General features: G+C 42.2%; 4 protein-coding genes and 1 long non-coding RNA gene across 10 annotated transcripts in view; 4 read left to right on the forward strand and 1 right to left on the reverse strand.

The window, feature by feature from the left end:
* ppm1f (protein phosphatase, Mg2+/Mn2+ dependent, 1F) overlaps nucleotides 1-16,934 on the forward strand; it is a 21,652-nt gene extending 4,718 nt beyond the window's left edge. Inside the window, exons 2-8 of the mRNA XM_029718177.1 lie at nucleotides 2,059-2,239; nucleotides 5,029-5,159; nucleotides 5,582-5,787; nucleotides 12,531-12,719; nucleotides 15,468-15,611; nucleotides 15,788-15,881; nucleotides 16,501-16,934. Of these exons, the coding sequence (XP_029574037.1) occupies nucleotides 2,061-2,239; nucleotides 5,029-5,159; nucleotides 5,582-5,787; nucleotides 12,531-12,719; nucleotides 15,468-15,611; nucleotides 15,788-15,881; nucleotides 16,501-16,880 (1,323 nt within the window). The 5' untranslated portion in view covers nucleotides 2,059-2,060 and the 3' untranslated portion in view covers nucleotides 16,881-16,934. The remainder of the gene's footprint in view (nucleotides 1-2,058; nucleotides 2,240-5,028; nucleotides 5,160-5,581; nucleotides 5,788-12,530; nucleotides 12,720-15,467; nucleotides 15,612-15,787; nucleotides 15,882-16,500) is intronic.
* Nucleotides 16,935-32,318: 15,384 nt separating this feature from the next.
* LOC115165145 (C-X-C motif chemokine 11) lies at nucleotides 32,319-33,938 on the forward strand. The gene is made up of 3 exons (XM_029718191.1): nucleotides 32,319-32,476; nucleotides 32,786-32,909; nucleotides 33,494-33,938. The coding sequence occupies exons 1-3, from the start codon at nucleotides 32,422-32,424 to the stop codon at nucleotides 33,585-33,587; spliced, it is 273 nt and encodes a 90-aa protein (XP_029574051.1). The 5' UTR covers nucleotides 32,319-32,421; the 3' UTR covers nucleotides 33,588-33,938.
* Nucleotides 33,939-48,809: 14,871 nt separating this feature from the next.
* LOC115165128 (trichohyalin) lies at nucleotides 48,810-103,973 on the forward strand. 6 transcript variants are annotated; one of them, XM_029718165.1, is made up of 9 exons: nucleotides 48,810-48,984; nucleotides 50,963-50,989; nucleotides 53,752-54,084; nucleotides 66,346-66,420; nucleotides 66,695-67,267; nucleotides 67,453-67,521; nucleotides 67,648-67,722; nucleotides 68,630-68,707; nucleotides 102,098-103,973. In XM_029718165.1, the coding sequence occupies exons 2-9, from the start codon at nucleotides 50,968-50,970 to the stop codon at nucleotides 103,429-103,431; spliced, it is 2,559 nt and encodes an 852-aa protein (XP_029574025.1). In that variant the 5' UTR covers nucleotides 48,810-48,984; nucleotides 50,963-50,967; the 3' UTR covers nucleotides 103,432-103,973. The 6 variants fall into 6 exon arrangements, with proteins under 6 accessions (XP_029574025.1, XP_029574027.1, XP_029574028.1 ...); XM_029718167.1 differs by lacking the exons at nucleotides 53,752-54,084; nucleotides 66,346-66,420; nucleotides 66,695-67,267; ... (1 more) ...; nucleotides 67,648-67,722; nucleotides 68,630-68,707 and adding exons at nucleotides 98,602-98,934; nucleotides 99,359-99,364; nucleotides 99,970-99,975; ... (1 more) ...; nucleotides 100,821-101,489; nucleotides 101,927-102,004 and having other exon boundaries at nucleotides 48,813-48,984; XM_029718166.1 differs by lacking the exons at nucleotides 48,810-48,984; nucleotides 50,963-50,989; nucleotides 53,752-54,084; ... (3 more) ...; nucleotides 67,648-67,722; nucleotides 68,630-68,707 and adding exons at nucleotides 96,309-96,487; nucleotides 96,662-96,688; nucleotides 98,602-98,934; ... (3 more) ...; nucleotides 100,821-101,489; nucleotides 101,927-102,004.
* LOC115165149 (uncharacterized) lies at nucleotides 54,095-63,729 on the forward strand. The gene is made up of 2 exons (XR_003870074.1): nucleotides 54,095-54,912; nucleotides 63,307-63,729. It is a non-coding gene; the product is annotated as an uncharacterized LOC115165149 (long non-coding RNA).
* An 18,912-nt stretch (nucleotides 103,974-122,885) lies between the features above and the next one.
* LOC115165147 (C-X-C motif chemokine 13-like) lies at nucleotides 122,886-128,184 on the reverse strand. The gene is made up of 4 exons (XM_029718192.1): nucleotides 127,481-128,184; nucleotides 126,670-126,805; nucleotides 123,260-123,340; nucleotides 122,886-123,173 (listed from the first exon to the last, which is right to left on the reverse strand). The coding sequence occupies exons 1-4, from the start codon at nucleotides 127,542-127,544 to the stop codon at nucleotides 123,122-123,124; spliced, it is 333 nt and encodes a 110-aa protein (XP_029574052.1). The 5' UTR covers nucleotides 127,545-128,184; the 3' UTR covers nucleotides 122,886-123,121.
* Between the last annotated feature and the right edge of the window lie 15,995 nt (nucleotides 128,185-144,179).

Raw genomic sequence — 144,179 nt, forward strand, 5'->3', positions numbered from 1 at the left:
TTTTTACCATGTAGCGGTGTAGCTAACTACTGGAACTACACACTACTGTTTTACCATGTAGCGGTGTAGCTAACTACTGGACCTACACACTACTTATTTTGCTAAAAGAAAAGGAAAATATGGGTGAAGTAGGCAATCATTTTATTTTTCACTATCAGACCTGCCTAATTCTTAATTTAAAATGTGTTTATTTGTTTAACCTGTTGGGGCTAGGGGGCAGTATTTACACGGCCGGATAAAAAACGTACCCGATTTAATCTGGTTACTAATCCTACCCAGTAACTAGAATATGCATATACTTATTATATATGGATAGAAAACACCCTAAAGTTTCTAAAACTGTTTGAATGGTGTCTGTGAGTATAACAGAACTCATTTGGCAGGCAAAAACCTGAGAGATTCCTTTACAGGAAGTGGCCTGTTTGACCATTTATTTGCTTTCTTTGACATCTCTTCCAAAAACTCAGGATCTCTGCTGTTACGTGACACTTCCCACGTCTCCAATGGGCTCTCAGAGCCCGGGAAAAACCTGAATGACGTAATTCAAAGCCCTGGCTGAAACACACGAGCGCTTTTGCTAAGTGGTCTATCAGCAGACAAAAGGCTTAGGCGCGTGCACTGGCCGCCCCCGCCTTTCTGTTTTTCCCTCTATTTACAGACAGGCAGATTCCCGGTCGGAATATTATCGCTTTTCTACGAGATAAATTGCATAAAAATTGATTTTAAACAGCGGTTGACATGCTTCGAAGTACGGTAATGGAATATTTAGAAATTTTTTGTCACGTTATGCGCCATGCGCACGACCGTGATTTACCATTCTGATAGTGTCTAGAACGCACGAACAAAACGTCGCTGATGGAACAAAACGATGGATTATTTGGGACCAAACCTACATTTGTTATTGAAGTAGAAGTCCTGGGAGTGCATTCTGACGAAGAACAGGAAAGGTAAGATCATTTTTCTTATAGGAAATATGATTTTGGTGAAGGCTAAACTTGCCGGGTGTCTAAATAGCTAGCCCGTGATGGCTGGGCTATGTACTTAGAATATTGCAAAATGTGCTTCATCCGAAAAGCTATTTTAAAATCGGACATATCGAGTGCATAGAGGAGTTCTGTATCTATAATTCTTAAAATAATTGTTATGCTTTTTGTGAACGTTTATCGTGAGTAATTTAGTAAATTGTTAGTAAATTCCCCGGAAGTTTGCGGGGGGTATGCTTTTTCTGAACGTCACATGCTAATGTAAAAAGCTGTTTTTTGATATAAATATGAACTTGATTGAACAGACATGCATGTATTGTATAACATAATGTCCTAGGTGTGTCATCTGATGAAGATCATCAAAGGTTAGTGCTGCATTTAGCTGTGATTTGGGTTTTTGTGACATTATATGCTAGCTTGAAAAATGGGTGTCTGATTATTTCTGGCTGGGTAGTCTGCTGACATAATCTAATGTTTTGCTTTCGTTGTAAAGCCTTTTTGAAATCGGACAGTGTGGTTAGATTAACGAGAGTCTTGTCTTTAAATAGCTGTAAAATAGTCATATGTTTGAGAAATTGAAGTAATAGCATTTCAAAGGTTTTGAAAATCGCGCCACAGGATTCAACTGGCTGTTACGTAGGTGGGACGATTTGGTGCCACCTAGCCCAGAGAGGTTAAAAGGCAAAATTTCACACTCTATTAACATCTGACTCCAGGGGTATCTGTTCTTGCAATTTGTAGTCTGACATTTCAGATTTAGATATGGTAATGTCTCACAAAGTAGTTTGGATGTAGTGAGCTACTTTATCAAAGTACCTTGAGTTAAAAGAAAGATTCACCAATTTTGAATGTTATATTGTTTTTGTGCATCTCTGAGCAATGTTCTATCGATTCCCGGGGTCATTTCATGCTTTCATGTGTACCTGAGCTATTCGCCGGTTCAAGAACAGTAGAGATCACTTTCGTTCCCGCTTCTGTTTCAATTCCTCCAAAAAAAGTCATAATTTTTTTCAGTTCCCTGAACCGGTTCCAACCCCTGAATGGTATGCTGTGTGTGTGTGTGTTCCAAATTCAGGTATGGGTGGTGTCATGGAGGAGGAGGTGGTGCGTCGGTTCCTGAGGAGATTCCTAGAGAAGTTCCCTGCTCCGCTGGGTTCTGAAGACCCCCTGCCTCTCAACCCCCTCAGCAGGAAGGTCAGCCTGGACGAACTAAGAGGAGAGAGCCTGGATCTGGGCTTACGCCTACTCAACACCAGGTGTGTGTGTGGACAAGCTGACGGGAGACGGCATGGACCTGGGCCTATGCTTGCTCAGCACTGTGTGGTGTGTGTGTGTGTGTATCTGTCTAGGTAAAGGACTACCTGGTCCAATAAGAATCACTTGTTTTAATTTTCCGTTGAAAAATGTTTTGTTCCGGTTTGCTTTAATGAACATGACCCCAGTGGTGTTGATGCTGCAGCTTGCAGACCGCATTGTTTACATTCCTGTTGTGCAGCAGCAAGCTGATCCTCATATATCTGTGTCCTGTCCTGTTCATTATACCCCTGCGTGAGTAGAGGGCTGAGTTACAGGGCTGTTCCACTGCTTATCACAGAGAGAGAGGGAAGGGGAGAAAGAGAGAGAGAGAGAGAGAGAGAGAGGGACGGGGAGAAAGAGGGAAGGGGAGAGAGAGAGAGAGAGGGACGGGGAGAAAGAGGGAAGGGGAGAGAGAGAGAGAGAGGGACGGACGGACGGGGAGAAAGAGAGAGAGAGAGAGGGTCGGGGAGAAAGAGAGAGAGAGAGGGTCGGGGAGAAAGAGAGAGAGAGAGGGTCGGGGAGAAAGAGAGAGAGAGAGAGGGTCGGGGAGAAAGAGAGAGAGAGAGGGTCGGGGAGAAAGAGAGAGAGAGAGAGGGTCGGGGAGAAAGAGAGAGAGAGAGAGAGGGTCGGGGAGAAAGAGAGAGAGAGAGAGGGTCGGGGAGAAAGAGAGAGAGGGTCGGGGAGAAAGAGAGAGAGAGAGGGTCGGGGAGAAAGAGAGAGAGAGAGAGAGAGGGTCGGGGAGAAAGAGAGAGAGAGAGAGAGGGAAGGGGAGAAAGAGAGAGAGAGAGGGACGGGGAGAAAGAGAGAGAGGGACGGGGAGAAAGAGAGAGAGGGAAGGGGAGAAAGAGAAAGAGAGAGGGAAGGGGAGAAAGAGAAAGAGAGAGAGAGAGAGGGACGGGGAGAAAGAGAGAGAGAGAGGGAAGGGGAGAAAGAGAGAGAGAGAGGGAAGGGGAGAAAGAGAGAGAGGGACGGGGAGAAAGAGAGAGAGGGACGGGGAGAAAGAGAGAGAGGGACGGGGAGAAAGAGAGAGAGGGACGGGGAGAAAGAGAGAGAGGGACGGGGAGAAAGAGAGAGAGAGGGACAGAGAACAAGGAGAGGGAGAAAGGAAATGAGAATATGCAGTCAGATAGTTATGAAGAGTAGTCAGATAGTTATGAAGAGTAGTCAGATAGTTAGTTACAAAGAGAAAGCAACACAGCCACAGGGAGAGCTGTAAACTGCCTCTGAAGACACTTCAGGGATAATTACCCAGCTGGGTAACACTTTACTTGACACCCAGTGTCATAACACGTTGTTACACCGTTATAACCATGTCATATGTCATAACAGCTGACATAACTTGTCATAATATGGTCATAACACTGTCATGACACATATTTACAGCTGTTGTGACATCTATTGTGTTATTTTATGGCTGGTTATGACGCCTACAGAAGAGCGTCAAACCCCAGAAATCTACCACACAAGGTAAAACATTCCATTATACCATAGCCTACCTGTCAACAGTATGTTTATGTTACATAACATTTTATGAAATCATTGTAATTGCGCAAACATTGATGTCAGACATGCACCTACATACCCCAATGCTCTGTTTGCTGATGACTGGGATGAATGCAGGAGCAGATTTCAGGAGCAGGACAAGACACCCTCTTTGTGACTGAGGACTGACGTAAGGGCATGTACATGATAGGTCTATCTGGCTTAAATAATTAGGATGGTCATAATGCTTGTTGACAGTGTCATAAAGTGTATTTTCTGCAAGTTATTTAAAATATGATGGGGAAAAAAACATGACTAAAGAATGAATTACAGCAACAACAGAGGACTTAAGAAACAAACTTTCAAACTAAAGGAAACTTCTTGGCAGGGAAAAACACATCTGAATAAATGTGGGTTTTAACACTCTTATGTAGGGGTCATAACCAGCCATAACATAACGCAATATATGTCACAACAGGTCTAAATATGTGTGTGATGAGTTATGACCATGTTATGACACGTTGTCAGCTGTTATGACATATTTTGACATGGTTATGACCGTGTCATAATGTCTTATAATGCTGGATGTCAAGTAAATTGTTACCAAAAGCGGTAGTATTGAAAACAAATGTCAGAGATTTAAACTACAACGTGCCAGGCCAGAGGAGCTCTTGACGACAACGTGCCAGGCCAGGCCATAGGAGTTAGGTCTCTGATAGTGTGTCCTCTTTTCCTTCTGTCTTCTGACTCTGAGGTACTTCCTGTTTGTATGACCTAATTTCCTGTCTGTAGAATCACTATTGTTCTACCCACTTCCTGTTTTCCCCCAGAGCATGTCTCAGTCCCCTGTTCCGCCCTGGCAGGACTCTAATCTCGTACAGAGAAATTACAGATGTGTGTGTGCTGTTTAGCTTTGTTTAATTTTGGCGTGTTTGTTTGTGTGTGTGTGTGTGTGTTTACCATAGAGAGAGATACAGGACTCCTCTTTGTATCTGTGGTATTATAGCGTCCGTGACAGCATAGGCAGCGCCATTGAGGCAATCTCCATTTTGAAGTAGTCCGTGTCCTTCTTCATTCTTCCTGATGACCTGGTTGGACATAGACTCCCAACAGGGTCACCAGGGAGGATCAACCAATGAAGTTGGAAGTCCCACACAATTAAAATGGTAGAAGCCCTCAATGGCGCTGCCCATGCCTTTTTTGGCCACTAGAGACCTCTAACATTCTCTATGGTGTTCACTCATAAGGACTCTCTCCTCTCATGCAGAGACGCTCCTTCAACACTGAATGCAGCCATGTGCCATGCAGCCTTGGCTGAGCTGCTGAAGGCTGACCTTTCACCTTTCCACCTCCCCCAGGAAGCCGAACAGCAGCAAGGAGAGGAACAGGAAGTCGTTTGTGAGTTCAGGCTAATGATGTCATCTATGATTCAGACCACCTGTGTCCAGCAGAGCGTCCACTTCTCTGTGTGTGTGCAGTGGTGGGAAAATGTAGCCAATTGTCATACTTGAGTAAAAGTAAAGATACCTTTTAATAGAAAATGACTCAAGGTAAAAGTGAAAGTCAGACTGCAATTTAGTATTTTAGGGTATTAGCCCAGCTGGCTGGTTCCATCACAGTGTGTCTGTGTTTGTGTGTATCCATTGACCACCTCTTTAACCCCTGGGGTTTCATCTCCCAATACCAATTAACCCCTAGACACTTGTGTAAGTCTGAAAGGCTTGGATATGTGTCCTACAATATGGAGAACGTTCTCATCTGGATTATCAGAGACCTAACTGAAATTACATTTCCTTTGGCCCCTCCCCTCTCGTCCTAAGTGCTCCAATCAGAGCCCGTCCAGCGGCTTTTTCTCAATAAGCTTCGGGAGGTGGGTGTGGCTTGGCATCAGAATCTCCCCTCCCCCCTCCCAGTAGGACCCTCCCGTTTCCTCATGTGCTCCGCCCACGCCATCAGGAACACTCGAAGGAAGATGGAGGATCGCCATGTGACCCTCCCTGACTTCAACACACTCACTGGCCTCAAGGTAATAACTCTGTTATAAACAGTTTCTCAGCTGGACCCAATTCGCTTCATACCCCTTCCCCTTTGCCCTAACCAGTGCTTAACAGGAACAGTCACCTTGCCGTTTTGGACTGTTTCGTTCTGGAACCTATTTGTCCGGATCTGGTACCTCTCCTGGCATGAAAAATTGTCACATTTTTGCAATGTAGAAATTAAAATAAGAGTGATCAAAGTTAATTTGAGTTTCCTCTTCGTTAATTCTCCTGACCCCCACAAATAAACATAATGTGAAAAAGTAGATCTTCAGCCTGGGCCTAATATTCTGAGAGTTGATTTAGGGTTTGTGCATCAACAACATTGCAACCAATGTAACGTCGGGCTGTTTGAGGACCGACGGTGTGATCATATAGCGTACCTATAATGTTTAAATATATATATTTTTAAATTGCCTGAATTATGCAGTATGCAGTGATAATGTATTGGGCCTATAGCGTTCTGCACAAACCTCATTGCTACAGTACTGTTTTCAATTGGTTAATGTTGCGTAGGGTTACATTTAACCACGTCTCAATGCACTTATTGATAAAGCCAGTGACTGATGTGGTGGACTCCTCAAAGCCATCAGAAGAATCCCAGAACATGTTCCAGTCTGTGATAGCAAAACAGTCCTGTAGTTTAGCATCTGCTTCATCTGACCACTTTTTTTTTATAGACTGAGTCACTGGTGCTTCCTGCTTTAATTTTTGCTTATAAGCAGGAATCAGGAGGACAGAGTTATGGTCAGATTTGCAAAATGGAGGGCGAGGGAGAGCTTTGTTAGTTATAGATCATTTGTAGTCAGCAGTAGGGGAATGATTGCTTCCATCAAGAGCACAAAAACGTGGATATTTATAGATATCTTTGAAAAGCGAATCAGGTAAAGAGCTTGTTTTTTTTTTCTTCTTAAAGGGGCAGTGTTGTATTTTGAGACAGGCTTGAATAAGCTAAGTAGCCAATAGGTAAAGGGTAGCATAATTTGTCTGATTCTCTGAAATAATGATACGATAATAACAATGCATTTTATTTTGTAAAGTGGGTTTCTTGCAGCAAACAACACAACATTTTCCAGTCACCACCTTGTCTGAAGAACAAGTGGATAAACAGGTTAATGTCAAGCCCTGCATTATTTTTTCTAAAGTCTCATGGAATGTAGGCCTACATTGAACACCACACATTGGCTGCTACTATAGGCTGAATGACAGAACAGCTATTTCCATGTTAAAATGTTATGGGAGGCATTTTCTCCATACTTTTTGATGGTAGGCCACTTTTGGTAGGTCTACATTATGATAAAATAGCCACAGTAGCCTACTTGGCCACTGTTATAACTGTAACTTAAAGCGGGTACAGCCTCAGTGTTCACAGTAAACGTGCGCTGGAAGTTGCACAGAATTCAAGTTTTTAAAGGAGTTCAAACGATCAAGTTTGCACTCAGCAGACCTGAAATTTGCTGTGACAGAAACATTTTAGTGAACATGGGTGGTATCAAAAGTAAATGTAATTATTAAAAATATACTTAAGTGTAAAAAGTATAAATCATTTCAAATTCCTTACGTTAAACAAACCAGATGGCACCATTGTCTTGTTTTCTTTATTTACAGATAACCAGGGGAACACTCCAACACTCAGACAATTAACAAGCCAAGCATTTGTGTTTAGTGAGTCCGCCAGATCAGAGGCAGTAGGGATGACCAGGGATGTTCTCTTGATAAGTGTGTGAATTGGACCATTTTCCTGTCAAAATGTAACAAGTACTTCTGGGTTCTGCTTCTTCTTCGAGTCCTGCTAATGTAACCTGTGTGAAATGGCTAGCTAGTTAGCGGTGGTGCGCACTAATAGCGTTTCAATCAGTGACGTCACTCGCTCTGAGACCTTGAAGTAGTTCTTCCCCTTGCTCTGCAAGGACTGCGGCTTTTGTGGAGCGATGGGTAACGGGGCTTCGTGGGAGGCAGTTATTGATGTGTGCAGAGGGTCCCTGGTTCGGGGTGAGGAGAGGGACGGAAGCTAAACTGTTACGCTAAGTAGTACTTGAAAGTATTTTTACTTAAGTAATTTATACCCCTGGCTGTGCTTGTGTGATAAATATTACACACACGCCAATTTAATTCCACTAAATTATGCAAATTAACCTGTGAATGACGTATGCTCTCAATGGGATTTGATAGGAGTGAAGTCAAATTCAAACTGGCTTCCTTAGACACTTTTTGGTGTGCCAGGACCAGTCACAGTGGAGCTCAGTTTAGCTCAATGCTGATTGGCAAAAAAAATTGTCAAGGGAGGCCAGATGCTCGCTGGCTTCCGTTGCCTTCAATGCTACAGGTGGCAACAATGTCATACTCGTTTGGCCTACCCATAGAGAGACAGAGGGGCGCTGTTTTGCTCGCAGGGATGCTTTCTCCTGTGAGATACAGTACATTCGGAAAGTATTCAGACCCCTTGACTTTTTCCACATTTTGTTACGTTACATCCTTATTCTAAAATAGATTAAATTAGTTTTTTCCCCTCATCAATCTACACACAATAACCCATAATGACGAAGCAAAAACAGGTTTTTTGAAATTTTCGCAAATTTATGAAAAATAAAAAAACTATCACATTTACATAAGTATTCAGACCCTTTACTCAGTACTATGTTGAAGTACCTTTGGCAGCGATTACAGCCTCGAGTCTTCTTGGTTATGACACTACAAGCTTGGCACACCTGTATTTGGGGAGTTTCTCCCATTCTTCTCTGCAGATCCTCTCAAGCTCTGTCAGGTTAGATGGGGAGCGTTGCTGCACAGCTATTTTCAGGTCTCTCCAGAGATGATAGATTGGGTTCAAGTCTGGGCTCTGGCTGGGCCACTCAAGTACATTCAGAGACTTGTCCCGAAACCACTCCCGCGTTGTCCTGGCTGTGTGCTTAGGGTCGTTGTCCTGTTCGAAGGTGAACTTTCACCCCAGTCTGAGGTCCTGAGCACTCTGGAGCAGGTTTTCATCAAGAATCTCTCTGTACTTTGCTCCGTTCATCATCTTTTCCTCGATCCTGACTAGTCTTCCAGTCCCTGCCGCTGAAAAACATCCCCACAGCATGATGCTGCCACCACCATGCTTCACTATAGGGATGGTGCCAGGTTTCCTCCAGATGTGATACTTGGCATTCAGGCCAAAGAGTTCAATCTTGGTTTCATCAGTCCAGAGAATCTTGTTTCTCATGGTCTGAGAGTCTTTAGGTGCCTTTTGGCAAACTCCAAGCGGGCTGTCATGTGCCTTTTACTGAGGAGTGGCTTCCGTCTGGCCCCTCTACCATAAAGGCCTGATTGGTGGAGTGCTGCAGAGATGGTTATCTTTCTGGAAGGTTCTCCCATCTCCACAGAGGAATTCTGGATCTCTGTCAGAGTGACCATCGGGTTCTTGGTCACCTCCCTGACCAAGGCCCTTCTCCCCCGATTGCTCAGTTTGGCCGGGCAGCCAGCTCTAGGAAGAGTGTTGGTGGTTCCAAACTTTTACATTTAAGAATGGAGTCCGGGGCCTCCCGAGTGGCGCAGCAGTCTAAGGCACTGCATCGTAGTGCTAGAAGCGTCACTACAGACTCGCGTTTGATCCCAGGCTGTGCAGCACATTTGTGTGGCTGGCTTCCGGGTTAAGCGAGCAGTGTGTCAAGAAGCAGTGCGGCTTGGCAGGATCGTGTTTTGGAAGACACATGGCTCTCGACCTTCGCCTATCCCGAGTCCGTGCGGGAGTTGCAGCGAAGGGACAAGACTGTAACTACCAATTGGATACCACGAAGTTGGGGAGAAAACGGGGTAAAAAATGATAACAAAAATGAATGCTCAAGACATTTTTTGGAACCCTTCCCCAGATCTGTGCCTCGACACAATCCTGTCTCGGAGCTCTACAAACAATTCCTTTAACCTCATGGCTTGGTTTTTGCTCTGAAATGCACTGTCAACTGTGGGACCTTATATAGACAGGTATGTGCCTTTCCAAATCATGTCCAATCAATTGAATTCACCACAGGTGGACTCTAATCAAGTTGTAGAAACATTTTAAGGATGATCAATGGAAACAGGATGCACCTGAGCTCAATTTCGAGTCTCATAGCAAAGGGTCTGAATACTTATGTAAATAAGGTATTTCTGTTTTTTATTTTTAATAGATGTAAATACATGTCTAAAAACCTGTTTTCACTTTGTCATTATGTTGTATTGTGTGTAGATTGATGAGGAAAACAAATATTTAATCCATTTTAGAATAAGTATCTAATTTAACTAAAGGTGTGAAAAGTCCAGGGGTCTGAATACTTTCCAAATACACTGTACATTCAGCCTCTTGCAAATTGAAGGAAAATTATGAAACACAGACAAATTATAATTATATATTTTTTCCTAAAAATAATTGTGAAGCCTGGCATCCCTCGGCATCCATGAATACACACCACTGTCATGTACTCACCTTTTTATTTGTGAAATAACCTTTACCCTCTTATTGCGTTGCCAACATTGATCAAAGCTCAGAGTGCTTATATTCTTGATCAGAGTTCTAATCGCGCCTGCCTCTTTGCGAGCGAGGAGAATCATGTACAGTTGGTAGACCCTAACTTCCCTGTAGACCGACATTTAAAATGCAATCAAATACCAACAATCCAGTTCTATAAATATCCTAGGTTTTGGTTTACCCACTGGAGATGATAGTTTACCCCCTCTACATCCCTGGAGATGATAGTTTACCCCTCTACATCCCTGGAGATGATAGTTTACCCCCTCTACATCCCTGGAGATGATAGTTTACCCCCTCTACATCCCTGGAGATGATAGTTTACCCCCTCTACATCCCTGGAGATGATAGTTTACCCCCTCTACATCCCTGGAGATGATAGTTTACCCCTCTACATCCCTGGAGATGATAGTTTACCCCCTCTACATCCCTGGAGATGATAGTTTTCCCCCCTCTACATTCCCTGGAGATGATAGTTTACCCCCTCTACATCCCTGGAGATGATAGTTTACCCCCTCTACATCCCTGGAGATGATAGTTTACCCCCTCTACATCCCTGGAGATGATAGTTTACCCCCTCTACATCCCTGGAGATGATAGTTTACCCCTCTAACATCCCTGGAGATGATAGTTTACCCCTCTACATCCCTGGAGATGATAGTTTACCCCTTCTACATCCCTGGAGATGATAGTTTACCCCCTCTACATCCCTGGAGATGATAGTTTACCCCCTCTACATCCCTGGAGATGATAGTTTACCCCCTCTACATCCCTGGAGATGATAGTTTACCCCCTCTACACCCCTGGAGATGATAGTTTAACCCCCTCTACATCCCCTGGAGATCCCCAGATGATAGTTTACCCCTCTACATCCCTGGAGATGATAGTTTACCCCCTCTACATCCTGGAGATGATAGTTTACCCCCTCTACATCCCTGGAGATGATAGTTTACCCCCTCTACATCCCTGGAGATGATAGTTTACCCCCTCTACATCCCTGGAGATGATAGTTTACCCCCTCTACATCCCTGGAGATGATAGTTTACCCCCTCTACATCCCTGGAGATGATAGTTTACCCCCTCTACATCCCTGGAGATGATAGTTTACCCCCTCTACATCCCTGGAGATGATAGTTTACCCCCTCTACATCCTGGAGATGATAGTTTACCCCCTCTACATCCCTGGAGATGATAGTTTACCCCCCTCTACATCCCTGGAGATGATAGTTTACCCCCTCTACATCCTGGAGATGATAGTTTACCCCCTCTACATCCCTGGAGATGATAGTTTACCCCCTCTACATCCCTGGAGATGATAGTTTACCCCCTCTACATCCCTGGAGATGATAGTTTACCCCCTCTACATCCCTGGAGATGATAGTTTACCCCCTCTACATCCCTGGAGATGATAGTTTACCCCCTCTACATCCCTGGAGATGATAGTTTACCCCCTCTACATCCCTGGAGATGATAGTTTACCCCCTCTACATCCCTGGAGATGATAGTTTACCCCTCTACATCCCTGGAGATGATAGTTTACCCCCTCTACATCCCTGGAGATGATAGTTTACCCCCTCTACATCCCTGGAGATGATAGTTTACCCCCTCTACATCCCTGGAGATGATAGTTTACCCCCTCTACATCCCTGGAGATGATAGTTTACCCCCTCTACATCCCTGGAGATGATAGTTTACCCCCTCTACATCCCTGGAGATGATAGTTTACCCCCTCTACATCCCTGGAGATGATAGTTTACCCCCTCTACATCCCTGGAGATGATAGTTTACCCCCTCTACATCCCTGGAGATGATAGTTTACCCCCTCTACATCCCTGGAGATGATAGTTTACCCCCTCTACATCCCTGGAGATGATAGTTTACCCCCTCTACATCCCTGGAGATGATAGTTTACCCCCTCTACGTCCCTGGAGATGATAGTTTACCCCCTCTACGTCCCTGGAGATGATAGTTTACCCCCTCTACGTCCCTGGAGATGATAGTTTACCCCCTCTACGTCCCTGGAGATGATAGTTTACCCCCTCTACATCCCTGGGTATAAGCAGTTCAGGGGAGAATCTTCCAGCTTACTGATCTACTTACATTGAAGGAGAAGAGGTAGGGTTCCATTTGGGACCGACTAATGGTTATTCGTTTCACAGTTTCATTTATTGGGGCAATTTGGTTGCACTTCTTTCTTACTGCAAGCTGATTGGCTGAACCTCTGACTGCTTCCTGTACCTCTTCCTGTAGGACGGTGTGGAGCGTGGTTACTATGCTGTGTTTGACGGGCATGGGGGTGTGGACGCTGCTATCTATGCTGCCACCCACCTGCACGTCAATCTCAGCCAGCAGGAGGGGCTGCAGAGCGACCCGGCCACTGCCTTCAAGACAGCCTTCACCCGCACTGATGACATGTTGAGAGGGAAAGCCAAGAGAGAGGTAGGCAATAGAAATGGTAGAGATTGGGACTTTTATATGCGCAGACATTGATCCTAATAAACCCGACTCTAACCGAACAACCGTTAGAAATGATTCTCATAGATCTGAGAGGATAAGATCGCTGTAGCAATATACCTCTATACCAGTGGTTCTTAACCTTGTTGGAGGTACTGACCCCCACCAGTTTCATATGCGCATTCACCGAACCCTTCTTAATTGGAAAAATAAAATTCAAAACATAGGTATATATTTTACTGGTGCACAAAATGAACCGTGCATCAACATCAGTGTTCAAAGAACAAAACCATTAAAACATGATTTTCACACAAAAACAAAAACATAATAATGAATATTTACTGCAAATCAGTGTGACTTCTGCTGTTGCCTTTCAGAGACCAGTTCAGAAATGCGCGGCTTCACCTTGGCAAGATGCTGTGAGGATCGGTTTGTTGATGGGTACAAAGCCGAGAACAGGCAGAGTAGCCTTTTCATCGAATCTGGCTCTCTTCACCTTGAATTCAGCGAGCGTTGTGTTCTTGTATTGTCCATCTCCATGCAGCTTAAGGAAGTGTTCTCTTAGTTTTGCCGGTGCTAGACTAGAATTGCTCAACTTGGCATTGCAAATCATGCAGTTAGGACGCTGACTCTCATCACGTTCCGTTATACATGTGAATCCATATTGTACATATTCGTCCGACCACTTTCTTTTTTTGCTCGACATAGTTAGTATGAAGGGATTAAAATATTAAGAAAGAAATCACACGACGTACCATCACGACAGTCACAATTCGACTACTGAGCGCGCCAAATTCCCTGCAGCACAGATAGGCCAAGCGATGTTGCGTGTTCACCTGCAGCCAATGATGGCCAAGCGGGGCGTGTCATCACGAATCATATGAGTCGGGTGTGTGTCTTGACCTCCGCCGAACCCCTGAGACTGACTCACCGAACCCCTGGGGTTCGATCGAACCCAGGTTAAGAACCACTGCTCTATACTATTCCAGTATTACTTCCACACATCATTTTAGATCTGGAGGAAATGTGAAGGTTAGGTTGGGGTGGGACTGGACAGTCCTTTCATCCTCTATGATGTGAAGGTTAGGTTGGGGTGGGACTGGACAGTCCTTTCATCCTCTATGATGTGAAGGTTAGGCTGGGGTGGGACTGGACAGTCCTTTCATCCTCTATGATGTGAAGGTTAGGCTGGGGTGGGACTGGACAGTCCTTTCATCCTCTATGATGTGAAGGTTAGGTTGGGGTAGGAGTGGACAGTCCTTTCATCCTCTATGATGTGAAGATTAGGCTGGGTGGGAGTGGACAGTCCTTTCATCCTCTATGATGTGAAGGTTAGGCTGGGGTAGGACTGGACAGTCCTTTCATCCTCTATGATGTGAAGGTTAGGCTGGGTAGGACTGGACAGTCCTTTCATCCTCTATGATGTGAAGGTTAGGTTGGGGTGGGACTAGACAGTCCTTTCATCCTCTATGATGTGAAGGTTAGGCTGGGGTAGGACTGGACAGTCCTTTCATCCTCTATGATGTGAAGGTTAGGCTGGGTAGGACTGGACAGTCCTTTCATCCTCTATGATGTGAAGGTTGGGGTGGGAGTGGACAGTCCTTTCATCCTCTATGATGTGAAGGTTAGGCTGGGGTAGGACTGGACAGTCCTTTCATCCTCTATGATGTGAAGGTTAGGTTGGGGTAGGACTGGACAGTCCTTTCATCCTCTATGATGTGAAGGTTAGGCTGGGGTAGGACTGGACAGTCCTTTCATCCTCTATGATGTGAAGGTTAGGCTGGGGTAGGACTGGACAGTCCTTTCATCCTCTATGATGTGAAGGTTAGGCTGGGGTGGGACTAGACAGTCCTTTCATCCTCTATGATGTGAAGGTTAGGCTGGGGTGGGACTAGACAGTCCTTTCATCCTCTATGATGTGAAGGTTAGGCTGGGGTAGGACTGGACAGTCCTTTCATCCTCTATGATGTGAAGGTTAGGTTGGGGTAGGACTGGACAGTCCTTTCATCCTCTATGATGTGAAGGTTAGGCTGGGGTAGGACTGGACAGTCCTTTCATCCTCTATGATGTGAAGGTTAGGCTGGGGTAGGACTGGACAGTCCTTTCATCCTCTATGATGTGAAGGTTAGGCTGGGGTGGGACTAGACAGTCCTTTCATCCTCTATGATGTGAAGGTTAGGCTGGGGTGGGACTAGACAGTCCTTTCATCCTCTATGATGTGAAGGTTAGGCTGGGGTGGGACTAGACAGTCCTTTCATCCTCTATGATGTGAAGGTTAGGCTGGGGTAGGACTGGACAGTCCTTTCATCCTCTATGATGTGAAGGTTAGGCTGGGGTAGGAGTGGACAGTCCTTTCATCCTCTATGATGTGAAGGTTAGGCTGGGGTAGGAGTGGACAGTCCTTTCATCCTCTATGATGTGAAGGTTAGGTTGGGGTAGGACTGGACAGTCCTTTCATCCTCTATGATGTGAAGGTTAGGCTGGGTAGGAGTGGACAGTCCTTTCATCCTCTATGATGTGAAGTTTAGGCTGGGGTGGGAGTGGACAGTCCTTTCATCCTCTATGATGTGAATGTGTTGGATGCTGGGAAGGTTGTCTATCTTTTATGGCGGGGGTGAATCTATGTGTGTGACGGGGGTGTGTCTGTGTGTGTGACGGGGGTGTGTCTGTGTGTGTGACGGGGGTGTGTCTGTGTGTGTGACGGGGGTGTGTCTGTCTGTGTTGTGTCTGCAGCGTCTTCGCAGCGGCAGTACAGGCGTGGCGGTGCTGCTGCAAGGGGAGTGGCTTCATGTGGCGTGGCTGGGAGACTCCCAGAGCATGCTGGTCAGACGGGGACAAGACATCACTCTGATGGACCCACACAAGCCTGAGAGAGAGGTCACACACGCTTTATTTATTATTTAACCTTTATTTAACTAGGCAAGTCAGTTAAGAACAAATTCATATTTACCCCCCCCCACAGACAACTGCCAACACTGGGTCAGTTGTGCACCGCCCTATGGGACATACACACACACAGTGCTAAACATCTCTCCACTGCTGTCTTCCTATAGGATGAGAAGCAGCGTGTAGAAGACCTCGGTGGATGCATCATCTTCATGGGCTGTTGGCGTGTCAATGGAACCTACGCTGTCTCTAGGGCCATAGGTGAGTGGAACCCAACCTGTCTCTAGGGCCATAGGTGAGTGGAACCCAACCTGTCTCTAGGGCCATAGGTGAGTGGAACCCAACCTGTCTCTAGGGCCATAGGTGAGTGGAACCCAACCTGTCTCTAGGGCCATAGGTGAGTGGAACCCAACCTGTCTCTAGGGCCATAGGTGAGTGGAACCCAACCTGTCTCTAGGGCCATAGGTGAGTGGAACCCAACCTGTCTCTAGGGCCATAGGTGAGTGGAACCCAACCTGTCTCTAGGGCCATAGGTGAGTGGAACCCAACCTTGTGGTGGTTGAATCAACTTCCCAGAAAAACAACTCTGCTCTTCTACTTCAGCAAAACAACTCTGCTCTTCTTCTTCAGCATGCCTCCACTGTTGCCTTGGCACATCTGTCTTGAAATGGCTTCCTTTCACCTCTGTCTTGAAATCCTCTGTCTTTATTTTGATGCCTGTAACTGTATGTTCATATTTATACTGAACTGATGAGCACAGACTGATATGCAAGCCAGAACGGTGCACATACAGTAATACTCAACACATCTAATAACCAGCCTCCTTTACTTTACCTGTGACCCGCTGCCTCTACATACTGACACAACACCTCCTTCCCAGGGGACTTTGACCAGAAGCCCTATGTCTCTGGCGACGCTGACTGTTCCTCCACACGGCTACATGGAGACGAGGACTACATTCTCCTGGCCTGCGACGGTTTCTTTGACGTCGTCCGGCCCGCAGAGGTCCCGGCTCTGGTCCTCGGGGTGCTACGGGAGCAGGGGGAATGCCCGGGGGCCTTGGAGGGGGCTGGGTGTGAAGAGGTCTCAGAGGGTGTTCTGGGGGAGCGCGTGGCCCAGGAGCTAGTAGCTCACGCCAAGGCAGCGGGCTCTAGTGATAACATCACTGTCATGGTGGTGTTTCTACGTCCCCCTGCACAGCTACTGCTCCAGGACCAGAGCAACACCGCTGTTGCTACTGAGGGGTCAGCCCAGGAGTAGGGTGAAGTTGTCCCTAGGCACTGATCTGGAGTAAGTTTTGTGTTAAGGTTAGAATTGGGGGAGGGGGATCATCACTGATCCTAGATCTGTACCTAGGGGAAACTTCACCCCGGAGCTCCAGCCCAGGCCTCCAACTCCCAGAACACACCGGGGCAGTGAGACAGGAAGTCTGCTGCTGCTACCCACAGTGCACGTGGGCAGGGAGGCAGGAATTGGACTGGATTAAAAAAGGCAGTATTTATTATGTAATGACGTGACGGTGCCAAATTACTCGGTCACTGCATGTTGTGGTCAGCCTTTTGAATCACCGCTGGTGCTGAAACAGATATTCAACTGGACTGGAGAAGCTCTGTTCATAACAAAACAAGTCTTAGCACAGACTAATAGTTTCTACAATAGTTCTGCCAATGGTCAGAATCCAGTGTGGTTCAATAAGGTCCCTCTGGATTCGTCAGTAGATGTAAGGCAGAGCTGCCCAACCCTCTTCCTGGAGATCTACTGTCCTGTAGGTTTTCAGTCCAACCCTCTTCCTGGAGATCTACTGTCCTGTAGGTTTTCAGTCCAACCCTCTTCCTGGAGATCTACTGTCCTGTAGGTTTTTAGTCCAACCCTCTTCCTGGAGATCTACCGTCCTGTAGGTTTTCAGTCCAACCCTCTTCCTGGAGATCTACTGTCCTGTAGGTTTTCAGTCCAACCCTCTTCCTGGAGATCTACTGTCCTGTAGGTTTTCAGTCCAACCCTCTTCCTGGGCAGAGCTGCCCAACCCTCTTCCTGGAGATCTACTGTCCTGTAGGTTTTCAGTCCAACCCTCTTCCTGGAGATCTACTGTCCTGTAGGTTTTCAGTCCAACCCTAATTTAGCAGTTGTGATTCAGCTAGTTAAGGTCTTGCTGAGCAGCTAATTAGTAGAATCAGGTGTGTTAAATTAGGGTTGGACTGAAAACCCACAGATCTACAGGAAGAGGGTTGGACTGAAAACCCACAGGGACGGTAGATCTCCAGGAAGAGGGTTGGACTGAAAACCCACAGGGACGGTAGATCTCCAGGAAGAGGGTTGGACAGAAAACCCACAGGGACGGTAGATCTCCAGGAAGAGGGTTGGACAGAAAACCCACAGGGACGGTAGATCTCCAGGAAGAGGGTTGGACAGCCCTGATATAAGGGATGTAGAACTCTGTTGGTGTCTCTAACGTACTCCCTCCATTACTCTTAGCATCACCAATTCTTTGGTATCTCTGTTACAAGCTAAGGGATAGGATGCTGTCATCCATACCTCGGATTTTATTTCAGAAGGGGGATAGAATCATTACGTTTCCTAACATCTTGGATTAAAAGGGCTGAGAGGATTCATCCTCTTGTACTGGTCAAAAACAAGAGGTAAACCAGATGGGTCATTTATGTCAATACCTCAAACCACTTTCACCCCTGTTGATATGATGTGTGATATGTGCCATTTTGTGTGTGTGAACTGTACGCAAAGGTGTGTGTGCGTGCGTGCGTGTGCACTCTACTGTTCACACGTGTAATGTGTGTTTCTGTCATTTTATTTTCTGCCTTAAACATGATGTCAAAACACTGTGTCCAGCGAGAACACAAGCAGTGTTAACAAAAAAACAACTTTCCCACTATATCAGTATTACGGACCAATCAGCCTCTGTCCATGGATATTAAATATATCCTGTCCTCACTTCTTCAAGGCATTATCAGTGTTAAACATGTCTGGATTGTGATTTGGTGTGAGGGTGAAATCCAAGATGGCAGCACGTCAGTGTTTGATTCAGTGAGAGCCTACCATGAGGGTTCGAGAAAGAGAGAGTTGGTTAAACCTCTTAAGAACTTATGTGCCAAATGCAAATAGTCTTTGCAGCTCTTTTTGTTTGTCGTTCTGTGGAACAGCACGAGATGTGTGAATTTACCAGTGTAGTCATTCATTACCAGTGTTCCTGTGTGGTTTGTTTGGAGGAGTGTGTCTCTGTAGATGTGGTGGGTGTCCGATCGTAACGGTTCTCTACTTGTAGTGCCTTCACTAAGCACCTCTATTCACTTACAGGGCTAACACTAGCTGATGGTTGGCTGATGCTTTTAATCAGGACAAAGAGAGTAGATGGGGGGAAATCATGTCGCTTTCTACCTTTTGATGCCCAACTAACTCCTCACTCACAAACAGATTTAGAAATGAATTTAAAAGCAAAAAAAAACAAGTTGTTTATTTTATTGGAGTAGGGCTATGTGTATCTAACCAACCTTAGGCTGTTTAACTTGTACACACACACACAGTTCTGTAATTCTCTGGACTTAGTTAGACAGTGTTTCCACTTCCTGTTTAAAACCACAGCTTTATAATCTTTAACGTCCTCATACTCATAACTATAACCACTTGATGTCATTTAAACCTTTTATTAAAAACTATTTTGAGTGTTTTTACCACTTTAGGCCTCCTGCCGTCCTCCTTGTTGAACCCTGTATTAAAACAACGTTTCCTAAATCAACTTCCATGTCTGCTTGGTTCTTTGCTTCGGGTAAATGGACCCAGTTGATCTGTAGCAGATACTTGTGTGTTACTAATAAACGTGAGCAAGTCCACTACTCTCCTATACTTAATCATTTGTTGTTTGACAGGGATCATGTGAAATATTTTTGGTGTAGTTGATTCATTGCACCAGATTGGAGACATCGGTGAGAAGGTAGAAGTCGGAGGTAGACCTTTTGAGAAGTGAAACTACTGTCCTTTTGAGTCTTTGCTGTTTTCCCTCTGCCACACAGCTCTTGGTGTTTAAGAGACACACACATGTACCACTGCTTTCCTGGAAATCAGAACTGCCAAATGAAAGACAATCCCGTTTAAGCCAACCAGGTGTAAGGGGTGAAAGGGAAAGTCCTTTATTCCCTTTGACTTTCAGTTGAATTCAAAAAGACACACAATCGCTTTCCTGGAAACAGTGGCGGTTCTAGACCATTTCAACTGGGGGGGCCAGTTGTACTGTTAGAGGGGCCAGTTACATTAGACGTTATTGTTGTCATATGGTTTTCTTCACTGCATTGCAGGCATTAGCAGACAAAAGACCATGTTCATAATCATTAGTGTTCCGCGTTGCCACTGTCTAACAACGGATGTAAAAAAAGAACGATAGCAGAAATTAGTTATGTAAAAAATTATTTCATACTCCACATTTAGGGGGGCCACAAGGGGGTCCAAAATTGTTGTCACAGGGGCACTGCCCCCCCCCCCCCAAGAACCGCCCTGCCAGGAAATGGGACCCTTTTCACCTCATCAGCTTTAACTCACTCAGCTATTCTCCAGTAGACTACTAACAACACATTTCTCTAATTGGTTAGGTTAATCAATTAAGTTGATACATATACAATATTGATCTAAAGGTCCTTGTACTTTTATCCAGGACGCAGGCTCATCTGACAAAAACACAATACATTAGACTTGCTTATGGTTAGTATTTGTGATTAGCATGTGATGCCGCTTCCGTGGAGCTGTAACCTGAATACTGTAGATTTGACAAGTATCCTTGGCAACAAAAAAATTACAATACAAAACATACACATACAAACGACAGCATACAGACGCACAGAAACATTCACGTCACGTCACCCCAGCCCATAACCCCCATCTGCAGCGCCCGCATCACTCCCAGCCACATGGCCTCTAACTGCACGGTTTGGTTTCTCTCGCCCACGCACTTTCAACATTTAGATAAAGCATTTGCCCTTTTCATTGTGCTAAAAATTGAGGATTGGTTGATTTGACGGTTTTTTTTTTTTAGGTAGACGTTTTTTCAAGATGATTGACCGCTAAAGTATTGTCCAACCCACATGTATCGGCCCGTGACACATTTCTATCCGGCCCGCGCTATGATTTGGGTAGTCAATTGATTTTGTCATGCTTCCATACAGCCGGTGGTTGGCGGGGCTGAGGATGTTCCGCTGCGCTATAAGTCACAGAGAGCACCGCCAACGTCCTGCACACACACACACACACACACACACACACACGAGCCAGCCACTGCGCTGTACCATATCATCACTAATGGCACTGACCGAATCTTCTACCGGACCGAAAGTTTAAACTTGTTGTAGGCTAAATGTCCATTCCAAGTTACGATTCCAACGGGTCATTGCTGTAGCCTACAGAAAAATGTCGTCTTTGATGTCAAAAAGTTCTAAGATAAAGGGTTCACAGGCAGGTAGGCATACTTTACTACTAAAGGAAAATGGGACACGGAAGCGAGTATAAATTAGTCAACAGTTGAGTCATTTACTTTATGAAATTACAGCCTGATGCGCTCGCGTCGGTGAATTCAACATCAAATGAGCTGCTTTCGTGTGTTTAGTTTACCTGGCGCAGTAGAGGGGAAAGTGTACAGACACATACCACAGTCCTAGCTTAGCTATTAACATGTTGCAGTCTGGCTTCGGTTTTTAAAGCTTGACAATGAATAACCAAAATACAAAACCTGCATCAAAACACAATGCAAAGGAGAAACGGGCTACAGCAACATTTTGAGCAGTAGCCTAGACTGGCAACTCAACTACATTACATTTTGAGGGCACAATACAGCAATGCTGCGTTCAACCGCACCAGTGATCCATACAGTACAAAAAATATACACTGCTCAAAAAAATAAAGGGAACACTAAAATAACACATCCTAGATCTGAATGAAAGAAATAATCTTATTAAATAAATCAAATCAAATGTATTTATATAGCCCTTCTTACATCAGCTGATATCTCAAAGTGCTGTACAGAAACCCAGCCTAAAACCCCAAACAGCAAGCAATGCAGGTGTTGAAGCACGGTGGCTAGGAAAAACTCCCTAGAAAGGCCAAAACCTAGGAAGAAACCTAGAGAGGAACCAGGCTATGAGGGGTGGCCAGTCCTCTTCTGGCTGTGCCGGGTGGAGATTATAACAGCACATGGCCTAGATGTTCAAATGTTCATAAATGACCAGCATTGTCAAATAATAATAATCATAGTAGTTGTCGAGGGTGCAACAAGTCAGTAACACAAGAGTAAGTGTTGGCTTTTTCATAGCCGATCTTTGAGAGTATCTCTACCGCTCCTGCTGTCTCTAGAGAGTTGAAAACAGCAGGTCTGGGACAGGTAGCACGTCCGGTGAACAGGTCAGGGTTCCATAGCTGCAGACAGAACAGTTGGAACTGGAGCAGCAGCACGGCCAGGTGAACTGGGGACAGCAAGGAGTCATCAAGCCAGGTAGTCCTGAGGCATGGTCCTAGGGCTCAGGTCCTCCGAGAGAGAGAAAGAAAGAAAGAAAGAGAAAGAGAGAATTAGAGAGAGCATATTTAAATTCACACAGGACACCGGAAAAGACAAGAGAAATACTCCAGATGTGACAGACTGAAATACTTTTTTCTTTACATAGTTGAATGTGCTGACAACAAAATCACACAAAAATAATCAATGGAAATCCAATTTATCAACCCATGGAGGTCTGGATTTGGAGTCACACTCAAAATTAAAGTGGAAAACCACACTACAGGCTGATCCAACTTTGATGTAATGTCCTTAAAACAAGTCAAAATGAGGCTCAGTAGTGTGTGTGGCCTCCACGTGCCTGTATGATCTCCCTACAATGCCTTGGCATGCTCCTGATGAGGTGGCGGATGGTCTCCTGAGGGATCTCCTCCCAGTCCTGGACTAAAGCATCCGCCAACTCCTGGACAGTCTGTGGTGCAACGTGGCGTTGGTGGATGGAGCGAGACATGATGTCCCAGATGTGCTCAATTGGATTCAGGTCTGGGAACGGGCGGGCCAGTCCATAGCATCAATGCCTTCCTCTTGCAGGAACTGCTGACACACTCCAGCCACATGAGGTCTAGCATTGTCTTGCATTAGGAGGAACCCAGGGCCAACCGCACCAGCATATGGTCTCACAAGGGGTCTGAGGATCTCATCTCGGTACCTAATGGCAGTCAGGCTACCTCTGGCGAGCACATGGAGGGCTGTGCGGCCCCCCAAAGAAATGCCACCCCACACCATGACTGACCCACCGCCAAACCGGTCATGCTGGAGGATGTTGCAGGCAGCAGAACGTTCTCCACGGCGTCTCCAGACTCTGTCACGTCTGTCACGTGCTCAGTGTGAACCTGCTTTCATCTGTGAAGAGCACAGGGTGCCAGTGGCGAATTTGCCAATCTTGGTGTTCTCTGGCAAATGCCAAACGTCCTGCACGGTGTTGGGCTGTAAGCACAACCCCCACCTGTGGACGTCGGGCCCTCATACCACCCTCATGGAGTCTGTTTCTGACCGTTTGAGCAGACACATGCACATTTGTGGCCTGCTGGAGGTCATTTTGCAGGGCTCTGGCAGTGCTCCTCCTGCTCCTCCTTGCACAAAGGCAGAGGTAGCGGTCCAGCTGCTGGGTTGTAGCCCTCCTACGGCCTCCTCCACGTCTCCTGATGTACTGGCCTGTCTCCTGGTAGCGCCTCCATGCTCTGGACACTACGCTGACAGACACAGCAAACCTTCTTGCCACAGCTCGCATTGATGTGCCATCCTGGATGAGCTGCACTACCTGAGCCACTTGTGTGGGTTGTAGACTCCGTCTCATGCTACCACTAGAGTGAAAGCACCGCCAGCATTCAAAAGTGACCAAAACATCAGCCAGGAAGCATAGGAACTGAGAAGTGGTCTGTGGTCACCGCCTGCAGAACCACTCCTTTATTGGGGGTGTCTTGCTAATTGCCTATAATTTCCACCTGTTGTCTATTCCATTTGCACAACAGCATGTGACATTTATTGTCAATCAGTGTTGCTTCCTAAGTGGACAGTTTGATTTCACAGAAGTGTGATTGACTTGGAGTTACATTGTGTTGTTTAGTGTTCCCTTTATTTTTTTGAGCAGTGTATAATCATATTTTAAGTTAAAATGTTACAATAACCTAGCAACGTTTTTGTTATTTGGAGTCATTAAATACTTTTTGATTAGGGTCGCAGCATATTATGGACATCTGAACGCATAGCGGCAAAAGCTGGACAAATATTATTGATATCTTATTTTAAAATGTAAAAAAATGCTATATACAGCCGTAAGTGTATATTATAAAGGGACACATTTTCTTTTAATAGAACAATGGCCAGTTTGGATCGCAGTTGTATCCACGTAAAACATAACATAATGTCTGGCCTGCGAATTCGTTGTTTTTTCCGGTATGGCCCATGCGCTAATTGAGTTTTACACCCCTGATCCACACTGCACTGTCACGTCCTGACCAGCAGAGGGAGTAGGTGTATTAGTTTTGGTCAGGACGTGGCAGAGAGTTTGTGTTTTTTTAAATGTATTTCTACGTTCTGTCTAGTTTGTTGTTCTATGTATAGTTAATTTGGGTTGGACTCCCAATTGAAGGCAGGTGTGTTGAGTTGCCTTTGATTGGGAGTCCTATATAATAGGGTGTGTTTGTTTTTGTGTTTGTGGGTAATTGTTCTTGTCATTGTGTTTGCACCTGACAGGACTGTGTTGTTTGTCAGTTATTCTTGTTTGTTAAATTGTATAGTGTTCCGTTTGATTAAATATGACGAACACTAACTCCGCTGCGTTTTGGTCCACTTCTTCCGAAGACAGCCGTTACATGCACCCTCATATGTCATGTCTTAAAATATGCATTGCAGACGGATAAAAATGACATTTACATTGTAGTACTTGTGACTGCCAACTTTCTTACTCTGCCGATAACTTTTGGACTTTATAGCATTCCAAGAAGGCATAGCTTATTGAGTTATTGTTAGTTTTACACGTTTATTTTTTTATTTTTTAACCTTTTATTTAACTAGGCAAGTCAGTTAAGAACAAATTATTATTTACAATGACGGCCTACACCGGACGATGATGTCGTAGATATTCCACTAGACACTCTAATGTACTTGTTCTCTTGCTCAGTTATGCACCGGGGCCTCCAACTCCTCTTTCTATTCTGGTTAGAGCCAGTTTGCGCTGTTCTTGAAGGGAGTAGTACGAGATCTTCAGTTTCTTGGCAATTTCTCACATGGAATAACCTTAATTTTTCAAAACAAGAATAGACTGATGAGTTTCAGAAGAAAGTTATTTGTTTCTGGCCATTTTGACCCTGTAATCGAACCCACAAATGCTGATGCTCCACATACTCAACTAGTCTAAATAAGGCCAGTTTTACTGGTTCTTTAATGAGAACAACAGTTTTCATCTGTGCTAACATAATTGCAAAAGGGTTTTCTAATGATCAATTAGCCTTTTAAAATGATAAACTTGGATTAGCTAACACAATGTGCCGATGGAACACAGGAGTGATGGTTGCTGATAATGGGCCTCTGTACGCCGATGTAGATATTCCATATAAAAAATCAGTCATTTCCAGCTACAATAGTCATTTACAACATTAACAATGTCTACACTGTATTTCTGATCAATTTGATGTTATTTTAATGGACATTTTTTTTTACCTTTCTTTCACAAACAAGGATATTTCTAAGTGACCCCAAACTTTTGAACGGTAGTAAGTATTCAGACTTTACTCAGTACTTTGTTGAAGCAACTTTGGCAGCGATTACAGCCTTAAGTCTTCTTGGGTATGACCCTACAAGCATGGCAAACCTGTATTTGTGGAGTTTCTCTCATTCTTCTCTGCAGATCCTCTCAAGCTCTGTCAGGTTGGATGGAGGGCGTCGATGCACAGCTATTTTCAGGTCTCTCCAGAGATGTTCGATTGGGTCTGAATACTGATGTAAATGTGATATTATGAATACATTTGCAAAAAAAAAATCTTAAAACCTGTCTTCGCTTTGTCATTATGGGGTATTGTGTGTAGATTGATGAGGAAAAAAATGAATTTAATCAATTTTATGTGGAAAAATGTGGAAAATGTCAAGGTGTCTGAATACTTTCCGAACGAACTGTACAGAGGGTACAAAACATTAAGGACACTTGCTCTTTCCATGACATAGACTGACCCGGTGAATCCATGTGAAAGTTATGATCCCTTATTGATGTCACTTTTTAAATCCACTTCAATCAGCATAGATAAAGGGAAGGAGACAGGTTAAAGAAGGATTTTTAAGCCTCTAGACAATTGAGACATGGATTGTGAACAGGGTGTCAAAGGGTGAATGAAAAGACAAAAGATTTAAGGGCCTTTGAATGGGGTATGGTAGTAGGTGCCAGGCGCACCGGTTTGTGTCAAGAACTGCAATGATGCTGTCTTTTTCACGCTCAACAGTTTCCCGTATCAAGTATGGTCCATCACCCAAAGGACATTCAGCCCACTCGACACAACTGTGGGAAGCATTGGAGTCAACATAGGCCAGCATCCCTGTTGAACGCTTTCGACACTTCTCATTTTGACATATATTCTTTTGGTTGTCAGAATTGGCCATGGGAAATGGAAACGGACATTTGTGTAAATACTGGGGGTTTTTTCTGTATTGTTTACGTTTTCTATCAAATTAATAAAGAAATTGTGTTATAAACTGTGAATGTGTTCTATTTTTCCTCTGTTCAACTAGCAACCAAATGTCACCACAGTATAATGAGTCAATATTGATGCAAAATGTAGAGTGGGATGTCTTCTTGAGAATAGGAGGAATACATTAAACACATTTGGAAATCATGATCAGTCTTAGTAGCAAATATAACTTTATGTAACATGCATCAAATCTTTATAAACAGATGATTCACAAAAAATTACAACAATATCATATTACATAAAGCATGACAGCCACCTGAGATCCAGCATTTTTTAATTGTTTATAATTCTTCTTTTTTTTTTTTTACACCACATGTGTTTGGGGTGAAAAAAAACATACTACAAATATACATTACCATTCAAAAGTTTGGACACATCTACTCATTCAAGGGTTTTTCTTTATTTGTATTATTTTCTACATTTGACTATTTTCTAGATTCTTCAAAGTAGCCACCCTTTGCCTTGATGACAGCTTTCCAAACTCCTGACATTCTCTCAACCAGCTTCATGAGGTAGTCACCTGGAATGCATTTCAATTAACATGTGTGCTTTGTTAAAAGTTAATTTATGGAATTTATTAACTTCTTAATGCATTTGAGCCAATCAGTTGTGTTGTGACAAGGTAGAGGTGGTATACAGAAGATAGGCCTGTTTGGTAAAAGACCAAGTCCATATTATGGCAAGAACAGCTCAAATAAGCAAAGAGAAATGACAGTCCATTATTACTTTAAGACATGAAGGTCAGTCAATCCAGAAAATTTCAAGAACTTTTAAAGTTTCTTCAAGTGCAGTCACAAAAACCATCAAGCGCTATGATGAAACTGGCTCTCATGAGGACCGCCACAGGAAAGGAAGACCCAGATCAGATGACCTGTCCTCCACAATCACCTGACCTCAACCCAATTTAGATGGTTTGGGATGAGTTGGACCGCAGAGTGGAGGAAAAGCAGCCAACAAGTGCTCAGCATATGTGGGAACTCCTTTGAGACTGTTGGAAAAGTATTCCAGGTGAAGCTGGTTGAGAGAATGCCAAGAGTGTGCAAAGGGTGGCTACTTTAAAGAATCTCAAATATAAAATATATTTTGATTTGTTGAACACTTTTTTGCTTACCACATGATACCATATGTGTTATTTCATAGTTCTGATGTCTTCACTATTATTCTACTATGTAGAAAGTAGTAAAAATAAAGAAAAACCCTTGAATGAGTATGTGTGTCCAAACTTTTGACTGGTACTGTATATATTTAACGAAATATGTGCATTTTCTTTGTATTGTTTGTGCAATGTCCGTTAGGACTCGGTTGATAATAAATAATAAATATGAAACATGTAACATAGCAGTAGATGGGGACAGTAGGTAAAAACATATCGCATTCTGATGTCCATCAGTGACATATGCAGAAATTGCCGTATTGCTGGGCCCGTGTAAAAGTGACTGGGCCAACATTTTCCAACAAAAAATATCCCGACATAATTCAGTGAAAATTTTAACACACAACATAAATGTGACCAAGAATAACCACACATTTCCTCTGAACCGTTAGTGGCCTATTGTCAAGTAAGTAACGCAACTACACAAGTTACAACAATTTATAACACTCAGAAAAACAGGCTGACTGAGTCTAAACCAACAGAATGAAATACATTATAGGCAGCGCATGAGGTTCATGTTTGGGAAACTCAGTCCCAGAGGAACAGTCTTTAGGAGGATACGGAATTTTTTATAAACACTTTTCATGCAACTATTCGACATATTACATGTACATGATCAGAATCTTTAATAGCCTACTACAAACAGGGACGCCTACACTGCTGACACTGAGAAACTGAGATCAAAAGAAATGACTTTGTCTTGAATACAACCATTTCATTATTACATTTGGAAATGGAAGACGCACACTGTAGGCCTATTGTACAATATGACCTACACTGATGGGGGAAATTATTGTTCTAAACATTCCAGGGGAACTGACTCATCCGATGAACTCCGCTGTGCCAAGAAATTCATCCTGGTGTTTCCTATTCATGGGAATAAATTACAGTGCCTTTGGAAAGTATTCAGACCCCTTGACTTTTTGCATATTTTGTTACGTTACAGCCTTATTCTAAAATGTATTACTTAAAAAATCTACACACACAATACCACATAATGACATCACAATACCCCATAATGACATCACAATACCACATAATGACAAAGCGAAAAAACAGGTTTTTAGATATGTTTGCATATTTATAAAAACATAAAAAAGTGAAATACCTTATTTACAGAAGTATTCAGACCCTTTGCTATTAGACTTGAAATTCAGCTCAGGTGCATCCTGTTTCCATTGATCATCCTTGAGATGTTTCTATAACTTGATTCGTGTCCACCTGTGGTAAATTCAATTGATTAGACATGATTTGGAAAGGCTCACACCTATCTACAGTTGAAGTCGGAAGTTTACATACACTTATGTTGGAGTCATTAAAACTCGTTTTTCAACCACTCCACAAATTTCTTGTTAACAAACTATAGTTTTGGCAAGTCAGGTAGGACATATACTTTGAGCATGACACAAGTAAATTGTCCAACAATTGTTTACAGACAGATTATTTCACTTATAATTAACTGTATCACAATTCCAGTGGGTCAGAAGTTTACATACACTAAGTTGAATGTGCCTTTAAACAGCTTGGAAAATTCCAGAAAATAATGTCTTGGCTTTAGAAGCTTCTGATAGGCTACAAACCTAACTCAGTTACACCTGCTCTGTCAGGAGGAATGGGCCAAAATTCACCCAACTTATTGTGGGAAGCTTGTGGAAGGCTACCCGAAACGTTTGACCCAAGTTAAACAATTTGATGGCAATGCTACCAAATACTAATTGAGTGTATGTAAACTTCTGACCCACTGGGAATGTGATGAAATAAATAAAAGCTGAAATAAATCATTCTCAACTATTATTCTGACATTTCACATTCTTAAAATAAAGTAGTGATCCTAACTGACCTTACACAGGGAATTTTTACTAGGATTAAATGTCAGGAATTGTGAAAAACTGAGTTGAAATGTATTTGGCTAAGGTGTATGTAAACTTCCGACTTCAACTGTATATAAGGTCCCACAGATGACAGTGCACGTCAGAGCAAAAACCAAGCCATGAGGGTGAAGGAATTGTCCGTAGAGCTCCAAGACAGGATTGTGTCGAGGCACAGATCTGGGGAAGGGTACAAAAAATGTCTGCAGCATTGAAGAACACAGTGGCCTTCATCATTCTTAAATTGAAAAAGTTTGGAACCACCAAGACTCTTCCTAGAGCTGGCCGCCCGGCCAAACTGAGTAATCGAGGGAGAAGGTACTTGGTCAGGGAGGTGACCAAGAAACTGATGGTCACTCTGACTGAGCTGCAGAGTTCCTCTGTGGAGATGGGAGAATATTCCAGAAGGACAACCATCTCTGCAGCATTCTACCAATCAGGTCATTATGATAGAGTTGCCAGACGGAAGCCACTTCTCAGTAAAAGGCACATGACAGCCTGATTGGAGTTTTCCAAACAGCACCTAAAGACTCTCAGACAATAAGAAATAAGATTCTCTGGTCTGATAAAACCAAGATTGAGCTCTTTGGCCTGAATGCCAAGTGTCACGTCTGGAGGAAACCTGGCACCATCCCTACGGTGAAGCATGGTTGTGGCAGCATCATGCTGTGTGGATCTTTTTCAGCGGCAGGGACTGGGAGACTTGTCAGGATCGAGGCAAAGATGAACGGAGTGAAGTACAGAGAGATCCTTGATGAAAACCTGCTCCAGAGTGCTCCGGACCTCAGACTGGGGGCGAAGGTTCACCTTGCAACAGGAAAACGACACTAAGCACACAGCCAAGACAACACAGGAGTGGCTTCGGGACAAGTATCTGAATGTCCTTTAGTGGCCCAGCAAGAGCCCGGACTTGAACACAATCGAATATCTCTGGAGAAACCTGAAAATAGCTGTGCAGCGGCTCTCCTCATCCAACCTGACAGAGCTTGAGAGGATCAGCAGAGAAGAATGGGAGAAACTCCCCAAATGCTGGCGTGCCAAGCTTGTAGCGTCATACCCAAGAAGACTAAAGGCTGTAATCGATGCCAAAGGTGATTCAACAAAGTACTGAGTACTTTGTGTGTGGCTCAGTTGGTAGAGCATGGTGTATGCAACGCCAGGGTTGTGGGTTCGATTCCCACGTGGGACCAGTACGGAAAGAAAAATAAAAGTATGAAATGTATGCATTCACTACTGTAAGTTGCTCTGGATAAGAGCGTCTGCTAAAATGTAAAATGTAATGTATGAGTAAAGGGTCTGAATACTAATGTAAATGTGATATTTCCGGTAAAAAAAAACTGTTTTTGTTTAGTTGGGGTATTGTGTGTAGATTGATGAGGGAAAAAAACGAATTAATTAATTTTAGAATAAGGCTGTAACCTAACAAAATGTGGAAAAGTCAAGGGGTCTGAATACTTTCTGAAGGCACTGTACACTACGCTTATAATAATTTCAATGGATCATTCGGAATATTTACCTATTAGAAACAATTTGAATATCACACTCACAAAATTATAATTACACAATTACACACCCTTTGTTATGTGACATAAACCCTGAAGAGAAAGAAAATTAAGAGTTTTGTAAAGATTTTTATAAATCCTCAGTTAATTTAATAAAGGTTGTGTTAGATAAAATGTAATTGTGATGGTAATTACGATGGAAGAACCAGAAAGAGAAAAGGGATCATGGTGACAGCCCCACACATGTTATATCATTAAACAGTTTAGAATGTCCTCTCAAAGGTACAACAGGACCTAGCACAGTGGGATGTATCCTAGCACAGTGGGATGTATCCTAGCACAGTGGGATGTATCCTAGCACAGTGGGATGTATACTAGCACAGTGGGATGTATACTAGCACAGTGGGATGTATTCTAGCACAGTGGGATGTATACTAGCACAGTGGGATGTATCCTAGCACAGTGGGATGTATACTAGCACAGTGGGATGTATACTAGCACAGTGGGATGTATTCTAGCACAGTGGGATGTATACTAGCACAGTGGGATGTATACTAGCACAGTGGGATGTATACTAGCACAGTGGGATGTATTCTAGCACAGTGGGATGTATACTAGCACAGTGGGATGTATACTAGCACAGTGGGATGTATACTAGCACAGTGGGATGTATTCTAGCACAGTGGGATGTATCCTAGCACAGTGGGATGTATACTAGCACAGTGGGATGTATACTAGCACAGTGGGATGTATCCTAGCACAGTGGGATGTATACTAGCACAGTGGGATGTATTCTAGCACAGTGGGATGTATTCTAACACAGTGGGATGTATTCTAGCACAGTGGGATGTATTCTAGCACAGTGGGATGTATTCTAACACAGTGGGATGTATGGCCTTAGAGATACGGACTAACAACGAATTGCTGGGTCTCTGGAGGATATAAGGTCCTTACATATGGTGCTTTGCCACAAGGGATAATCCTTTTACCTCCATGCATGCTATTTGGTTATGAATGATTTCTGAAGCATCTATGTAGGCCTTATAAATGGTTTATGAAGGCTTCGTTAAGCCTTAAAAAGTTGTGATTAGTTTCAAGTGGGACCCCAAAAGTATATCCCATTCCCAACAACACATTTCAAAATTAAATAAATTGCTCAAGGCCAATAGATACGTGGATAATGGCTGACGCTGGTCGTGACCCCACTCTCCGAGGCTGTCTCAGGGGATGTTGGGAAATTCACGCATGCCACATACTTTTACATGTACGAAACAGGAAACATATAAACACCCACTATTTGATATTTGATAATCATGAAAGGGTTTGTTCTACTTACATTATCTCATCACTCTCTCTATGCCCAGATACAACATAACAATGTACTGTAATGATGAGGGTTACCCAGGGTTCCCCAGTGGTGGGGGGTTTCCTTTCCTAGCTGCTATAAAATGCCTACACACACTGTGTGCATTCATTTGTCCTTGGTAAGAAAGCAGCGCTCCAGTGACCAGTAGTAGTCCAGACCTCAGGATTCTATTTTTCAGCTTGTCAAAATGAAAGGATTGATTTTAGTCGTGGTTTTGGTCACACTGATGATTTCAACTGATGGTAAGACCAGTGCGGTATGTTATATGGTTTAATATGAAGTGCTGTTATAATATGTTGTGATGTGTTTTAATAGCCGACAATATTTCACATCATAATGTAATTGTTTTAATAACACAATATAGCAGTTGTATACAGTATGTATTCATAAAATAAATGAAACATACATACTTTTAGCTTCCTTGATGTGAATAGTGACCATTTTCAGTGTTTCTGTTTTCTGTTTGCAACAATAACATTCACAAAATGCTAAAGTACTGTTTATGAAATGTGTCATAAAGTGCTATTCGTTTTGTCTCCTGTTCCTCACAGCGTTCCTGATGCACAGAAGACAACGTTGCCTCTGTCTGAAAACACGGGACCGTGTGAATTCCAGTAACATAGTCCAATCCACCGTTCATCAGAGGAGTGCAATGTGTGACCACGTGGAGATAGTGTGAGTGTTTTCATTTACACTCTACATATCTTATGCACATACACTACCCTTCAAAAGTTTGTGGTCACTTAGAAATGTCCTTTCTAACACAACGTGCCATTGGAACACAGGAGTGATGGTTGCTGATAATGGGTCTCTGTACGCCTATGTAGATTTTCCATACAAAATCTGCCGTTTCCAGCTACAATAGTCATTTACAACATTAACAATGTCTACACTGTATTTCTGATAAATGTTATGTTATTTTAATGGACAATAATTAGCTTTTATTTCAAAGACAAGGACATTTCTAAGTGACCCCAAACTTTTGAACGGTAGTGTACATCCCACTTAAGTTGCCTGTGATATGACATTATAATATGTATGCCAATATATGTAATTATGTAATTATACAACATACAGCATATGCCACTACACTAAGTACATTGTTTCTAGATTTCATTGCCATATTAACTTATGATGTATTACTTTTGAATAGTTCATATGTTATTATTGTGTAAGTACCATTTTTACCATGATGTAGGCCTAAGTAAACACCTGGCCATTTCTGTCATTAAAGTAGTGCTTCCACTTTTCCTTAACAGGGTGAAGTTGAAAATACCATCAAAACATATCTGCCTGAATCCAGACTCTAAAATGGGCAGGAGAATACAGACTAAGTGGAACCTGAAGAACTGAGCCAATCATGATAACACAAACTATGTCATGATGATATAACTGACTGTACTGACCAAAAAGTACATGTAACTATGTTGTCTTTCTCTGCAGTTTCAGGTAACTTTACTTCTTCTACTGACAATGCAATTAGAAAGTGTATTTCAGAGCTACAGGGTAATGCCCAAAGCGTGTAACAACATTCTAGAACATCTCTGCTATGACAAGCCTGTAACAGCATTCTAGAACATCTCTGCTATGACAAGCCTATGACAAGCCTGTAACAACATTCTAGAACATCTCTGCTATGACAAGCCTGTAACAACATTCTAGAACATCTCAGCACAGGAAAAAAATCAAAAAAAAAAAAAAAAATTGTATGAAATGAAATGTATGCATTCACTACTGTAAGTCGCTCTGGATAAGAGCGTCTGCTAAATGATGTAAAAAAAAATAAAAAATAACAAAAAAAAAAGGAAAAAAATAATTAAAAAAAAATTTAAATAAAAAAATGACTAGCCTGTAACAGCATTCTAGAACATCTCTGCTATGACAAGCCTGTAACAACATTCTAGAACATCTCTGCTATGACAAGCGTGTAACAACATTCTAGAACATCTCTGCTATGACAAGCGTGTAACAACATTCTAGAACATCTCTGCTATGACAAGCGTGTAACAACATTCTAGAACATCTCTGCTATGACAAGCGTGTAACAACATTCTAGAACATCTCTGCTATGACAAGCGTGTAACAACATTCTAGAACATCTCTGCTATGACAAGCGTGTAACAACATTCTAGAACATCTCTGCTATGACAAGCCTGTAACAACATTCTAGAACATCTCTGCTATGACAAGCCTGTAACAGCATTCTAGAGCATCTCTGCTATGACAAGCCTGTAACAACATTCTAGAACATCTCTGCTATGACAAGCCTGTAACAACATTCTAGAACATCTCTGCTATGACAAGCCTGTAACAACATTCTAGAACATCTCTGCTATGACAAGCCTGTAACAGCATTCTAGAGCATCTCTGCTATGACAAGCCTGTAACAACATTCTAGAACATCTCTGCTATGACAAGCCTGTAACAACATTCTAGAACATCTCTGCTATGACAAGCCTGTAACAACATTCTAGAACATCTCTGCTATGACAAGCCTGTAACAACATTCTAGAACATCCCTGCTATGACAAGCCTGTAACAACTTTCTAGAACATCTCTGCTATGACAAGCGTGTAACAACATTCTAGAACATCTCTGCTATGACAAGCCTGTAACAACATTCTAGAACATCCCTGCTATGACAAGCCTGTAACATCATTCTAGAACATGTAATGGGAATTGTAATGCTTGTGCTTTTCTTCTAACTCATTTCTGTGTTCATGCAAGTGACTGACTGAACCAATCCTCACTATCAGTATCTGCAATTTGGCAGTACGCCCAGACCTTGTTTTGAGAACGAAAGATATCTCAGTTTCAAGGTCTCAGCTTAGAGAGAAGAAGCCTCGTGAGGTATTGGTCTGTCACATGTTAAGAACCAGTATTTGTCATTCACATGAATGAAACAAAACGGTAATGATTCATTAATTATGCTAAATCATGCACATATAATGTGTCTGTGTATAGCTGTATATAAGACAACTGCTGGGACTGCCTCAGGAGAGCTCCTGATTGACATGTGCATTGATTTGGTTGGAACGTCTCCAGATCGCTGACAATAAACAATGATTAATATTAAGATTGACTTTGAGTGTCCCTGTGTAAGAATTTCCACAACAAACATCTCTGGTAAGACCTGATAAATTAATATCTTTCAACAGATACTATAAGACTTCCACCCTGTACAGGTTTCAACAAAGGAATGGATCTCTGATTCAGATGCTCTGATGTGGAACAAACTGAATATAAAAGGCAGACAAACAATATAAAACTGGATTTGTTTGCAGCAGCCTTGCCTTAAAGGTCATAGGTTAGCTTTTGGGATCTGTTATTAGTTTAGACTAAGTAAATTAAAGGTATAATTAAACTGTTATTCACAAGATTTGTTGGTTGTTGAATTGTACATAAATGTATTTCTTGTTGGCTTGTTTTCCATGTGTAGCATAATGGAAGAACGTTATCATATGTAAAACCGTTGACCCTAGATCTGGTCTTGGACCAGGGGACAATTGTAGAAAACACTGGTATCTCAACATCATATCCACAATAAGTCCTTATGAGCTTTAATGATCTGAAGGCAAGGTATCTGGTCATGACTACATGGTTTGACAGGTACTTTCTAATTTCCCTCTCCCTCCCTCCCTCCCTACCTGCCTCCGTGTCCCTCCCTGCCTCCGTCTCCCTCCCTCCCTACCTGCCTCCGTCTCCATTCCTCCCTGCCTCCCTCCCCGCCTGCCTCCGTCTCCCTCCCTCCCTACCTGCCTCCGTCTCCATTCCTCCCTGCCTCCCTCCCTGCCTGCCTCCATCTCCCTCCCTCCCTCCCTCCCTGCCTGCCTCCATCTCCCTCCCTCCCTCCCTACCTGCCTCCGTCTCCCTCCCGGCCTCCGTCTCCATGCCTCCCTGCCTCCCTCCCCGCCTGCCTCCATCTCCCTCCCTCCCTACCGGCCTCCGTCTCCCTCCCTGCCTCCGTCTCCCTCCCTGCCTCCATCTCCCTCCCTCCGTAATTTTGACAGGTCTATTATTCTGTATGAGGAGAAATGCTTACTAACAAGGATGTGAACACATTAGTGCACAACATTTGAGAGAAATAAGCTATTTGTGTGTATGAAACATTTCTGGGATCTTTTATTTCAGCTCATGAAACATGGGACAAACACTTTTATATTGCAGTTCAGCATAGTTCTTACATCCATTTTTTGTATTTTTTTTATTGTATTTGTATTTATTTTTTTACTTCAGTTTATTTGAGTAAATAGCTTGTACGTAAGCATTTCACTGCAAGGTCTACCTACACATGTTGTATTTGGCGCATGTGACAAATAACGTTTGATTTAGTGGCGGTATGTAAGATCTCTTTGCTGGCTGTCACGGGTAATGGTAATCTGTATTGTGCAATGCTTTAATCAAGCACCAGAGGGCACTGTTGTCAAGTGTAAATCTCTTAACATTGATCAGCCCGGATCAGTAATGGTGTCAAATCTGATTCAAAAGTCGAACGAGCACTAGAAAGATGAAACGTCATTGCTCGAGCAAACGCTGAGTTGAGAGAAGAAGAAAAGGGTCGAGCGAGCAGAGGCTGGGTCCCGCGAAGTGCACAGGCCAGTCAAGGGCACAAATTGGACTTGAACGCTTGCAAGTGTGACTTTGAGCGAGCAGAACATCGTTGTAACAGATCAAAAAGAAAAATGTCTTAAACAGTACATTTTGTATTTTTTTATTTAACCTTTATTTAAACAGTACATATAGGAACTGTAATAAAAAAAACATGATTCAAACGTATAAAAAAAATATAAAAAAATTGATTCAAACATATAAAAAAAATATATAAAAAAAGTATTAAATTGTCTACCAGCAATAGTCACTTGTTATTGTCAAGTTTTCGCTCTCAATTTGTCAAATTGCTTTCTCTCAAGTCTTGGTATATTTGGGTTTAGATATCTGGTTGATGGGGGGGCGGGCTTAAAGGCGGGTGCGTGTCTAGAACCCTTAGATTGGTCTCTTCACTGGAGTGAAGGACGAACTGACAAATTACTGCCATCGGCCAGTCCAGGGTTGTGATTGGCTTTGCGACTCACTGTGCAGAGCCGTCTAGCTCGCTAGGCAATTAAGCCTAGCAGCTTAATTACGAAATGTATTGGAAAATACATTATAATAAGTATACTACACCGTGAGTTGACTGGACTCTACTAGTTAAAGTTAGCTAGCGTATTACTGTAATGACCTGGCTAGATCATAAATGAACAAATGTCCAGACAGAGGATTGCGTTTACGAATTCCCGGTTTATTAACAAAACTCAACACAGGCTACTGTTTGGCCGTATCCCACGCCAAATTAACAAAAGAAAACAGTTTCAACGTTGACCTATCTCTTGTTAAGACCAGCGGTAAAGAGAGAGAACAATGGCTAAGCATGGTCTTAAACTTGAGGTGCTCTACCCCCCTTCCAACCCACCCACCCCGTAAAACGAATAGCAGACAGTCAGCTCTAACAAACACCATAAAATTGCAGGTGGGAGCCAATATTTAGGAAGACATGAAGGTGAGAACTTGCTACAGTTCACCCAGTACATTTATTTTTTTAACCTTCATTTAACTAGGCAAGTCAGTTAAGAACAAATTTTTATTTACAATGACCGTCTGGAACAGTCGTTCTGCCTTGTTCAGGGACAGAACGACAGATTTTCACCTTGTCAGCTTGGGGATTCAACCTGTCAACCTTTACAATTACTGGCCCAACACTCTAACCACTAGGCTACCTGCCGCCCTAAACCAGTCCCAAATAATAGAATGTAAACTGACATATAATAAACCAGCTAAAGGTTAATGTGTCAGAATCAGCTTTATTCACCACATTCATTTGAATGTACAGGAATTTGACTCTGAAATAGTGCTGCCACAATAAATAGAATATACAGACGATAAACAGAATATACAAAAAAATATCTAGAATTTCTCAAAAGGTCCACATACAGTATGAACACAATAAGCTACATTATAAATGATGCATACAAAGAGATGTGCAGAGAGTGTAAAGCGCAATGTGCAGTTCTGTGATGATAGTGCAGGGTGCGTAGTCTGTGGATGAATAGCACAAAGTCCATGGATGAGAGGATCATCTTGGGCCGGTTGGTGAGGGCCACGGCGCAGGGGGAAGAAACTGTTCAGGAGGCTGGGGGGTTTTGGTCGTGATTGACCTGAACCGTTTGCCAGAGGAGGGTCTTTGGAAGAGGGGGGAGGAGTCGGTGATTATCTTTCCTGTTACACTTCCTTGCTCTGGATTCGTGCAGGACTTCGATGGAGGGCAGGTGGCAGCCAATGACCCTCTCAGCAGACCGTACAATCCGTTGCAGTGATGGAAGAGGTCGAGATGGACTTGATGAAGGTCGTTTAAAACTGAATCAGTACACACAGCATTCAAAGGAAGACTGAGGACAATACAACACCATGCATCCACCAAAACAGATTTGTTTTATAGTACCAGATCTGCCCGCCAGTCATCACCAGATCTGCCCGCCAGTCAACAGTCGTCAGAGCTGCCCGCCAGTCAACAGTCGTCAGAGCTGCCCGCCAGTCAACAGTCGTCAGAGCTGCCCGCCAGACTGCCCTGAACTGCCGGAGTGGCCAGACTGCCCTGAACTGCCGGAGTGGCCAGACTGCCCTGAGCTGCCGGAGTGGCCAGACTGCCCCGAACTGCCGGAGTGGCCAGACTGCCCCGAACTGCCGGAGTGGCCAGACTGCCCCAAACTGCCGGAGTGGCCAGACTGCCCCAAACTGCCGGAGTGGCCAGACTGCCCCAAACTGCCGGAGTGGCCAGACTGTCCCGAGCTGCCGGACTGCCCAGACTGTCCCGAGCTGCCGGACTGCCCAGACTGTCCCGAGCTGCCGGACTGCCCAGACTGTCCCGAGCTGCCAGACTGCCCAGACTGTCCCGAGCTTCCAGACTGCCCAGACTGTCCCGAGCTGCCAGACTGCCCAGACTGTCCCGAGCTGCCAGACTGCCCAGACTGTCCCGAGCTGCCAGACTGCCCAGACTGTCCCGAGCTGCCAGACTGCCCAGACTGTCCCGAGCTGCCAGACTGCCCAGACTGTCCCGAGAGGCCAGACCGCCCCGACAGCCTGGAACGGCCAGCACCTGAGCCACCTCCAGGATAGGTGGGTTGGGGAGGGAGGGTGTAGCACAGTGCCGTCGGTGACGGCAGCCACCCTCCCTTCCCTCCCTTATTGTTTAAGGGTTAGTGTTGATGGGTTTTGTTGGGGATTTTGTTTGTTGGTGTTTTGTTTTGTGGTTAGGTGCATTCCGGGGTCTGCACCTTGAGGGGGGGGGTACTGTCACGTCCTGACCAGCAGATGGAGCTGTTGTAGTAGTTTGGGGGTCAGGACGTGGCAGTCTTGTGTGTGTATGTTTGAATGTTCTCTGTGTCTTGTGACTCCTGATCAGAAACAGCTGGGGATCGTTGTTCCTGATTGGGAGTCATATATGTGGGAGTATGTTTGTCACTGGGGGTTGTGGGAAATTGTGGTGAGCACTGCTTTTTTTGGTTTAGCCTGCTACCCTGTCGTATCGTGAGTACTGTTCATTGTTTTGTTTATTGTTTTTTCCAGTGGATACTTTACTTGTTTTGTTAATTAAAGAAACATGAGTGTCCACACTTCCGCTGCGCCTTGGTCCTCCTTTCAAATCCACGATGGATACTGTGACATAGAGCTGGCTGCCAAAAGCCACCTAAACAAGATTCTTTGGTCTGAAGAAACCTAGATTGAACTCTTTGGCCTGAATGCCAAGCGTCACGTCTGGAGGAAACCTGGCACCATCCCTACGGTGAAGCATGGTGGTGGCAGCATCATGCTGTGGGGATGTTTTTCAGCGGCAGGGACTGGAAGACTAGTCAGGATCGAGGGAAAGATGAACCAAGCAAGGTACAGAGATTCTTGATGAAAACCTGCTCCAGAGTGCTCAGGACCTCAGACTGGGGTGAAAGTTCACCTTCGAACAGGGCAATGACCCTAAGCACACAGCCAAGACAACGCAGGAGTGGCTTCGGGACAAGTCTCTGAATGTACTTGAGTGGCCCAGCCAGAGCCTGGACTTGAACCCGATCGAACATCTCTGGAGAGACCTGAAAATAGCTGTGCAGCAACGCTCCCCATCCAACCTGACAGAGCTTGAGACGATCTGCAGAGATGAATGGGAGAAACTCCCCAAATACAGGTGTGCCAAGCTTGTAGCGTCATACCCAAGAAGACTCAAGGCTGTAATCGCTGCCAAAAGGTGCTTCAACAAACACTTTACTGAGTAAAGTGTCTGAATATGTATGTAAATGTGATATTTTTTTATATATTTTTTAAAATAAATTAGCTAACATTTCTAAAAAACTGTTGTGTGTAGATTGATGAGGGGAAAAAACAATTTCATCCATTTTAGAATAAGGCTGTAACATAACAAAATGTGAAAAAAGTCAAGGGGTCTGAATACTTTCCGAAGGCACTGTATGTGATCGTATACAAAGGTAAGCAAGGTTTGAAGTGATTGTTTTAATCAAATATTATATCGTTTTGGGCTTCTTGCGGTCAATTTGCAGTCTACAAATTATTTTTAATTATGTTCTGGCCCCCTGACCATCCACTCAAGAAAAGATCTGCCCCGAGGTTCAATCTAGTTGATGATCCTTAGTATAGGGAGTCTCAACAGGTGCAGCATACCTTTGGGAGTGTGGTGCTGTAACCTTTAGTTCCCAGGTGCAGCATACTGTTGGGAGTGTGGTGCTGTAACCTTTAGTTCCCAGGTGCAGCATACTGTTGGGAGTGTGGTGCTGTAACCTTTAGTTCCCAGGTGCAGCATACTGTTGGGAGTGTGGTACTGTAACCTTTAGTTCCCAGGTGCAGCATACTGTTGGGAGTGTGGTGCTGTAACCTTTAGCTCCCAGGTGCAGCAAAGCTGACACACTAAAGATGCGGCAGATGTCTTGACCACCCTCTGGCTGTTGTCCAGACAGAGGTAGCGCTGGAAGGTATCCCAGACACTGTTGGTGTCCACGTCACCTCCCTCAGAACCAGTGAACATCTCCAGGTTTTTACACTGGGTCATCAGCATCATCTATAGAGAGGTCAGAACAATACAGGAGATGGAATAAGATTTCGAGTCCAAGTCCCAATTTAAAATCCTTGAACAGTCCATAGACATTGGTCAAAAAATGGTTAACAAAAGTATGGCACTGGAGATTGAGGAAGGTGAAGCAATACATACTTTATGTGCTGAGTTGTGTTAGGTATAAGATGGGTTGGTGACTCACTGGTCCAAACTTGAGGTCCTCTTCCACGTTGGTGTAGTGGTCCAGGGCGATGAAGTAGAAGCCTGACTCCACCTGGTCAAATGTGTTCTCTCTACACACACTGACCTGTCTCCTGAGAACAACTGGAGCGAGAGAGAGTGTAAAACAATATGTCAGGAAATGATGTCACAGACAAATCAAATTATATTTTATTGGTCACATACACATGCAGATGTTAATGCGAGTGTAGCGAAATGCTTGTGCTTCTAGTTCCGACCGTGCAGTAATCTAACAATTTCACAACAACTACCTTATACACACACACAATTGGAGTTGAAATGTTTTAACATCTTAATGTTGCCTTCAAGGTAACAGTCCATTTATCGACTGCTGTGGCTGTATCAATAGAGGCAACTATAGTTCATTATTTAGCCAAATCAGTGAGAAGATGTGGGACTGAGCCGAGCTGTAGGGCATTTTAAAATGTATGTCAAACAAAAACAAATGATTTCAAAGTGAAACAAACCATAGAACTCTATGCACAAGGACGATTGAAAAATCTTTGCCTCAGCATCCGTTAGCGTGTAATTGCCCTGTACCAATCAATCCACGCCACTTGTCAGTCAGCATGGCTCAGTACTGAACAGCATGCTGTCAGTTCATGCCCAACCCACCTTGTGGAGAGCCAGCCTCCTATAGGTTCACCCTTACCTACACTACTCTTACTGTATGGTTTAGCAATGACTATCACATACATTCAGCATATAAACATCTTAGTTTCGAACCAATAGACAGAAGCTTTGGCTTTGGTTAAACCACATGGCTAAACATTAGTTAGCTAGCTAACGTTAGCTTCCTAGCTAGCTGACATTCACCTAGCTTGCCTCATCAATAGCCTGCTTTAATAACAGAAGACCAAATAACTACTTACTTCAAAATTTAAATGATAGTTGATTAGCTAGTTAGTTGGTTAGCCAATTTCTCAATCTTCTTCTTCTATGATATAATGGTGGTTCTTCTTCTATGGTCCGCAAACCAACGTTAAAAGTGCATGCTGCCACCTAATTATTGCAAACTATGACATGAAGTAATAAACACATTTCAATATGTTGCAAGAGAAAAGATAATTCACCCTTATTAAACTCGCCAGATCATTTTCCATCAATGGATGTAGATTTAACTCGTTCGACTGCTATGATTAAGCCATAAGGCACGAGGGGGTGTGGTATATGGACAATATACCACGGCTAAGGGCTGTTCTTAAGCTTGATGCAACGCAGTCTGGATACAGCTGTGAGCCGGTGTTTATTGGCAATATACCACACAACCCCTGGGTGCCTTATTGGTTGCCATATTGCTATTATGAACTGGTTACCAATGTAATTAGAACAATATATTTAAAAAAATGTATCATACCCCTGGTATACAGTCTAATATACAGTCTAATATACTACTGGCCTGCTGGCCCCCCTACCTCTGAGGAAGCACAGTTCCCGCTCAGCCCAGTCAAAACTGTTCGCTGCTCTGGCACCCCTATGGTGGAACAAGCTCCCTCACGACGCCAGGACAGCGGAGTCAATCACCACCTTCCGGAGACACCTGAAACCCCACCTCTTTAAGGAATACCTAGGATAGGATAAAGTAATCATTCTAACCCCCCCCCCCCTAAAAGATTTAGATGCACTATTGTAAAGTGGTTGTTCCACTGGATATCATAAGGTGAATGCACCAACTTGTAAGTCGCTCTGGATAAGAGCGTCTGCTAAATGACTTAAATGTAAATGGTTTTCAGCCAATCAGCATTCAGGGCTCGAACCCGGTTTATAATTGTAAATAAATCCCTTTAACGTATGTGTCTAACTATTGATAAATCCGTCAGGAGAGTTTGAGTGATGAAAGTTGGACAGAGGATCTCGAAATCTCTGAGCAAGAATCACTTGGAGGAACTTAAAAAAAATGAACGTTACACTATTTTCTGGCAATTCTGCCCTTATTATGTGTGTAACGGGGTGCGTACTGGCGGCAGAGAAGTCAGGCGCAGGAGAGCGAAAACTGATTTACAACGGTGTCGCTTAATAAACTTAAAAACCACCGTAAACATATCAATCAATGAATAGGTCAAACAAAACCCGGTATCCACCAGCAAAACGTACACAAGCACTACAAGAAAACAATTCCGGACAAGGACATGGGGGGAACAGAGGGTTAAATACACAACATGTAATTGATGGAATTGAAACCAGGTGTGAGGGAAGACAAGACAAAACCAATGGAAAATGAAAGGTGGATCGGCGATGGCTAGAAGGCCGGTGACGTCGACCGCCGAACGCCGCCCGAACTAGGAGAGGGACCGACTTCGGCGGAAGTCGTGACAATGTGCCAGAGGTTAAGACTACAAACATTAGAAATGGTCTATTTGCGAGATTGACTTGTCGTTTCAATAGGCAAAGGCTACTGACTAAAATCTGGGTTGAAGATTGGAATTCAACTGTGCCATGGTTTGATTGGATAGATGATGGTAGCCTATATCCCCTGGTAACTTTTTGAAGAATCTAGAAGAAAAAGAAACGCACACCTATTAAGGCGAGGTGCTGGCTAGCGGAGTAGAAAACTTGAAGGAGAGCCGCACACTCTAGGAGCTCAGATGCAAAAATTTAATATCCAACGTTTCGACAGCCAAGCTGTCTTCATCAGGGTATCATGACAAACACTGTGAGATGACTCGTTTATATAGTGTCAGAAGACACACAGGTGTCTGTAATCATATAACGCAGAGACGAAATCGAGTGGTTTGCTTCCATAAAGTGGGCCGCAACTGGATAAGTCAAGTTTTTGCACCTAATGGTGCTACGATGCTCTGAGATACGTACTTTTAATTCACACTTTGCTTTACCTACATCATTTACCACAAGGACAAGTTATAAGATAAATAACTGCCTTAGTGGAGCAGGGGATCACACCTTTGATTGGGATCGATTTCCCTGTTTGTGGGTGTTTGAAGGATCTACATTTATAAGTGCCATTGCATTGAGCACAGCCATTACACTTGTAATTTCCATCCAGTAGGGGCGCAAATAGACGTTGTTCAGGAACATCTTGGGGTAGTAAATCAGAGTGTACCAATAGGTCTCTGAGATTTCTGCCCCGCGAGAATACGACCAAGGGAAGGTCCGAAAACACATTACCGAGACTATCATCGGATTTTAGAATGTGCCAATGTTTGAGAACAATTCCCTTAATTTGTTCAGAGCGCTTTGAATAGCGGGTAGTTAGAACGCAAGAATGCGTCTTTTTGCGAGACTGACCTTGAAAAAGGTCATGTCTCGTTTTGTTTTGAATTTTCTCAATGGCAATATTAATCTGATCATTTTTGTACCCCCTCTCCTTGAACTTCCGGTGCGTCTCAGCCATATTTCTGTCGAAATCTGATTGTTTTTTGCAAATTCTTTTGATTTGGCAGAATTGGCTGTAGGGCAAACTATTTTTCAAGGGGAGTGTGTGACAACTCTCAGCCCTCAAACTGTTACGATCAGTAGGTTTCCTGTAAAGATCAGTATATAGAACAATATTTTCACACAAGATCAGAAGATCAAGAAAACTGATTTGACGTGTATCAGATTGCATAGTGAATCTCAAATGTTCAGAACAGGAGTTAAGAAAAGCATAAAATGCCTGGAGCTGTTCTGCATCACCCCTCCATAGAACAAAAATATCATCAATATAACGTTTCCAAATAATGTTAGGCAAGAAAACATTTTTGAGAGGATTGAAAGATAGACTGTTTCTCCAAGTAACCCACATATAAATTAGCATAGTTAGGAGCCATGGGGGATCCCATAGCAGTACCCTTCGTCTGAATAAAGAAATCATTTAGAAACATGAAATAGTTATGTGTGAGTACTATTTCAGCCAATGTTATAATGCAGGCACTGGAAGGTAGTTCATTAGGGTCACGTTGCAGAAGAAAATGTTCCATAGCTTCAATACCGCCCTCGTGTGGAATATTTGTGTATAACGACTAAACATCAAAAGTAACTAACAAGGTATTGTCAGGGAGAGGATCATGAGATTCAATGATAGAGATCATACTGCTGGTGTCCTTTACAAAGGAGGGGAGCTGTTCTGCGAGTGGTCTAATAAAAAAGTCAACAACAGTAGATAGAGGGGCCGTTACGGCATCAATGCCCGCTACAATAGGGCGCCCTGGAGGTTTTGTAACATTCTTGTGTAATTTCGGCAAAGTATAGAAAGTGGCAATTTTAGGGTGTTGAATAGCCAGAAAGTCATGTTCTTTTTTGGTTATCTGACCAGAATTTAAATACCCATCTAGGACAGTAAAGATAGTATTCTGAAATTGGGAAGTAGGGTCACTTCTGAGTTACTTGTAAAAGATGTTGTCAAGCAGTTGTCTGTGACACTCATTTACATAAGCTGTCCTATCCATGAGTACAATCGACCCACCCTTATCAGCAGGACGAATAAGGACTGACGTATCGGATTGTAAATCAAGCAAAGCTTGTTTTTCATCCTTAGGTAAATTATGGAAAGATTTGGACTCCTGTTTGTTCTTAAGGTCGATGAGCAACATCTTTTTCAACAAGTCTGCAATATGTCTCGATAGAGTGATTGCGATTGGCTGGAGGTATAAAATAACTCTTGCTTCTAAAAGGAGTCGGAGTATGTAGAGGTGAGTAACCTGATGGTTCAATAGAAATGTCAGGATTAGGGGAGCTAAAGTATTCCCTTAAACGGATGTTTCTAAAAAAACTTGAACATGTCTACCTTAACGTCAAAATCGTTACACTGTGTTGTAGGCACAAAGATAACCCTTTATTAAGCAAAGAGACATGGGCAGGGCTCAGTATCTTGCTTGATAAATTAAAGACACTCAGTCCAGTGGGTTCTGGGACCGTGTGAACGGTCTCCTCTGTCTCGTCGTTTCTTCTTACCCCGTCGGGTGCGGCATCTCGTCGATGCGCGTGCCTGCGGCCACCTGCGCCCTTCCGTTGGCCCGGTCTCTCGTTGAATAAAAAACTGCCACTGGAAGCCGATGAGGCGCTGGTTATAGAGTGTTGGTCAGACGGGGGTGGATGGAAGTAAGCGTCATCCCTCCTGCGTCTGCCATGGAGAGGAGGAGCAGGACCTCCTCTGTCAGGGTTTCTCCAGAAGTAGACTTTATCCTCGGCCTTGTCTTTTTTTGTCTTGGTTGAATTTCTTGATTTTAAGTTGCTTTATTTCTGTAGACAACTTGTCCTGGAGCGCTTGGTTAGTTTTCATCAGTTCATTGAATATGCCATCATCATTAACAGCTATTTGTAGAGCTGTGCGTTTGTCTTTAATCGTATTATCCATTTCACTAAAATCCTTTTTCAACTGGTCAACAATTAATGTCATTAAATCAATAGAGCACTTGTTCAGGATGGCACACCAGCGCTCCCAGAAATCATCTGTGTGCTGTCCCAATGATGGTTCTTTTTGCCACCTGAGTCCCCGTGGAATAATGCCTTGACGTACGTAATCACTAAGACTGACTATATGTAGATGCGTTCTCGTCTGGCGCTTAGATAAATGTAACAGTTCTTTCGAGAGGTCAGAATTACCTCCCGGCATGTCAAAAAGGGACTCCGAAACAATGATCTTGTCACGCTCCCTTTGGCTATATTCAAAGTAGTCTTGTATGGGTCTGTGACCAGTGTCAGGAAAATAATTATCATTTGGCATCGTTTTAGAGCTTTTTTGTCGGTAGGGTGCTGTTTACTGGGTAACAGAACAATCTAGAAGAAAAAGAAACGCACACCTATTAAGGCGAGGTGCTGGCTAGCGGAGTAGAAAACTTGAAAATAAGGGAGAGCCGCACACTCTAGGAGCTCAGATGCACAAATGTAATATCCAACGTTTCGACAGCCAAGCTGTCTTCATCAGGGTATGATCACAAACACTGCAGGGTGACTCGTTTATATAGTGTCAGAAGACACACAGGTGTCTGTAATCATGGCCAAGTGTGGCCTAATATCATTGGTTAACTCTGAAATATAAAAATGGCATACAAAGAACATACAAAAGAACAAATGGATAGCATACGATCATAGATACATTTTAGACTACACAAGCTTACAAACAATTACAATGGCAAAGTCACAATAATCACAAGAATGGCTTCAGATCAAAGTCTACGTTGAGACCAAAGGGAGCAAGGGTCTTTAAATTAAAGATCCAGGCAACCTCTCGTTTCAGATGTAACAATTATTCAGGCAGCCATTCTTGTGACTTTGCCATTGTAATTGTTTGTAATCTTGTGTAGTCTAAAATGTATCTATGATCGTGTTATAGTCTTTTGACCAGACAAACAAACAGGTCATTTTATTTTTCACGTCAAGTAATCTCTGCTTTAAGTTGATTGGAGAATCAATTTTTTTGTTAGATATAAGAATAAACCTTTTTGTTGCACCATATCCCTGGATCTCATTGAATGTTTTGGCCATTTGGGAACTTCGAATGTGGACTGTATACGTCCGAAACAACCCCGCTTCAGGCTTGGGCAGTGGTTATGATCAAGAGGAAAGGAAGACACTACAATCGTCATAAATATGGAAGAATTCTTCAGATTGTTTTGGCTGGGAAGCACGCAGACGCCTTAACTCAGCCTCCCATACTTACAGCCCTTACCCCCAGCACACCCTAACCCAAACTCAGCCCTGTCCCCTGCACACCCTAACCCAAACTCAGCCCTGTCCCCCAGCTCTGTCCCCTGCACACCCTAACCCAAACTCAGCCCTGTCCCCAAGCCCTGTCCCCTGCACACCCTGACCCAAACTCAGCCTTTACTCCCAGCCCCCTATATGGTATGTCTGACTTTCGGATATGTTAATTCACCGCAGTTCAACATTGACCAGCAGGTGGTAATGATACTCTCTTCTCAGACAGTAAATGACCACCAGTCAGCTACATTTATTTTGTTAGGAGGGGATAGAAAAGCATTGAGACTATTTGTCATGGAAGCAATTTCACTCATTTACTCATGTGAATGGGTCCAAAGAGATAAGAGAAGCTAATATTGATAGGCACTGTTAAATCTTTACAGCTCAGGATAATATGACTATAATTAAAGAACATCACTACCATCTGCTGGCTGGATCGGTCTTCTGATTTGAACCCTATTCTACACACTGCTAACCTTATTCCTAACCTTAAACCTAAATTAAGATCAGAAATGTACATTTCTGTTTTCATGACATTTTACGATAGTCCTATAGACAGTTTAGACTTTGTGTCTGGGTTTTCTAATAACCAGAGAGGCTGGGGGGAGGAGTTTACTCCAAGTGTCTGTGTAAATGTGAAAGTGAAAGTTGTGTCGCAGTTTAGACCAGAGGTGTAGATTGTTCTGTAAAAACGTGTAGATATGCACATATAGTGACTATTAGAGTGGTTATAGATTTAAATCAACTATTTTGAATGTGAAGTGGAGGACGTGAAGACCAGTAAAGGTAAGAGGAGATCTCAGTATATTTCACTTTCCAAACTAGACACAACAGCCTTGTCATTGTTTAGAAGCCTGTTCAGAAATCTGGTCTCATTAATGTGCAGCGTCAAAGGACACTTTGATAATGAATAAAGTTGACTTCATAGCTTTTATTGGTAAGGTTATCAATACGACCACCATGAGATCACAGAAGAATAAGAAGTGAATTGTGCCACAAATAGAACAATGAATGAGACAGACATTTCACTGGATGTATAATGTGAAGCCTCCGCTTGGCGTTTCCACTCACTACCAGATATGTTAGTCAGAGGAACAAGATGGAACGACACGGATTCTGGCCGACATTCTGCACATTTTCTCATCGATTAAACTATTTATCGGAATACCGTTATTTTGTTCCCAAAACTAGAATCTGTTATGAACAGAGCAGACTAAGTTTTGTAGACTTTACCCTTTTTGCAAAGGTTTTTCATAATAACCTGTTTAGAAGGAGTGCGAGTTAATACACATGCGCACTTCACTAACGGACATATGCAGATGACGCAAGAACGCACCAATAGGATCTCGCCAGCTCGTTCCTGGCCCTGCCCACCTCCTTGCTGGTTCCGCCCACTATGACTCATTTGTTCACGTTGGAAACGACACGCCCTGTTCTACGGAACGCCGTTTGGGTCTTTTCTTGTCAAAAATAAATAAGCTTCTTGACCAATCAAGACCTGAATATGACTCCACGTCACATAATAATTTAACACGTTCAAATAATGTTATTTGACGTGTATCTTTTTGACACGCAAAGACCCAAACGGCGTTCCATAGTGCACCTCAATACATGTTAGACATGCTTTTAAGTTATGTACCCAGTATGTCCCTCAGGTCCTCTGGCACTGGCCTTTTAACTATCCTGAAGCCTAGGACCAAGAGGCATGGAGAGGAAGCCTTTAGTTATTATGCCCCCAGCCTCTGGAATAGCCTGCCAGAGAACCTGAGGAGGTCTGAAACTGGCCTTTTAACTATCCTGAAGTCTAGGACCAAGAGACATGGAGAGGAAGCCTTTAGTTATTATGCCCCCAGCCTCTGGAATAGCCTGCCAGAGAACCTGAGGAGGTCTGAAACTGGCCTTTTAACTATCCTGAAGTCTAGGACCAAGAGACATGGAGAGGAAGCCTTTAGTTATTATGCCCCCAGCCTCTGGAATAGCCTGCCAGAGAACCTGAGGAGGTCTGAAACTGGCCTTTTAACTATCCTGAAGCCTAGGACCAAGAGGCATGGAGAGGCAGCCTTTAGTTATTATGCCCCCAGCCTCTGGAATAGCCTGCCAGAGAACCTGAGGAGGTCTGAAACTGGCCTTTTAACTATCCTGAAGCCTAGGACCAAGAGGCATGGAGAGGCAGCCTTTAGTTATTATGCCCCCAGCCTCTGGAATAGCCTGCCAGAGAACCTGAGGAGGTCTGAAACTGGCCTTTTAACTATCCTGAAGCCTAGGACCAAGAGGCATGGAGAGGCAGCCTTTAGTTATTATGCCCCCAGCCTCTGGAATAGCCTGCCAGAGAACCTGAGGAGGTCTGAAACTGGCCTTTTAACTATCCTGAAGCCTAGGACCAAGAGGCATGGAGAGGCAGACTTTAGTTATTATGCCCCCAGCCTCTGGAATAGCCTGCCAGAGAACCTGAGGAGGTCTGAAACTGGCCTTTTAATTATCCTGAAGCCTAGGACCAAGAGGCGTGGAGAGGCAGCCTTTAGTTATTATGCCCCCAGCCTCTGGAATAGCCTGCCAGAGAACCTGAGGAGGTCTGAAACTGTGGACATATTTAAAAGGAGATCTCAGTATATTTCACTTGCCAAACTAGACACAACAGTCCTGTTTTAAAACAATGAGGACTGGAGAAAGAGGAAGTGATGTTTGTATCTGTGTGATTGAGCAAAAGAGAGAATTTAATGAATGGTAATGATGTAAATATGAATGTTTTCTCTTTTTATTGCAGTTAAAATGGCAGAGTCCAGAGTTCATAGTAAGTCACCATGCTATAATTAATGATGAACTTTTCTTTCATGTATCTGGGAGAACAGAACTAAACCAACTATTGAAAATGAAATGTGTTTGTGGTTTTATTTCTCTTTATGTGTAAATGTGTGTCTGGATGAAATGTGTTTGTAACATGAGGGGTGGCAGGTAGCCTAGTGGTTAGAGTGTAGAGGAGGCAGGTAGCCTAGTGGTTAGAGTGTAGAGGTGGCAGGTAGCCTAGTGGTTAGAGTGTAGAGGTGGCAGGTAGCCTAGTGGTTAGAGTGTAGAGGTGACAGGTAGCCTAGTGGTTAGAGTGTAGAGGTGACAGGTAGCCTAGTGGTTAGAGTGTAGAGGTGGCAGGTAGCCTAGTGGTTAGAGTGTAGAGGTGGCAGGTAACCTAGTGGTTAGAGTGTAGAGGTGGCAGGTAGCCTAGTGGTTAGAGTGTATAGGTGGCAGGAAGCCTAGTGGTTAGAGTGTAGAGGTGGCAGGTAGCCTAGTGGTTAGAGTGTAGAGGTGGCAGGTAGCCTAGTGGTTAGAGTGTATTGGTGGCAGGTAGCCTAGTGGTTAGAGTGTATTGGTGGCAGGTAGCCTAGTGGTTAGAGTGTATTGGTGGCAGGTAGCCTAGTGGTTAGAGTGTAGAGGTGGCAGGTAGCCTAGTGGTTAGAGTGTAGAGGCGGCAGGTAGCCTAGTGGTTAGAGTGTAGAGGCGGCAGGTAGCCTAGTGGTTAGAGTGTAGAGGTGGCTGGTAGCCTAGTGGCTAGAGTGTAGAGGCGGCAGGTAGCCTAGTGGTTAGAGTGTAGAGGTGGCAGGTAGCCTAGTGGTTAGAGTGTAGAGGTGGCTGGTAGCCTAGTGGCTAGAGTGTAGAGGCGGCAGGTAGCCTAGTGGTTAGAGTGTAGAGGTGGCAGGTAGCCTAGTGGTTAAGAGTGTAGAGGTGGCAGGTAGCCTAGTGGTTAGAGTGTAGAGGCGGCAGGTAGCCTAGTGGTTAGAGTGTAGAGGTGGCAGGTAGCCTAGTGGTTAGAGTGTAGAGGTGGCAGGTAGCCTAGTGGTTAGAGTGTAGAGGTGGCAGGTAGCCTAGTGGTTAGAGTGTGGAGGTGGCAGGTAGCCTAGTGGTTAGAGTGTGGAGGTGGCAGGTAGCCTAGTGGTTAGAGTGTGGAGGTGGCAGGTAGCCTAGTGGTTAGAGTGTAGAGGTGGGAGGTAGCCTAGTGGTTAGAGTGTAGAGGTGGCAGGTAGCCTAGTGGTTAGAGTGTAGAGGAGGCAGGTAGCCTAGTGGTTAGAGTGTAGAGGTGGCAGGTAGCCTAGTGGTTAGAGTGTAGAGGTGGCAGGTAGCCTAGTGGTTAGAGTGTTTGGCCAGTAACCGAAGGGTTGCTAGATTGAATCTCCGAAAAAATCTGTTTTTCTGCCCCTGAACAAGGCAGTAAGTCCACTGTTCCTAGGCCCTCATTGTAAATAAGAATTTGTTCTTAACTGACTTGCCTCGTTAAAAAAATAATATGCTTTCTTCAGTAGATTTAAGTTGAGTTTGGTTCAGGATATACTGGCTCAAAATGATGTTACAGATGATTTTACCATTATCCATTATCCTTTACTGATGTTAAATCAGAGATTTTTACTGTAAAACATCATATTTTGTTATTTCAGGGGGAATTGGCCATGTATAGACCCATAAACTGAATGAGTATAATAATTGAAGTGATATTTAATGTTATTAGGTTTGTTTAGTGTCTCTTGCACAATGGTAGACCTGGTTAGTATGAATGTTGAGGCTTGGACACTGGGGTAGACCTGTTTTATATGAGTATGCCCATGGATTTCCCTGGTTTATAATGGGGTGTAGGGATACACAAGGTTCATACAGGTAATGGGGCTGGATGGACGTCTATTGCCCATTCAAATCCTTTCTGGCAACAACGTTTGTGGTATAAAGAAGAGATTGGGGCTGGGGCACATGTGTTATACCATTGTAATATTAGTTTATCTATGAAATGATTAGTGTGTACAGGTCAGATGTCACAGGACTAAAACATGTTGATAACAGGGTTGGGGTGTGCAGTGAATAGCTGGATATAGGTTACTGTTGGTGACTTGGGGAATACAGGCCTAAGGAAAGTGGGTAACAGGGCTGAGATAGGAAAGTAACAGGGATGAGGTGTATTGGCAAAGGAACTGGGGTCTTGAGTAACACACAGGTCATTTAGGGCCAGGATATGCCTGTATCTGTACTTGATTGTATAGATTTGAGGGTATTGGCATGTGGGTGTTAGGGTTAGGGCATGGGGGTAACAGGGCTGGGGTGTGGGGGTCATTGAGTTTAGGTGTGTGGGTAAGTGGGCTGAGGTATATAGATATTGAGGTTGAGGAATAGGGGTAAATATCTGTTCATGTTATTATAGGCAGAGCACTCTGTCACAATTGTGACCAAGAATAAAACATACTTTTAAATAAATAAATAAATAATCAAAATGGATGACATGTTAGTCTTACTAGTGGCATAAGATTTGCATAGTGGCATGTCTGGGAAAGATGTGGGAACAAATGGGATAATATCATTCTAGATTGTAGCATCACATTCTTCTATGACATATATACTTTCCTTCAAATGAATATGTCTGTCTGGGATTGTGTGTGTTGTATTTTAGAATTGACATGGTCCTGGTTGTTGTATGTCTATTGTAGTTTTTCATTCAGCTGTGTTTATAAATGTACTGAGAGTATTTGTGTTCCTGACACAGATGATGTCATTAAACATGAAATGTTCTCTCTTTCTGAACAGCTCAGTTTAAACTCACCTCAGAAGACTATGTGTGGGCTGATGTTGGTAAAGAGGTCACCCTCCCCTGTCACCTCTCACCTGACACCAGTGCTGTTGCCACGACGATCAGGTGGTTTAAAGAGACAGAGTGTATTTACCTGTATCAGAATGGTCAGGTGACAGAGAGGAGTGGCTATGAGGGCAGAGTGAGTCTGATCACCCAGGAGCTGGAGAGAGGCAACGTGTCTCTGAGGCTGAGAGACTGCAGGGAGTCAGATACAGCAGACTACAAATGTCAGGTCATCCATGGAGAACAGAAGGAGGAGGCTGCAGTGGGTTTATGGGATAGAGAAGGTAAGTGATCTATAACTCCAGTAATGTTTCTAAACACCTAAACAACAACAATAACAACCAGTCTCTTTCCCTGTACAGAACACTTCTACTTTCTCATGTAGGTAGGAGTTCATAGTAGGAGTTACAGATGAATAGACTAGATTCATTCTGAATATCAACTAGTTACAATGCATTTTACCATCACTCTGAGCTTTGAGCTTGTCCTAAAGCATTAGAACCATTCCAACATTACTGTCACGTCCCTTGATTGTCATTAGTAATGAATGTGATGAACACTCATACCCCTCTGATGTATATCACATCACTATGGTATTTGAGAGGATCATGTGACAGATGGTGATTTGAAGGTAATGATAATAACTAATACATTCTGTTTTACATGATCATTATTCATGACTCTCCATCTTGGATAATGGATGATCAGATTTGGGTGAGTAATTACTTATTTGTCTGTTTTGTTTATTGACAACCAATAACACAAGACAAAGAACAGACCAGAGTGTTAATCTGATACTATAAAAACTACAGGCCTTGTGAACAGCAGTGTGTCTTCAAGACTACAAATTAAATCAGTTTCTTTACATTTATCAATACTCTCCCCAAATGTTCTCAAGGTAGGTTGGATTAAGATGTATAGATGTTCTTCAAATTATCCAGAATTTTCAGATCATAGATCTCCCACAGTATATCTGCTGTAGAGCTCAACATTTCAGAGGGGTTGAGTTAAATGCGGAAACACATTGCAGTTGAATACATTCAGTTGGACGACTGACTAGGTGTCCCCCTTTCCCTTTCACATAGTCCTCCTACAATATATCTTCTATAGAGGTCAACATTTCACACTCCAATATTAAAATAGAATCAGCTTGAGTTCAGTTTGATGTCCTCGTATGAAGCATTCTGTGATGTTTAGACTGTTCCAATAGTAGCACTGCTTACATCCCTTTCCCTAGATGTACATTAGTAATGAATGTGATGAACAGTCATATCAATATGATGTATGGTATTTGATTGAATAATGTAATGAGACAGAAATTCAATGAGAACAATAATAACTAATGCATTCTGTTTTACATGATCATTATTCATGACTCTCCATATTGGATAATGGATGATCAGGACAACGTGAGTAATTACTTATTTGTCTGTTTTGTTTATTGACAACCAATAACACAAGACAAAGAACAGACCAGAGTGTTAATCTGATACTATAAAAACTACAGGCCTTGTGAACAGCAGTGTGTCTTCTTCAAGACTACAAATTAAATCAGTTTCTTTACATTTATCAATACTCTCCCCAAATGTTCTCAAGGTAGGTTGGATTAAGATGTATAGATGTTCTTCAAATTATCCAGAATTTTCATATCATAGATCTCCCACAATATATCTGCTACAGAGGTCAACAATTCACATAGTCCTCCAACAATATATCTGCCATAGAGGTCAATATTTCACACTCCAAAATTAAAATGGAATCAGCTGGAATTTAGCTTGATGTCTTATTATGAAGCATTCAGTCATATCAATATGATGTATGGTATTTCATTAAATTATGTAATGAGACAGAAATTCAATGAACAATAATAACTAATGCATTCTGTTTTACATGATCATTATTCATGACTCTCCATCTTGGATAATGGATGATTAGTAATGGGTGAGTATTTACTTATTTGTCTGTTTTGTTTATTGACAACCAATAACACAAGACAAAGAACAGACCAGAGTGTTAATCTGATACTATAAAAACTACAGGCCTTGTGAACAGCAGTGTGTCTTCAAGACTACAAATTAAATCAGTTTCTTTACATTTATCAATACTCTCCCCAAATGTTCTCAAGGTAGGTTGGATTAAGATGTATAGATGTTCTTCAAATTATCCAGAATTTACATACCAAAAGCCCTCCCACAATATATCTGCTATAGAGGTCAACATTTCAGAGGGGTTGAGTTAAATGCGGAAGACACATTTCAGTTGAATACATTGTTGGACAACTGACTAGGTGTCCCCCTTTCCTTTACCTTTGACAAAGCCCTCCGTCAGTATATCTATCATAGAGATCAATATTTCAAATAGTACTCCAACAATATATCTGCTATAGAGGTCAACATTTCACATAGTCCTCCCACAATATATCTGCCATAGAGTTCAACATTTCACATAGTCCTCCCACAATATATCTGCCATGGAGGTCAACATTTCACATAGTCCTCCCACAATATATCTGCCATAGAGGTCAACATTCACATAGTCCTCCCACAATATATCTGCCATAGAGGTCAACATTTCACACTCCAAAATTAACATGGAATCAGCTTGAATTCAGTTTGATGTCCAAGTATGAAGCATTCTGTGATGTTTAGACTGTTCCAATAGTAGCACTGCTTACATCCCTTTCCCTAGATGTACATTAGTAATGAATGTGATGAACAGTCATATCAATATGATGTATGGTATTTGATTGAATAATGTAATGTGACTGACATTGGATTGAATGTAACTGTAATAACTCATACATGTTGTTATACATTATCAATATTCATTCCTCTCCATCTTGGATAATGGATGATCAGGAGCAATACCATAAACCTCCCACAATATATCTGCCATATAGCTCAACATTTCACACATTACAATGAAAATAGAATCATTCCATATGCAGACAACTACGTACCAGATCCTTGGGCTGACCAGTGGTGTACTGTTCCAGATAAGACGAGCAGTCACCAGGATAGGCTCTATTACCTGGAACAGTACACCACTGGTCAGCCCAAGGATCTGGTACGTAGTTGTCTGCATATGGAAGCCAGAAGAGGCTATGCAGAGGCTAAGAGGTTGTTAAAGGAACACTTTGGCAATGAAATCAAAGTCACCACTGCTTACATGGAAAAAGCTTGGAACTGGACAAACATCAAACCAGATGATGGAAAGGGACTGGGTGGCTATGCACTCTATCTTAGAGGTTGCTGTAATGCCATGCAAGACCTACAGAACATGGAAGAGCTTAATCTTCCCTCCAACATAAAGTTGATCATGTCAAAACTTCCCTACAAACTAAGGGAAAAATGGAGGTCTACGGCATGTGATATTTTAGAGAGAAGACACCTGAGGGCCCAGTTCAGTGACCTTGTGACGTTCATGGAAAAACAGGCCAAAATACTGCAGGATCCGTTGTATGGAGATATTCAAGATCCCCTGTCTAACAAAACGTTTTTAAAAACCAGAACAGAAGCTGACTTTAAACAGCAGTTCAAGTCCAAGAGTAGGGGAAGCAGCTTTGCCACTGCAGTAGCTGTAGTGGCAGATTGTGACTCTGAAAAAACCTCTAAAAGAAAAAACATTAAAAGTAAAGAGACCAGGCACCTACCCTTCTGACGCTCCCAGTACCTCATGCGTATTTTGTGCTGGAGAGCATTTATTGGTCGACTGCCAACAGGTGAAGGCACAGCCACACGAATCCAAGGTTGAGTTTCTGAGATCAAAAGGCCTTTGTTTTGGCTGTTTGATGAGAGGACACTTAAGCAAAGAATGTAAAAGAAGGATGACCTGTCAGAGCTGTCAAAGAAAGCACCCCACTATCCTGCACATTGAAGGAAGAGAGAGATTTAGATCTCAAAAGGCAGATATGAGTGGTGTAGCAGTAAAGCGGGAGGAGACTGTCAGCAGTGCTCTTGTTTCACTGGAAGCTGGTGAAGATACCGGGGCCGGTACAGATTGTGCACTTGCAATTGTGCCAGTTCAAGTAAAGGTGGCAAATGGAAGCAAGTCTTTGTTAACCTATGCGTTTCTTGATTCTGGTAGCTCGGCAACATTTTGTACGGAGAGACTCATGAGGCAGCTGAATGCTAAATGCAGTGAGACTGAAATTCTGCTACGCACAATGGGGCAGGAGAGTCCTACCAGGAGCTTTGAGATATCTGGATTAGAGATTGGCAACGTGGAAGGCAACACATTTCTTGCATTACCAAAGGTCTACACCCAAAATAAAATCCCAGTGACAAGAGAGAACATTCCCACTCAGAAAGATCTCAAAAGGTGGCCATACCTGAAAGAGGTTCAGTTGAAGGAAATTGATGCCGACGTCGAACTCCTGATTGGCGTAAATGCTCCAAAGGCAATGGAACCCTGGCAAATCATAAATAGCCAAGGCAACGGACCGTATGCAGTGAAAACCATCTTTGGATGGGTGATGAACGGTCCTCTTAACAATTGTACCATGGCAGAAGAATCTGGATGTCCTACGGTGATGGCCAATCGTATCTCAATGGCCGACCTGGGGGTTCTTCTTGTAAATCAATACAACCATGACTTCCCTGAGAGAGAGTATGAAGAGAAAAGTGAGATGTCAGCTGAGGATCGTAAGTTTATGGAGATAGTATCAAGCTCCATAACCCTCAAAGACCGTCACTACTACTTACCGTTGCCCTTTCGCAACAAACAGGTAGTCCTGCCGAACAATCGTGACATGGCAAAGCAGCGGGCTCTAAATATCATCAGGAAGTTTAAGAAGGATGAAGGTTATGCTGCAGAGTACAAAGGCTTCATGGAAGAGATGATAACAAAAGGTTATGCCGAGAAGGTACCACAAGAACAGCTTCTCAGAGAGAAAGGCAAGGTATGGTACATACCACACCATGGCGTTCACCATAAGCGCAAAGGAACAATACGAGTGGTGTTTGACTGTTCATCATCCTATAAAGGTACATCTCTTAACAGTGAACTCCTTCAAGGCCCTGACCTGGCAAACACGCTTATAGGAGTCTTGCTAAGATTTCGGCAAGAGCACATTGCCATGATGGCAGACATCGAAGGAATGTTCCATCAAGTACGTGTCCATGAAGATGACTTAGACTTCCTGCAATTCCTATGGTGGCCGGATGGTGACACTAACAAAAGATTGGAGGAGTACAGAATGACAGTACATCTTTTCGGTGCTATATCCTCTCCAAGTTGTGCAAATTTTGCACTACGAAAGACTGCAGAAGACAACTGTGAGAGGTACGATGAAAAAGTGATTCAAACAGTCAAGTCCAACTTCTACGTTGATGACTGCCTCAAGTCAGTGGCCACAGAAGAACAAGCCATAGCTCTCACAAAAAACCTCAGGGATGTGTGCTCTCAGGGTGGGTTCAAATTGACCAAGTGGGTCGGCAACAGCCGTGCTGTGCTGGCTTCTATCCCTGATGAACACAAAGCCAAGCAGATAAAAGAACTGGACCTGGACAGAGAAAAGCTGCCTGTTGAAAGAGCACTTGGAATCCGATGGAACATTGAAAGAGATGTGTTTACCTTCCGAGTCATTGTCAAGAACAGACCCCTTACAAGAAGAGGTATTCTCTCTACTGTCAGCTCTGTTTATGATCCATTAGGTTTCCTCGCCCCATTCGTATTAAAGGCAAAGCAAATTCTTCAAGTGCTCTGCAAGCTAAAGTGTGGATGGGACGAAGTCATCCCCGAAGAACACTCTATTTCATGGAAGAGATGGCTCTCAGAGCTAGACCAGCTTTCCAGATTCCAGATAGACAGGTGTATGATGCCTGAGAACTTTGGTCAAGTCAAGACCGCACAGCTGCATCACTTCGGTGACGCAAGTGAGCAAGGTTATGGCACGGCAAGCTACCTTAGGTTCACAAACGGTATGGGAAAAGTCCACATTGCATTCATACTGGGGAAATCAAGGGTCACTCCACTCAAGCAGATGACGATCCCCAGACTGGAACTTGCTGCAGCAACATTGGCAGTGAGAGTGGACAGGATGTTAAGGTTGGAGCTCCAGATTGAACTTGAGGAGTCAACTTTCTGGACAGACAGCCAGTCTGTGCTAAAATACATCCGCAACGATACCAAGAGATTCCATACCTTTGTGGCTAATAGGGTTGCTATGATCCATGACCTATCGAAAGCAAAACAGTGGAGGTATTTGAACTCCAAACACAACCCAGCCGATGATGCTTCAAAAGGATTACATGTTGAAATTTTCCTGAACTCAAAGAGATGGCGCAAAGGACCAGAATTCCTGGAGAAAACAGAAACACAATGGCCAAAAGTCCCCGAGGAGCTTGGCCCCATCCCTTCAGATGATCCAGAGGTGAGAAAAGACGTCATCGTAAACAGTACATGTGTGGAAGAAAAGAGTCCGACCAGCAAACTGATCGAGTACTATTCAACATGGAACAGCTTGAAGAAAGCAGTTGCCTGGATGCTGAAACTGAAGAGACTTCTTCTACAGTTAAGCCAGAAAAGGAAAGTTCTCACACAAACTGATCCAGGTTCAGATCAGAGTCTGACAAACTCACTGAAGGAACAAATTGACAAGTTCAAACTGACATTTGGAAAAGAAAGTCTGTCTGTGGATGACCTAGATGAAGCAGAAAAGGCCATCATTCGATTTGAGCAACGACAGCACTTTAAACAAGAAATTGCACTAGTTGTGAAAGGAAAACAATGTGCCAAGAGAAATGGCTCAATCTGTAAGCTTGATCCAATTGTTGACAATGGCATTCTGAGAGTGGGAGGAAGGTTAAGCAAAGCTGCTATGCCTACGGAACTAAAGAATCCTATGATCCTACCCAAAGACTCCTACATCTCCAGACTGATCTTACTCCACATCCATGAGCAGGTTGGCCACTCTGGGAGAGGTCACATGCTTTCTAGACTTCGCCAGCGATATTGGATACCCTGTGCCAACTCCTTAGCAAGGAAGATCCTTAAGAGCTGTGTCTTCTGCAGGCGGATGCAAGCTAGAGCTGGAGAACAGAAGATGGCCGACCTTCCACAAGATCGGGTGTCACCTGATTTGCCGCCTTTCACCCATGTGGGCATAGATTACTTCGGCCCCATAGAGGTGAAGCGAGGCTGCGTTCATGTGAAGTGGTATGGTGGGATCTTTACTTGCCTTGTGAGTCGAGCTGTCCATCTAGAAGTTGCTAGTTATCTGGATACTGATTCCTGCATCAATGCCCTGCGCAGGTTCATCTGTCGAAGGGGCCCAGTCACAAGTATCAGAACAGACAATGGCACCAACTTTGTTGGAACACACAGAGAGCTAGGAGAAGCTCTGAAAGAGCTGGATCACAACAAGATTCAAAATGAATTACTGAAGGAAGGAGTGACATGGTCATTCAATCCTCCTTCTGGAGCCCACCATGGGGGGGTATGGGAGAGGTTGATCCGACTGGTGAAAAATATCCTCTATTCAGTCCTTAAAGAGCAAGTACTGGATGATGAGGCTTTGCAGACAGCCTTGTGTGAAGTTGAGGCAATCATGAACGACAGACCAATCACAACTGTAACAAATGACCCTAATGATCTAGAACCCCTGACTCCGAACCATCTGCTTCATCTGAAAGCAAAGCCAGTCCTGCCACCAGGACTATTCCAGAGAAGCGACCTATACTCACGAAGGAGATGGAAGCAAGTACAATATATTACTGACCTCTTCTGGAAGAGATGGATCAGGGAGTATCTTCCACTTATGCAGGAGCGGAACAAGTGGAACAAAACTAAGAGAAACTTCAGTCCTGGTGACCTTGTGGTCATCGTCGACGACACCGCCCCTAGGAACTCTTGGCTAATGGGGCGTGTGGTGGAGGCTTTGCCAGGGGCCAAAGGTCTTGTCCGGAGCGTCATGGTTAAGACCAAGACCAATATCTTACAGAGACCTATCAATAAACTCTGTCTGCTCCTGGAGGCGGCGGAGTGAGACACACACACACACACACACACACACACACACACATACACAATGCTCCATCTTTGAATCACGTGCACCTCTGATTCGTTGATGTTGTACTCTTACATTCTTTGATGTCGTAGTCATACATTTTTTGGATGTCATACTCTTGACATTTTTGGAAGTTGAACACCTGAACACTTCAACTCAGACTGAGATCTACGGACTATTTTCCTATATGGCACCTTGTATATTTGTATATAGCTATGAACTGTAATGGTGCTCTGGTATAGAATGTTTTGTGTATTGGCTCTACGTTTGAATATTAAGTAATTGTTGTCCACTCAGTGCAGTTAACAATTAGGGGCCGGTATGTTAGAGCCGATTTGGACATATTTGTATAAAAGACAGAACATTCAGAGCTCCATGTATATTTGTGTAAATATGAATGTATATGATGAAATATTAGGTACGTACCTTTATGATTTATATTTACCTGATTGAGATGTATTCATTTGTTGTTAGTGTAACTTAGTTTTGTCCCCCCCCTCTTGCCCATTCATTGTACTGCAGTAAGTGTGTTAGGATAAAAGCAGGAAGTTGGGCCTTTGGGGGGAGGAGTCCTTGCTAGACGCGGGAGCGGTATAGTTTTTTGACCATACAGACATACAGACATACAGACAGGTCATATTGTGTATTTTCCATATCAAGTAACCTATGTTTTAAGTTGATTGGATATTCATTTTCCTGTTAGATATAAGAAGAATAAACATTTTTGTTGCACCATATCCCTGGATCACATTGAATGTTTGGCTTTTTGGAAACCTTGAGTGTGGACTGTATGCGTACCAAACAACCCCGCTTCAGGCTTGGGCAGTGGCTATGGTAAAGAGGAAAGGAAGCCACTACAATTCCTCTTCATCTTGGATAATGGATGATCAGGAGCAATACCATAAACCTCCCACAATATATCTGCCATATAGCTCAACATTTCACACATTAAAATTAAAACAGAATCAGCTTGAATTTATCTTGATGTCTTATTATGAAGCATTCAGTCATTCTCAGACTGCTCACATAGTAGCGCTGCTACATCCCTTTCCCTAGATGTACATTAGTAATGAATGTGATGAACAGTCATTCCAATATGATGTATGATATTTCATTAAATTATGTAATGAGACAGAAATTCAATGAACAATAATAACTAATGCATTCTGTTTTACATGATCATTATTCATGACTCTCCATCTTGGATAATGGATGATCAGATTGGGGTGAGTAATTACTTATTTGTCTGTTTTGTTTATTGATAACCAATAACACAAGACAAAGAACAGACCAGAGTGTTAATCTGATACTATAAAAACTACAGGCCTTGTGAACAGCAGGGTGTCTTCTTCAAGGCTACAAATTAAATCAGTTTCTTTACATTTATCAATACTCTCCCCAAATGTTCTCAACGTTCGTTGGATTAAGATGTCAGATGTTCTTCAAATTATCCAGAATTTTAATATCATAGTCCTCCTACAATATATCTGCTATAGAGGTCAACATTTCACATAGTCCTCCCACAATATATCTGCCATAGAGGTAAACATTTCACACTCCAAAATGAACATGGAATCAGCTTGAATTCAGTTTGATGTCCCAGTATGAAGCATTCTGTGATGTTTAGACTGTTCCAATAGTAGCACTGCTTACATCCCTTTCCCTAGATGTACATTAGTAATGAATGTGATGAACAGTCATATCAATATGATGTATGGTATTTGATTGAATAATGTAATTTCACTGAAATTGGATTGAATGTAACTGTAATAACTCATACATGTTGTTATACATTATCAATATTCATTCCTCTCCATCTTGGATAATGGATGATCAGGAGCAATACCATAAACCTCCCGCAATATATCTGCCATATATCTCAACATTTCACAATATATCTGCCATAGAGGTAAACATTTCACATAGTCCTCCTACAATATATTTGCCATAGAGGTCAACATTTCACATAGTCCTCTCACAATATATCTGCCATATATCTCAACATTTCACAATATATCTGCCATAGAGGTCAACATTTCACATAGTCCTCCTACAATATATCTGCCATAGAGGTAAACATTTCACATAGTCCTCCTACAATATATCTGCCATAGAGGTCAATATTTCACATAGTCCTCCTACAATATATCTGCCATAGAGGTCAATATTTCACATAGTCCTCCTACAATATATCTGCCATAGAGGTAAACATTTCACATAGTCCTCCTACAATATATCTGCCATAGAGGTCAATATTTCACATAGTCCTCCTACAATATATCTGCCATAGAGGTCAACATTTCACAAAGCCCTCCCACAATATATCTGCCATAGAGGTCAACATTTCACTTAGTCCTCCTACAATATATCTGCCATTGAGTTCAACATTTCACACATTACAATGAAAATAGTATCATCTTGAATTTAGCTTGGTCTTATTATGAAGCATTCAGTCATTCTCAGACTGCTCACATAGTAGTGCTGCTACATCCCTTTCCCTAGATGTACATTAGTAATGAATGTGATGAACAGTCATTCCAATATGATGTATGGTATTTCATTAAATTATGTAATGAGACAGAAATTCAATGAACAATAATAACTAATGCATTCTGTTTTACATGATCATTATTCATGACTCTCCATCTTGGATAATGGATGATCAGAAGAGGGTGAGTAATTACTTGTTTGTCTGTTTTGTTTATTGACAACCAATAACACAAGACAAAGAACAGACCAGAGTGTTAATCTGATACTATACAAACTACAGGCCTTGTGAACAGCAGTGTGTCTTCTTCAAGGCTACAAATTAAATCAGTTTCTTTACATTTATCAATACTCTCCCCAAATGTTCTCAAGGTAGGTTGGATTAAGATGTATAGATGTTCTTCAAATTATCCAGAATTTTCAAATCATAGATCTCCCACAATATATCTGCCATAGAGGTTAATATTTCACATAGTCCTCCTACAATATATCTGCTATAGAGGTAAACATATCACACTCCAAAATGAACATGGAATCAGCTTGAATTCAGTTTGATGTCCCAGTATGAAGCATTCTGTGATGTTTAGACTGTTCCAATAGTAGCACTGCTTACATCCCTTTCCCTAGATGTACATTAGTAATGAATGTGATGAACAGTCATATCAATATGATGTATGGTATTTGATTGAATAATGTAATGTGACTGACATTGGATTGAATGTAACTGTAATAACTCATACATGTTGTTATACATTATCAATATTCATTCCTCTCCATCTTGGATAATGGATGATCAGGAGCAATACCATAAACCTCCCGCAATATATCTGCCATATATCTCAACATTTCACAATATATCTGCCATAGAGGTAAACATTTCACATAGTCCTCCTACAATATATTTGCCATAGAGGTCAACATTTCACATAGTCCTCTCACAATATATCTGCCATATATCTCAACATTTCACAATATATCTGCCATAGAGGTCAACATTTCACATAGTACTCCTACAATATATCTGCCATAGAGGTAAACATTTCACATAGTCCTCCTACAATATATCTGCCATAGAGGTAAACATTTCACATAGTCCTCCTACAATATATCTGCCATAGAGGTCAATATTTCACATAGTCCTCCTACAATATATCTGCCATAGAGGTCAACATTTCACAAAGCCCTCCCACAATATATCTGCCATAGAGGTCAACATTTCACTTAGTCCTCCTACAATATATCTGCCATTGAGTTCAACATTTCACACATTACAATGAAAATAGAATCATCTTGAATTTAGCTTGGTCTTATTATGAAGCATTCAGTCATTCTCAGACTGCTCACATAGTAGTGCTGCTACATCCCTTTCCCTAGATGTACATTAGTAATGAATGTGATGAACAGTCATATCAATATGATGTATGGTATTTCATTAAATTATGTAATGAGACAGAAATTCAATGAACAATAATAACTAATGCATTCTGTTTTACATGATCATTATTCATGACTCTCCATCTTGGATAATGGATGATCAGGATTCTGTGAGTAATTACTTATTTGTCCGTTTTGTTTATTGACAACCAATAACACAAGACAAAGAACAGACCAGAGTGTTAATCTGATACTATAAAAACTACAGGCCTTGTGAACAGCAGTGTGTCTTCTTCAAGGCTACAAATTAAATCAGTTTCTTTACATTTATTAATACTCTCCGCAAATGTTCTCAAGGTAGGTTGGATTATGATGTCAGATGTTCTTCAAATTCTACTGAATGTATATTCCATAGAACCCTGCCTCCTGACACAATATCCTGTATCTGCCATAGAGCCCAATGCTTGTTTTCACTAACAATGAACATAATCATTTGATCAGAGATAGGCCAATAACAAAACAACATTATTTATGAAGTTAACCAGATCTCATTGGTTCCCACAGTCCCTACATGAGGGAGGCTTGAGTGACAGGAGAAATGTGATTGGTCCTGTTTGTTCTGTATATAGTGATGTAGTCTACCACACAGAACTCACCTCTCTGTTTTACACCATAGGATTAGGATCACGGTATTTACAACATGAGACCCAGGAGGACAAGCTGAAGAGGGAGGCATCAGCTGGTGAGCTTGGTAAGTATGAGAGAGTCTGGAGGAGAGAGGATTGAATCAGGGAACATGAGTGATGTCATTCAGTTTTTCAGACTAATTCATTTGTAATGTATCAAATAGTCAATAGACCAGTTGATGATTGGTTCAGCTCAGATAACTGTTGACTGTAGGAAATAATTACAACTAATTGTACCACCTCCATCAAATGATAATGTCTTTATAGGCATACTATTGAATGAATTAACAAATGACTTATTCAAACAACCAATTAAATATGTTAATTGCTCTCTCTCAGAGTTGAAGATGGAAAAAGAATTAAAAGAGATATTAAGAAAGGAGATGATGAAACAACTAGAGGAGAAAGACACACAACTGGATGATATGAACCAGGAAGTGAGAGAGAAAGAGAGACTCCTGGAGGAGAAGAACCAGATAATGGGACAGAGGGAGAAACTATTAGAAGAGAAAGAAAACCAACTGGAAGAGAAAGACAAGCAACTAAAGGAGAGAGACCTTCAACTAGAGGCACTGAGAAAGAACCTGCAGGACAAGAACAGCCAAGTAGAGAACTTCAGAGTCCTACTGCAGGACAAAGACCTTCAACTAGAGGACAGCAACCACAGACTGGGAGAGAAGGACAGACTACTGGAAGAGAGAGACAGACAGCTGAAAGAGAGAGACAAACAGCTGGAAGAGAGAGACAAGGTACTGGAAGAGAGAGACAAAGTACTGGAGGGGAAAGTAAATGAACTAAAAGAGAGGAGGCAGGAAGTAGAAGAGAGAGAGAACCTACTAGAGGAGAGAGAGAAGCAGTTAAAGGAAAGAGACAAACAGGTGGAGGATGTCAACAATGAAAATGCTGAACTGGGTGAGATTATTCACACCATTAATACATTTAGTCTTCTGTACTTTCCTCTATTCTCAGGTTATTGTCGACTCTCCACTGAGTTGTGAATATTGTTGTCCATCACTTCATTCTTTCCCTCTGCATCATATTTCTGTCTAAAGTCTTTAACACAGAATTCAGATCCTAGTCCTCCTTTGTTATTTCAGCTCAACAGATATGTGATGTGAAGACTGAGGTAGAGAGACTGAGAAGAGAGATCTCAGCCCAGATGACTGGTGAGTGAGATATGTGATACTTAACATTTCAATAGAAACCCAGAACTCCCCTTCAGTAGGTCTATGTGCCTTCATGTGTCACTGAGGTAAATGTTCCCATTCTAAATGGTTGTTCTATTATTTTAGAACATGGAGAGACGTCAGATACAGGTTCCATACTCCCAGTCAGGAGGAGAGACAGCAAGGATGATCCTCCATCCAGTGAGTTATCAATATTGTCCTGTTGTCTCCTACTGTTTCTAGTCTATAGTGGACCATCCTTCACTTAGTGAGTTATCAATATTGTCCTGTTATCTCCTACTGTTTCTAGTCTATAGTGGACCATCCTTCACTTAGTGAGTTATCAATATTGTCCTGTTATCTCCTACTGTTTCTAGTCTATAGTGGACCATCCTTCACTTAGTGAGTTATCAATATTGTCCTGTTATCTCCTACTGTTTCTAGTCTATAGTGGACCATCCTCCACTTAGTGAGTTATCAATATTGTACTGTTATCTCCTACTGTTTCTAGTCTATAGTGGACCATCCTCCACTTAGTGAGTTATCAATATTGTCCTGTTGTCTCCTACTGTTTCTAGTCTATAGTGGACCATCCTCCACTTAGTGAGTTATCAATATTGTCCTGTTATCTCCTACTGTTTCTAGTCTATAGTGGACCATCCTCCACTTAGTGAGTTATCAATATTGTACTGTTATCTCCTACTGTTTCTAGTCTATAGTGGACCATCCTTCACTTAGTGAGTTATCAATATTGTACTGTTATCTCCTACTGTTTCTAGTCTATAGTGGACCATCCTCCACTTAGTGAGTTATCAATATTGTCCTGTTATCTCCTACTGTTTCTAGTCTATAGTGGACCATCCTTCACTTAGTGAGTTATCAATATTGTCCTGTTATCTCCTACTGTTTCTAGTCTATAGTGGACCATCCTCCACTTAGTGAGTTATACATGTTGTCTCAAACTGTCATCAATCTTGATATTCTCTATTTTCTCCAATAATCTATATTTCACTATGATGTGTAATGTATTTGTAGTTTGTTTATACTATGTTTTAAATGTGTCTCTGATGAGTCAGTGTGTTGACCAGTTCTCTATGTTGTGTTACAGTGGGAGGAGAGACCTCAGATACAGACCCCACACTTCCACTGAGGAGGACAAACAGCATGGAGTTAAATCCTCCACTTAGTGAGTTACGGATGTAGATTATATTATATTTGACACTGTTGTACATCCTCCAGAGAGTCAGTGTGTTGATCAGTGCTGTGTGTTGTGTTGCAGTGGGAGGAGAGAGCAGCAGTCCAGACTCCCCAGTGACTCCCAAATAACAGATCTGGAGAGACAGGTGAAAGAAGAGAGGGATGAGGAGAAGAAAAGAGAGCTGGAGAGGGAGCTGAAGAGGGAGTCTGATAGGAGGGAGGAGATGGAGAGAAAGCTGGAGAGATTGAGAGAAAAGAGAGAGAATGAGAGGAGGGAGATGGAGGAGAGACACAGACAGGAGATAGAGAAGATGATGGAGAACTATGAAGGAGAGGCCAGAGTTGAAGCAGAGAGAAACCTGATGAAGATAGTCCTACCTGAGTTACAGAGGAACATCATGATCTCACAGACAAAGATGCAGAGAGAGTTCAGCAGACAGATGGAGGAGAAGAATAGACAGATGGAGGAGAAGAATAGACAGATGGAAGAGAAGGATAGAGAGATAAAGAGACTGAAACAGAACTCAGAGGAGGTCTATATAACCAGTGGGATGAGAAGGCAACATGTACAGCGAGAAACAAGAGGAATTAGAGGAGGAGGAAGAGAAGGAAGAAGGATGAGTTGGATGAGACAACTGTTTTGTGTAGGGGTTAGAGAGGATACTAGTTAGAGACAACTGTTTTGTGTAGGGGTTAGAGAGGAGACTAGTTAGAGAGACTGTTTTGTGTAGGGGTTAGAGAGGATACTAGTTAGAGACAACTGTTTTGTGTAGGGGTTAGAGAGGAGACTAGTTAGAGACAACTGTTTTGTGTAGGGGTTAGAGAGGATACTAGTTAGAGACAACTGTTTTGTGTAGGGGTTAGAGAGGATACTAGTTAGAGACAACTGTTTTGTGTAGGGGTTAGAGAGGAGACTAGTTAGAGACAACTGTTTTGTGTAGGGGTTAGAGAGGAGACTAGTTAGAGACAACTGTTTTGTGTAGGGGTTAGAGAGGAGACTAGTTAGAGAGATAACTGTTTTGTGTAGGGGTTAGAGAGGAGACTAGTTAGAGACAACTGTTTTGTGTAGGGGTTAGAGAGGAGACTAGTTAGAGAGACAACTGTTTTGTGTAGGGGTTAGAGAGGATACTAGTTAGAGACAACTGTTTTGTGTAGGGGTTAGAGAGGATACTAGTTAGAGACAACTGTTTTGTGTAGGGGTTAGAGAGGATACTAGTTAGAGACAACTGTTTTGTGTAGGGGTTAGAGAGGATACTAGTTAGAGACAACTGTTTTGTGTAGGGGTTAGAGAGGATACTAGTTAGAGACAACTGTTTTGTGTAGGGGTTAGAGAGGAGACTAGTTAGAGACAACTGTTTTGTGTAGGGGTTAGAGAGGAGACTAGATAGAGAGACAACTGTTTTGTGTAGGGGTTAGAGAGGAGACTAGTTAGAGAGACAACTGTTTTGTGTAGGGGTTAGAGAGGAGACTAGTTAGAGAGACAACTGTTTTGTGTAGGGGTTAGAGAGAAGACTAGTTAGAGACAACTGTTTTGTGTAGGGGTTAGAGAGGAGATTAGTTAGAGAGACTGTTTTGTGTAGGGGTTAGAGAGGAGACTAGATAGAGACAACTGTTTTGTGTAGGGGTTAGAGAGGAGACTAGATAGAGACAACTGTTTTGTGTAGGGGTTAGAGAGGAGATTAGTTAGAGAGACTGTTTTGTGTAGGGGTTAGAGAGGAGACTAGATAGAGACAACTGTTTTGTGTAGGGGTTAGAGAGGAGATTAGTTAGAGAGACTGTTTTGTGTAGGGGTTAGAGAGGAGACTAGTTAGAGAGACTGTTTTGTGTAGGGGTTAGAGAGGATACTAGTTAGAGAGACTGTTTTGTGTAGGGGTTAGAGAGGATACTAGTTAGAGAGACTGTTTTGTGTAGGGGTTAGAGAGGATACCAGTTAGAGAGAATCCCACTGTATTTTCCTCCACTGTGAGAGAAACATAGGAGTGTCATTATTTTACCACAGTCACACTGTTGTTTTCTATTTGCTGACCTTCATCAATCAAAGTTCATCAGGATACTGCTGTTGTTGTGATGTTATGTTTCAAGTTGAAACCTTAAACATATCTCTACAGTACTCGCTAGTGGACAGACAGGCAACGCTCTGCTCACGTAAGATTTGGTTCAGGGTTCAGAGGTCACAGTGAAGGATTGATGAGTAATACATGTGTTTATTATATCCAAACAGACACACAGAAATATATAAGTATTATGTTGCTTGTTTTACTATATAGAAAGTGTTTTGTTACTTTGTATCACACATAGTATATGTTACTTCAACAATATTGTATTAAATCAGTATCACTAAATACCATATCAGTGGTTATGTTGTACAGTAGTAAGCACACTTTGGATTACATTTTCTGTCACCAAAAAATACCTTGATACTCACAATATAGCGTGAATAATGTTGTAATTGTTAATTTACGATGTATGTAAGATGTCCCCTTGTCACATCCTGACCAGTAAGGGGTTATTTGTTATTGTAGTTTGGTCTGGGCGTGGCAGGGTGTTATGTGAATTTAAGTTTTCAATGTTCTTAAACCGAACTTCAATGAAACTACTCATTCTGCCCCCTCAGATTGTGTAAGATTCTGGTTGAATGAAGCAGACGGAGAACCAGCCTACAAGGGTCAAAACGTTTATTTATGAGAGCTCTGCCATCCTTACAATGTACAAAGCCTTTTATATTAACACACACACACACACACACACACACACACACACACACACACACACACACACACACACACACACACACACACACACACACACACACACACACACAGAGACACACACACACAGAGAGACACACACACACACAGACACACACACACACAGACACACACACACACACACACACACACACACACACACACACACACACACACACACACACACACACACACACACACACACACACACACATGTAGAGAACTCCACCCCGCTTTAGGCGGCTGTATTTTTCCAAAGTACACATACATTCCTTATCAACCTTCCTACCTGTCTTCTAATCTCCTGCCCACTAGCCGTTCCCAGGCCGTTGTTTCTCTCCCTAACTTAGGGAGGCTTCTTCTCCTGTTTCTTTCCCAAGGTCGTCTTATCAACTCTGCCCTGCTCATTTTAACAGTGTCTTATTCACACACAGTATTGGAATATAGTTTTTAACCCATTATTATAGCCTTATTTCCAATACATTTCAACAGGTTATAGGGTTTCTGAGTGAAATCATTTAGACAACCCTTTAATCATATAATGTCCATTACACTGGGGTGTTTGTTTTGTGTGTTTCGGGGTTTTGATGTATATTCTATATTTTCTATTTCTATGTTTATTCTAGGTTTCTATTTCTATGTTGTGTTTTTTCAATGACCTCCAATTAGAGGCAGCTTGTGGTTGTTGTCTCTAATTGGAGGCCATATTTAGTGTGTTCGTTTTCACTTGTGTTTCTGGGTGGTTGTTTCCGGTTTAGTCTGTGAACCTTACTGGACTGTTATCGTCGTTATTTTTGTTTAAGTTTGTTTGCCTTCAATAAATACTAAGATGAGCAATATACCCGCTGCATATTGGTCTGATGATTTCTCCTCTTCAGACGACGAAGTTTGTGACACCCCTTTTAAATGTTCTGGTTATTTAGTGGAGCTTTGTCCTTTCAGAGGGCTGTTTTTACATCATAACTGTGGTCCTTAGTAATCGGGGAGGGAACAGTCGAATGTTGGCCATGGAAAAGTTAAACCTGTATTGTTTTGGTATTACAATACTTTACAACTGTTGGAAATGGTATCTCACAGAAGCACGATAAAGGAAAACATTAAAGAGCAGAAGTACAGTACTGTACGATCCACAAAATAAATAACACACTGTAAACCAATCAAATCACTTACTGTGACCTTTACCTCCAAATATAATGTCCAGTGTCTATGATGACCAGTGTCCACAGCTCCACTTCCAGAGAGAGAGAGGGGGGGGAGAGAGAGAGAGAGAGAGAGAGAGAGAGAGAGAGAGAGAGGTGGTCAGTCATCCTCTGTTCAGCCCAGTAGCTCCATCCTGAGTGTGATACGTCTGGACCAGAACCAGGGGATGAGGTGGAGGAAGAGACCATTTATGGGTGGCTGGATGAAGTTCTTCCTGTGGGTGTTGTTGTCAATGTTACCATGGAACACCTGTCACCAAGACAACCACAGATACTATCAGACACACTGCCACCAAAGCCTTGTTTATACCTGGTGCTAACATGCGTCCTTTGTCCTGATCTGATCCACATTCTGATTGTGCCACATTTTTTTATATGATTTTAGAAGGCAGGATAAGGATGATTTAAATAGTTTCCCTTTCCACATCTGTCTACACTTGTAAGATATCCAGACACAAAGCATGTCTGACTACCTCCAGAGGGGTTCAGGAAAATCACAATCACATCATAATGTGTCTTTTAATCATCTACATCCTTCCATAAATGTGTCTCAGTCAGTGGAGCAGAGTGCACCACCAAAGGTTGTAGGTTTGATTCCTGCTGGGGACATCCATATGTAACATCTATGCACGTAAAAAAAGAAGGCAAATATTATAATTATCATTATTATTATTATTATATAAGATCAGGACAAAGGAGGCATGTTAGAACCAGGTAGAAATGGTCTCTGTTTCATGTCTGAGATCTCTTTTCTGTTTCTGTGTCTTAATCAATCAATCAATCAACCAATCAATCACTCAATCAAGAGAGAGAAAGAGAGAGAGAGGAGGAGGGAGAGAGAGAGGAGGAAGGAGAGATGGGAGAGAGGAGGGGGAGAGAGAGAGAGAGAGAGGAGGGAGAGAGAGAGAGAGGAGGGAGAGAGAGGGGGGGTAGGGAGAGCAAAGGAGGAGAGATCATCCATTAATTCAAATACAATCTCTCTTTCTCCTACTCCTTCCTCCGTCTTCTCCTATCTCTCCTCTTCACCATACCTGAATCCACAGGTTTTGGTCGTTGATTGCTGTGGCTATGTGTTGACCTTGGCCTGGTGGTCCAATGTGGCTCTGTTAGAGGTCCAGGCCAGCAGGCCCATACCCAGGGTCCGGTACACAGTGGACAAGGTTAGCTGGTAGTGCTGTACATGACCCCCCTTCAGACCCAGAGCCTCAGAACAGCCTGGATGAACAGAATCACAGAACAATAGGCAGACACTGAGACACAGGAAGTAATGAAGAAGGAGAAGGAGGAAGTGGTGGTCATGAAGTGGACAGTGTGAGCCACCGTACACCAAACACTAAAACACATCACTAATTTGGACACACCAGTATATCTGGATATCACAAACTGAACTTTAGTGTCACAACACCATCATGACATGCTGATCTGATTACAATGGATGACTGTTTTGGTCCTAACTGAATGAGCAGGGTGTTAAATAAAGGTTTCCCATTGGACCATGGTCTGATGAAGCATATATAAACAGGTGTCTTCAGGTGATGATGTCACTGACCTGTAAGCTCACAGTCCATCAGCTCTATGCTCAGAGTACAGTGGCCCCTATAGACTTGTGGGTAAACGCGTACGTACTCCTCTTTGATTGGTGGAGGGAAGGCGTTGGCCAGTGTTCCTTGTTCTGAAGGACATGTCAGTCTGCTCTGGATAGTCCCCAGGTCCAGGAGAACCCAATGATCCAGGTCTATCCCATCATGGAGATAGTTATCTGATATGCAGTCATTAGCTGTCTCACTCTGAGATCCACCAGTCAGCATCTCTACTGTTAAAACTGTCATCTTCTCTGTTCTTTCTCCCTCACAAACAGGCTCCTCTGGCTGGCTCTGATGGAGAGCAGAGAGAACCTAGTTCCACCACGCAGCAACATCGCTACTGACGCTAGTCAGCATCTCTACTGTTAATACTCAGTCATCTTCTCTGTTGATCTGTACATCCATTTATTTATTTATTCTTTACTTCTATTAGTCAGTCCATCCTTTTGTTCTTCTCTTTCTTCCTCCATACTTCCATTCATCAGTCCAACATCTCCACTCTCACTGGCTGAGACTTCAGCTTCAAAATGACTAAAACATCCTCCCTGTCCTCGCAGCTCTCCTCTCTTTCTACACAGCTCCTGTGTGAGTGGAGAGACATCTGGTCCTGGAGGAGTGTGAGTGGAGAGACATCTGGTCCTGGAGGAGTGTGAGTGGAGAGACATCTGGTCCTGGAGGAGTGTGAGTGGAGAGACATCTGGTCCTGGAGGAGTGTAAGTGGAGAGACATCTGGTCCTGGAGGAGTGTGAGTGGAGAGACATCTGGTCCTGGAGGAGTGTGAGTGGAGAGACATCTGGTCCTGGAGGAGTGTGAGTGGAGAGACATCTGGTCCTGGAGGAGTGTGAGTGGAGAGACATCTGGTCCTGGAGGAGTGTAAGTGGAGAGACATCTATTTAGTGTTTATATGTTGTTTAATATGATAAAATAGCCTTTTTGAAATGATGAATGCTTCTTACAGTCACCTTTTCTTTCAAATCATATGGTTTTCTTTCAATACTTCAAAACCAAATGGTAGGTGCAGGTAGTCACCAAAATAGATGGGTGTTGGGTAGCTCTTTCCTGCTGTTAATGACCAAAGCACCTCTTTGGCCTCATGGTGGAATGTTATTCATATTTTTCAGAATTTCATAATGAATAAAGATTATTATTAAAAAAATATATAAAAAAATCTGGTGGTTTTTATGTAAAACAGTTTTGTTATGTTTCATTCTTCTGTTATGTATATAAAGTGTAATATTGGGATGCAAACTCGTTTGGTTCTTAAAGCACATGGTCAAAACGCTATATTTTTGATGCTGCGTGTGTAAAGTAAGCAGCTGCACACGTCAAATTAACACCTACATCTGCTCAATATACACCTACACACGCTAACTTAACGTGTTCTTTAATACGCTAATTTTACTAGCCAATTTCCCTAGCTCCTTTTTTCATTAAATCGGTGTAATCTACAGTCAGTTTGATGCAACAACACCACAATTGAAGATGGCAAGAAGGAACTTCCATATCCGCTGCAAACAGACACTAAATGGCTGCACTTTGCTTCTGCTCTCTGATAATCCTGTACTTGATGCCCTTAAGTCCACTTTAACAAGGTTGATTCTTTTTAATTAATATTATTAATCATAAAGTTGATCTGCTAGCTAACACAGAGGACGGATCTGTGTATGGCTATGCAGCTATGTTGGAGGCTCAGACACAGAGACAGCAGTGGAAGTAACTGGTAACTGAAGTAACTGAAGTAACTGGTAACTGGTATTTAAATGTGTCACTGATATTGTAAGTCTGATTAGGCCAAGGGCGTATTTTTTATTTAGCTAGTATATGTAGAATATATGAATTTTGTTGTAATGAATGCTGGTATTTAAATTGCTGGATTGCTAAATTAGTTACTAGTTCACTTGATAACGTTCATTAGCTGCACACCCCGGCCGTAGCCACAATTACAGGTCTTGTAATATTTTTACAGCCCTGCTAGTTACATAAAGGTGACTTATTATCGAGGAGTACTGACGTCAAACCTGTTTTTGTATTTTTAGGCAAAACAACAACTGAAGGTCTAAAACTTCAGGCTGGCTGTAATTTCAATGCTACCTAGCATTAGCCTTAGCGATTAGCATGAAAACATTTACCTTTACAAAGCTCACAAAGCTCATTTGACCTAGGACAAACCTGTAAAACCTTGGCTAATATCTACAACATATCAGCTTTCCAACAGCACAGATATTATTTTTGAATACCCTTTGAAATATGAATATTTCATCTAAGCCTATGATGTAGAAATTAACAACTTCAGACATAAACCAGGAACGTTAACATTAGGACTATGGCACTGTTTGAACAGGAATCTCAGTCCCATCCATGGTCTCTATTTTCACAAAACTGTCGTCTTGCAGAATGGAAACCATGCAGAGGAGCCTTGAGTGGGCTAGGGGGAGGCTGATAAATGTTGGGTGTGGTTGGGTTTACTGTTGTTTTTTTTCACTCTTCGTTCTCCTGCTGCTCATTCTATTCGTTCTTGGTCAACATTTCTATTTTTGTCTTGGCTTTAATTCTTATGGATGGGGGGCTTGGATGACTGACGTGCCCAGAGTAAACTGCCTACTACTTTGGCCCAGAAGCTAAGATTTGCATATTATTAGTATATTTGGATAGAAAACGCTCTGAAGTTTCTAAAACTATTTGAATGATGTCTGTGAGTATAACAGAACTTATTTGGCAGGCGAAACCCCAAGGACAAACCTTCCAGGATTTTTTTTTGTTTTGAGGTCACTCTCTCTTCCATTGGTTTTCATTGATAATCTAGAATTCTAAGGCAGTGGCTTGCAGTTCCTATCGCTTCCACTGGATGTCAACAGTCCTTAGAAATTGGTTGATGTTTTTCCTGTAATGAAGAAGTATGGCTGTTCAGAACGAGGCTCGAGGGAAGTGTACTTTTTGATAGATGCGCGCGACCTGAAAGCACTCTCCACTTTGTTTTCCTCCGGTATTGAACGCAGTTTATCCCGTCTTAAATTTGATTGATTATTCATGTTAAAAATACCTAAAGTTGTATTAGGAAAGTTGTTTGAAATGCTTTAACAAAGTTTACAGGTAATTTATGAGAGATTTTGTAGTCATGTTGCGCAAGTTGGAACTGGTGTTTTTCTGGATCAAACGCACATATTGGAGTGCCAACAGAAGAAGCTCGTCAAAGGTAAGTCATGAATTGTATGTTATTTCTGAGTTTTGTGTCGCGCCTGGCGGGATGAAATATGATTGCCAGTATTTTTTGGGGGTGCTATCCTCAGATTATAGCGTGGTTTGCTTTCACTGTAGCCTTGTTAAAATCTGACTCAGTGGCTAGAAATACAAGAAGTTCAGCTTCAATTTGGTGTATTGCACTTGTGAATGTATGAAAGTTAAATATTTGTAATAATTTTTTGAATTTGGCGCTCTGCCATTCCACTGATCCCGATCCCGTTAACATGATTTCAGCCATAAGAGGTTTTTAAAATCCAATATTATAAAAACATTACTTGGACACAATTTGTGACAGTTACTATAATTTAAAAGTGTTTTTGGAATGAGAGGGGTGGGCTGTGTCACAATACACACAACCCCCTGTTGGGGCTAGGGGGCAGTATTTTCACGGCTGGATAAAAAAATGTACCCAATTTAATCTGGTTACTAATCCTACCCAGTAACTAGAATATGCATATACTTATTATATATGGATAGAAAACACCCTAAAGTTTCTAAAACTGTTTGAATGGTGTCTGTGAGTATAACAGAACTCATTTGGCAGGCAAAACCCTGAGACAGATTCTGACAGGAAGTGGATACCTGATGTGTTGAATTGCCTTTAAGCCTATGCCATTGAAAAACACAGGGGCTGATGAATGTTTTGGCACTTCCTATTGCTTCCACTAGATGTCACCAGCCTTTACAAAGTGTTTTGAGTCTTATACTGTGAGATCTGACCGAACAAGAGCCTTGGAACAGTGGTGGCCCATTAGACACCTGGCGGATATAAATATGAACTTGATAGAACTAAAAATGCATGCATTCTCTAACATAATGTCCTAGGAGTGTCATCTGATGGAGATTGTAAAAGGTTAGTGCATAATTTTAGCTGATTTTTATGGTTTTGGTGACGCCTGTCTTTGAATTGACAATACATTACACACAGCTATTGTCAATGTACTCTCCTAACATAACCTAACTTTATGCTTTCGCCGTAAAACCTTTTTGAAATTGGACAACGTGGTTAGATTAAGGAGATGTTTATCTTTCAAAGGGTGTAAGATAGTTGTATGTTTGAAAAATTTGAATTTGGACATTTATTTGGTTTCAAATTTGCCGCTCTTGAAATGCACCTGCTGTTGATAGGGTGCGCCACGGGTGGCACGCTAGCGTCCCAAATAGCCCCAAGAGGTTTTAAGTAGCCTAAACACAGTGTATTATTGTTACAGCCAGTTCCAGTTACCGGGCTCCTCGGACTTGGAGAGGAGCTAGAGGTGCACCTTGTTATGCCATCACTCAAGAGCAACTGAGGTTTCTGATGTCCTGTGCTTTCAGTGTGTCTCAGATGGCAGATATTCCACATGTGTCCCGATCAACACTCAAACGTCGTCTAAGGTCAGTTGTGCTTGGAAGTAATGCTATAAACTACAGACTTTAGATGCACGGTTTCCAGTTTCTTACCAATCAAACAATTTAGAATGACTACAATCAAGACAGGACTTTAAAATAACTATGATGATATGCATTACCTCATCCCTGTCCATTGTTCCTTTTTTTCCGGACAATTCAATCTGTCACATGCACCGTTATATTCTGACATGTCAGACTTGGCCCTGGATGAAAAGATGAAGGACTTGATGGCTGGGAACGACAAACGTGGACCGGAGGCTGTTCAATCACAATTAAGGGCTCTGGATGCAGAGATGCAGAGTGAGGGACAGCATGCTTCATGTCGCAGAGGCTGCATACCATGTTGCTGTACGGCGCTCAGAAAACAACATCAGACAATACAGATACCCACCATTTGAGTCATCTAAAATCATAAATAGCATTATAAATATTCACTTACCTTTGATGATCTTCATCAGAAAGCACTCCCAGGGATCCCAGGTCCACAATAAATGTTGTTTTGTTCAATAAAGTCCATCATTTATGTCCAAATACCTCCTTGTTGTTAGCGCGTTCAGTAAGCTACTCCAAATGTAGGAAGCGCAACGAAAATTTCATGACTAAAAGTAAAACAAAGTTCTATTTACGTTCGTAGAAACATGTCAAACGACGTATAGCATCAATCTTTAGGGCCTTTTTAACATAAATCTTCCATAATATTCCAACCGGATGATTCCAATGTCTTTAAAAACGTTATGGAACACAGCTACCTCTCACGTGAATGCGCGCCACTGAACTCATATCCTTTTCTGACTCACAAACTTCCAGTTCCTCTTGTTCGCTTTCTGTTCACTGCAAAAGCCTGAAACAAGGTTCTAAAGACTGTTGACATCTAGTGGAAGCCGTAGGAAGTGCAAAATGAAACCTAAGTCACTGTGTGTTAGATAGGGATTCACTTGAAAAAACTTCAAGCGTCAGATTTCCCACTTCCTGGTTGGATTTTTCTCAGGTGTTTGCCTGCCATATGAGTTCTGTTATACTCACAGACATCATTCAAACACTTTTAGAAACTTCAGAGTGTTTTCTATCCAAATCTACTAATAATATGCATATCCTACCTTCTGGGCCCGAGTAGCAGGCAGTTTAATTTGGGCTTGTCATTCATCCTGAATTTCTGAATACTGCCCCCTATCACTAAAAAGTTAATGAGATGCCAACCAAATTAATGTGATGAGGGACAACATTTATGATTGTGCAATGAAAGGCTTTAAGAGAGCCCGCTTTAATCCGGAGGCAAAAATAGACATGGTTTTTAGGGAGGCTGACAGAAAAGGGGCAGCTGATGAGGGTGGACCCTCAAGAGAATTTCTCCGACTGCTAATGAGTGCCATGCATTCCTCTGCAATATGAGGGACCTGATTGGCAAAAATGCCTTTCTTCCAACTCTCAAGGTGAATTACACTTTTACACAAAGACACGTTTGTTTATGGCTAGACAGTGGGGGAACAAAGTATTTGATCCCCTGCTGATTTTGTACGTTTGCCCACTTACAAAGAAATGATCAGTCTATAATTTTAATAGTAGGTTTATTTGAACTGTGAGAGACAGAATAACAACAAAGAAATCCAGAAAAACACATGTCAAAAATGTTATAAAATGATTAGCATTTTAATGAGGGAAATAAGTATTTGACCCCTCTGCAAAACATGACTTAGTACTTGGTGGCAAAACCCTTGTTGGCAATCACAGAGGTCAGACGCTTCTTGTAGTTGGCCACCAGGTTTGCACACATCTCAGGAGGGATTTTGTCCCACTCCTCTTTGCAGATCTTCTCCAAGTCATTAAGGTTTCGAGGCTGATGTTTGGCAACTCGAACCTTCAGCTCCCTCCACAGATTTTCTATGGGATTAAGGTCTGGAGACTGGCTAGGCCACTCCAGGACCTTAATGTGCTTCTTCTTGAGCCACTCCTTTGTTGCCTTGGCCGTGTATTTTGGGTCATTGTCATGCTGGAATACCCATCCACGACCCATTTTCAATGCCCTGGCTGAGGGAAGGAGGTTCTCACCCAAGATTTGACGGTACATGGCCCCGTCCATCGTCCCTTTGATGCGGTGAAGTTGTCCTGTCCCCTTAGCAGAAAAACACCCCCAAAGCATAATGTTTCCACCTCCATGTTTGACGGTGGAGATGGTGTTCTTGGGGTCATAGGCAGCATTCTTCCTCCTCCAAACACAGCGAGTTGAGTTGATGTCAAAGAGATCCATTTTGGTTTCATCTGACCACAACACTTTCACCAGTTGTCCTGAGTCATTCAGATGTTCATTGTCAAACTTCAGACGGGCATGTATATGTATTCTTGAGCAGGGGGACCTTGCGGGCACTGCAGTATTTCAGTCCTTCACGGCGTAGTGTGTTACCAATTGTTTTCTTGGTGACTATGGTCCCAGCTGCCTTGAGATTATTGACAAGATCCTCCCATGTAGTTCTGGGCTGATTCCTCACCGTTCTCATGATCATTGCAACTCCACGAGGTGAGATCTTGCATGGAGCACCAGGCCGAGGGAGATTGACAGTTCTTTTGTGTTTCTTCCATTTGCGAATAATCGCACCAAATGTTGTCACCTTCTCACCAAGCTGCTTGGCGATGGTCTTGTAGCCCATGCCAGCCTTGTGTAGGTCTACAATCTTGTCCCTGACATCCTTGGAGAGCTCTTTGGTCTTGGCCATGGTGGAGAGTTTGGAATCTGATTGATTGATTGCTTCTGTGGACAGGTGTCTTTTTTGCAGGTAACAAGCTGTGGTTAGGAGCACTCCCTTTAAGAGTGGGCTCCTAATCTCAGCTCGTTACCTGTATAAAAGACACCTGGGAGCCAGAAATCTTTCTGATTGAGAGGGGGTCAAATACTTATTTCCCTCATTAAAATGCAAAACAATTTATAACTTTTCTGACAGGCGTTTTTCTGGATATTTTTGTTGTTATTCTGTCTCTCACTGTTCAAATAAACCTACCATTAAAATTATAGACTGATCCTTTCTTTGTCAGTGGGCAAACATACAAAATCAGCAGGGGATCAAATACTTTTCCCCCCCACTTTATATACACTGCTCAAAAAAATAAAGGGAACACTAAAATAACACATCCTAGATCTGAATGAATGAAATAATCTTATTAAATACTTTTTTCTTTACATAGTTGAATGTGCTGACAACAAAATCACACAAAAATAATCATTGGAAATCCAATTTATCAACCCATGGAGGTCTGGATTTGGAGTCACACTCAAAATTAAAGTGGAAAACCACACTACAGGCTGATCCAACTTTGATGTAATGTCCTTAAAACAAGTCAAAATGAGGCTCAGTAGTGTGTGTGGCCTCCATGTGCCTGTATGACCTCCTTACAACGCCTGGGCTGGGGAACGGGCGGGCCAGTCCATAGCATCAATGCCTTCCTCTTGAAGGAACTGCTGACACACTCCAGCCACATGAGGTCTAGCATTGTCTTGCATTAGGAGGAACCCAGGGCCAACCGCACCAGCATATGGTCTCACAAGGGGTCTGAGGATCTCATCTCGGTACCTAATGGCAGTCAGGCTACCTCTGGCGAGCACATGGAGGGCTGTGCGGCCCCCCAAAGAAATGCCACCCCACACCATGACTGACCCACCGCCAAACCGGTCATGCTGGAGGATGTTGCAGGCAGCAGAACGTTCTCCACGGCATCTCCAGACTCTGTCACGTCTGTCACATGTGCTCAGTGTGAATCTGCCTTCATCTGTGAAGAGCACAGGGCGCCAGTGGCGAATTTGCCAATCTTGGTGTTCTCTGGCAAATGCCAAACGTCCTGCACGGTGTTGGGCTGTCCCCACCTGTGGACGTCGGGCCCTCATACCACTCTCATGGAGTCTGTTTCTGACCATTTGAGCAGACACATGCACATTTGTGGCCTGCTGGAGGTCATTTTGCAGGGCTCTGGCAGTGCTCCTCCTGCTCCTCCTTGCACAAAGGCGGAGGTAGCGGTCCTACTGCTGGGTTGTTGCCCTCCTACGGCCTCCTCCACGTCTCCTGATGTACTGGCCTGTCTCCTGGTAGCACCTCCATGCACTGGACACTACGCTGACAGACACAGCAAACCTTCTTGCCACAGCTCGCATTGATGTGCCATCCTGGATGAGCTGCACTACCTGAGCCACTTGTGTGGGTTGTAGACTCCGTCTCATGCTACCACTAGAGTGAAAGCACCGCCAGCATTCAAACGTGACCAAAACATCAGCCAGGAAGCATAGGAACTGAGAAGTGGTCTGTGGTCACCACCTGTAGAACCACTCCTTTATTGGGGGTGTCTTGCTAATTGCCTATAATTTCCACCTGTTGTCTATTCCATTTGCACAACAGCATGTGAAATTGATTGTCAATCAGTGTTGCTTCCTAAGTGGACAGTTTGATTTCACAGAAGTGTGATTGACTTGGAGTTTTATTGTGCTGTTTAAGTGTTCCCTTTATTTTTTTGAGCAGTGTATATATCTAGGTCCTGTGTGGCTCAGTTGGTAGGGCATGGTGCTTGCAATGCCAAGGTTGTGGGTTCGATTCCCACGGGGGACTAGTATGGAAAAACATTTTATGAAATGTATGCATTCACTACTGTAAGTCGCTCTGGATAAGAGCGTCTGCTAAATGACTAAAATGTATATCTCTCTCTCTTGAGTAAGACATTTGATTTTTGTATGTTAAGTAATGTTTCCTTTATTTACTGTTTGCCTTGTGTGTGACAGCACTCTATGATGAGCCACAATGTTTTTCAGAGAGGCTATGCAGGCAAGTGTGTGGCCTACAACCTCCTGTGCCAGAACTGAAAGAAATTGCAGAATATGACTTCAGAGAGAAGTTGGAGAAGGTAAGTCACTTTATACTGTGATGATGTTATGTTACTGTTCATTTGAAAAAATATTAGGGTTGTATTTGAATACTTTTCCACATGGATTTAGTTGCCTTTTGTTGGCAGTCAATCTTTTTTAAGGGTAGTGATAATCAATCTGTTTTGCTAATTAGTTCAATAAACAGTGTTTTGGGACAATCTAAGATCCAGCTAGCACAAACTGTTGACGAGGCACAGGAAGTGGTCATGTTGCGTGCAGTGCGATACATTCGTACATTGGAGAGGGATGCCCTGGTGAAGTCAGCCACAAAGTTCTACTTAGAAAGCAGGAAACGGGATGCTCTTGAGCAGTGAGTTTCCATATATCTAAGGAATCTCAAGTTTAGTTAAATTCTTCAGGGCAAATTCATTTACTTTTTTTACTTCATAGATTCAAAGAGGGTCTAGAGTGTCTCGGTCTCCTGCCTTACATGAATAGACACACATCCTCGCTGAGAAACCTCTTTTGGCCAAAGACATAGCTTCTCTCTTCAAAGCAGAGCGCTCCCCACCTGGTACCAATTAAAGAGCAATAGAGAGCAGAGTCATGTTTCTGGAGGGACTGGCTGCTGGAGGTGGAAGGTTAGATGCAAAACCATGATCATTGAAGTAACACGGCCCACACCAGTAAAATGTATCACCTAATCACTCTCACAACTGTGGGACAGCATGTTATAGCCTTATTCTTCCATGGGCCCCCTAAGAACGTAATAGATCAAATAAATCCCAAACTACTTTCACTTAGAGTATTATGTTCTCAAATAAGTGTTACTTATGGACTTTAATGTCCCGCCCTTTCCTTTTTTCAGGGGGAACACATACCCTTTAACCATGGAGAAGGTTTTCATTTTCACTTCGGGGGCTTCAGCATTGCTAGGCTAGGATTGCCAGTGGAGCCACAGCTACAGTTCTCTCTGCTACCGCACGGCAAGTGGTACCGGAGCACCAAGTCTAGGTCCAAGAGGCTTCTAAACAGATTCTACCCCCAAGCCATAAGACTCCTGAATATCTAATCAAATGGCTACCCAGACTATTTGCTGCTACTCTTTATGCATAGTCACATTTTAATATCTCTACCTACATGTATATATTAACTCGACTAACCGGTGCCCCCGCACATTCTCTGTACCAGTATCCCCTGTATATAGTGTCGCTATTTTTATTTTACTGCAGCTCTTTAATTATTTGTTACTTTAACTTTTTGTAGTTTTTTATTTTATTTTTAACTGCATTGTTGGTTAAGGGCATTTCACTGTAAGGTCTACTATACCTGTTGTATTCGGCGCATGTGACAAATAACATTTGATTTGATTTAAAGGGAATTCATTTAAGGGGAATTATCCAACATGTTTATTGCATGACTACCTAGTAAGTTGGGAATACTGCAGCCAATGTTAATTGTGATGTGTCCCAAAAGGATTGATATTATGAAAGTTTCCGACAGGATTGTCCATCAGCAAAAAAAGTTGTGTAGTGAAAGTTTTCAAAAACATTACAACCAACCAGAATCATTTGGACACAGTAATCCATAATGCAGCTTCAATGAATGTATGATTTCCTAGTGGGTAACCTGAGGATTATGCAAAGTAGTTAAGTCAAGTATGTCAAGTGTTACAATAAATAAATCTTCCAGTAAATATGGACGTTTCATTGACGTGTTATGTCAATAGAAACAGACACTGTAGTTGGTACATTGGTCGTGGTGCAGCAAGTTGATGAGGGTAGTAGAGAAGCACTAGTGGGACTTTTTGAGAGAAGTGACTGAGGGCAGAAAAGGATATCAGGGTGCCCAGGAACTTGAAGCTGCTGATCATCTCCATGTCAATGTACAGTAGATGGGAGAATGGTCAAGAACCACCATCTACTTTGTTATGTTTATGCTGAGACTGTTGTCCTATCACCATTATGTCAGGTCCCACAGCTCCTCCATGGACTCATGATCACTGGTGATCAAGTGTACCTTTTTCTTTTTTTTTCACCTTTATTTAACCAGGTAGGCTAGTTGAGAACAAGTTCTCATTTACAACTGCGACCTGGCCAAGATGAAGCACAGCAGTTCGACCCATACAACAACACAGAGTTACACATGGAAAAAAAGTTAATGCAATAAATAGGCCATGGTGGTGAAGTAATAACAATATAGCAATTAAACACTGGAATGGTAGATGTGCAGAAGATGAATGTGCAAGTAGAGATACTGGGGTGCAAAGGAGCAAGATAAATACATAAATACAGTATGGGGATGAGGTAGTTGGATGGTCTGTTTACAGATGGGCTATGTACAGGTGCAGTGATCTGTGAGCTGCTATAACAGCTGGTGCTTAAAGCTAGTAAGGGAGATATGAGTCTCCAGCTTCGGTGATTTTTGCAGTTCGTTCCAGTCATTGGCAGCAGAGAACTGGAAGGAAAGGCGGACAAAGTAGGAATTGGCTTTGGGGGTGACCAGTGAGATATACCTGCTGGAGCGCGTGCTATGGGTGGGTGCTGCTATGGTGACCAGTGAGCTTAGATAAGGCGGGGCTTTACCTAGCAGAGACTTGTAGATGACCTGGAGCCAGTGGGTATGGCGACGAGTATGAACCGAGGGCCAGCCAACGAGAGCGTACAGGTCACAGTGGTGGGTAGTATATGGGCCTTTGGTGACATAACGGATGGCACTGTGATAGACTGCATCCAATTTGTTGAGTAGAGTGTTGGAGGCTATCTTAAGTACAGGGCAGAGCTCCATAGTCCAGCTGATTTAATTGCAGCTGGACACATGCTTTCCAGCTGTAGGAGAACGAGCCTCCTCCTCCTGTCTGTCTTAAAGGCCTCTACATTTGGATTCATCTGGTGGAATGTTTCCCCCAAAACCTTCAACAAGCTGCTCTCCTCCTGACCATAGTGCAACTTGATCTGCCTCACAGGATACTAAAGATACTGAGATATGGCAACAATATTTAAATCTAATAACAAGTATCCTAATATAAAACAGGGAAACAGTCCATGATCTTTAAATCAGTAAAATAACCTTCAATAAGTCTATGTTAAATCACAAGATAGATTCACACCTAGTTTACTTACAAAGCAAGTTCTGTGGACTGCACTGTGGCCTCATGTACTGCATGGATAAAGGGAAAATGTACCTATCCTGTTCAGCTGCTGGATGTTAGGCTCAGAGATCAGACAAACCCTCATAGTTATCAGCCTGCTTCTCCCGGGTTGACACCTTTGGATTCCAGCATTATTCCGTCTCCTGAACGACTGAAGTCTGACATGTGTAAACGTTATAAAAGTTACAGTAATGACTCTGAACCTAATCAATGGCGCCCAGACTCACACCCCCCACGGTAGCTGCTGCTATCGTTAGCTAGCTAACATTAGTTTGTTCAGTCCAGTCCAACGACACTTCATGTTCAAGCGATATTTGAAGAAAAAGTCAACATCATAACACAACACAATAGAAAGGCCTAGTTTACTGGAACGGACAAACTGTAAAATAACAAACGATAACATAGCTAGCTAGATAGGCTAATAATAGAAAGGCCTTGTTTACTGGAAAGGACATACTGTAAAATAACAAATGATAACATAGCTAGCTAGCTAGATAGGCTAATAATAGACAGGCCTAGTTTACTGGAACAGACATACTGTAAAATAAAAAACGATAACATAGCTAGCTAGATAGGCTAATAATAGAAAGGCCTTGTTTACTGGAAAGGACATACTGTAAAATAACAAACGATAACATAGCTAGCTAGCTAGATAGGCTAATAATAGACAGGCCTAGTTTACTGGAACAGACATACTGTAAAATAACAAACGATAACATAGCTAGCTAGATAGGCTAATAATAGAAAGGGGAGCGTTATGTGTTAACGTTACTAGGTAGTTGTACTTGTTAATGTTGACTTTTGCCAGGTATTACCTAACCTACCAGAATGAATCCTACCTTTGAACCACCTGATCCTCCTGGGCTGGTTGTAAAGGTGGTTCCACTTGGCTGGTAAAATTTAAAAAGCTTCTCTCATGTTTTCAAGGTTCGACTTGATTTAGTCGTTTGTTGGTGATGATGAATGAGATGTTTTTCATATAGCTGGCTTCACATGCGCCTTATTTGTGATCGGCCAACATTTGCATATAGTTTACATAGTGTTATTTGACGTGTATCTTTTTGACACGCAAAGACCCAAACGGTGTTCCATAGTGCACCTCATTACATGTCAGACATGCTTTTAAGTTATGTACCCATTATGTCCCTCAGGTCCTCTGGCACTGGCCTTTTAACTATCCTGAAGCCTAGGACCAAGAGGCATGGAGAGGCAGCCTTTAGTTATTATGCCCCCAGCCTCTGGAATAGCCTGCCAGAGAACCTGAGGAGGTCTGAAACTGTGGACATATTTAAAAGGCATCTTAAAACACACCTTTTTAGCTTTTCTTTTCCTTAGTGTGATTTTTTTTGTATTTTAGTTTAAAATTGGTATTCTTTTCTTTCTTGTGTAAATATTTCAGGTTTTTATTTTCATAGTTTTTTTCCTGTGAAGTGAATTATGTTGCATTCATGTCATCAATGTGCTGTGTAAATAAAGCTTGATTTGATTTATTACTCTGTTCCAGAATAAATGGTTTTTGGAATGACCCAGGTCCTTTCCTCCACTGCAGCCATGTCCTTTCCTCCAGGCTTTGTGTCTTGGAAAGAGTAGTGACTATTCATACATTCATCTAATAATCACAGAGGGGGTTTTGGAGAAGTCAAAAAATGTATAGTGTCATTAGAATGAGTAGGAAATCACTATTCAAGACAAAGGCTGGAGGAACATATTGTTACTATAAAATAATGAAGACACAATGGAGGGGATTTGTTTTCACATGGATTTATAGCTTGTTACTTCAGAAGCAAAACTGTTTATATCCAGAAAATAGAAATTAATGTATTATCAGGGAACAATCTTTGCAAAATAAGGCAATTGATATGTTATTAACTTGAGGTATGAAATAGGGTATAAAGTATGAAATTAAGTATAAAATAATTGGAATGTTAATGACATCTCCATGGGTCCACCTTTGGGGGTCAGAGGTCATACCTGTATGCATTTTGGGGTATATTGATGAGACAGAATGGGCAGCATTGGGATGTGCTTTATTATCACATCGTACCATAGATGATAACTACAACAAACTTCCCACAGAACAAGGAGACCCATTGGAAAGGTTTCATAGATTCATCATGGATTCAGTGTAAAATCAGTCACAGCAGCCTATTTTCAAGTTGACCGCCATTCATTTCAATGTGGAGGAACTGAATAGATTTTTCAGGGCAGAAATGAATTAATAATTTGTCTAAAAACTGAAAATTAGTATTACTGTAAGGAAAATGCTAAAAATGGCTGGATGTAGTGGCGCCCCCTGGTGACCCTCAATGGGCCCTCTTCCCTCTTCTCCTTGTGGTCAGGGAGCTGGCTGGATGAAGTGGCTACAGCGGGGGTCGGACTCCCTGTCCGGGTAACGACTCCGGCTCCCTGGGTCGGCCCCAGCCCTTTCTGGGTGAATTTAATAGCACCCCCTGGTGGCCACGGGCAGGGGCCCTCTCTCTCGTGGTCAGCCCCCCCTCCCTGGGTTTGTCCATCCCTCTCTGGCTGTCTCCCCCCTCTCTTCCTGGTGAATGTAAAGGCGCCACTTAGGGGGTCGAGGGCAGGGGGTGGGCCCACCTCTCCGGGGGACTGCATCACCCTCACTGGGTTGGCCCCAGCCCTCTCTGGCCCTCTCCCCAGGAACAATACGAGTGGTGTTTTACTGCTCATCATATAAAGGCACATCTCTCAACAGTGAACTCCTTCAAGGCCCTGACCTGGCAAACACACTCAAAGGAGTCTTGCTAAGATTTCTGGTGGCCAGATGGTGATACTAACAAAGGATTGGAGAAGTACAGCCACGCTGTGCTGGCTTCTATGGCTTCTAGGTTCATAAACGGTATGGAAAATGTCCACACCCCATTCATACTGGGGAAAACAAGAGTAACTCCACTTCAAGCAGATGACGATTCCCAGACTGGAACTTGATGCAGCAACATTGGAGGTGCGAGTGGACAGGATCTTAAGGTTGGAGCTCCAGATTGAACTTGAGGAGTCAACTTTCTGGACAGTCAGTCTATGCTAAAATACAACCGCAACGATACCAAGAGATTCCATATCTTTGTGGCTAATAGGGTTGCTGTGATCCATGACCTATCTAAAGCAAAACAGTGGAGGTATTTGAACTCCCAGCACAACCCAGTCGATGATGCCTCAAGGGTTACATGCTGAAACTTTCCTGAACTCAGAGATGGCTCAAAGGACCAGAATTCCTGAAGAAAGCAGAAACACATGGCGGAAAGTCCCGAGGAGCTTGGCTCCATCCCTCCGGATGATCCAGATTTGAGAAAGGACATCATCGTGAACAGTACATGTGTGGATGATAAGAGTCTGCCAGCAAACTGAGTACTATTCAACATGGAACAACTTGAAGAAAGCAGTTGCCTGGATGCTGAAACTGAAGAGACTTCTTCTACAGTTAAGCCAGAAAAGCCAGTTCTCACAAACTGATCCAGGATCAGATCAGAGATTAACAAACTCACTGAAGGAACAAATTGCCAAGTTCAAACTGACGTTTGGAAAAGCGTTAGAGTGGGAGGAAGGTTAAGCAAAGCTGCTATGCCTACGGAACTAAAGAATCTTATGATCCTGCCCAAAGACTCCCACATCTCCAGACTGATCTTACTCCACATCCATGAGCAGGTTGGCCACTCTGGGAGAGGTCACATGCTTTCCAGACATCACCAGCGATATTGGATACCCTGCGCCAACTCCTTAGCAGGGAAGATCCTTAAGAGCTGTGTCTTCTGCAGGCGGATGCAAGCTAGAGATGGAAAACAGAAGATGGCCGACCTTCCACAAGATCGGGTGTCACCTGATTTGCCGCCTTTCACCCATGTGGGCATAGATTACTTCGGTCCCATAGAAGTGAAGCGAGGCCGCGTTCATGTGAAGCGGTATGGTGTGATTTTCACTTGCCTTGTGAGTTGCTAGTTATCTGCATACTGATTCCTGCATCAATGCCCTGCGCAGGTTAATTTGTCGAAGGGGCCCAGTAACAGGTGTCAGACAATGGCACCAACTTAATTGGAACACACAGAGAACTAGGAGAAGCTCTGAAAGAGCTGAAACACAACAAGATTCAAAATGAATTACTGAAGGAAGGAGTGACATGGTCATTCAACCCTCGCTCTGGAGCCCACCATGGGAGGGTATGGGAGAGGTTGATCCGACTGGTGAAAAAATATCCTCTTTTCAGTCCGTAAAGAGCAAGTACTGGATGATGAGGCTTTGCAGACATTGAGGCGATCATGAACGACAGACCAATCACAACTGTAACAAAGGACCATAATGATCTAGAACCCATCTGCTTCATCTAGAAACCATCTGCTTCATCTGAAAGCAAAGCCAGTCCTGCCACCCGGATTATTCCAGAGAAGAGACCTATACTCATGAAGGAGATGGAAGCAAGTACAATATATCACTGACCTCTACTGGAAGAGATGGATAAGGGAGTATCTTCCACTTATGCAGGAGTGGAACAAGTGGAACAAAATTAAGAGAAACCTCAGTACTGGTGACCTTGGGGTCATCGTCGATGACATCGCCCCAAAGAACTCTTGGCTAATGGGGCGTGTGGTGGAGGCTTTGCCAGGGGTCAAAGGTCTTGTCCGGAGCGTCATGGTTAAAGACCAAGATCAACATCTTACAGGGACCTATCAATAAAGTCTGTCAGCCCCTGGAGGCAGCTGAGTGAGACACACACACACACACACACACACACACACACACACACACACACACACACACACACACACACACACACACACACACACACACACACACACACACACACACACAGTGATCCATCTTTGAGTCAAGTGCACCTCTGATGGAAACGGCTGATTTTCTGCCAGTTGAGACTTGTTAGGCGTCTGTTTCTCAAACTAGACACTCTAATGTGCTTGTCCTCTTGCTCAGTTGTGCACCGGGGCCTCCCACTCTATTTATTCTGTTTCTTGGCAATTTCTTGCATGGAATAGCCTTATTTTCTCAGAACAAGAATAGACTGACGAGTTTCAGAAGAAAGTACTTTGCTTCTGGCCATTTTGAGCCTGTAATCGAACCCACAAATGCTGATGCTCCAGATACACAACTAGTCTAAAGGAAGACAGTTTTATTGCTTCTTTAATCAGAACAGTTTTCAGCTGTGCTAACATAATTGCAAAAGGGTTTTCTAATGATCAATTAGCCTTTTAAAATGATAAACTTGGATTAGCTAACACAATGTGCGGTTGGAACACAGGAATGATGGTTGCTGACAATGGGCCTCTGTACACCTACTTGTCACGACCGTCGTATGAATAATTGGACCAAGTCGCAGCGTGAGTAGAGTTCCTCATTTTAATGATAGTGACAACTTCCAAAACAACAAAGATATAACGATCGTGAAATACGTAGCGCTCATAGGCACTCATCCAAAACAATATCCCACATCACAGGTGGGAAAAAGGACACACTAAGTATGATCCCCAATTAGAGGTAATGGTAAACAGCTGCCTCCAATTGGGAAGCATACAGACACACCAACATAGAAATATAATACCTAGAAACCCCCCTAGCCACGCCCTGACCTAGAACACCATAGAGAACCCCGAGGGCTCTCTATGGTCAGGGCGTTATGATATTCCATTAAAAATCCCCCGTTTCCAGCTACAATAGTCATTTACAACATTAACCTGTTGGGGCTAGGGGGCAGAATTGAGAATTTTTGAAAAAATATGTGCCCATTTTTAACTGCCTCCTACACCAACTCAGAAGCTAGAATATGCATATTATTGTTCAGGTTTGGATAGAAAACACCCTAAAGTTTCTAAAACTGTTTGAATGGTGTCTGTGAGTATAACAGAACTCCTATGGCAGGCAAAAACCTGACAAGGTTTCATGCAGGAAGTGGCCTGTCTGACAAGGAGTCGTTCTTCTAGCCTCTGTTTATTGAAGAGTAAGGATCTTAGCTGTAACGTGACAATTCCTAGGGCTCCAATAGGCTCTCAGAACCTGGGAAAAACCTGAACGATGACGAGGCAGCCTCAGGCTGAAACACATTATCGCCTCTTCCAAGTGTCCCATTAGGTGACAAAAGAACTAGGCGCGTGCACGATTCACCCCCGTGGAGTATTTTCATTCGGCTGTTTAGCTTATTGCAGATTCCCGGTCGGAATATTATCGCTTTTCTACGAGATAAATTGCATAAAAATTGATTTTAAACAGTGGTTGACATGCTTCGAAGTACGGTAATGGAATATTTAGAATGTTTTAGTCACGTTCTGCGCCATGTGCGCGACCGTGATTTACAATTCTGATAGTGTCTAGAACACAAGAACAAAACGTCGCTGATGGAACATAACGATGGATTATTTGGGACCAAACCTACATTTGTTATTGAAGTAGAAGTCCTGGGAGTGCATTCTGACAAAGAACAGGAAAGGTAAGACCATTTTTCTTATAGGAAATATGATTTTGGTGAAGGCTAATCTTGCCGGGTGTCTAAATAGCTAGCCCGTGATGGCTGGGCTATGTACTTAGAATATTGCAAAATGTGCTTCATCCGAAAAGCTATTTTAAAATCGGACATATCGAGTGCATAGAGGAGTAATGTATCTATAATTCTTAAAATAATTGTTATGCTTTTTGTGAACGTTTATCGTGAGTAATTTAGCAAACTGTTAGTAAATTCCCCGGAAGTTTGCGGGGGGTATGCTTTTTCTGAACGTCACATGCTAATGTAAAAAGCTGTTTTTTGATATAAATATGAACTTGATTGAACAGACATGCATGTATTGTATAACATAATGTCCTAGGTGTGTCATCTGATGAAGATCATAAAAGGTTAGTGCTGCATTTAGCTGTGGTTTGGGTTTTTGTGACATTATATGCTAGCTTGAAAAATGGGTGTCTGATTATTTCTGGCTGGGCACTCTCCTGACATAATCTAATGTTTTGCTTTCGTTGTAAAGCCTTTTTGAAATCGGACAATGTGGATAGATTAACGAGAGTCTTGTCTTTAAATAGCTGTAAAATAGTCATATGTTTGAGAAATTGAAGTAAAAGTATTTCAAACGTTTCAAAAATCGCTCCACTGGATTCAAGTGGCTGTTACGTAGGTGGGACGAATTCGTCCCACCTGCGCCAGAGAGGTTAAAAATGTCTACAATGTATTTCTGTTCCATTTTATGTTATTTTAATGGACAAAACATTTGCTTTTCATTTCAAAATCAAGGACATTTCTAAGTGACCCCAAACTTTTGAACGGTAGTGTAGCTATGAACCGTAATAGTGCTCTGGTATTGAATGTTTTGTGTATTGGCTCTATTTTTTGAATATTAAGTAACTGTTATGTATTCAGTGCAGTTAACAATTAGGGGCCGGTAATTTAGAGCCGATGTGGACATACTTGTGTCAAAGACGGAACAAACAGAGCTTCATGTACGTGTGTGTAAATATATGAAATATGAATGTATATGATAGAATATCATGTACCTTTATGATTTATATTGACCTGATTGAGATATATTCCTTTGTTATAAGTGTACCTTAGTTTTTAGCTCCACCTCTTGCCCATTCATTGTACTGTGGTCAGTGTGTTAGTGACAGGATAAAGACAGGAAGTTGGGCCTTCGGGGGAGGGGGAGTCCTAGCTAGATGTGGGAGTGGTATAGCCTTTTGACCAGACAAACAAACAGGTCATATTATGTGATTTTCACATCAAGTAATCTCTGCTTTAAGTTGATTGGAGAATCATTTTTTTGTTAGATATAAGAAGAATAAACCTTTTTGTTGCACCATTTTGTCACGTCCTGACCAGTATAGAGTATATTTGGTTATTGTAGTTTGGTCAGGACGTGGCAGAGGGGAGTTGATGTATGTTTATGGGGTTTGTCACTGGTCTATGTCTGTGTTTCTATGTCTAGTAAATTGGGGTTGGACTCTCAATTGAAGGCAGGTGTGTTGAGTTGCCTTTGATTGGGAGTCCTATATAGTAGGGTGTGTTTGTCTTTGTGTTTCGTGGGTAGTTGTTTTTTGCACTGCTAGTTATAGCCTGCGAAACTGTCTCCTGTTGTGTTGTCTGCATTTATTGTTTTTCGTGATCAACGTGTTTAATAAACATGATGTTGAGCACACAACCTGCTGCGTTTTGGTCCACGATCTCCGACAGTGATTTCGCGATATCGTCAGAAGACGAGGATCGTGATACATTTCCCTGGATCTCATTGAATGTTTTGTCCGTTGAGGAATTTCGAATGTGGACTGTATGCGTCCGAAACAACACCGTTTCAGGCTTGGGCAGTGGTTATGATCAAGAGGAAAGGAAGCCACTACAATCATCATAAATATGGAGGAACTCTTCAGATTGTTTTGGCTGGGAAGCATGCAGACGCCTTAACTCCTCCCATACTTACAGCCCTTACCCCCAGCACTGTCTCCTGCACACCCTAACCCAAACTCAGCCCTTAACCTCAGCCCCGTCCCCTGCACACCCTAACCCAAACTCAGCCCTTACCCCCAGCACTGTCTTCTGCACACCCTAACTCAAACTCAGCCTTTACCCCAGCCCTGTCCCCTGCACACCCTAACCCAAACTCAGCCTTTACCCCCAGCCCTGTCCCCTGCACACCCTAACCCAAATCTCAGCCTTTACCCCCAGCCCTGTCCCCTGCACACCCTAACCCAAACTCAGCCTTTACTCCCAGCCCCCTATATGGTATGTCTGACTTTCTGATTTGTAAATTCACCGCTGTTCCCAACATTGACCAGCAGGTATAAATGATACTCTCTTCAGACAGTAAATGACCACCAGTCAGCTACATTTATTTTGTTAGGAGGGGATGGAAAAGCATTGAGACTATTTGTCATGGAAGCAATTTCACTCATTTACTCATGTGAATGGGTCCAAAGAGATAAGAGAAGCTAATATTGATAGTCACTGTTAAATCTTTACAGCTCAGGATAATATGACTATAATTAAAGAACATCACTACCATCTGCTGGCTGGATCGGTCTTCTGATTTGAATTGAAACAGTTTTTAGAACTTTAGAGATGATTAACTAAAATATGATGATAGAAGACAGCACCATGCTGTATGACAGCATAAACCATCTAATGTTGGTCACTAGTTAACAAAGTCACAAACCCTGACCATTTTTACATTTTACCAGACGCTCTGTAGTGAGTCCATTCATTTTCCTAATTTTTTTGTAATTGAAACCACAACTCTGACATTGCAAGCAGTATGCTCTACCAACTGAGCTACATTCTTAAATTCTGATTTTAACCCTAACCCACTCTGATAACCTTATGCCTAACCTTAAACTTAAATTAAGATCAGAAATGTACATTCTTGTTTCCATGACATTTTACGATAGGCCTATAGACAATTTGGACTTTGTGACTGGGTTTTCTATTAACCAGAGAGGCTGGGGGGAGGAGTTTACTCCAAGTACCTGTGCAAAGGTGAAGGTGAAAGTTGTGTCTCAGTATAGACCTGAGGTGTAGATTGTTCTGTAAAAACATGTAGATATGCACATATAGTGACTATTAGAGTGGTTATGGATTTAAATCAACTATTTTGAATGTGAAGTGGAGGACGTGAAGACCAGTAAAGGTAAGAGGAGATCTCAGTATATTTCACTTTCCAAACTAGACACAACAGTCCTGTTTTAAAACAATGAGGACTGGAGAAAGAGGAAGTGATGTTTGTATCTGTGTGATTGAGCAAAAGAGAGAATTTGATGAATGGTAATGATGTAAATATGAACGTTTTCTCTTTTTATTGCAGTTAAAATGGCAGAGTCCAGAGTTCACAGTAAGTCGCCATGCTATAATTAATGATTAACTTTTCTTTCATGTATCTGGGAGAACAGAACTAAACCAACTATTGAAAATGATGTTTGTGGTTTTATTTCTCTTTATGTGTAAATGTGTGTCTGGATGAAATGTGTTTGTAACATGAGGAGTTGTAACTGAGTTTGTGTCTGTGAGAAACAGCTCTACTGCTCCACAGTGACCTCTCCCTCCAAACATCTCTTTATTATAGAACCCATTTAATCCAGTCGGACACAATACGGAACAAAATAAACCTTTTGTACTTTACTGGCTCTAGAGAAGTTAAAGTTGTACATATCAAACGGCCATGATTGGGAGTAGCTTAGGGCGAAGCACAATTGGTCCGCTGTCGTCCGGCGTAGGCTGTCATTGTAAATAAGAATTTGTTCTAAACTGACTTGCCTCGTTAAATAAATAAAATATGTATCCAGAGCAATTAGGATTAAGTTCCTTGCTCAAGGGCATATCAACATTCCTCAGGGATTCAAACCAGCGACGTTTGGGTTACTGGCCCAATGCTCTTAAGTGCTAGGCTACCTGTCAATCAGTTCTGACTAATGGGAAAATACATTGCCTCTAATTTATTCTATATATTTAGTCATAGCAGATCCTTTTCTTTCTTCAGTAGATTTAAGTTGAGTTTGGTTCAGGATATACTGGCTCAAAATGATGTTACAGATGATTTTACCATTATCCATAAACCTTTACTGATGTTTAAATCAGAGATTTTTACTGTAAAACATCATATGTTGTTATTTCAGGGGGAATAGGCCATGTATAGACCCATAAACTGAATTAGTATAATAATTGAAGTAATATTTAATGTTATTAGGTTTGTTTAGTGTCTCTTGCACAATGGTAGACCTGGTTAGTATGAATGTTGAGGCTTGGACACTGGGGTAGACCTGTTTTATATGAGTATGCCCATGGATTTCCCTAGTTTATAATGGGGTGTAGGGATACACAAGGTTCATACAGGTAATGGGGCTGGATGGACGTCTATTGCCCATTCAAATCCTTTCTGGCAACAACGTTTGTGGTATAAAGAAGAGATTGGGGCTGGGGCACATGTGTTATACAATTGTAATATTAGTTTATCTATGAAATGATTAGTGTGTACAGGTCAGATGTCACAGGACTAAAACATGTTGATAACAGGGTTGGGGTGTGCAGCGAATAGCTGGATATAGGTTACTGTTGGTGACTTGGGGAATACAGGCCTAAGGAAAGTGGGTAACAGGGCTGAGATAGGAAAGTAACAGGGATGAGGTGTAGTGGCAAAGGAACTGGGGTCTTGAGTAACACACAGGTCATTTAGGGCCAGGATATGCCTGTATCTGTACTTGATTGTATAGATTTGAGGGTATTGGCATGTGGGTGTTAGGGTTAGGGCATGGGGGTAACAGGGCTGGGGTGTGGGGGTCATTGAGTTTAGGTGTGTGGGTAAGTGGGCTGAGGTATATAGATATTGAGGTTGAGGAATAGGGGTAAATATCTGTTCATGTTATTATAGGCAGAGCACTCTGTCACAATTGTGACCAAGAATAAAACATACTTTTAAATAAATAAATAAATAATCAAAATGGATGACATGTTAGGCTTACTAGTGGCATAAGATTTGCATAGTGGCATGTCTGGGAAAGATGTGGGAACAAATGGGATAATATCATTCTAGATTGTAGCATCACATTCTTCTATGACATATATACTTTCCTTCAAATGAATATGTCTGTCTGGGATTGTGTGTGTTGTATTTTAGAATTGACATGGTCCTGGTTGTTGTATGTCTATTGTAGTTTTTCATTCAGCTGTGTTTATAAATGTACTGAGAGTATTTGTGTTCCTGACACAGATGATGTCATTAAACATGAAATGTTCTCTCTTTCTGAACAGCTCAGTTTAAACTCACCTCAGAAGACTATGTGGAGGCTGATGTTGGTAAAGAGGTCACCCTCCCCTGTCACCTCTCACCTGACACCAGTGCTGTTGCCACGACGATCCGGTGGTTTAAAGAGACAGAGTGTATTTACCTGTATCAGAATGGCCAGGTGACAGAGAGGAGTGGCTATGAGGGCAGAGTGAGTCTGATCACCCAGGAGCTGGAGAGAGGCAACGTGTCTCTGAGGCTGAGAGGCTACAGGAGGTCAGATACAGGAGACTACATATGTCAGGTCATCCATGGAGAACAGAAGGAGGAGGCTGCAGTGGGTTTATGGGATAGAGAAGGTAAGTGATCTATAACTCCAGTAATGTTTCTAAACACCTAAACAACAACAATAACAACCAGTCTCTTTCCCTGAACAGAACACTTCTACGTTCTCATGTAGGTAGGAGTTCATAGTAGGAGTTACAGATGAATAGACTAGATTCATTCTGAATATCAACTAGTTACAATGCATATTACCATCACTCTGAGCTTTGAGCTTGTCCTAAAGCATTAGAACCATTCCAACATTACTGTCACGTCCCTTGATTGTCATTAGTAATGAATGTGATGAACACTCATACCCCTCTGATGTATATCACATCACTATGGTATTTGAGAGGATCATGTGACAGATGGTGATTTGAAGGTAATGATAATAACTAATGCATTCTGTTTTACATGATCATTATTCATGACTCTCCATCTTCGATAATGGATGATCAGAATGGGGTGAGTAATTACTTATTTGTCTGTTTTGTTTATTGACAACCAATAACACAAGACAAAGAACAGACCAGAGTGTTAATCTGATACTATAAAAACTACAGGCCTTGTGAACAGCAGTGTGTATTCTTCAAGGCTACAAATTAAATCAGTTTCTTTACATTTATCAATACTCTCCCCAAATGTTCTCAAGGTAGGTTGGATTAAGATGTATAGATGTTCTTCAAATTATCCAGAATTTTCAAATCATAGATCTCCCACAATATATCTGCCAAAGAGGTCAACATTTCACATATTCCTTCCACAATATATCTGCCATGGAGCTCAACATTTCACACTCCAAAATGAACTTGAATCAGCTTGAATTCAGTTTGATGTCCTAGTACGAAGCATTCTATGATGGTTAGACTGTTCCAATAGTAGCACTGCTTACATCCCTTTCCCTAGATGTACATTAGTAATGAATGTGATGAACAGTCATATCAATATGATGTCTGGTATTTCATTAAATTATGCAATGAGACAGAAATTTAATGAACAATAATAACTAATGCATTCTGTTTTACATGATCATTATTCATGACTCTCCATCTTGGATAATGGATGATCAGGATTCTGTGAGTAATTACTTATTTGTCCGTTTTGTTTATTGACAACCAATAACACAAGACAAAGAACAGACCAGAGTGTTAATCTGATACTATAAAAACTACAGGCCTTGTGAACAGCAGTGTGTCTTCTTCAAGTCTACAAATTAAGTCGGTTTCTTTACATTTATTAATACTCTCCCCAAATGTTCTCAAGGTAGGTTGGATTATGATGTCAGATGTTCTTCAAATTCTACTGAATGTATATTCCATAGAACCCTGCCTCCTGACACAATATCCTGTATCTGCCATAGAGCCCAATGCTGGTTATCACAAACAATGAACATAATCATTTGATCAGAGATAGGCCAATAACAAAACAACATTATTTATGAAGTTAACCAGATCTCATTGGTGCCCACAGTCTCTACATGAGGGAGGCTTGAGTGACAGGAGAAATGTGATTGGTCCTGTTTGTTCTGTATATAGTGATGTAGTCTACCACACAGAACTCACCTCTCTGTTTTACACCGTAGCCTCAGGATCACAGTATTTACAACATGAGACCCAGGAGGACAAGCTGAAGAGGGAGGCATCAGCTGGTGAGCTTGGTAAGTATGAGAGAGTCTGGAGGAGAGAGGATTGAATCAGGGAACATGAGTGATGTCATTCAGTTTTTCAGACTAATTCATTTGTAATGTATCAAATAGTCAATAGACCAGTTGATGATTGGTTCAGCTCAGATAACTGTTGACTGTAGGAAATAATTACACATAATTGTACCACCTCCATCAAATGATAATGTATTTATAGGTATGAATTAATATATTACTTATTCAAACAACCAACTAAATATGTTAATTGCTCTCTCTCAGAGTTGAAGATGGAAAAAGAATTAAAAGAGATATTAAGAAAGGAGATGATGAAACAACTAGAGGAGAAAGACACACAACTGGATGATATGAACCAGGAAGTGAGAGAGAAAGAGAGACTCCTGGAGGAGAAGAACCAGATAATGGGACAGAGGGAGAAACTATTAGAAGAGAAAGTAAACCAACTGGAAGAGAAAGACAAGCAACTAAAGGAGAGAGACATTCAACTAGAGGCACTGAGAAAGAACCTGCAGGACAAGAACAGCCAAGTAGAGAACTTCAGAGTCCTACTGCAGGACAAAGACCTTCAACTAGAGGACAGCAACCACAGACTGGGAGAGAAGGACAGACTACTGGAAGAGAGAGACAGACAGCTGGAAGAGAGAGACAGACTACTGGAAGAGAGAGACAAACTACTGGAGGGGAAAGTAAATGAACTAAAAGAGAGGAGGCAGGAAGTAGAAGAGAGAGAGAACCTTCTAGAGGAGAGAGAGAAGCAGTTAAAGGAAAGAGACAAACAGGTGGAGGATGTCAACAATGAAAATGCTGAACTGGGTGAGATTATTCACACCATTAATACATTTAGTCTTCTGTACTTTCCTCAATTCTCAGGTTATTGTCGACTCTCCATTCTCAGGTTATTCTATTCTATAGTGGACCATCCTCCACTTAGTGAGTTATCAATATTGTCCTGTTATCTCCTACTGTTTCTAGTCTATAGTGGACCATCCTCCACTTAGTGAGTTATCAATATTGTCCTGTTATCTCCTACTGTTTCTAGTCTATAGTGGACCATCCTTCACTTAGTGAGTTATCAATATTGTCCTGTTGTCTCCTACTGTTTCTAGTCTATAGTGACCATCCTCCACTTAGTGAGTTATCAATATTGTCCTGTTATCTCCTACTGTTTCTAGTCTATAGTGGACCATCCTTCACTTAGTGAGTTATACATGTTGTCTCAAACTGTCATCAATCTTGATATTCTCTATTTTCTCCAATAATCTATATTTCACTATGATGTGTAATGTATTTGTAGTTTGTTTATACTATGTTTTAAATGTGTCTCTGATGAGTCAGTATGTTGACCAGTTCTCTATGTTGTGTTACAGTGGGAGGAGAGACCTCAGATACAGACCCCACACTTCCACTGAGGAGGACAAACAGCATGGAGTTAAATCCTCCACATAGTGAGTTATGGATGTAGATTATAATATATTTGACACTGTTGTACATCCTCCAGAGAGTCAGAGTGTTGATCAGGGCTGTGTGTTGTGTTGCAGTGGGAGGAGAGAGCAGCAGTCCAGACTCCCCAGTGTCTCCCAGTGTGTCTGAGCTGAGACTGGTGCTGCTGGGGAGGACTGGGGCTGGGAGGAGTGCAGCAGGAAACACCATCCTGGGCAGAGAGGAGTTTGGGGCCCAGGCCAGCCCCTCTGCAGTGACCCAGAGGAGTAAGAGGAGAGAGGGGGACGTGTGTGGGAGACGGCTGGTGCTGGTGGACACTCCAGACTGGTTCTGTCCTGGACTCTCTCTGGAGGAGATGAGACAGGATGTGGGGCTCTGTGTCCGTCTGTCTGCCCCGGGACCCCATGCCTTCCTCCTGGTCATACCAGTGGAGCCCTCTAAGGGGGAGGAGAGAGGGGTGCTGGAGAGAATAGAGGAGGTGTTTGGGGAGGGTTTTTGGGGACACACTGTAATTCTATTCACCCATGATGATGGCCTGAAAGAGCAGAGCATTGAGGAGTTTCTCCAAGCAGGACGTCAGGACCTCCGGCAGCTTGTAGAGAAATGTGGGAGCAGGTACCACGTCCTCAACATTAAGGACAGGGCCCATGGCACTCAGGTATCAGAGCTGCTGGATCAGGTAGAGGAGATGGTGGCAAGAAACAGAGAGAGATTCTACAGCAGTCAGACCTACCAGGAGGCGGAGGACCAGGTTAGAGAGATGGAGGGAAAGATACAGAGAGAGAGAGGAGAGAGGAAAGAGAGGGAGGAGAGAGACTTGAGAGAGAGACTTGAGAAGGAGTTAAAGGACTCTCTGATAAAGATAGAGGGAGTGATCCAGGAACATGAGGGAGATATCAGAACACTCAGTGAAAGAACCAGTGAACTGGAGAGACAGGTGAAAGAAGAGAGGGATGAGGAGAAGAAAAGAGAGCTGGAGAGGGAGCTGAAGAGGGAGTCTGATAGGAGGGAGGAGATGGAGAGAAAGCTGGAGAGATTTAGAGAGAAGAGAGAGAATGAGAGGAGGGAGATGGAGGAGAGACACAGACAGGAGATAGAGGAGATGATGGAGAACTATGAAGGAGAGGCCAGAGTTGAAGCAGAGAGAAACCTGATGAAGATAGTCCTACCTGAGTTACAGAGGAACGTGATGATCTCACAGACAAAGATGCAGAGAGAGTTCAGCAGACAGATGGAGGAGAAGAATAGACAGATTAACAAGAAGGATGGAGAAATGGAGAGACTAAGACAGAATTTGAAAGAAGTCAGGGAAGCTCACTCAGTGTTGCAGAAGAGACTGGAACGAGAGGGGAGAGGTCAGAGGGCATTGATAGGGTTGTTGGGCTGGGTCAGGAGAAACTCATCAAGTTGGCTTCTTCACAATCTCATATGATTCACCATCACCGTCTATGTGTAGAACCAGACCAGGTCTACTGTCCACTGTACCGTGGTGAGTGACCATGGATTATGGTGGTCATGGGGAAAACAGGTCAGAATAATGTCTGGTCCAGTCTACAGTGTCTAGAGAAGGAGGGGAGGGAGGTCTGTAAAGATCTTGATGAGACAGAATTCCAAACCAACGTAGATTATTGACCTTTGCACTGCTGCCTTTTAGAATGGAGAGGGTTGTGGGGGGTCAGGAGGTCAGCGGACGGAGTCAGAGCCTGAGAACTCTAAAGATCTGAGTGAGACTTTTACTCAGTGTTTGAGGAGGTCTACTATTGACCAGAGAGAACTATACTGTATTTACCACACAGTACTTCCTGTTCTTAATCAATCATATTGTTTGTTTCATGTTGAAACTTTAAATATACACTGAGTGCACAAAACATTAAGAACACCTTCCTAATATTGAGTTACAATCTATCCCAATGGAACTCTGATACCACATGAGACTGATATTGTTGAAATAAAGAAATGTAACTTTGTAAGCCATCAGTGTTTGGACATTGTTTGTCTTTGATGATTCTCTACAGTACAGAGCTGAGCTGTCAACACTGAGCTGTCAACACTGAGCTGTCAACACTGAGCTATCAACACTGAGTTGTCGACACTGAGCTGTCAACACTGAGCTGTCAACACTGAGCTAGTCTCTCTCTTTACCTGATATTACTACTACTACTACTACTGCTACTACTACTGCTGCTACTTACAACTACTACAGTACTACTACTACCACTACTAACTACAACTACTGCTACTACTACCACCACTACTACTACTACCAACTACTACCAACTACAATAGAGGTCGACCGATTAATTGGAATGGCCGATTAATTAGGGCCGATTTCAAGTTTTCATAACCATCGGTAATCGGTATTTTTGGCCACCAATTTGCAGATAAAAAAAGACTTAGGGATGCCACCCGTTAGATAACAGTAACCTATATCCAGCTATTCGCTGCACACCCCAACCCTGTTATCAGCATGTTTTAGTCCTGTGCCATCTGACCTGTATACACTAATCATTTCATAGATAAACTAATATTACAGTGGTATAACACATGTGCCCCAGCCCCAATCTCTTCTTTATACCACAAACGTTGTTGCCAGAAAGGATTTGAATGGGCAATAGACGTCCATCCAGCCCCATTACCTGTATGAACCTTGTGTATCCCTACACCCCATTATAAAGCAGGGAAATCCATGGGCATACTCATATAAAACAGGTCTACCCCAGTGTCCAAGCCTCAACATTCATACTAACCAGGTCTACCATTGTGCAAGAGACACTAAACAAACCTAATAACATTAAATATCACTTTAATTATTATACTAATTCAGTTTATGGGTCTATACATGGCCAATTCCCCCTGAAATAACAAAATATGAAGAAAGAAAAGGATCTGCTATGACTAAATATATAGAATAAATTAGAGGCACTGTATTTTCCCATTAGTCAGACATGTTTGGCAGGTAGCCTAGCTCTTAAGAGCATTGGGCCAGTAACCCAAACGTCGCTAGTTTGAATCCCTGAGGAAACTAGGAAAATCACTGAAAAAAATAAACGTTTTGTTTTCAAGATGATAGTTTCCGGATTCGACCATATTAATGACCTAAGGCTCGTATTTCTGTGTGTTTATTATATTATAATTAAGTCTATGATTTGATATTTGATAGAGCAGTCTGACTGAGCGGTGGTAGGCACCAGCAGGCTCGTAAGCATTCATTCAAACAGCACTGTTGTGCATTTTGCCAGCAGCTCTTCGCAACTCTTCAAGCATTGCGCTGTTTATGACTTGAAGCCTCTCAACTCCCAAGATTAGGCTGGTGAAACCGATGTGAAATGGCTAGCTAGTTAGCCGGGTGCGCGCTAATAGCGTTTCAAACGTCACTCGCTCTGAGACTTGGAGTAGTTGTTCCCCTTGCTCTACATGGGTAACGCTGCTTCGAGGGTGGCTGTTGTCGATGTGTTCCTAGTTTGAGCCCAGGTAGGAGCGAGGAGAGGGACAGAAGCTATACTGTTACACTGGCAATACTAAAGTGCCTATAAGAACATCCAATAGTCAAAGGTATATGAAATACAAATGGTATAGAGAGAAATAGTCCTATAATTCCTACAACCTAAAACTTCTTACCTGGGAATATTGAAGACTCATGTTAAAAGGAACCACCAGCTTTCATATGTTCTCATGTTCTGATCAAGGAACTTAAACGTTAGCTTTTTTACATGGCACATACTGAACTTTTACTTTCTTCTCCAACACTTTGTTGTTGCATTATTTAAACCAAATTGAACATGTTTCATTATTAATTTGAAGCTAAATTGATAGTATTTATGTATTATATTAAGTTAAAATAAGTGTTCATTCAGTATTGTTGTAATTATCATTACAAACAAATAAATAAATAAAAAATCGGCCGATTAATCGGTATCGGCTTTTTTGGGTTGTCACAGGCCTGCTCATAGCCTGTGGCAAAAATGATGGGACACGAACAACAGGTATAGGCCAATCAAAAAGCTTCTTTATTATGAACCAGAAACTATTAACTTTAAACAAAGAAAAAGGAATGAGGTGTGGAAATGTCATAATGTAGGGTGGATGTAAAGTGCAGGGATGCGTGAATCTGTGTGTGTGAATATGACTGAGTGGAAACTATGTAAAACTACAAATGAACAAACAAAACAGGATCATACCTGGAGGAGCAGAGAGAGAGAGGTTAGTGAAGCAGTTTTAAATACCCTGAGCCCAGGTGGCTCCAATCACGAACGAACCTCCTCTGCCTGCAGGAGGAACCGCCCCTGCACTGCCGAGGGGCCGTGACAGAGTCCTCCAATAATCGGTATCTGTATCGAAAAATCATAATTGGTCGACCTCTAAACTACAACTACTACTAACTACTGTAACCCTCTCACCAGGTTGGAATATGACTCTTACAATATTAACTTATGTAGAGTATCTCAACAGCATGGGATGTTAGGTGAGAAGGACATCTCCAATAAGAATCCCTATTGTAAACTATCTAGGGTTATGACAATAGGGTATTAACTTCAGATGAAATGATTCTAGGTTTCTGTTATTGTATCAGGATAAACTATCCCACGCATTAAATTGAAACAATAAATGACTCCACCAAGACAACATACATAAGGTTCAATATGTGTATTATTACATTTTCATAGCACAACATCAAAATAAAGAAAATAATAATAAACCCCAATGAAGTTGTGCACAACCCGTGTCCAAATTAATTCAAGTTTGATTAATTAACCCGTTGGCGCGCGTTGGAGGTCAAATAAAACCGACGACACACATAAAGTCCAGAAGCACCTCACCGTTGTAGTTACTCACTACTTAGTAGATATTCCCTCAGTGAAGTATGGCAGTTCCATGCAGGTTTCCTCACAAAGTCCACAGCAGCACAGCTACCAATGCAGACAGCCCTCCTTAGCAGTAACCGATATCCCCATGGCAACATGAACTCGTTCAGCTTTCCCAAGCGATTCTCTCTTTGTGTCACACGATGCTAGGCTAACCTCAAGGCAAGCAAATACCTCCACGATGAGACGGTAGCTTCAGTCTTTAGTAAGTCTTAACAAAATTATAACAACTCTTATCAAATAAAATGGTTATTTCCCTTCATGTCTTAGTAGGTATGGGTTTTGTTCTAGTTTTGTCGTCTTCTTTCATCATTTTTCTTCACCAACGGTCGTAATGTAAAAATCCATCCGTTCTCCCAACGTCTCTCTCCCTCTCTTTTCCCCTCAGGCCTGCCGTTAAGCAGGTCAACTCTCCCATTGGCCACAGCTTAACGAGCGACCCTATTGGTCAAAACTTACATTTAAAAGTAAACCAAACTATTCACTTATACATTAAATCAATATTTATTCAAAAAGAAATGCATTAAGAACATTACAATTTAGGAGCAATTCAATCCCCTTTTAAATATAATACCAATTAATTATAAACTCACTACTTGGTTTTAACAAGAACAAACTCAATACCTAGTTCAAACAAGGGTATTACACTACTAATACTACTAACTTAGGGTGACCATATGTCCTCTTTTTCCCGGACATCTTTTTGGACCTAAAAAATACGTCCGGCCGGGATTTCTAAATCGCCCAAAATGTCCGGGATTCGGCTTTTGCTTTCTACAGTCGCCATTCATTGTGTGCGTTTTGGGGTTTTGCATTGTTTTGACCTTTCTCTTTAGGTCCCGCCTTCTCACACGCCACCATTGGTGGGTCATGTAGACCTATGCAAACATTGGTCAAACTGCATCTCAATCATTACCCTCACCATGGCAACAGCCAAGAGAAGGAGCAGCAGCTTGCTTGTCAACAGTGGCACATGGCTCCAGAACAGTGTAAAAATGCTCAAACGCAAATGTAAATTCACAGACGATTTACAGAGAAAATTCCCGTGTTTTCGTCTTGGTCGGGATCCGTGTGAAGCAGAATGCATGACCTGCAAAGCTGGCACGTACGTGTCAGTGTCAAATAAAGGTGCTAGCGACCTAGAAGCCCACATAAACTCCGCAAAACTCAAAATTTCAGCTAAAGGAGAGAGTTCGTCAGGTAAATTAATTGACTATTTTGTGAGAGCAGGTAAAACAGAAGATGCTGTTACTTAGGGTGACCATACGTCCTCTTTTTCCCGGACATGTCCTCTTTTTTGAAAACTAAAATATGGTCACCCTAACTAACTACTACTACCTACTGACTACTGTTGCCACTACTACTGCTACTACTACTACTACTACTACTACTACTGCTACTACTACTACTACTACTACTCTAGGACAGCATTTTGAGAAGACCAGAGGAAGTGATGGAGCATCAGTCTGAATGCAGATGTCCATATGACTGATAGGTGAGTAATTAAATAGACATGCAGTAACCTTCTCTGACCACCAGATGTCTCTGTTACACCACCAGAGGAGCAGGAGGAACCATGAGGACTATAGGAGTAGCAGTTGTCCATTCAACTCCTGACTCCAATACTTCATTCCAACTATTTTGATTTGATAACTAAACAGACACACAGAGAAATATAAGTATTATGTTGCTTGTTTTACTATATAGAAATAATTTTGTTGCTTTGTGTCACACATAGTATATGTTACTTCAACAATATTGTATTAAATCAGTATCACTAAATACCATATCAGTGGTTATGTTGTAAGCACACTTTGGATTACATTTTCTGTCCCCCAAAAAATATTTTCATATAGAGGGAGGGGACTCTATACCTTATGCAAAAACAGAATACTATAAAGGCAGGACTCTGTAATATGAGAATTTAGTATTTTCCATGGAAGGGCTCGGCTCTGTGACGTTTGTAATAAAGTCTGAATTGAATTCACAAGTTCGGGTATCTGTGCAAATATTTGACTCAAGATATTCCACAACAAAATGGTGAGCTTGCCAGGAGGGGCAAGGGACCAGAGACTGATAATCTGCAGCTGTGAATGGGCTTCCTGGACGGACTGCAGAAAACACAAGTAGCCACTTGTTAAGACGGTAAACTGAGTTTTTGCATGTAATAGTAGAGTTCTTGTGTGGTCCGCTGTAGGAAACTGTTTTCAGAGATAGGTAACCAAGGTCTCTCCAAATTAAACAAACCAAGTGTTACTGGGAGCTTTTGAATTCAATAACTGCATGCATTCTAAAGCTTTGGGGAGTTAAAATAGTTATTTGTAGGTATCTGTGTGGGCTATGTGTATTGGGGGGCTGTGTGTGTTTCGTGGGTGTCGGGTATCTTAGACGGGTGGGGCTGTTTGTCTACCTAGTCTCATCTGGGGTGCCGACTGCCTCTGCATATTGTCAACACCAATAAAAGTAAAAGTAAAATCCTGTGCACACCGTGACACCACTCCAAGAAGGTGTGGATGGGTATATAGGTTACAATAAGAACTTTTACCCGATTTGGCAAGTCCTATCATAAGAATAAATCCTATAATAAAGTCTCCCGGTGTTGAGGAAGTGAATCTAGGAAAGGACTGAATTAACAGGTCGCTTAGGAAAGCGTGAAAAGTGTGTGTTATACTAGGACTTTGACACGATTTTGCGAATTCCTTTTATAAGAGAAATCCTATATTGTGTTGCGGAAGTGTATCGATAATTAATAGGTCGCTTAGGAAAGCATGAAAAGTGTATGCTTGTGCTGGGACTTTGACCTGATTTTGCAAGCTCCCATCATACAATAAAATCCTGTATAAGAATGTCTCCCTGTGTTTGAGGAAGTGTATCAGGTTAGGCTAGAAACTGCAGGTTGTGTTAGGTAAAACGGAGTATGTGTGAGTGAATGTGAATAAAATCCTGAATGAGTAAAGTCTCCCTGTATGGAGGAAGTGTATAGGCTTAGAAAATACATAGTGTGTGTGTATGTGTGTGTGTTGCCAGTCCGGAGTGGGGGATTGCGCAACCTTCCAGTGCTGGCGGGAGGGGCGCATCTAGTCCTCACTAGGAAAGAGGAAAGAAAACCATATGGAAATGTGTCAAGATAAGAAATTAACAAAATAGTGTGTTTAAATAATTATCCTTACATAACATAGGAATATTAACAAATGTTAAGTGAGAAGTATAAAGTATATAATGGTGTGAGATAGAAAAGTATAAAATACAGAAACGTAGCTATAGTATGCGTTTGAAGTAATCCAGTACTGCTGAAAGAAAGAACGGCCGTAGACACATAAATAGAAGCGAAGCAGTAGGGTCAATAGCGACAGCTGCTAGAAGTATTCAGTAAAGTGAGTAGACAGTGAGATAAAGCAGAGAGAGGTTAAGCTTAACGGACCCCGAGGTGAATAGAAGAGAAGAACAGGAGTGTAAATCACAGAGAGAGAGAGAGAGAGATTGGTTTTGAACAAGTGAATAGCACAGTAAAGATAGGAAATAGTGCAGAAACTATTCATAGCTAAACTAGAAATAAGAATATTAACTAACAATAAAATAGAATATAAGGAATAATGAAGAACAAGCAATAAAATAAGTAAAACACCAGTATAAATCCTAGGGGCTAGCAACCCCTATGCAAAGAATAAATAATAATGATATCTGTGAATGGGAAAAACACACAGTGATATTTGAGGTGCTGTACTGCAATAAGACATTAAGTCATCTGTAGTATTCAGTAATACAGTTGCAGACAGTATAGTGTAGGCTTTAATATGAGGTATTAAGTGCCGTGACTAATGAATTATTATCTGGGAAAGTGTGTATCCCTACCTTGGAAAATAGTTAATAAAAGGTGTGTATTATAGACGGGAGTCAAGAAATCTAAAATACCCTGAACACCGTCGGGGTGTTTAGGGAATAATAACTAGTGGTATGGCGACAAACGGACCCGTTTCTCCCTGTAATATAGAGATAGCAGAATTTAATAAAGCCATGGAGGCGCTAAAAGAATTCCACCAATTCGGCTCGAATATGAAAGAGCAAACTGGATAAATGTAGGGCAACATTACCCTGTTAACAGGATAAATAAAATCAAATAAAGAATTCAGGGAGGCAATTATGAATTGGAACAATCACATAAAACCAGAATAAGAAGCTCAATATACCAGCGTTTTGATGTCAGCATTCTATCATCAGAAAATACATCATGATAAAGCCAGATATGACTCTGCTCGCCTCGCAGACGTGCGAGGGGTTAGTAGAGCCATAGAGAATATCAAAGGGTAAGGAGATCGCTCCCTGTTTTAGATGTGGGACTATCGGCCATTGGAAGAATGAGTGTAAGGTGATACTGGAACCTAGTGCATTAAAAGGTAATGCAGATATACAAGAGTTTACATCTTTTTCAAAAGAGCAACAACTAATCGTTTTGAGATGAGCAAGAATGGAAGTTTCACCTAGTGGTGTCTAGTCTCTGTTAGATCCATAGGTGGTTCATAGAGATTACAGTTTCTATGTGATGGAAGACGTATGAGATCACGTTTTACCTAACTGTTTAGTAAAGGCCAGGGATTAAATATTGCAGAATACCTACGATGAGAAATTGGCTAAATTTCCAACAGGAAAACGTATTTTGGGTTGAAGATTCTAGGTGAAATGCCAGGGGAATGGATTCTAAAGGTAACAAATTTAAATTATATAACCGAACACTCATTGCAAATGCAGAAGGCCTTAGGGTTTGTCTAAACCATTAGACATTTTATGTGGTTTTATTTTTAAATACATTTACATTGATGTGGTCTTATTCTGGAATGGGATTCTAGAATGGACGAAAGGGTGGAGGGGTCAGGAGGAATTAGCATTGGGGTTACCTAACCTAAAATGAACTTTTAATGTTTTATGTGGTATGCTGGTTATGGAGAAGCAGCAGGAGGATGAAATGTTTTGAAGAGGTATTTAAATGGTTTCCGAAGGACAGGGAAAGAAAGGGAGAGGAAACATTTTAATGGTGACGAAAGCCCTGAATATTAAAAATTGCTAATGAAGAATGATCAACTTCATTAGGAATTAAATAGATGGGGGGTTTCATTATATAATTCATGAGAAACACCATTCTCTATCCAAACCATTACTTTAGGAGATTATTATTATTTCTGTAGGGAGTTTTAAAGAGTTGTAATTCTAAGATGATTAGTTATAACGAATTGGTTTATTTTTTATTTAACCTGTTGGTTTTTTAATCACGTGTTTGAAAGAAAAAAAAAAAAACAGTTTCCTTAGGTCCTGGTTTTTGGTGTACATATACAGTGGTACTGTGTTCAGGCTGCATATAGAAAAGACAATTTATCTTAAGAAGGGATGACAGTAACTTCACATGGATTGTACCGCTCGTCGTTCAAGGTAGACCAAGGCGCAGCGTGAGTTGAGTTCATCATTTTTTATTTTAAAGGTGAACCAGCAAAAAAACAATAAACAACACAACGAACGAAAAGCTTCGTAGTGCAAAATACATGCAACCAAACAAAGACAAGATCCCACAACTGACTGTGGTAAAAAGGGCTGCCTAAGTATGATTCCCAATCAGAGACAACGATAGACAGCTGCCTCTGATTGGAAACCATACTAGGTCAATCAAAGGAAAAACCAACATAGAATTACAACACATAGAATGCCCACCCCATGACACACCCTGACCTAACCAAACAGAGAAAAAACGGCTCTCTCAGGTCAGGGCGTGACAGTACCCCCCCACAAAGGTGCGGACTCCCGGCCGCAAACCTGAACCTATAGGGGAGGGTCCGGGTGGGCATCTATACTTGGCGGCAGGTCTGGTTCGGGGCGTAGCCCCAACACCGCCCGCTAATCCCCCCGCTTCTGTGTCGCCGGAGGAACCAGCCCGTGGATCATCGCCGGAGGCTCTGAACTGCCGACCGCCGCTGAAGACTCTGGGCTGCAGACCGCCGCTGAAGACTCTGGGCTGCAGGCCGCCGCTGAAGACTCTGGGCTGCAGGCCACCGCTGAAGACTCGGGGCTGCAGACCGCCGCTGAAGACTCTGGGCTGCAGACCGCCGCTGAAGACTCTGAGCTGCAGACCGCCGCTGAAGACTTGGGGCTGCAGACCGCCGCTGAAGACTCGGGGCTGCAGACCGCTGCTGAAGACTTGGGGCTGCAGACCGCCGCTGAAGACTCGGGGCTGCAGACCGCTGCTGAAGACTCGGGGCTGCAGACCGCCGCTGAAGACTCGGGGCTGCAGACCGTCGCTGAAGACTCCGGGCTGCAGACCGTCGCTGAAGACTCCGGGCTGCAGACCGTCGCTGGAGGCTCCGGACTGCAGGGCGTCGCTGGAGGCACCGGACTGGAGAGCGTCGCTGGAGGCTCCGGACTGGGGAGCGTCGCTGGAGGCTCCGTGCCATGGATCATCGCTACAAGTTCCGCGCCATGGATCATCACTGGAGGCTTTGTGCCATGGATCATCACTGGAGGCTCCGGGCCATGGATTAACGCTAGAGGCTTCGTGCCATGGATCATCCCTACAGGCTTCGGGCCATGGATCATCACTGGAGGCTTCGTACCCTGGATTATCACTGGAGGCTTCGGACCATAGATCACTGGAGGCTTCCTACGTGGAGCTGGAACCGGTCTCACCGAACTGGGGAGATGCACAGGAGACTGGGTGCGAAGAGCAGGCACAGGGTATACTGGGCCGTGGAGGCGAACTGGAGGTCTGGAGCTCAGGGCTGGCACACCCCGTCCTGGCTGGATGTCCACTTTAGCCCAGCAAGGGCGGAGCGCCGGCACAGGACGAACAGGTTTGTGCTGATGAATGGGGGGTACCGTGCATGGAGCTGGCACAGGATAACCTGGGCCGAAGAGACGCACTGGAGACCAGGAACGCTGAGCCGGCACACTTCTTCCTGGCTGACGGCCAACTCTAGCACGGCAACGGTGAGGAGCTAGCACCTAGCGCACCGGGCTGTGAGTGCGCACTGGCGACACAGTGCGCATCACCGCATAATGCGGTGAGCACAGGGCGTTGGCTCAGGTCTCAACCCTGACTTCGCCAATCTCCCCGTGTGCCCCCGCCCAACATTTTTTTGACGCTGCCTCTCGGGCTTCTTTTGTTGCCTTGCTTGTTCCTACTAGTATCGCCGTTCCGCTTTCGCTGCCTCTATCTCCCATTGCGGACGGCGATACTCCCCAGGCCTTGTCCAGGGTCCTGCCCCATCCAGGATTTCCTCCCAGGTCCAGTCATGCTGCCCACGCTGCTTGGTCTTCTTGTGGTGGGATCTTCTGTAACGCTCGTCGTTCAAGGTAGACCGAGGCGCAGCGTGAGTTGAGTTCATCTTTTATCTTTTATATCATCTTTTATTTTAAAGGTGAACCAGCAAAAAAACAATAAACAACACAACGAATGAACAGCTTCGTAGTGCAAAATACATGCAACCAAACAAAGACAAGATCCCACAACTGACTGTGGGAAAAAGGGCTGCCTTGGAAGCCATACTTAGGCAGCCTGTTTTTCCCTTGGTTTTGGTGGGTAGTTGTTTTCTGTTTTGTTAGTATAACCTGACAGAACTGTTGGCTGTCGTTTGTTTTCTTTGTTTAAGTGTTTCAAAAAGTAAAGATGAGCACTCAACACGCTGCGCCTTGGTCCCCTTTATATGATGACCATTACATGGATTGTGATGTATGTATTGCTAATTTCATGTTGTTTTTTGTTCTGATGTAAATTTCACCAGATTGGGATTCTGGAGTGGGAATTCTGTGAGGGGTTAGGGTGCTAACTTCATGATCTGGTAACTCTTCCTAGAGGTTGTCAGTAGAATAAGGGAGTATGGACTAATTTAGAAAAGTTTTTTTTTGGCAGTAACATTATGTTATGCTTTTTGACATTTGTCTTAAAAATGTTATTTTGAAAAGGTTAATGTCATAATTCGTCATATAGTCAAAGTTTGTCTGAATTTCCTGGAACAGAAATGTAATGAACTTAACTGTTATGATCTGTGCTTTGTTGAGGTTTTCATGGAAGGCGACGTCAGATCGTGTCTTCATGCATGGTAGGAATAATTTGACCATAGACAGTGTGTGTCAACCTCTAAACCCTCCCTAACCGGCTGAAGAAAGAGCGACAAAGGCAATGAGAGACGGTGACTTTTACCACTATCTGAGTCCGAGCCATAAACCAGGGCCGGAGTGCTGAGAGCGCGTGTGGAGTGAGTGTGGAGAGAGAGAACAAGTTCAGGTGAGAGACTTGTGTACGTGGGAGAAACGGAAGTATCTACTTGGATATTAAAATCGGGACATTATCAAGGGCCATGAAATGTAACAGGGAAAAGTTACATGTGCCGTTGGGAAAATGAAATGTGAACGATATCTGAAGAAGACCAGCTAGAATGATAAGTGCTGGGTGAAGGAAATGGGTGGTGGTATACAGCCTGCTAACTATTTAAACTAGGAATGCATTGAGATACTGATCTTTCATTACCAGGCCTCTCATGACAGGAGGGGTGGTATACAGCCTGCTAACTATTTAAACTAGGAATGCATTGAGATACTGATCTTTCATTACCAGGCCTCTCATGACAGGAGGGGTGGTATACAGCCTGCTAACTATTTAAACTAGGAATGTATTGAGATACTGATCTTTCATTACCAGGCCTCTCATGACAGGAGGGGTGGTATACAGCCTGCTAACTATTTAAACTAGGAATGCATTGATATACTGATCTTTCTTTACCAGGCCTCTCATGACAGGAAAACAGGGACTAAGGGGGGCTGTAATGAGAAGTTATAACCGGCAATAAAAAGTTGTTTATAAATGTATGTTCTAACAGGGATGATGTGCACCAAGTTGATAAAACTGGAATTTGAGGCCTAGTCTCAAAGTAAGCAATCAGTTCAGTCATTCTAAATTCGAGTTGGATAATTTATCAAATGTTTTAGTTGTGATTGGGATACAGCGAGAGAGAATTGCTGAAGCACGATGAGGGGTGGATAATTTATAAAATGTTTTAGTTGTGATTGGGATACAGCGAGAGAGAATTGCTGAAGCACGATGAGGGGTGGATAATTTATAAAATGTTTTAGTTGTGATTGGGATACAGCGAGAGAGAATTGCTGAAGCACGATGAGGGGTGGGGTCGCTGCTAACATTTATGTGGCCGAGAGAGTCTCCAGAAACTTCTCTAAGTGTCATCGTGAGTTTGTTTGGGGGAATCACTGGATGATGGCTTGGGACAACGGAAAGGCTGGAGCAACGAACCGCCCTTGCTGTCTCTGCCTTGTCGGTTCCCCTCTTCCCACTGGGATTCTCTGCCTCTAACCCTTTTACAGGGGCTGAGTCACTGACTTACTGGTGTTCTTCCATGCCGTCCATGGGAGGGGTGCGTCACTTGAGTAGGTTGAGCCACTGACGTGGTCTTCCTGTCTGGGTTGGCGCCCCCCCCTTGGGTTGTGCCGTGGCGGACATCTTTGTGGGCTATACTCGGCCTTGTCTTCGGACGGTAAGTTGGTGGTTGTAGATATCCCTCTAGTGGTGTGGGGGCTGTGCTTTGGCAAAGTGGGTGGGGTTATATCCTGCCTGTTTGGCCCTGTCCGGTGGTATCATCGGATGGGGCCACAGTGTCTTCTGATCCCTCCTGTCTCAGCCTCCAGTATTTATGCTGCAGTAGTTTATGTGTCGGGGGGCTAGGGTCAGTCTGTTACATCTGGAGTATTCTCTTGTCTTATCCGGTGTCCTGTGTGAATGTAAATATGCTCTCTCTAATTCTCTCTTTCTTTCTTTCTTTCTTTCTTTCTCTCGGAGGACCTGAGCCCTAGGACTACCTGGCATGATGACTCCTTGCTGTCCCCAGTCCACCTGGCCATGCTGCTGCTCCAGTTTCAACTGTTCTGCCTGCGGCTACGGAACCCTGACCTGTTCACCGGACGTGCTTGTTGCACCCTCGACAATTACTATGATTATTATTATTTGACCATGCTGGTCATTTACGAACATTTTAACATCTTGACCATGTTCTGTTATAATATCCACCCGGCACAGCCAGAAGAGGACTGGCCACCCCTCATAGCCTGGTTCCTCTCTAGGTTTCTTCCTAGGTTTTTGTCCTTTCTCAGGAGTTTTTCCTAGGGAGTTTTTCCCAGCCACCGTGCTTCTTTCACATGCATTGCTTGCTGTTTGGGGTTTTAGGCTGGGTTTCTGTACAGCACTTTGAGATTTCAGCTGATGTACGAAGGGCTATATAAATAAATTTGATTTGATTTTGATTTGATTTGACAACCATGAAAGTTGTTTTATTTACCCTGTATTCAGAGTGTTTATGTTACGTCGTATCAACGAGTGGTGCTAAGTTATTAAACATGTTCTTTGTTTCTCTTTTCAAGTCAAAATGTTTTTAGTTTTCGTGGAACATGAGGCTGTTCATTGTTCCAGAGGAGGGAATGATGTATATTGACTAACTGATTTGAGAATGTGTTAGGATGTTTATAACTGTAGAAAATACATTAGGAGTATAGTGTGTTATGGGTTAGATGTAATGATAGAGTATAGTGTGTTATGGGTTAGATGTAATGATAGAGTATAGTGTGTTATGGGTTAGATGTAATGATAGAGTATAGTGTGTTATGGGTTAGATGTAACGATTGAGGAGTATCATTCCCAGAGACTGTATATTGTTACAGCAGCTCATAGAAGGAGAGCAGCTAACTGTACACAATATGGGGAATTAGTTGAACATTACACATACCTAGATCATGGAGAGAGTAGAAGAGATACCAGTGGCATTTCAGACATCATGGTAAACTTTCAGGACACCTGTGAGTTTTGTTAGGTTGGATATTATTCCCAACTCATTCATTTTTCTCCAATTTCTAACAGCCGGTGAACATTTGACAGCTTACATGAAGGAGGTATTCTCACTGCAGAGGCTGTAGGGACAGTAACAGAAGGAGCTGTAGGGACAGTAACTGAAGGAGCTGTAGGGACAGTAACAGAAGGAGCTCTAGGGACAGTAACTGAATGAGCTGTAGGGACAGTAACTGAAGGAGCTGTAGGGACAGTAACTGAAGGAGCTGTAGGGACAGTAACTGAAGGAGCTGTAGGGACAGTAACTGAAGGAGCTGTAGGGACAGTAACTGAATGAGCTGTAGGGACAGTAACTGAAGGAGCAGTAGGGACAGTAACTGAAGGAGCTGTAGGGACAGTAACTGCTGCTCGATCATCCTATTTTTCCAACTTAATTGAGGAAAATAAGAACAATCCGAAATTTCTTTTTGATACTGTCGCAAAGCTAACTAAAAAGCAGCATTCGCAAATGGAGGATGGCTTTCACTTCAGCAGTAATACATTTATGAACTTCTTTGAGGAAAAGATCATGATCATTAGAAAGCAAATTACGGACTCCTCTTTAAATCTGGGTATTCCTCCAAAGCTCCATTGTCCTGAGTCTGCACAACTCTGCCAGGACCTTGGCTCAAGTGAGATACTAAAGTGTTTTAGTACTATATCTCTTGACACAATGATGAAAATAATCATGGCCTCCAAACCCTCAAGCTGCATACTGGACCCTATTCCAACTAAATTACTGAAAGAGCTGCTTCCTGTGCTTGGCCCTCCTATGTTGAACATAATAAACGGCTCTCTATCCACCGGATGTGTACCAAGCTCACTAAAAGTGGCAGTAATAAAGCCTCTCTTGAAAAAGCCGAATCTTGACCCAGAAATTATAAAAAACTATCGGCCTATATCGAATCTTCCATTCCTCTCAAAAATTTTAGAAAAAGGTGTTGCACAGCAACTCACTGCCTTCCTGAAGACAAACAATGTATACGAAACGCTTCAGTCTGGTTTTAGACCCCATCATAGCACTGAGACTGCACTTGTGAAGGTGGTAAATTACCTTTTAATGACGTCAGACCGAGGCTCTGCATCTGTCCTCGTGCTCCTAGATCTTAGTGCCGCTTTTGATACCATCGATCACCACATTCTTTTGGAGAGATTGGAAACCCAAATTGGTCTACATGGACAAGTTCTGGCCTGGTTTAGATCTTATCTGTCGGAAAGATATCAGTTTGTCTCTGTGAATGGTTTGTCCTCTGACAAATCAATTGTAAATTTCGGTGTTCCTCAAGGTTCCGTTTTAGGACCACTATTGTTTTCACTATATATTTTACCTCTTGGGGATGTCATTCGAAAACATAATGTTACATTTCACTGCTATGCGGATGACACACAGCTGTACATTTCAATGAAACATGGTGAAGCTCCAAAATTGCCCTCGCTAGAAGCCTGTGTTTCAGACATAAGGAAGTGGATGGCTGCAAACTTTCTACTTTTAAACTCGGACAAAACAGAGATGCTTGTTCTAGGTCCCAAGAAACAAAGAGATCTTCTGTTCAATCTGACAATTAATCTGGATGGTTGTACAGTCGTCTCAAATAAAACTGTGAAGGACCTCGGCGTTACTCTGGACCCTGATCTCTCTTTTGAAGAACATATCAAGACTGCTTCAAGGACAGCTTTTTTCCATCTACGTAACATTGCAAAAATCAGAAACGTTCTGTCCAAAAATGACGCAGAAAAATTAATCCATGCTTTTGTTACTTCTCGGCTGGACTACTGCAATGCTCTACTTTCCGGCTACCCGGATAAAGCACTAAACAAACTTCAGTTAGTGCTAAATACGGCTGCTAGAATCCTGACTAGAACCAAAAAATTTTATCATATTACTCCAGTGCTAGCCTCCCTACACTGGCTTCCTGTTAAGGCAAGGGCTGATTTCAAGGTTTTACTGCTAACCTACAAAGCATTACATGGGCTTGCTCCTACCTATCTTTCCGATTTGGTCCTGCCGTACATACCTACACGTACGCTACGGTCACAAGACGCAGGCCTCCTAATTGTCCCTAGAATTTCTAAGCAAATGGCTGGAGGTAGGGCTTTCTCCTATAGAGCTCCATTTTTATGGAATAGTCTGCCTACCGATGTGAGAGACGCAGACTCAGTCTCAACCTTTAAGTCTTTACTGAAGACTTATCTCTTCAGTAGGTCCTATGATTAAGTGTAGTCTGGCCCAGGAGTGTGAAGGTGAACGGAAAGGCTGGAGCAACGAACCGCCCTTGCTGTCTCTGCCTTGCCGGTTCCCCTCTTTCCACTGGGATTCTCTGCCTCTAACCCTATTACAGGGGCTGAGTCACTGACTTACTGGTGTTCTTCCATGCCGTCCATGGGAGGGGTGCGTCACTTGAGTGGGTTGAGTCACTGACGTGGTCTTCCTGTCTGGGTTGGCGCCCCCCCCTTGGGTTGTGCCATGGCGGAGATTTTTGTGGGCTATACTCGGCCTTGTCTTCGGACGGTAAGTTGGTGGTTGTAGACATCCCTTTAGTGGTGTGGGGGCTGTGCTTTGGCAAAGTGGGTGGGGTTATATCCTGCCTGTTTGGCCCTGTCCGGTGGTATCATCGGATGGGGCCACAGTGTCTTCTGATCCCTCCTGTCTCAGCCTCCAGTATTTATGCTGCAGTAGTTTATGTGCCGGGGGACTAGGGTCAGTCTGTTTCATCTGGAGTATTCTCTTGTCTTATCCGGTGTCCTGTGTGAATTTAAATATGCTCTCTCTAATTCTCTCTTTCTCTCTTTCTTTCTCTCGGAGGACCTGAGCCCTAGGACCATGCCTCGGGACTACCTGGCATGATGACTCCTTGCTGTCCCCAGTCCACCTGGCCATGCTGCTGCTCCAGTTTCAACTGTTCTGCCTGCGGCTACGGAACCCTGACCTGTTCACCGGACGTGCTTGTTGCACCCTCGACAACTACAATGATTATTATTATTTGACCATGCTGGTCATTTATGAACATTTTAACATCTTGACCATGTTCTGTTATAATATCCACCCAGCACAGCCAGAAGAGGACTGGCCACCCCTCATAGCCTGGTTCCTCTCTAGGTTTCTTCCTAGGTTTTTGGCCTTTCTAGGGAGTTTTTCCTAGGGAGTTTTTCCTAGCCACCGTGCCTCTTTCACATGCATTGCTTGCTGTTTGGGGTTTTAGGCTGGGTTTCTGTACAGCACTTTGAGATTTCAGCTGATATACGAAGGGCTATATAAATAAATTTGATTTGATTTGATTAACTGAAGGAGCTGTACGGACAGTAACTGAAGGAGCTGTAGGGACAGTAACTGAAGGAGCTGTAGGGACAGTAACTGAAGGAGCTGTAGGGACAGTAACAGAAGGAGCTGTCGGGACAGTAACTGAAGGAGCTGTAGGGACAGTAACTGAAGGAGCTGTAGGGACAGTAACTGAAGGAGCTGTAGGGACAGTAACTGAAGGAGCTGTAGGGACAGTAACTGAAGGAGCAGTAGGGACAGTAACTGAAGGAGCTGTAGGGACAGTAACAGAAGGAGCTGTAGGGACAGTAACTGAAGGAGCTGTAGGGACAGTAACTGAAGGAGCTGTAGTAGAAGCGTAGAATGCTATATTGACAGCATGGAATTGGACTACTGCACAAATGAGGGGTATTGTGAGACTATAGTCATGGGCCATGTTGGAAGTAGCAGTGGTTACTTTAGTAGCATTGTTGGGATATTGGTTTATGATGACTCATGTCACATGGATTGGTTACTGGTAACTATGGGACCGATGGGAGGACAGGGGATGCGGTTATTCAAATATCACAAATTATGTTGTCAGGAAATGACCCATGTGTTCCAGTGTGTATATCCTCAGGTGGAACCAAGATATAACCAAAGGCACAGGCTGAATTCTGGAGATTGAGTGTACATCAGGAGACACCAGGCAGGGGTGTGGGACAGCATTGGTCTGAGAGACACACTACTCCAAACAGTACCTGCAGTAGTTAAGATCGTCATGTCTCTCCTTGGGGGGGAGCATAGTTCTCACGTGAAGTGAGGTCCAACTGCATAATGGGTGAGTGAAGACACCATGACAGAGGAAGCAGAGAGAGAGAGAGACTAGAGTCCACTGTAAGACATACAGATGGGTTGGGTCTGGGAACTACTATAAACATCATAGTTGGTTTGGGGTTTAGCAGCTTTATTGGATAATGCATCATATGATAGAGGATAGAGGGGTAATTGTACTGTGAACAAAATGTTAAACATGGAGTAAAACAAACATACAGTCAATAATAGAGTAGAAAAACAAGTCTATATACAATGTGTGCAAATGTGTTGAGATAAGGGAGGTAAGAGAATAAATAGGCCATGGTGGCGAAATAAATACAATATAGCAATTAAACACTGGAATGGTAGATGTGCAGTAGATGAATGTGCAAAGTAGAGATACTGGGGTGCAAAGGAGCAAGATAAATAAATACAGTAGGGGATGAGGTAGTTGTTTGGGCTATTTACAGATGGGCTATGTACAGGTGCAGTGATCTGTGAGCTGCTCTGACAGCTGGTGCTTAAAGATAGTGAGGGAGATAAGTGTCTCCAGTTTCAGTGATTTTTGAAGTTCGTTCCAGTCATTGGCAGCAGAGAACTGGAATGAGAGGCGGCCAAAGGAGGAGTTGGCTTTAGGGGTGACCAGAGAGATATACCTGCTGGAGCGCGTGCTACAGGTGGGTGCTGCTATGGTGACCAGCGAGCTGAGATAAGGCGGGGCTTTACCTAGCAGGTTCTTGTAGATGACCTGGAGCCAGTGGGTTTGGCGATGAGTATGAAGCGAGGGCCAGCCAACGAGAGCGTACATAGAGTCAGGTGAAGAGAGAGTGGGAATTATCATGGTTTCAGACTTTGGTTTTGATGCATATATAATTATGCATAGCTTATCACATTGTTAATACTGTTATGTTTTATGTCTTTTTGTTGCTTTCCAAGTCTTGTGCTATCACTCTCCTAGGAACCAGTGGGGAAAGTGGAGAGACTAAAAGCTGCTCCATCTGCCATTGAAGGAGACGGCAGATTCAGCTGGAATGGCATTTTGTTGTGTGATCATAATTCAGAAGCCATAAGTCTCGGAAATTGTACACATTTATTTGTTTGTTAAATTCTTGTTTTCTAATCATTTGTTAGTTTTTTTTATTGATGTTTTATTATCATTGTTTATACATTTATTAGTAATTTCCAAGTTTATATGAACTGAACATTAGGATGCTATTGTTCAAGACGAGGGACTGTTGGATTCGACATTGGTATCACACTGGTATCACATTGGTATCACATTGGAATCACATTGGTATCACATTTCCATTTAGCTCCAACTTGATCCATTCCTGTTCCAGTTCCCTCAATGGTGGTTGAGATGGGGAAGTTCTGCACTTCTCTTCTTCTTGTTGCTACTGTAGAAAGAGATGGTCTGTGTTACAGTCAACAGAAGAGTGTGTGTGTGTGTGTGTGTGTGTGTGTGTGTGTGTGTTGTATTTACCTTTGTAACTTGGTAATGACTTTGTTGATCCATCGTGCATCTGGAGTCACACAGACGGTGGCTTTGTCCTTCTTGGTGATGCTGATGAATGAAGGGAGGGATGTATTACAGCGTCACCATGGTTACATATCATACACTGCAGAATAAAACATATCATAAAATGTCAATATGAATGTACACATATTTAGCAGATGTTATTACGGCTGTAGGGAAATGTTTGTGTACCCAGCTCCAACAGTGCAGTAATATATAGAAAATACACACAAATCTGAGTAAAAGAATGGAATTAAGAAATCTATAAATATTAGGACGAGCAAAGTCAGAGTACGGTATATGTAAATGTATGTATATATACAGTACCAGTCAAACGTTTGGACGCCTACTCATTTCAGGGTTTTTATTTATTTTACTATTTTCTACATTGTAGAATAATAGTGAAGACATAAAAAACTATGAAATAACACATATGGATTCATGTAGTAACCCAAAAAGTGTTAAACAAATACAAATATATTTTATATTTGAGATTGTTCAAAGTAGCCACCCTTTGCCATGATGATAGCTTTTCACACTCTTGGCATTCCTTTGACCTCATGGCTTGGTTTTTGCTCTGACATGCACTGACAACTGTAGGACCTTTATATAGACAGGTGTGAGATGTTCCAAATCATGTCTAATCAATTGAATTTACCACAGGTGGACTCCAATCAAGTTGTAGAAACATCTCAAGGATAATCAATGGAAACAGGATGCATCTAAACTCAATTTCGAGTCTCATAGCAAAGAGTCTGAATACTTTTTGCTAAAATGTCTAAACCTGTTTTTGCTTTGTTATTATGGAGTATTGTGTGTAAATTGATGAGGACAATTGTTTATTTAATCCGTTTTAGAAAAAGGCTGTAAACATAATTAAATGTGGAAAAAGTCAAGAGGTCTGAATACTTTCTGAATGCACTGTATGTATATGTATACATGTGTGATTGAATGTATAGTCATTGTGGACAGTATGTGGATAGAATATATAGTATATCTGTAGAATAGGTAGGATATAATAGTATATATACAGCAATAGTTGAATAGGATGGCCTTGACTAGAAAAACATATTTGTAATCTGTGATTGTCTGGAGTCCCTGCCACATACTGAGTTTCGGGGGAAATTGCTATAGGCTACCACTGCAAATGCCCACATTTATTCCAATTTCTTAGCCTTGGTTATGAATAGGAACATTGATCTCATCATCAGTGACTAATGATTGGTTTGCATAGCATGCAGTAAAGCAACTATACTGACTAATTAATTTCCCCTCCACCACGACCTATCCCCCACGCTTCTTCCCCCTATGCATTAGAAAACCACAGTTTAGCGCTTCGTTCAAGACCTCGCTGACTGACTCACATGATCTATGTGTGGAGACAATGACAGCCACCATGGGTTTTAGGGGCGGTTTCCAGGACACAGATGAAGCCTGGACAACAACAACAAAAAGCATGGAGATCCACTGGGCCACTGGTTACCAACCAATCGATCCACTTCAAGGCATTCCTAGTCGATCACCAAACATTTCTGTAGAAAAGCCAACGATAAAAGTCTTGCGCTTCTTTTTTTTAAATTCGTGTTGCGCTGTTACCGGAAGGTGCACGTTATTCAGAAGCCTTGCGCACCGGGTAGGCAAAGTGTTCCCATTTTAAACAATTTAATTTGTCTGAAAAGACAAACTCCGCCTAACCGGCGGACAGGAAGATCTGTGGATAAATCGAGTGAGCCTACAGCGCTGGCCAATCGGATAGCTCAAATCACTGTGCCTACAGCTTCCACGACCCCACGCAAAGTTTGATACCAGCCTATATAAGATTTCATAACTTTTAAAACCATGACCAGAGAGAAATTATCAAAGAATACAGCAAACAGCTGTTGTTTTTTAGGAGTGAGTTCATGTTTCAGTTTTCATTCTGCTCTGTCACTGTTTTAATTCAACACTATTACAAAACATAAAACATGCTTCTCTCTACTTCCACTTGAGCTGCAAATGCAGTGAATGAGTAGCCAAGTGTATCGATAGCGCTGTGTTTTTATTATTAGTAGCAGCTGTCCTGTCTATTTTAATAGGGAGGGATATTTAACTTTCTCTGGTCATAGGAACAACATGAATTTGTGCATGAGGCAGATGCGGTGTGACTCGACTTTAGCCATCAGGTGGAAGACGTTGTCCCCTCTCTCTGGTCAGTCTCACCGGAGGAAAGGAAGGAGAGAGCAGGACCGTGTGAGGCGGACCCTCTGCTGTTCTCTCCCTTCCTCCCCTGAGACTAATGCGGTGTTCAAAACTACTGGGAACTCTGAAATCTCAGACTTCCGACTTCAGTGTGTTCAAGACAACTGGATACTGAAAAAAACGAGATCCGATTATGAAAAATCGTTTTGAACGGTCATCCGACTCTAAATTCCAAGTCGGTAACTGGGGAATCTTTCTAGAACTCCAACTTTCTGACCTGAATTCACTGACTTCATGATTTGACCTAGTTCTTTTTCCCAGAGTTCTCAGTTTTCTTGAAAGCACCATGTTAGATGCAGATACCATCAGTCCAGTAAAATAAAGGCAATTTATTTCCATTTATGCTCAGCTGTGCCTCGCAAGTGCTACAGCAACTGATCTGTTTTGTAATCAAATAGTTTTGAAATATAATATTGTCTGAGAATAACATATTGGCAGGACAGGCATATACACAAGTAGAAAAAAGGGTTCCAAAAGGGTTCTTCAGCTGTCCCCATAGGAGAACACTTTTTGGTTCCAGGCAGAACTCTTATTAGTTCCAGGTAGAACCCTTTTGAGTTCCATATAGAACCCTCTGTGGAAAGGGTTATTAAAAGGGTTCTACTATGGGGACAGCCGAAGAACCCTTTTGGGTTCTAGATAGCACCTTTTTTGTAAGCGTGTAGCCAATATGATGTATTAATGTATTAGGCAAACTGTGATAATGTATTAGGCATACTGTGATAATGTATTAGACATACTGTGATCATGTATTAGGCATGCTGTGATAATGTATTATGCATACTGTGATCATGTATTCGGCATACTGTGATCATGTATTAGGCATGCTGTGATAATGTATTAGGCACACTGTGATAATGTATTAGGAATGCTGTGATAATGTATTAGACAGACCAGGTAATGTATTAGGGCTACTGTGATAATGTATTAGGAATGCTGTGGTCATGTATTAGGCAGACCAGGTAATGTATTAGGGCTACTGTACAAACCTCATTCATACAGAACAGTTTTTATTTGGTTAATGTCACTTTTTTTTAAGTCATGTTTAAAAATATATATATTTCAGAAATAGATATTGGCTTGCTTTTTGACTGTGAAAGTGTTGTTGACTGGTTGTTAGGTGGTGTTAGTTGACTCACATGATCTCTGTTTGACGACAGTGGGCACCTGGAGGTAGGATCTCTATCCTGTGGAACAGCCTAGGAGAGATGAAAGCAGAGGACGTTCGGATGCAGCGACACTTCTGACATGCAGCACAGCCGTTCATGGGGAATGCTGCAGGGATGAAGACCGTGAATATTACATACAATAACAATATAGTATTGTTCGGATTTGGGGTTAAAGGTTAAGGTTTAAGGGATAGGGTTAAAACCTTAAAATCATCACTAAAAGTTGCACTTTTAAACATGTGAATGTTACAACAAACAAAACTGATTCTAGATCAGCACTCTTAGGGCTCTATTCAGTCTGTATCATCGCTGAAGCATTACAGATCAAATCAAAGTTTATTTGTCTCGTGTGCCGAATACAACGGGTAGATTACCTTACAGTGAAATGCTTACTTACAGGCTCTAACCAATAGTGCATAAAAGGTATTAGGTGAACAATAGGTAAGTAAAGAAATAAAAACACCAGTAAAAAGACAGTGATTGCATGATAGCAATGTAACGGTAATATCTGATTGAGACGACATGCAGCGTTTACCGTGAATGCAGTTTCCGCTAAGGAACATTGCCTTTAAATTTCACTCACGCTGCAACGCAGAACTTCTGCCATACGGATTGAATACAGACCCTACTCTGAGACACTTAAAATTGCAATGGATTGATTGTGATCATTGGAATTAAATTGTTTAAAAAAAAAAAAGATAATAGGTTTGGTTTGTCGATAGTTCAAGAGTCAAGTTGAACAGATTCATATATATATATAGATAAAGATGCAATATCTCACCTTGAAGAGCCACGAACCAGCAGAGAGTCAGGGAGACCAACAGGTAGAGTGGCTTGAAAGGCATCTTGAGTCTGTGTTGGCTGTGGTTGGCTGGTGTCTACTGAAACTGAATGATGTTGTCTCTGGGTTTATATTGCTGCAAAATAGGAAGTGTGGGGGAATCCCTCGTCTTCACACAAAATGATGATCAGACTTTTGGAGTATATAAACATGTCTATATATATTCACTATTTTAACTTTATCCTTAATTTATAGCCTAGTGATTAATTCTATTGAAATTAAACCTGCCATATTGAGAATCTGTCTTGTTACAATTGTAAAGAGGATTTTAATGATAATATAATCAAATAATACTTCAGCAATCTAGTCAAAACATGGTAAATGCTGGGTTGAACAAGTAGAAACTCAGTGGTTCAGATTGGATAGCGTTTAAAAACGGAATTTCTCGTAGACATACAGACAGGTCCATAATTGACCTTGATAAAGATGAACAAAAAAGACTGTATAAAATCAATAATACAAACACTGAGCTATGTTGTATGCAACAAAAAAAGGGGAAATTATGTTATTTATACTAATACAATTGCTCAGTGAAAGTGATTTTGTTTCACAAGTCATATTTTTTTTCTCTCTCAAAAAGATAGGGGTTAAAATGGCACTGCTGTTTTCAATACCTCACCTAGAGAGGATAATGGCCACTGAGCCTTTTTCTACTGTAAGGGCTGTCGTGAGAGAGAGACCAATGTGCAGCGGAGTTAGTGTTCATCATTGAATATTTAATAAAGAAAGAACACCATACAAACAAAACAAGAAAACTGACAGCCAAACAGTCCTGTCAGGTGCAAACACTAAACAGAAACAATTACCCACAAAACCCAAAGGCAAAACATGCTCCTTATGTGTGACTCCCAATCAGCAACAACGAGCTTCAGCTATGCCTGATTGGGAGCCACACACGGCCCAAAACAAAGAAATACAAAAACATAGAAAAAGGAACATAGAACGCCCACCCAATGTAACACCCTGGCCTAACCAAAATAAAGAACAAAAACCCCTCTCTATGGCCAGGGCGTTACATCTACTATGTTTTATAGGATCTTCTTTTACACCTGTTACGTTAGGTTATGAGAATGAAGAACACATGAGGAGGGATCTTAGACCTGTTACGTTAGGTTATGAGAATGAAGAACACATCAGGAGGGATCTTAGACCTGTTACGTTAGGTTATGAGAATGAAGAACACATCAGGAGGGATCTTAGGCCTGCTACGTTAGGTTATGAGAATGAAGAACACATCAGGAGGGATCTCAGACCTGCTACGTTAGGTTATGAGAATGAAGAACACATCAGGAGGGATCTTAGACCTGCTACGTTAGGTTATGAGAATGAAGAACACATCAGGAGGGATCTTAGACCTGATACGTTAGGTTATGAGAATGAAGAACACATCAGGAGGGATCTTAGACCTGTTACGTTAGGTTATGAGAATGAAGAACACATCAGGAGGGATCTTAGACCTGTTGCGTTAGGTTATGAGAATGAAGAACACATCAGGAGGGATCTTAGACCTTTTACGTTAGGTTATGAGAATGAAGAACACATCAGGAGGGATCTTAGTCCTGCTACGTTAGATTATGAGAATGAAGAACACATCAGGAGGGATCTTAGACCTGTTACGTTAGGTTATGAGAATGAAGAACACATCAGGAGGGATCTTAGACCTGCTACGTTAGGTTATGAGAATGAAGAACACATCAGGAGGGATCTTAGACCATTCCTCTATAACAGAGTCTTTCCAGATCCTTGATATCTCTTGTCTGCGCTGATGGACTGTCCTCTTCAATTCAATCCACAGGTTTTTTTTATAATAAATCTTTAAGGGTGTCAATAATTGTGGAGCTGACTGTATATACTGTATGTGCAGCAACATGTCCTCCTTGGGAATTAATACAGTACTATTATTACCTTGTCGTATCTTTTCCCTATCAGAATCATTCTGTCACACATTTATCAAGGCTGATAGCTTCATATCACTTGTGTTCTTTTCCCTATCAGAATCATTCTGCCACACATTTATCAAGGCTGATAGCTAGTTGACTGCCGTGGCTAGCTAGTTGACTGCCGTGGCTAGCTAGTTGACTGCCGTGGCTAGCTAGTTGACTGTTGTGGCTAGCTAGTTGACTGCTGTGGCTAGCTAGTGGACTGCTGTGGCTAGCTAGTTGACTGCTGTGGCTAGCTAGTTGACTGCTGTGGCTAGCTAGTGGACTGCCGTGGCTAGCTAGTTGACTGCCGTGGCTAGCTAGTTGACTGCCGTGACTAGCTAGTTGACTGCCGTGGCTAGCTAGTTGACTGCCGTGGCTAGCTAGTTGACTGTTGTGGCTAGCTAGTTGACTGCTGTGGCTAGCTAGTTGACTGCTGTGAATAGCTAGTTGACTGCTGTGGCCGAAAAATAACTTGTTTTGAAAGCTAAATCAACTTGTCCTTTGAGAATTTAAAGGTGTTCTGACACTATGATTTTGCACTTTCAAAGTATGTGGGAAACATCCCTGGCAGGCATTGTTGTCATCTTAGCTTGCTACATAACTTCTGAGTGATAGGAAGCAGGAGCACCAATCAGCCTACACCACCGCACATACACCCATTGTTACTAGGACAACTAGCCATGTCATCAAATGAATGCTGTCTGAACACACACCCATCGTTACTATGACAACTAGCCATGTCATCAAATGAATGCTGTCTGAACACACACCCATCGTTACTATGACAACTAGCCATGTCATCAAATGAATGCTGTCTGAACACACACCCATCGTTACTATGACAACTAGCCATGTCATCAAATGAATGCTGTCTGAACACACACCCATCGTTACTATGACAACCAGCCATGTCATCAAATGAATGCTGTCTGAACACTTACAAATCCGATGTGGTCACTTGTAACTTGCTGTTTGGACAGTGAGAAATTCCAAAACGGACTTGAAAAACATAACTGATGTGAGCATTAAGGCCTGCAGTGTGAGCAAGGTTTTAGTGCATTCAACTAGGCCTATATTTAGCAGGGAGAACAACGACTTCCAGTAGTCCATTTTCAAAAAAGCAGAATTAGTGGCAGGAAGAAAAAAACACTGAATTAATTAGTCTCCTTGGAATTCCCATTCATCATAAATAGCAAGATGTTTCAAATTTCGTAAGACTTGTTTGTGGTAAGTATGTATCTCTTATTATTATCATATAATAACAATCCTTTTAGATTTTAATTTAATTTTAATTTAACCTTTATTTAACTATGCAGGTCAGTTAAGAACAAATTCTTATTTACAATGACGGCCGAGGAACAGGCGGTTAGCTGCCTTGTTCAGGGGCAGAACGAGGTCTATATCCTGACTAAATCCTGACTAAATAACAGACATATTAAGGCATTTGGAAAATAATTTAAATAATTATTTCACCTTTATTTAACCAGGTAGACCAGTTGAAAACAAGTTCTCATTTACAACTGTGACCTGGCCAAGATAAAGCAAAGCAGTGCAACAAAAACAACAACACACAGTTACACAATAAACAAACGTACAGTCATGGGTAGAATAACATGGGTAGAATAACATGGGTAGAATAACATGGGTAGAATAACATGGGTAGAATAACATGGGATGAATAACATGGGTAGAATAACATGGGTAGAATAACATGGGTAGAATAACATGGGATTAATAACATGGGTAGAATAACATGGGTAGAATAACATGGGTAGAATAACATGGGTAGAATAACATGGGTAGACTAACATGGGGTGAATAACATAGGTTGAATAACATGGGTAGAATAACATGGGTAGAATAACATGGGTAGAATAACATGGGTCGGAGAACATGGGTAGAATAACATGGGTAGAATAACATGGGTAGAATAACATGGGTAGAATAACATGGGTTGAATAACATGGGTAGAATAACATGGGTAGAATAACATGGGGTGAATAACATGGGTAGAATAACATATGTCTTATAATAAAGGCTATTATGGTCAGATAAAATACGATTAGATTAAGGCTAATACAAGTTTATAACAAAGTAATAATTCAATATTATCTGTGTTAGTATTACTATATTACCATACTTTAATAGTCCCAGACTGACAGTGAGTCTAGTAGACAGGATGCCTATTATATCAGTACCATCATTATAATACAGGTTTTTATGGCTTTGCAGAACCAAAAAACTCCAAATCGACCAAAGGAGGAAGAAAGCACAGCATTTCACTTTCTGGATTTGACTTTCCCAAACCTCTGAACCAGAATAGAAAGTTAGCCAATATAATGAAACTGAACACCGTGTGGGTAAACAACATGCAGCCAGCCCATGTATGTGCCACATTCTATGATCTGAGTATGATGAGCATGGTGGGTCAGTGGAGACTTGGGGTGTATTAGTATGATGAGCATGGTGGGTCAGTGGAAACCTGGGGTGTATTAGTATGATGAGCATGGTGGGTCAGTGGAGACCTGGGGTGTATTAGTATGATGAGCATGGTGGGTCAGTGGAGACCTGGGGTGTATTAGTATGATGAGCATGGTGGGTCAGTGGTAACCTGGGGTGTATTAGTATGATGAGCATGGTGGGTCAGTGGTAACCTGGGGTGTATTAGTATGATGAGCATGGTGGGTCAGTGGTAACCTGGGGTGTATTAGTATGATGAGCATGGTGGGTCAGTGGAGACCTGGGGTGTATTAGTATGATGAGCATGGTGGGTCAGTGGAGACCTGAGGTGTATTAGTATGATGAGCATGGTGGGTCAGTGGAGACCTGGGGTGTATTAGTATGATGAGCATGGTGGGTCAGTGGAAACCTGGAGTGTATTAGTATGATGAGCATGGTGGGTCAGTGGTAACCTGGGGTGTATTAGTATGATGAGCATGGTGGGTCAGTGGAGACCTGGGGTGTATTAGTATGATGAGCATGGTGGGTCAGTGGTAACCTGGGGTGTATTAGTATGATGAGCATGGTGGGTCAGTGGAGACCTGAGGTGTATTAGTATGATGAGCATGGTGGGTCAGTGGAGACCTGAGGTGTATTAGTATGATGAGCATGGTGGGTCAGTGGTAACCTGGGGTGTATTAGTATGATGAGCATGGTGGGTCAGTGGAGACCTGAGGTGTATTAGTATGATGAGCATGGTGGGTCAGTGGTAACCTGGAGTGTATTAGTATGATGAGCATGGTGGGTCAGTGGTAACCTGGGGTGTATTAGTATGATGAGCATGGTGGGTCAGTGGAAACCTGGGGTGTATTAGTATGATGAGCATGGTGGGTCAGTTGAAAACTTGGGGTGTATTAGTATGATGAGCATGGTGGGTCAGTGGAAACCTGGGGTGTATTAGTATGATGAGCATGGTGGGTCAGTGGAGACCTGGGGTGTATTAGTATGATGAGCATGGTGGGTCAGTGGTAACCTGGGGTGTATTAGTATGATGAGCATGGTGGGTCAGTGGAAACCTGGCATTATATAGACATTATAACACTAACTGTTATATAGACATTATAACGCTAACTGTTATATAGACATTATAACACTAACTGTTATATAGACATTATAACGCTAACTGTTATATAGACATTATAACACTAACTGTTATATAGACATTATAAAACTAACTGTTATATAGACATTATAACACTAACTGTTATATAGACATTATAACACTAACTGTTATATAGACATTATAACACTAACTGTTATATAGACATTATAACACTAACTGTTATATAGACATTATAACACTAACTGTTATATAGACATTATAACACTAACTGTTATATAGACATTATAACACTAACTGTTATATAGACATTATAACACTAACAGTTATATAGACATTATAACACTAACTGTTATATAGACATTATAACACTAACTGTTATATAGACATTATAACACTAACTGTTATATAGACATTATAACACTAACTGTTATATAGACATTATAACACTAACTGTTATATAGACATTATAACACTAACTGTTATATAGACATTATAACACTGTTATATAGACATTATAGCACTAACTGTTATATAGACATTATAACACTAACTGTTATATAGACATTATAACACTAACTGTTATATAGACATTATAACACTAACTGTTATATAGACATTATAACACTAACTGTTATATAGACATTATAACACTAACTGTTATATAGACATTATAACACTAACTGTGAGAATCACACTGTTTCATTCAGTGGAAACTATTGCAGCTCATACTGTAACTATCATGCATGTTGGTCCCAGTAGTTTCCATTGGAAATGATGAGTGTGAACCTAACCTCATCTGTTTCATACGGTTTCCTGCTGCCGGCTCCCACACTAAGGGACTGTTAGCAGACGCTCTTATCCAGAGTGACATACAGTTAGTGTGTTCATCTGAAGATAGCTAGGTGGGACAAGTTAGACATACCAGAACCAACAAGTTCACCGCACTTTGACATTTATACGTTGGCATGCTTCTGCCTGGTTTGTTAGGCCTATATAGTTACAGCTTAGTCATTTAGCAGAGATTTTTACCCAGAGGGACTTACAGGAGCAGATTAGGGTTAAGTGCTTTGCTCAATGGCATATTGAAAGATTTTTCACCTAGTCTGCTCGGGGATTTGAACCAGACACCTTTACACTCACTGGCCCGCCCATAATGACAAGAGGAAGTTCAGAGTAGAAATGATGTGTGTGTTGAATGGCTGCAGACCAGAGGCAGCAGGCCTTTTCAGTTAACCTACTAATATCACTATCCTGGGCACTGCCTCTGTCATGTTTGATGAGTTGAGCAAATGCATTTTTTATGTGACCATCAGTATGACTTTGAAACCAAACTGAAGTACATTTTGTGGTGTGGTATTAGTGATGGTGAGGCTGATCTGTGGTGTGGTATTAGTGATGGTGAGGCTGATCTGTGGTGTGGTATTAGTGATGGTGAGGCTGATCTGTGGTGTGGTATTAGTGATGGTGAGGCTGATCTGTGGTAAGGTATTAGTGATGGTGAGGCTGATCTGTGGTAAGGTATTAGTGGTGGTGAGGCTGATCTGTGGTGTGGTATTAGTGATGGTGAGGCTGATCTGTGGTGTGGTATTAGTGATGGTGAGGCTGATCTGTGGTGTGGTATTAGTGATGGTGAGGCTGATCTGTGGTGAGGTATTAGTGATGGCGAGGCTGATCTGTGGTGTGGTATTAGTGATGGTCAGGCTGATCTGTGGTGAGGTATTAGTGATGGTAAGGCTGATCTGTGGTGTGGTATTAGTGATGGTGAGGCTGATCTGTGGTAAGGTATTAGTGATGGTGAGGCTGATCTGTGGTAAGGTATTAGTGATGGTGAGGCTGATCTGTGGTGTGGTATTAGTGATGGTGAGGCTGATCTGTGGTGTGGTATTAGTGATGGTGAGGCTGATCTGTGGTGTGGTATTAGTGATGGTGAGGCTGATCTGTGGTGAGGTATTAGTGATGGTCAGGCTGATCTTAGAACACTGTGATGTAGTGCCTTAGAACACTGTGATGTAGTGCCTTAGAACACTGTGATGTAGTGCCTTGGAACACTGTGATGTAGTACCTTAGAACACTGTGATGTAGTGCCTCAGACCACTGTGATGTAGTGCCTTAGAACACTGTGATGTAGTGTCTTAGACCACTGTGATGTAGTGCCTTAGAACACTGTGATGTAGTGCCTTAGACCACTGTGATGTAGTGCCTTAGAACACTGTGATGTAGTGTCTCAGACCACTGTGATGTAGTATCTTAGACCACTGTGATGTAGTGTCTTAGACCACTGTGATGTAGTGCCTCAGAACACTGTGATGTAGTGTCTTAGACCACTGTGATGTAGTGCCTTAGACCACTGTGATGTAGTACCTTAGACCACTGTGATGTAGTGCCTTAGACCTCTGTGATGTAGTGCCTTAGAACACTGTGATGTAGTACCTTAGACCACTGTGATGTAGTGCCTTAGAACACTGTGATGTAGTGCCTTAGACCACTGTGATGTAGTGCCTTAGACCACTGTGATGTAGTGCCTTAGACCACTGTGATGTAGTGCCTTAGACCACTGTGATGTAGTGCCTCAGACCACTGTGATGTAGTGCCTTAGACCACTGTGATGTAGTGCCTTAGACCACTGTGATGTAGTGCCTTAGAGCACTGTGATGTAGTATCTTAGACCACTGTGATGTAGTGCCTTAGACCACTGTGATGTAGTGCCTCAGACCACTGTGATGTAGTGTCTTAGACCACTGTGATGTAGTACCTTAGAACACTGTGATGTAGTGCCTTAGACCACTGTGATGTAGTGCCTTAGAACACTGTGATGTAGTGCCTTAAAACACTGTGATGTAGTGCCTTAGAACACTGTGATGTAGTGTCTTAGAACACTGTGATGTAGTGCCTTAGACCACTGCGCCACTCGGGTTTGTGGAAAGTAGAAATGAACAAACAGGTCATATTATGTATTTTTCACGTCAATTAATCTCTGCTTTAAGTTGATTGGAGAATCTTTTTTTTTGTTCGATATAAGAAGAATAAACCTTTTTGTTGCACCATATCCCTGGATCTCATTGAATGTTTTGGCCATTTGGGAACTTCGAATGTGGACTGTATGCGTCCGAAACAACCCCGCTTCAGGCTTGAGCAGTGGTTATGGTCAAGAGGAAAGGAAGCCACTACAATCATCATAAATATGGAAGAACTCTTCAGAATGTTTTGGGCTGGGAAGCATGCAGACGCCTTAACTCAGCCTCCCATACTTACAGCCTTTACCCCCAGCCCTGTCCCCTGCACACCCTAACTCAAACTCAGCCTTTACTCCCAGCCCCCTATATGGTATGTCTGACTTTCTGATTTGTAAATTCACCGCAGTTCCCAACATTGACCAGCAGGTGGTAATGATACTCTCTTCTCAGACAGTAAATGACCACCAGTCAGCTACATTTATTTTGTTAGGAGGGGATGGAAAAGCATTGAGACTATTTGTCATGGAAGCAATTCCCCTCATTTACTCATGTGAATGGGTCCAAAGAGATAAGAGAAGCTAATACTGATCGGCACTGTTAAATCATTACAGCTCAGGATAATATGACTATAATTAAAGAACATCACTACCATCTGCTGGCTGGATCGGTCTTCTGATTTGAACCCTATTCTACACACTGCTAACCTTATGCCTAACCTTAAACTTAAATTAAGATCAGAAATGTACATTTTTGTTCCCATAACATTTTACGATAGGCCTATAGACAATTTGGACTTTGTGACTGGGTTTTCTAATAACCAGAGAGGCTGGGGGGAGGAGTTTACTCCAAGTACCTGTGCAAAGGTGAAAGTGAAAGTTGTGTCGCAGTTTAGGCCTGAGGTGTAGATTGTTCTGTAAAAACGTGTATATATGCACATATAGTGACTATTAGAGTGGTTATAGATTTAAATCAACTATTTTGAATGTGAAGTGGAGGACGTGAAGACCAGTAAAGGTAAGAGGAGATCTCAGTATATTTCACTTTCCAAACTAGACACAACAGTCCTGTTTTAAAACAATGAGGACTGGAGAAAGAGGAAGTGATGTTTGTATCTGTGTGATTGAGCAAAAGAGAGAATTTGATGAATGGTAATGATGTAAATATGAATGTTTTCTCTTTTTATCGCAGTTAAAATGGCAGAATCCAGCGTTCATAGTAAGTCAAATCAAATCAAATTTATTTATATAGCCCTTCTTACATCAGCTGATATCTCAAAGTGCTGTACAGAAACCCAGCCTAAAACCCCAAACAGCAAGCAATGCAGGTGTAGAAGCACGGTGGCTAGGAAAATCTCCCTAGAAAGGCCAAAACCTAGGAAGAAACCTAGAGAGGAACCAGGCTATGAGGGGTGGCCAGTGTTCATAGATGACCAGCATGGTCAAATAATAATAATCACAGTAGTTGTCGAGGGTTTTGATTTGATTTGATTTGGATCTCTTTTAGTCCCCATTTGGACTAATCTTCCAAGAGTCCTTAAATATTAAAATACAATTTATATATGAACACATTTTCACATATTACACACTATTACAAACATACATAATATACTAACGTAATAAACCAATAAATAATCAATCTAAAAAATATGGATTCTTCATCTACTGTAATCCCACAACATTTCTGTGTATTATATTTAAACTGTTTTAAAAGAATGTTTACATTTATATATTGAAAGGTTTCTGGTTTGCTCAGTTAATTTATTCAATTTCTTTATTCCATTTCTTTATTGTGCAACAAGTCAGCACCTCAAGAGTAAATGGCAGTTGGTTTTTCATAGCCAATCATTGAGAGTATCTCTACCGCTCCTGCTGTCTCTAGAGAGTTGAAAACAGCAGGTCTGGGACAGGTAGCACGTCCGGTGAACAGGTCAGGATTCCATAGCCGCAGGCAGAACAGTTGAAACTGGAGCAGCAGCACGGCCAGGTGGACTGGGGACAGCAAGGAGTCATCATGCCAGGTAGTCCTGAGGCATGGTCCTAGGGCTCAGGTCCTCCGAGAGAGAGAAAGAAAGAAAGAGAGAAAGAAAGAGAGAATTAGAGAGAGCATACTTAAATTCACCCAGGACACCGGATAAGACAGGAGAAATACTCCAGATAGAACAGACTGACCCTAGCCCCCCGACACATAAACTACTGCAGCATAAATACGGGAGGCTGAGACACCATGCTTTAATTAATTACTAACTTTTCTTTCATGTATCTGGGAGAACAGAACTAAACCAACTATTGAAAATGAAATGTGTTTGTGGTTGTATTTGTCTTCATGTGTAAATGTGTGTCTGGATGAAATGTGTTTGTAACATGAGGAGTTGTAGCTGAGTTTGTGTCTGTGAGAAACAGCTCTACTGCTCCACAGTGACCTCTCCCTCCAAACATCTCTTTATTATAGAACCCATTTAATCCAGTCCGACACAATACGGAACAAAATAAACCTTTTGAACTTTACTGGCTCTAGAGAAGTGTCGTGACGTTGTATTAGTTAATGTGACGACTGTTGCTCATCGAATGATTAACGGTTTATAATTGCGTGATTAAATGAATTAAGCAATGAATCAAGCAATTATCAACTCATCAACCTGGGGCACCATGGGAACAGTATTTTGATTGAGTTTCTATTTCCCAAATTAACTCAAAGGATATCAGAATATCGATTTTACAACAGTCGCTAAAGTAATCAATTTCCTCTACAGTCTCATTCTGAACGTCGCATAATTCGTGAGTCTGCACGGACCCGAGCTTCACCAATGAGTTTACCACACCAATCTTAGTTGATTATTTATTTACTAGCAAGCTAAAATTATGATAAAAATAAACATACACAAAACACAGTCTAGCTATTGATTAGGACTTAGTATAACGGGCCAACGCGCTATGGCGCGTGTTACCCAAAATGGGGATTTCAAAGAGAGAGAAACAAAGAAAGTACACAAGAGAAATATACATTTGGGTTCATTTGTCAGCTATGCTTATTTAAACCTAGCCTTGCCCCGAACTGCCGCTCTTATGGGTCAGAATATAATGATGTAATTACATGTTGGAGGTCTCAGGTGGGAAGCTCCGCGTGGGTCGTTTAGGCTTCTCAATGACGCACTTCTCCGGCGCAACTCTCTGGTTGTCCTCACGATGTCAGTGTCCTTCTTGGCTTAGTGGTCTGATCCCTCGCCCTTGCTCTGAAAGGGGTCTTCTGAGGACAGACAGCTCTGTAGCTCAGAGCTCACAGCTTAGGACTCGAACAGTGTAGGTACCACGATTCAATGGAGAGTGGAGGCTGGGTGGTTCGGCTTGAATTCACCCGCTTAGACACAGCTACTCGTCCGTAGCTCGTGTAGAAAAATATTTCTTTGTCTTCAACCTTGTGTTTCGTTTTGGGGTTCGTTGACTTTGTTGGACCCTCGCTGCAGCTTGGGGTCACTTAGTCTCTTATGTTAATTCTTCACTCTCCTGTCTTATACCCTCGGGTCAGAAGTGGGTGTAACCGCCTTTAGGGCAATTCTCTGGGCGGACCAAGTAAAGGGGCAAGGCCTAGATTTGACTAAAATCCAATTTTAGACACTAACTTCACATTTCATCTTTACCAAAACATTCTGTTTGATTTGGATATTTTCCACACAACGTACAATGTATAAACATCAGGCATATACTGGGAAAACTCTTAAAGGTACAATGTTTTCATAATAACGTCATCTCTTAACCTTTAAAAACAATACAAAAGTTACATACATTTTAATATTCCACCTCTCGTCATGACCACCATTGTGGCTGACGGAAACCATTGTTCCAAAGTCCCTTTATTGCATGTTTAATGTTCTGAGGCCAGTTCTCCATTGTTAGGACAAAGGAATTTCTCTGTGGCCTAAGGTTTATTATGGGCGTGAGGTGTCATAAAACCCCCACATCTTCAGACCCCTAGATCTCTCCTCTGTTGGGGGTTTGGGAGATAATCTGTAGGGTGGTGGTCTCCTGTACCCTGACCTGATCAGGACAGTCATGACAGAAGTTAAAGTTGTACATATCAACAAGTAAGTTGGGCTCCTGAGTGGTGCAGCGGTTTAAGGTACTGCATCTCAGTGAGAGAGGTGTCTCTACAGACTCTGGTTCAATTCCAGGCTGTATCACAACCTGCCATGATTGGGAGTCCCATAGGGTGGAGCACAATTGGTCCAGCGTCGTCTGGGGTAGGCTGTCATTGTAAATAAGAATTTGTTAACTGACTTGCCTGGTTAATTAAATATGTATCCAGAGCAATTAGGATTAAGTGCATGTAAACAAATGTTTTCCTAGTTTCCTCAGGGATTCAAACCAGCGACGTTTCAGTTACTGGCCCAATGCTCTTAAGTGCGAGGCTACCTGCCAAACATTTCTGACTAATGGGAAAATACAGTGCCTCTAATTTATTCTATATATTTAGATCCTTTTCTTTCTTCATATTTTGTTATTTCAGGGGGAATTGGCCATGTATAGACCCATAAACTGAATAAGTATAATAATTGAAGTAATATTTAATGTTATTAGGTTTGTTTAGTGTCTCTTGCACAATGGTAGACCTGGTTAGTATGAATGTTGAGGCTTGGACACTGGGGTAGACCTGTTTTATATGAGTATGCCCATGGATTTCCCTGGTTTATAATGGGGTGTAGGGATACACAAGGTTCATACAGGTAATGGGGCTGGATGGACGTCTATTGCCCATTCAAATCCTTTCTGGCAACAACGTTTGTGGTATAAAGAAGAGATTGGGGCTGTGGCACATGTGTTATACCACTGTAATATTAGTTTATCTATGAAATGATTAGTGTATACAGGTCAGATGTCACAGGACTAAAACATGCTGATAACAGGGTTGGGGTGTGCAGCGAATAGCTGGATATAGGTTACTGTTGGTGACTTGGGGAATACAGGCCTAAGGAAATTGGGTAACAGGGCTGAGATAGGAAAGTAACAGGGATGAGGTGTATTGACAAAGGAACTGGGGTCTTGAGTAACACACAGGTCATTTAGGGCCAGGATATGCCTGTATCTGTACTTGATTGTATAGATTGGAGGATATTGGCATGTGGGTGTTAGGGTTAGGGCATGGGGGTAACAAGGCTGGGGTGTGTGGGTAAGTGGGCTGAGGTATATAGATATTGAGGTTGAGGAATAGGGGTAAATATCTGTTCATGTTATTATAGGCAGAGCACTCTGTCACAGTTATGGCCAAGAATAAAACATACTTTTAAATAAATAAATAATCAAAATGGATGACATGTTAGGCTTACTAGTGGCATAAGATTTGCATAGTGGCATGTCTGGGAAAGATGTGGGAACAAATGGGATAATATCATTCTAGATTGTAGCATCACATTCTTCTATGACATATATACTTTCCTTCAAATGAATATGTCTGTCTGGGATTGTGTGTGTTGTATTTTAGAATTGACATGGTCCTGGTTGTTGTATGTCTATTGTAGTTGTTCATTCAGCTGTGTTTATAAATGTACTGAGAGTATTTGTGTTCCTGACACAGATGATGTCATTAAACATGAAATGTTCTCTCTTTCTGAACAGCTCAGTTTAAACTCACCTCAGAAGACTATTTGGAGGTTAAAGTTGGTGAAGAGGTCACCCTCCCCTGTCACCTCTCACCTGACACCAGTGCTGTTGCCACGACGATCAGGTGGTTTAAAGAGACAGAGTGTATTTACCTGTATCAGAATGGCCAGGTGACAGAGAGGAGTGGCTATGAGGGCAGAGTGAGTCTGATCACCCAGGAGCTGGAGAGAGGCAACGTGTCTCTGAGGCTGAGAGACTGCAGGAGGTCAGATAGAGGAGACTACAAATGTCAGGTCATCCATGGAGAACAGAAGGAGGAGGCTGCAGTGGGTTTAAGGGTCAGAGAAGGTAAGTGTTCTAGAACTCCAGTAATGTTTCTAAACACCTAAACAACAACAATAACAACCAGTCTCTTTCCCTGTACAGAACACTTCTACTTTCTCATGTAGGTAGGAGTTCATAGTAGGAGTTACAGATGAATAGACTAGATTCATTCTGAATATCAACTAGTTACAATGCATATTACCATCACTCTGAGCTTTGAGCTTGTCCTAAAGCATTAAAACCATTCCAACATTACTGTCACGTCCCTTGATTGTCATTAGTAATGAATGTGATGAACACTCATACCCCTCTGATGTATATCACATCACTATGGTATTTGAGAGGATCATGTGACAGATGGTGATTTGAAGGTAATGATAATAACTAATACATTCTGTTTTACATGATCATTATTCATGACTCTCCATCTTGGATAATGGATGATCAGCATCAGGTGAGTAATTACTTATTTGTCTGTTTTGTTTATTGACAACCAATAACACAAGACAAAGAGTAGACCAGAGTGTTAATCTGATACTATAAAAACTACAGGCCTTGTGAACAGCAATGTGTCTTCTTCATACTTCAAATTAAATCAGTTTCTTTACATTTATCAATACTCTCCCCAAATGTTCTCAAGGTACGTTGGATAAAGATGTATAGATGTTTTTCAAATTACCCAGAACTTACATACCATAGTCCTCCCACAATATATATTTCATAGAGGTCAACTTTTCAACCTCCAAAATGAACATGGAATCAGATTGAATTCAGTTTGATGTCCTAGTATGAAGCATTCTGTGATGTTTAGACTGTTCCAATAGTAGCACTGCTTACATCCCTTTCCCTAGATGTACATTAGTAATGAATGTGATGAACAGTCATATCAATATGATGTATGGTATTTGATTGAATAATGTAATGTGACTGACATTGGATTGAATGTAACTGTAATAACTCATACATTTTGTTATACATGATCAATATTAATTCCTCTCCATCTTGGATAATGGATGATCAGGAGCAATACCATAAACCTCCCACAATATATCTGCCATATAGCTCAACATTTCACACACCAAAATTAAAATAGAATAATCTTGAATTGATCTTGATGTCTCATTATGAAGCAATCAGTCATTCTCAGACTGCTCACATAGTAGTGCTGCTTACATCCCTTTCCCTAGATGTACACTACCTTTCAAAATTTTGGGGTCACTTTGAAATGTCCTTGTTTTTGAAAAGAAAAGCACTTTTTTTTTGTCCATTAAAATAACATCAAATTCATCAGAAATACAGCGAGGACATTGTGAATGTTGTAAATTACTATTGTAGCTGGAAACGGCAGATTCTTTATGGAATATCTACAGTTGAAGTCGGAAGTTTACATACACCTTAGCCAAATACATTTAAACTCAGTTTTTCACAATTGCTGGCCTTTAATCCTCGTAAACATTCTCTGTCTTAGCTCAGTTAGGATCACCACTTTATTTCAAGAATGTGAAATGTCAGAATAATAGTAGATTTTTTTCAGGTTTTATTTCTTTCATCACATTCCTAGTGGGTCAGAAGTTTACATACACTCAAATACTAATTGAGTGTATGTAAAAAAACAGCAGTCTCAACGTCAACAGTGAAGAGGCGTCTCCGGGATGCTGTCCTTCTAGGCAGAGTTCCTCTGTCCAGTGTCTGTGTTCTTTTGCCCATATTAAACTTAATTTTCTATTGCCCAGTCTGAGATATTGCTTTTTCTTTGCAACTCTGCCTAGAAGGCCAGCATCCCGAAGTTGCCTCTTCACTGTTGACGTTGAGACTGGTGTTTTGCGGGTACTATTTAATGAAGCTGCCAGTTGAAGACTTGTGAGGCGTCTGTTTCTCAAACTAGACACTCTAATTAATTTGTCCTCTTGCTCAGTTGTGCACCGGGGCCTCCCACTCCTCTTTCTATTCTGGTTAGAGACAGTTTGCTCTGTTCTGTGAAGGGAGTAGTACACAGCGTTGTACAAGATTTTCAGTTTCTTGGCAATTTCTCGCATGGAAGCTTTCATCTCTCAGAACTATAATAGACTGACGAGTTTCAGAAGAAAGGTCTTTGTTTATGGCAATTTTGAGCCTGTAATCAAACCCACAAATGCTGATGCTCCAGATAATCAACAAGTCTAAAGAAGGCCAGTTTTATTGCTTTATTGCTAACACAACGTGCCATTGGAACACAGGAGTGATGGTTGCTGATAATGGACCTCTATACGCTTATGTAGATTTTCCACAAAAAAATCTGCCGTTTCC

The sequence above is a fragment of the Salmo trutta genome, chromosome 27 (assembly GCF_901001165.1).
Source record: "Salmo trutta chromosome 27, fSalTru1.1, whole genome shotgun sequence".
Taxonomy (NCBI): Eukaryota; Metazoa; Chordata; class Actinopteri; order Salmoniformes; family Salmonidae; genus Salmo; species Salmo trutta.

What these genes read in the sequence shown, in the direction of transcription:
- LOC115165145 (XM_029718191.1), top strand. Translation starts at nt 32,422, where the DNA reads ATGAAAGGATTGATTTTAGTCGTGGTTTTGGTCACACTGATGATTTCA. An exon ending in ACTGATGATTTCAACTGATG is followed by an intron (nt 32,477 to 32,785) that starts GTAAGACCAGTG and finishes TGTTCCTCACAG; the next exon opens with CGTTCCTGATGCACAGAAGA. An exon ending in TGTGACCACGTGGAGATAGT is followed by an intron (nt 32,910 to 33,493) that starts GTGAGTGTTTTC and finishes TTTCCTTAACAG; the next exon opens with GGTGAAGTTGAAAATACCAT.
- LOC115165128 (XM_029718165.1), top strand. Translation starts at nt 50,968, where the DNA reads ATGGCAGAGTCCAGAGTTCATA. An exon ending in GGCAGAGTCCAGAGTTCATA is followed by an intron (nt 50,990 to 53,751) that starts GTAAGTCACCAT and finishes CTTTCTGAACAG; the next exon opens with CTCAGTTTAAACTCACCTCA. An exon ending in GGGTTTATGGGATAGAGAAG is followed by an intron (nt 54,085 to 66,345) that starts GTAAGTGATCTA and finishes TTTACACCATAG; the next exon opens with GATTAGGATCACGGTATTTA.
- LOC115165147 (XM_029718192.1), bottom strand. Translation starts at nt 127,544, where the DNA reads ATGCCTTTCAAGCCACTCTACCTGTTGGTCTCCCTGACTCTCTGCTGG. An exon ending in CTGGTTCGTGGCTCTTCAAG is followed by an intron (nt 126,806 to 127,480) that starts GTGAGATATTGC and finishes TCATCCCTGCAG; the next exon opens with CATTCCCCATGAACGGCTGT. An exon ending in TGTCGTCAAACAGAGATCAT is followed by an intron (nt 123,341 to 126,669) that starts GTGAGTCAACTA and finishes TTCATTCATCAG; the next exon opens with CATCACCAAGAAGGACAAAG.